This window comes from Oenanthe melanoleuca, chromosome Z, assembly GCF_029582105.1.
Source record: "Oenanthe melanoleuca isolate GR-GAL-2019-014 chromosome Z, OMel1.0, whole genome shotgun sequence".
Lineage (NCBI taxonomy): Eukaryota > Metazoa > Chordata > Aves > Passeriformes > Muscicapidae > Oenanthe > Oenanthe melanoleuca.
Window position 1 is genome coordinate 65,173,003 of NC_079362.1, and position 116,562 is coordinate 65,289,564.

Consider the following 116,562-nt stretch of genomic DNA (forward strand, 5'->3'; position numbering starts at 1 on the left):
TATAAGGACACCAGATTTAAATGCCTATATTTACTGGTTTAATTTTGCATAAAACCATCTGTCCCTTAATTCGCTGATCTATTTTTTAAAGTCATTGAAAACGGGGCATGAAGACGTGTCATATGTCACAAACTGAATATATCTCAAAACAGGGTCATTTGACAGATATTTTTGTCTTCTTGCTGTGTATCAGATGTGTATGTTCAAATTGGGAATTGTAGTGAGGGAGGGGTTAGTGTCTAATGAACATTTTGTAAGTATGTCCATTTATAAAGTAAGATGCGAACTGTAAGAACATTCCACAAACTCTATTTTATATGTTATAGAAAGTTTAGTTTCCACAGACAATGGGGTATCAGACAATCTGTGCACTCTGATAAAGAGCTAGTCTGTCAGAGACTTCCTTCCGGGAACTTTGGATTAATCACTTCATACCCCATGCTTCAGCATTGTTTCCAGAACTTTAAGGTATCATCTGCTGATTTGAATTTACATTTTTAAATATATATTTCATATTTTATGCTTATAAGCCTGCTGTGGGAGTTAATTCAAAAGACCATAACATGATAATTACTTGACTTCAGAATAAATTACTCCATATTCAAACTTAGTGGTTGAAGCTGATTTGATTTTCAAAGACCAAAACTATTCAATATAAATAGACATTACACAAAGCACAAAATCTTAGAGAAGCAGCTAAATGGTCAAATAAGTTATAAAATAGATACCATTCAGAACAGAGTAATAAACTTTTGAAATCTCTTATATCTTTTGGATGTTGTATTACCTACTGCTTTGTACAACCAAAAGGTTAATGGTTATATAGAATGAGGCATTTTTCTGGTTAGCAAGGGAATTAGTTATATTTAATTGGTCTCTTGGTAATCTGTTTTGTGAAATTTTCTTCAAGGCTAAGCTTATCAGTAGACATCCTACAAACCAGCAAAGACTGGAGAGAGCCTTTGTCTTGTGGGAAGAGCTTAATGGCGGCAGCTATGGTAATTTCCTAAGACTCTTGGCAAAGCACTGTGAAAAAGTGCTGCACTGACAGGCAGGAGCTGCCGCTTCAATCCCTTCCCCCAGGGAAGACCAGGAACAAGGTGAGTAATGAGAAATGCGTGTCTCAGTGAAGCCTTCACAGCAGAAGGACCGTCTGTGACAGTTAATCATGCAAACCCCCACAGAATTTCTGGACAGCTTGCTTACAATATTAAAAAAGTAAGCTTACAATATTAAAAAAGTGAGTCAGGATCGAGTATCTATTTTTTTTTTTTTTTTTTTTTTTTTTAACCTGGACTCGCCAGACGCTGTCTCGCAGCGCTGCGCCAGGTCCTTTCAGCCCTTCCTGACACTGACAGATGTCACAAAGGTCAGAACAGGCATGGATGACAAAAAGAGCTTTTAACCTACGTGCATCGCCAGCTCTCCGCACCAGATGCACTATTTAGAACTTTTAAAACACAGCGCGCGCTGTGTTTTCCCACCTTTCTGAATTATTTTCCGAAAGTTTTTCCCCTCCGCCGCCAGTCTCGCAGGGAAGCAGGGCAGGCCCCAGCGCAGCGATCCCACCGAGCGCCGCAGCCTGCGCGGGGCGGCCCCACACGCCCTGCGCCCGCGGGGCTTGTGCCACAAGCGACGGGCGACTCTCGCTGTCCCGCGGCCTGCGGGGGCACACAGGTTAGAAGCACTGTTTACTCTCAGAATACTGCTTAGTCTCAGAATTCCTGCATATTCCCGAAAGGTATCTTAAGTTTTGCTAGTACACTGTTATCAGTTCGTATTTGCCTTTCTGCGGTGCTGTAAAGATATCACAAAGGCCGAGAATAGGGGCAACAACATACGAGATTTCCACACACACGATCTAAGACCAAGCAATTTCTCTCTGTTTAACATTATCGCTGCCTCCCGGGACACAAAGTACTTGTGGGGCACTGGTGGCATTGTCGCTGTCCCCTGGGACACAGGGGAGCACTGAGGGGACCAGGGAACACAGTTGGGCACGGGAAGCACTGGGGGCACGCCTGCTGTGCGCCGGGACACCGGGGAGCACTGGGGGACGCTGTCACTGTCCCCTCACGGCGGGGGTCGGTCCCGCGCCCCTCACGGCGGCCCGGGGCGCACGGCGCGAGGACATCCCCCGCCCGCCGCCTACGTGCCTCGCGCCCCGTCCCGCGCGGCACCCGGAGCCGGGGCGGGGCCAAGCAGGGGCGGGAGGGGAGCGGGCCCTCTCCTCTGCGCATGCGTGGGCGGCGCTTCCCGGGGCGCGGGGTGGGGCACGCGCTCGCCGCGCGCTGTGCCCCTGTTGGCTGGAGAGGACGCACGCGCCGGGGAGGGCTCTCCGGCCCCGCCCTCAAGGGGGGCGGGTGCCCGGCGGCGCCGCTCGCTATTGGCGGGGCCGGCGGCTGCGCGCGGGGAGGGCGGGGCGGCGGGCGCGGCCGGGCCATGTGTGCCGGGCGCCGCCGCAGAGCGGCCGCAGCCGCCGCCGGCAGCGCCGCGCCCGTCCCGGGGAGCGGCGCAGAGCCCGGGAGATGTTCTCCACCTGCGGCTTCCCCTGCGGCCACCTCAGCCTCGCCGGCCGGGCTGCAGCCCGCCGCTCGTCGCTGCTCTGCCAGGGGGCGGCGGCTTTCCCCGCCCCGCCGTGGCTGCCGCTGCTCGGCGGCGCCCACCGGCGCCTACTCTCGCTCGGCGGGCTGAGCCCCTCCGCGGCCGCAGCAGCGGCGGCGGCCGGGCGGGGGGCGGCGGGTGCCGCGCCGCGCTGGACGGGGGCGGCGGGGGGCGGGTTCCGGCCGTCGCGGGTGGCGGTGGTGGTGAAGACGACGCGGTACGAGTTCGAACAGCAGCGGTACCGCTACGCCGGGCTCTCCGAGGAGGACCTGAAGCAGCTGGTGAGCGGCGGGAGAGGCCGGCGGTCCCGGCCACCGAGGGAGCTGCCGCCAGGGCTGTAGCAGGGGTGGGTGGGTTGCCCAGCGTGATGCCCGGCTCCGGCGAGGGATGACCAGGTTGATGCCCGGCCCGCTGTGTCCGAGTGTCCCTGAGGCTTCCCCGGGCCTTGGCGGGGCGGAGCCGGCGGCTGTGGAGGTGAGCGGGGTCGCGGCCGCTGTCCCCGCGCTGTGCCTCTGCTGCCCACGGCTCTGCCCTCCCTCCCCGGGCCCGCGATCCCGATGGAGCCGCCGAGCGGCACCGCCTGCAGCGGGGCACAGCCGCGCCGCTGGGCATTCATCGCTTGCCGGCTGCCGAGAGATTTGTGTAGTAAGCATGTTTGGGTCTTACTCTCGGAGAGATTCCAGCAGCCCTCAGCAAACTGCAGCCTTTTTCTTGCTGTGTTTAGGATAAAAAATAGAGAAGTGCATGCTGAGGAAGGCACAATGAAAAATCCCCTCTGTGTCTTAGAGTGGGCTGATTCGCATTTCCTCCGTTTTCTTGCCTCACATCCTCACTCCATCCATACGTATTTTCCTCCATCCAAGCAGCCCAATCTCTCTCAGATCCACCCTTGTTGCAGTTTTTAGAAAAGCTTTTTTCTTTAGTCGCTAAGAAACCTTTATGCTAAAGGTCCATTAGTGAACTAAGGAAGACATCTCTGAGAGTTGATACCCAGTGCCTTGTTGTCTTCATCTCCATCATGCTCAGTGAACTCACCCAGTTCTCCCTTTGCCCTGTAGCTGTCTCCAGTGTTCATCTCCCACCGGTGGGCTGAAAGATGGTACCTGCAGGAGTTGCTTTGACTGCCAGTGGTCTCTGAAGTCCATGTCATGAGTTCATATTATTACACTTTTATTTCAAATAAATCCATTACATTAATTTATCCACACATTAGTTTGTGTCTGACAAGTCTGTCAAGGCTTTTGTCTCTTACAACTGGAAATATTTTAGATCTCTGTTAGCCTGCAAGGTTTGGATTAAGCTTGTACATGTGCTTAACTTAGGTAGCAAGGACAAATGGCTGTATAGTCTTGCTTTGTGAAGAATTGGGATAAAATGTATGGTATCTACAGCAATGTCTATGTGCTCCAGTTGGTCATCTACCTCCTATCAAATTCCTGCCAAAACATTTTTTACATGTTTTGTATAGCTCTGTAGCCACAGTTCAACAAGTTTAATGTCGGTCTGTGTTGATTCTCATGTAGGTTCCTGTTGCTGAGGTGTCCCAGTACTTCTTTTCATAGGGTGGTTAGAGAAAAAAAGGTCTCTCACAGCTCAACTGTAAGGCTTTTTGTTTTAATTTAGCTTTTTGTGAGAAGTTGTTATAACTCATTGTTAAGGAAAGAGGTTGTCCTCAGTGGACAGCTAAACCCTGGAAAAGCAGACTGGGTTTGTTTGGTTACTTTCCGTAACTGCTTCTGTACAGGCAGGACTGGGACACTGAATGAGTGGGTAGCATTGCACATCCCTTAAGGTGCTCATGACTGAATGCAGTGGTAGCTGCAGTTTTTCTCACGAGAATGCACATTTTGCATGATTAGTAACCTATATCACTCTGAATGTGCATTTTTTAAAAAGTAACTGTGAACTCAGTGATTGTAATAGTTGCAGAAACAACTTAGAGTTTGTCCTTTTGGAGAAATTCAGAGGTACACAATAATTCTTGGTATTTGTGACAGTTCTGAAGTTTCTGCTCTAGGTCTGGTGCTTTTGAAAAATCTACCTTTCCCCTTACCTACTGCCTTGTGAGAAATTGCAGCAATAAAACTTGGTGTCGCCAGGTAGACAAAGCCCAACTTGCCTAACTATGTGTGTAGCAATATTGAGTTAAGCTCTTGCTGTATGGGCGGGAATACAAAGATTTGTGCAAGAACACATTGAAAAGGTCTTGCAGAATTTAGTTTTTGAAATAGAATATAAGTGAGCAAAGGAATTATCCTTGCTGCCCATTTCTTAAGTTTTTTAGCTGAGCTGTAAAAATTTCTGTGTTTGCATTCTGTCGTGACTCTGGTCTCAGATATTTCTTTCTCAGACTGAGTTAATGGCAGCCTCACTGAATATGTTATGTGAAGATTCTTACGGTCTCTGCTGGGGACAGATATCACTTTGTAGCAGAGTGATTGCTATGGAGTGTCCTTCTGCACAGAGCCATTGTGGGCAGCTTGGGAACATGATGCCTTTTGCTCCCTGATGTTAGCTGCAGTCCATGTTCCCTGGGTCTCTGTTTCTCCTGGGGAGACTTAGGAAGCTGCTCCAAGGCAGCTGATCTCAGAAATGAGCCCAGACACAGTGTCTTTGGCTTTGCAGCTCAGCTGTGTTGAAGGCCTGCACAGAAGGCAGGATGGGAGTTGAGTTCATGAGAAAGCCTCACGCTGGGATACAGGCACAGTGAAAGCTAAAGAGCATAGGAGAAGTTTGTCTTGCTCAGAGCTGCTGGCTGACCCAGATGTGTTGGTGGTGGGGGTGGCATTGCAGGGGCTCAGTCTTGGGTGATCCTGGAGCAGGCTTGTGGTGTGAGGGAGCCAGCAAAAAAGGAGGAGCATGGTGCTGTCATCCTCTGTCACGGACCTTTAGATGTCCACACACTGGCTGTCTGAAATAGAGGTTCAGATTTGAGCAACCGTACCTGGGCTTGTTGCCTGTTTCTAGAAGATAACTGATGTCTGTACTTGGAAGCTTCAGGTATAGCATAATTAATGAAAATTGTGAGCTTAATCAGTTCTGCATGATCACCAAGACGAGGAGTCCCGAATGTAGCTGTTTCAGTCAGTGTGTTTATGTATTAAGGGTAAGTATGCAGCAAGTAGCTCAGTGCAGAAATGGTGGCGCCTTTGTGCGCACATCCTAGTGAGATGAGATTTGTTGCATGTTTAAGGAGGCTGAAGATGAATTGTTGGCATACACCAATATGCACTAAAATGTGATACGAATCGTAGTATATATCATTATCTATGATACACAGTACCAATCACAGTATTCTCCAAGAAGCAGAATACCAGTAGTGAAGGTGACTGGCTGACATTTCTAATAAGCCATAAAGGCCCTGGGCACCTGGAGCTTAAACCCTTCCATGGCCTTTTTTTTTCAGACACCAAGTGAGTCATATTATACAAATGCTGTAAAATGTTGCAAAGGCAAAGCAGCAAGGTCACAATTCCACAATTCCTTCTCTGTGTAAACAGAGATACGAGGTAAAGAGGCAGTCCAGACAGCAGAAGAGCAAATCTAATGGAGGAGAGATGGATAGCAAGGGCTACTTTCACAGATCTACTAAACGCTACAGAGAGTGTTTTGTAATGATGAAATCTTCCACTGCCTCTCTACATGCATGTTGTACGTGCCCGCTCCAGGCAATTGTTTTTTCCTATCTTGTGGCAGATTCTCTTACATGCTTACAAATAAGTTGTTAAAATATGTTATAATAAACACATCTGACTATCTTAATTAGTAGTCTAATTCTGACCTAGTTTGTAAAGTGTATTAAGTGCTATGTATGCTGTTGTACAGGGGAGGGTTTCAGAGTCTTTTGTTCAGGAGGGAGATTAGAGAGCTATAAAAATGGATTTCTAGTACCACAAAACAAAAATGCTCCAAAATGACTCAGCAATTTAAAAAAAGGTGTTACATCAGTAAATTTTGTGCATCATATCATGCAAGAAATATTTTCTTTGCCTTTCTGAAATTTAAAGGGGCTGTTGGAATTCTAAAACCTGCAGTTACCATCTTTAAGTTGTACAAATCTTTCTCCCAAGTCCTGATAGTTTGCTTACCATAAGTGACAGCAATTTGCATTTCTTGTGGCCTGGTTTACTAGGATTAGCATCTAAATATGACTAGTTACAAAAGTTAATGTTCCAGTCAGCTAATACTGAAGGCTATTTCATGTTCTGTTTTTTTTACTCTCAGTAAATCCATGTGGAAGAAGCACTGCTGTTGTCCTTATATAAACTAAGATAATATAATAATATAATATAATGCCCCAGTAATAGATAAAGCTCATTTCCTGACTTCTGGTTTTTGTTTTGTTTGATAGTGCATGTGATGTGATAAGTTGCTGACTTGTCACAGCTATAAGGTACTTGGGGAAGATGAACAATTTACCTGTCCAAACATTTCATACACAGTTCTAATTATCTCTAAAAATATCTTATCATATGAAAAGTTATGTTTGTCTTGGTCTTGATTGGAAGGAAGTTGTTCAGTGTGGACTAGATTTGATATTCTGTTGTGGTTGGTTTATGTGTCTTTGGAGCAGGGAAGGAGAGTAAGCTGGAGGTTTGGAACAGGTTTCAGCTCTTTTGGACCACTGCAACTAATTGCTAAGGCTGGTCATCTCAGTGATGTGAAGTTCCTACAGCTTTATAGAAAACTGGTGTCTGCTTAGGGAAGAGGTAACGTGTTGTCAGGATATTGCCTCCCCTGAATGAGGCCACTGTGAACTCGCATGGGTGGTGCACGGGGCAGCAGCAGCATCCTGAGCAGGGCTGGCCAGGAAGGAAAGGAGGAGTGTTGCCCAGCAGGTAGGTGAGCTTCAGGTGGGGCTCCTATATTGTGCACCAAAACGGCCCCTCAGAACTGTGGATGGCGTGTGGGGGATATGTGTAACAGAACTCTATCCTCCCACCCTCCAGCTCCTAATTTAGATGTGTACAGCACCAGTTTTGCTAGCCTGTGCAGTAAAGTTTTCATGTCTGTTAGAAAATTCCCTCTTGTGGGAAATGTACTGTTAACTTGATAGGTGATTGATTTTTGTTTTTAATTACAGAAAAATTATTTGCTGCTTTTTACATTAAGTGGTAGAAGATACCATTTTAGTATCACTTTTGAATTACTTTTCCTAGGTACTTTCCTAGTGTTCCAGGCTTGTAACTCTCATACCACCACCTGAAGATAAGGTTTTGGAAATGGCCAGGTATTTTGTTCTTAGATGCCTGGTTTAGAGGACTGTGCTTCAATACTGATGCCTGTGATCCTCTTGAACACTTGTTTAGGAAGTGCTGCTCAGATATTTTCAGAGCACTGGGATTTTTCAAATGCAAGGAAGGCAGCAGAATGGAAGAGCAATAGGTAAACTTCAAAGTTCAGCTGAATTCTAATTTTAAAATTAAATCTGGTAATTTAGTAGACAACTAAAAAAAGTTGCTTCTCTGAAAATCAGTAAATATTAGGGCATTTAATCCTGTGTCCTCTTGTGGATACAGAGGTGCAGGGTATATTTGAAGGTAGTATCTTTCAATAGAAACTTCCTCAATTAATGAGGTGATACTGTGGAGATTTTCACTGTTCTGTTGAATTCAGACTACTCATCTCTTCTTACCTTGTAATGTGAATTTTTTCAGTTGATGTTCCTTTACGGACCACATAGAAGTGTTTTAAAACTGTTAGGATTGTACTAGTCTCTACCTTATCTTGAAAAGAGAGAGAAGTACTAACTCAGTTTAGTGAATTGAAGCATATAGAATTAGAGATAAATGTTATATTCCACTAGGATTATATACAGCTAAAGACACTTTTTTTTTTTTTTTTTTTTTTTTTTTCCAGAAATAAAATTTTTGAACTAATCCACTGGAAATTGAGATGGGTGTAAATGCTTTTCAAGTTACACAAACGTGGTGTGTGCATTTGTTTATCTTTGCTTTTGATATATTTGCATCAGTGTCAAGTCACTTTACTTGCATCTGCTTTATTTATTTATTTATTTATTATTTTTGTTCCTCCAGTGTTGTTGTTCTAAGAGGGGTCTGGAAAACGATGGAAACAATTAAATGCAATGTAGTAATTATTTTTTCCGTAAGATTTGTTTTTCGAGTACACCGTTCAAGTATACTCAATCACATATAGCAAATAGAAAAGTATGGCATTTCAGTGTAATTCACCTAAATTAAACTTCTAGAACTATATCAACATAGCATATGATGCCTTATACAGCTGAAGAAGGCTGCTTCTTGGAAGTGACTTTAATGCTGTTTTAAGTACTTCATTAGTTGTGATTTACAGCATCATGTTTTTGTTGTGCTGAATTAATGAGTATGGTTGAATTGCCCGGATTGCACAGGTTTTCTATAAATCTGTTAGTGCATAAAGCAGTTACCAGTGTTTATAGCTAGCACAACAGTTTGCTCTGCATTACCCTTTGAATTGCAAACCACTATGTGTATTCTTCGGATGTGGTTAAAATGACAATAATGCTTTAATGTGGTGGATGAACAATTAGGAAACAGTTCATGACATTTTAACTTTTGTTCATGTATGCATCAAACGCTTGCCCTAAAGCAGCATTTCTGTAAAATTTCAGGAGCATAATCTTTCAAGTGAAATCTGCTATTACAGATTATTATGGTATACAAAAGCTATAATATCTGTATTTTACAGTCATTATTCTATAGAAGATACATTACAGCAGCATTTAAAGGCCTGCTATGACTGTGTAATGAAAGTGAGGGGTCTAAATTACTGAAGAAAAAAGTGAGGAAAATATAACGAAAAAATATTCGTAGCTAATATAGCTCACTGGACTTCTGCTGTATGAGGGGTGATGCAGCAAACTGGTGGAAACATACCAAATAGCCAGGAGCAATATTGGGAAAAATACTGAGCAATTGACAGCAAGTTGGTAAATCAGTCAGTAGTGCTCGTCAGGTAACTGCATGTTGCCTTACTTGTGTGGTAAGTACTGACCTACTGCACTGATTAACTTAGCATATTTTTTTAAAAACAGGTGGCTGGAGGTCGATATGCTGTGTAATGATCCAGACTGGGAAGGGAGGAGGAATTGGATTTGATGCTATGGCTTACAACTCAACAGTAGTTTGTATTGGAAAACTTGATTCATATTCGAGGCCTTATGAAAGACTTAAATCTGAGCCTTGATACGTCTGATCCACAGTAGGAATTTGTTTCAGGAGCCTGGTTGGTTTCTCTGATGCTTTAGTTAGGGAAAATACTCATTATTAAAGCCTTTCTGTAAACAATGCATTGCCTTTGTGGATTGGATTTTTTAGCTATTCAATTATCAGAAGCCAGTGTGTTTTAAGTTTACTCAGGACCTGCAGCTGAGACTGGTTGTAAGGTTCATGGAGGGTTAGAGAGGGTTTCAGAGCACTTGTGCAAGTCTGAATGAGTTGGACTGCCGGCCCTTGAAGGAGCTGGGTGTCCCAAAATGGGTTTATCCACTGGTACCGCAAACACAATTCTACTGAAACCAGCCCTGTTGTTAGCAAAAGGTTGAGTGTATTGGGTTTGTGTGGCCAGGTTTTGGTAGGGGAGAGGACTACAGATGTGGCTTCTGTAAAAAGCTGCCAGAACCTTCCCCCATGTCTGACAGGTGATGCTGGATTGGATCCAAGATGGAGCTTCACTGGCACAGGTCAAGCCATTTAGAAGCTGTAGTGTCATCTCGGTTGGTAAATATATTTAAGAGGAGAAACAATATTGCTGTACAAATGTAATTGCTCCCAGAGAGGAGAAGGGTGAGAATGTGTGAGCAGAACAGCTCTGCAGACCGGGTCAGTGAAGGAGGAGGGGCAGGAGCTGCTCCAGCTGCCTGAGCAGAGATTCCCCTGCAGCCCCTGGTGCAGCCCTGGGGAGGAGCTGTGCCCCACAGCCCAGGGAGCTCTGGGGGAGCAGAGATCCACCTGCAGCCCCTGAGGAGCCCACACAGAGCAGGTGGGTGCCCCAAGGAGGCTGTGACCCCACGGGAAGCCCGTGCTGGAGCAGGCTCCTGGCAGCACCTGTGGGCTGTGGAGAGAGCAGCCCAGCCTGGAGCAGGATTGTGACCCCGTTGGGAACCCACAATGGAGCAGCTGCTCCTGAGGGACTGCACCCTGTGGAGGAGCCAGACTGGAAGAGTTTGTAGAGAACTGAAGCCCGTGGAAAAGAGACTGGAAAAGTTTTGGAAAAATTGTCTCCCATAGGAGAGCCCCCAGGCTGGAGCAGAGGAAAGAGCTCCTTCTACTTGAGCAGTGTCTAAAACAGCTTGAGGTGAACTGACTGTGTTCCCCATGCTCATGTCCCTATTCTGAGGGTAGAGGTGGGAGAGCTGGGACAGATGGAGGGAACGTGTTTTTAAGATTTGTTTTACTTCCCATTCTCCTGATTTTGTTTCATAATAAATTCAGTTCATTTTGCAAAGCTGAATCTGTTTAGTCTGTGATGGTAATTTTTGAGTAATCTCTCCCTTTCTGTATATCAATTTGTGAGCCTTTCCTTATATTTTCCCTATCTTGTTGTGAAGGGGTGTGATAAGATCAGCTTTGGTGTGCATCCAGCCACTCAGGGTGAACATGCCACATTAAACCAGTGAGCTATAAAACATTGTTATTCAATAAGCCTGGAATTTTTTAAGAAATAAATTTGACTAGGTTTTTGGGTTTTTTTGGGTTGTTTTTTTTTTTTTTTTTTTTTTTTTTTGTCTAAATGTGGTTGCCTTACTGTCTTGAGTCTTTATCTATAGCCAAACCATATGAAATCTAATCATGCATTTACTAGTTCTAATGCAAGAACAACTAGACCACATTTCCCCTTTTAAGAAGTCAGGCAACTTCTGTGAATGGAGGGATAATAAAGATGTGTCTCTCAGCCTGTCTTCACAGGAGAGATTCTCCAGCCCTCTGATCATCTCTGTGTCTCTCCTCTGGACTCACTCCAGTGGGTCCATGCCCTTCCTGTGCAGGGACCCCAGAGCATGATGCAGTTTTCCAGGTGGATCTTAGCAGAGCAAAGGGGCAGAACCCCCTTCCTGCCCTGCAGCCTATGGGGTTCTGGATGCAGCCTGGGGTGGCATTCTGGATTGTGAGCTCAAATTGCTGGGCCATGTCTGGTTGTTCATTCATCCAGTCCTTCTCCATGGCTGCTCTTAATCACTTCATCCCACAGCCAGTATTGAGATTGCTCCAGCCCAGGTGCAGCCCCTTGCATTTGGCCTTGTTAGGTGGTGCAGACACACCCCTCAAGCCTGTCCAGGTCCCATGGATGACACCTCCACCCTCCAGCATATCAGCTGCACCACACATCTTGGTGTTGACAGCAGACTTGCTTGTCACTTGCTTGTCGTGTGAATACAGCAGTCGAAGCTCACAAATGATACTTGTTTTCTGCTAGAAATCAAGGGTAGGGGTGCTATCCTGTGCTTACTGTGAAAGTTATGTCATGTTCAAACCTGGATGTCTGTTGTGTACAGCCATCAAATTCTGCTCCCCCATCAGTTCCAGCTGGTGGCTGGTAGAAACACTGAACATTCAGAGTTGTGGTTCAGGCTTTCTGCGAGACACTTGAAATGTGTCTTCGAGGTACAGATTTCTGTTGGGCAAGTTCTGCTGAGGCTAGCTGCTCAGTTTGTTTATCTGTTTTGGTGCTGTTTTATTATCTATGATTCTGAAGCTGAACCATGCTTTAATCCCATGTACTTGTATGCGAATTATTTTTTACATTTTGAAATAGAAAAGCTTAGTATTTCATTTGAGCTCCTAAGAAATCCAGAAGTTTAATGTGTGTCTGACCTGTGAGGAAAACTGCATTTGTTTTTAGCATGACAAATCAAGCTTTGTCTTAATTAGTTAACACTAGAACATAGTATAATTACTTGCCTGTAGATTGACAGTCTTTGATAATTTAGGAAGTTTTGAACAAAAGTCAAGTTTAGTCAGGAATGCTAAGAGAAGTGTATGGCTTGAAACATGTCCTATATTCAAAGCTGTTTCTAGTTCCAAACTTAATGTATTAAGAAAAATATTTTTGCTTTAATTCTGTCAAAATCTTGTTTCATTTAAAGCAGAACAAAACTGAGCACTAACTTTGGCTATACTTGGGACACATGGTTGAATCTCAAGAGACAATTTTTGAAAATACAGGAATTAAAGCACCATACTCTGCTTAGAAATAGATTGTTATGTTAGTGATCATCGTATATTTGTCATTAGACAAATTTGTCTTTCAAATTAATTTTTTTTCTATTCAACTGTTGATCTCTAAATCCATTTGCATTGTTTGGTGGTTCTTTCTGTAGAAATTAGGTAGGTTGTAAAGCAGTGATCTGTTCTTGTTTACCAGTTGGGGTGCATGTGTGGGCAAGTTCATTGTGGAAATTTGAGAGAGTAATTGTTTCTAGATCTATCCTTTTTGTTGTTGTTAGGCTTTTGGTTTTTTTCCTTATTTCTAGTCAGACATTTAGTTTAACTCCTGAATGACCAATAGTCACAAAACAAGTGATTGGTACACCGAGGCATTAACTCCACCCTGGTCCAGTTTATGGCTGCACAAAGATTAGTGCTGTAAATTAAGCATAAGCCTAGTAATGAGAATATATCTGCATTCTAAGCCCAAAGTACATCTGAAAAGTTCCATTTAATCTTACTGGGCAAGTCTAGGGATGGGCCACAAAGATGATCATGGGGCTGGAGCACCTCTCCTATGAGAACAAGACAGGTTGAGCTGTTCAGCCTCAAGAAGAGAAGGCTCTGAGGAGAGCTTTTAGCGCCTTCTAGTACCTGAAGGTCCGCAGGAAAGCTGGAAAGGGGCCTTTTGTCAGTGAGTGTATTGATATGATTGATTGATTGATATTGATATGAGGTTACGACCTCCAGTGCTCTGGGCACCAATTTCATCGGGTAATTTTCTAAAAAAGCAAGCAGCTAATACTTGCTAAAAAGGTTATTTATTGCAGAAGCACATCAGTCTCCAAGGCACTGTCACAGACATTAAATTTCTTACTAAGTTTAGTTTAGAGTCCCAAGTTAAAGCAGAAGCTGCTCCTGAAGGTCCCGGTGGGCCAATGTTGGTGCAGCAGCTCCTATCTTCTTCTCGGGTGTTGATGTGTATAAAAACAGTGGCAGCAAAGCAGGAAGGCAAAAGGCACTAACTCTCCCCAATACTAACTCTTATATAGGATTTTTCCAACAAGCTAACTTGCAAGCTCAGACCTCCACTCCTTAACCTATTAGAATCCTAATTTCTTAGCACGTATAACTACGCATAGAACAAGATAGGTTGTATCTAAAAAATGTAAGCAGTATTTCTTACTAGCTCTATTATGACTAAGTCCTGTCTACAACTGTGGGCCTGGAGCCTCTTGCTGAAGATATCAGTATGTTTCAACCTTCACTAGAACTTGAGCTACTGCTGTAGAATTACTTACTAAAAGCACTAGACCTCATACTAAAACTCACTGACTTACTTCTACTTAAATGTTCATTTTATGTGTGAGTGGCTTAATGTACTTCAATCCATCCAAAGGCTTTAATTCAGTCCCTGCACCTTGATTCCTCCTTGAGGGAGTCAGAGAATCCCCTAACTCACTGACTCCAACAGATAGGATGAAGGGAATGGCTTTAAGTTGAAAGAGGGAAGATACAGTGTAGCTGTTAGGTAGAAATTCATTATTGTGGTGAGGTTCTTGCACAGGTTGCCCAGAGAGCTCAAAGTCCGGATAATAACTTGCAAGTTCATTCATCCAGGAACTCACAAAGGGGTAGCCTGATTGAGCCTAACTACAGTCAGGTATATCCAACAGGAATGCTAATCAGCAGCTGCTCTCACTCTGTACTGTGAAGAACCAGAGAAGTGCCTACAGTCCTTGTGCTCAGAGGCACACAGTCACAGAGTGGCTGAGCTATAGTGACACTCTGGAGAGCCTCTGGTCCAACCCCAAGCTCAAAGTCCAGACTGGATGGAGCTCTAAGCAACCTGGTCTAGCGGAAGGTGTCCTTGTCCAGAACAGGGTAACTGGAGCTGGATGATCTTTAACATCCCTTCCAACCCAAATCCCTCTATGATTCTACTAGGATGAAATGCAGAAGGTGCTTGGTTGACAAATTCACTCCAGACAATATCCATGTTACTCTATTGAGAGAACATACTTTTTTATCCTAATGCTTAATGAGAAGCGTCAGTAGGACTCAGCTATGGCTTTTCCCATTTCCTAAATCAAGGGTCATAATCTACATATGTAGACAACAGTTGATATTCTGATGTTATTGGTTTTGTGTTGGCTTCTATATTTGTGTCTAGAAGCCATGTCGTTGTGCAGCATTTTTCCTGCAAGACAAACATTACTAAAGGACAGCAGACCCACAGGTTAAAGTGGGGCTTGCCAGTGGTGCAGGCTAAGACTACAGAAGGAAGGCAGTCAAGCAAAAGTCCCTTGAATAATTAATTGTTAGAGGAACTTTGTAAAAAATCATCCTTTCCTTAAAGAAGGATCAGGCGAGGATATTCAAGAGGAGCTATTCTTAGGTATTGGTTTAGACTTTTTATCCTTCAGTCTAGGGAAAAACAGCTCCATTCATAGGAAATGTTCTGTTCCCCTGAGTATGTTTTCTAGCACAAACTCTTCTGGAAGTCTACTTTGCATTGCATTTCTGCTGTGAAGTTTAAGACTACTACTGAAGTTGTGCCTGAATGTATTTTTGTCCAATTTGTCTTTGTTTTCATATAGTAATGCACTTTTTGCTAGAATAGCTCTTGTATATATTTTCATGCATGTTATTTTGTGTTGTATTAAGGTAAGATTAACCGGCCTAATTGTAAATCAGAACTTCCTCCATAAGAAGAAGAGCTTGAAAGTTGTCTTTATGCAGAATGCAATACCTCTGTGCCTTTTCAAGGAGTCAGTTGATAAAACCCAAGCCTGGCATAGGTTTGGGGACCTGTCTGATGATTTGGCTCAGGAGCCAGGCTGTCCTTGTGCAGTCTGCATATCCCAAGTGTTTTCAAGGCTCTTTAGGGGAGGTGTCATCCACACAGCAGCTGGAGTGCCTGATCTTTGCCTTCAGCTCTTTTGAAGTAAAAAGCAGTTGCTAATCTCAGTTTGGTCTTACACTTTGCTCTAAGTGCAAACCTCTTTCCAGCAGCAGCATTTGTCATAGTTTTGGTGTGGCACTCTGGTGCTGGATGCGAGGCAGGAGCAGAGACAGTGAAGTACAAGTGAACATTGGGAGACACCTTTTCACTGTGTGGGTGACTAGACACAGTTTGCCTGGAGATGTGGTAGAGGCTCCACCTGTGAGTATCTTTTAAAGCCATCTGGATCTGGACAGGTGGATTTTGGTGGACCTGCTTGAGCTTGGGGTTGGACCAGAGGCTCTCCAGAGGCCACTGCAGCTCAGCCACTCTGTGACTGTGTGCTGCTGAGCACAAGGACTGTGTAGGCACTTCTCTGGTTCTTCAGAGTAGTGGAGTGAGAGCAGCTGCTGATTAGCATTCCTGTTGGGTATACTTGACTGTGGTTAGGCTAAGTCAGGCTTCCCCTTTGTGAGTTCTTGGATGAATGAACTTGCAAGTTATTAATATCTGAACACAGAGAGGTAAGGAGATGAACAGACTGTTGTAATCTCTGAAGCCTTTTGCAAATCAGGACAATTGATTAACTCCATAGAGGTAGCAGAGCCAATTAAACTCAAGGCCCTGACTTTTTTCTTGATTAGTAGTGTGTACTTACTTGTTCTAGAGCTAAATTCAAGGAGGAGATCTATATATTCAATGCCTATTCTACAGTGCTGCTGAAATGGTTCATCCAGTTGTCAGAATACTGATAGTTTATTTGCTGAGCAACTTCTTCTGTTTTCTGAAACTGTTGATGAAATAATTTAACTCAGCTATGGCAAAGGTAAGTTACAGAATAGACTGTTCCATACAATGGTATTACCCATATCTCTACTTCCTGGTGATGCCAGGGAAATGTTAGCTTTTGAGTTTCCATTGATGTTGGTGGCTCAAAAACCTGCAAATGATCATACACAGAATTATTACATTTTTACTGTTCTGAGATAAAAGCTCTCTTCCATCAGGTTGAAAGACAGCATGCTGACAAATTAGCCAAATAAATGAGGTACAAGATGGAGATTGTGGTTTCTATTTTGTGTGGAACAGCAGACTGAAAAAAGTGTGCTGCTGCAGCATTCAGCTTGTCAGATGCTTGTTTCATTTGCAGCAAATACTTCTGGAGGACCCCTGATTTTAGTAATGGTGTGTTTTGGAAATTAATTGGTTGTGCATTTCTTGTTCTTATTTTAAAGCAAGATCAATTTGTATTTCAAACATGCAATTGAAAATTCTAGCAAATTAGATCAATGGTGCTAGCAGCACCATTTGCCTCTGTGGGAGGCAAATACCTTCTTTTTTCCTTTGTACCTTTTCCTTTCCCCTCCAAGTGGATGATGGGAGGGTGACAGCAGATCCAGCAAGGGGCAGTGCTGTAACTAGCATAGCTCTGTGTAATCTTTCCCTCCCCAGAGCCTACAGGTGCATCGTTCAAGTTCCCAGTGCAACACCATGGACTCTGCAGGATCAAGAGGTGTCTGGGGTGCACAGGCATTGTAGCTCAGGAGCAGAAACAAAGGGTTTAAGTGAGTGAGGTAATTAATGACACATAACATCCTGTATCCCAGTAAACCAATGTGAGCAACCTTTGGAAAAATAACCTGCAATATTGATCTGGATGTTTTCTCATCATCCATATGCCTGTGTCTGTGTGTGATCATGCATAGCTGGCAGGCAGCTACTCTCACTGTCTTCCTTTAGTGCTGTTGATGCATCCAAGCAGCCTGTGAATCTCTGTTGAAAGTTGTTTCCTGATCCCAGCTATAAGATCACCAGAAGATTTTGTTCCTGCAAGTTAATTGCCAAATCCATACACTGAGTGGAACAGCAATACGGTTCCAGAGCAGCCAGTTACATTCTTTTCTGTAACTTCTTTGGTGCTGAGTTGTCTTCCCTGCTTAGCTCATGGCTGGATTTCTTGACATGAATGGGTGTCAGATGAATAAAGATTTCATTCCTGAGTATTAGATTGTGGTTGATGTCAGTTGTCATATCCTGACAGTCCTCTCCCCTTCCCTCTAGAAGAAAGTGGAGTGGAGAAATGTATGAAAATGGGATTAGACAAGGCTGTCTGGCGCCACTTTCTCTTGGAATCGTATAAAACTTTGAATAAAGGCACTTGAATAAATTGCTGGAAGTGCCTGTTTAGAGCTTCTGGCACAGATGAATTCCTCTACACAAACTCTAAAAGTTCTGTTTCTCTGCTGATAAATTGGTTTTAACTGTTCAGGGAAAAGGAAGTAGTGACAGTATAATTGTGGATTAATTCAGGCTAGAAGGAGCAACAGGAGCCTGCTGCTCAAAGCAGGATCACTTTCTCTGTGAATGTATTTATAGACTCCTTTTGCTTAACATCCTTTGCACCCTCTTTCTTTCACTTTCTTTATCTCCATGCACATACATATTTGGCAGTATCAGCCCCAGATGAGGGCCCCCCTCGCTAAATAAGATAAAGAACGAATGGTGACTGAATTACTCACACAAAAACTTGTTGCAGAGCTAATCTGCAACAAGTCAGTAATCTCACCTGCCTTCTTATGAGTGTAGCTATATAAACTGCACAATGTTTCCATAGTCTGAAGAGTGTGTTGAGATTAAGTATTCAAATTCTCCAGTTTCCATAAAACAATGACACTAGAATGCACCTGCACATGACTTGTTATTGATATCAACTTGTTTAAAAATATGGCATATAATCCAGGGACAGTATCAAAGGTAGTAGTTAGATTGTCCTTAAGCTTTTTTTGATGCAGAGAAAATGTCACCTTTGTCAGCACTTGGCAGTCTTCCATTTTAGCTCAAATACAATTTGAAGGGTAATGCTCTAGGTATTTCAGGCTCTGTGTTCTTAATTGTCGTTGCTTTTTCTGTTGTCTGTCTTGTCTGCAGCACAATTTTTAGCTAACTGTGTGCCTCAGCACATGGCAGAAGTATAGTTAGTGTAACTAACTAGAGTTAGTATAGTATAGTGTATGGATTCCTGTAGAGTTTAAATTGATTGGCAGATTCAGGAGGGGCAAAGTGTCTGAAGTTGCATGGAAGTCAATATAGTATGCTTGTTTGCATATTTGTATAGTCTGTGGTTCTTGACTGCTGTGGCCATTTGATTCATTAAATGAACTTAATGAACTAGTCAATATAACCTGACTGCTGTGTATATAGGAATTTAATTAGTGGAAGGCTTATAAAAATGTATCTCTGCTGAGAGAAAATAAATGGCTTCTATTTGCGCTGCTCAAGAGCATTTATTGTATGCTTCTACAAAAACCATTTGTGTCTTACAGCTTGCCTTGAAGGGATCTAACTATGCTGGTCTGCTGGAACGGCATCGCATTCATACAAAAAACGTGGAGCATGTTGTAGACAGCTTACGGTAAGGATGCATGGATGCTGAGGATTTCAGACACAGCACAAATACCCATGGATTGTGTGAAACAAAAGGAAGCCTCATGTTACAAATGATAATAAAATAGGAGTACTGAAAAGAGAGGGGTGCAGATGAACAGTCATTCCTGAAAGAACTGTCATGTAAACTGTCTCAGTTCAGCTGACTAGCATGTTCTATTATCTTCTTCCAAGTAGTACAGGATTTGTGTGTCAAAGGTTTTTAAGCCTCATATGATTGTAATTACTCTTTAGCTGCATGACAACTATTTGGAAGGCTGTGACAAGGAACAATACAGGAGAGAATTGAGACTTTTTCTGAACTTTACAGGAATGAAAGGATAGAAGTTCGTCTTGTTAAGCGTCGAGAGTATAACGAAGAGACAGTTCGGTGGGCAGATGCTGTTATATCAGCAGGAGGTATGACTTTATGGAAGAGAAGTATCTGTTTCAGTATGTTTTCAAAGATATGTTTCTCAAAAATACTTTGCAGTGTTTGAAGGAACTGGAAATAAGCACATTGTGAAAACAAATTGCTGATGTAATTGTCAGAAAATCTGACAAAAAGCAGTGGTTATGACCATCTTGTCTACCTCTAGTATCTAAAATTGTAGCCCATGGCAGTGAATCCCGTTGCGTGGCCACTAGAAAAGTTTTTCATGTGTGAAACAATATAAACTGTGGCATTTACTATAGTTTTCAGCTAAAGAGGATAAAATGCTTGATGTCATGGGATTTTATGTAGACCTGAAACCTGCTCATTGTTTTTTGGGATGTGAGGTGTAGACTAACATACCACCTCATGATCCCCTTGCTCAAACTGTCTTTCTTGCTTTCACACTTAATCCAGTGACTGTCGTATCAAGTTGGATGGTACAGGTAAAAGTCTGCAGCTTCTGAGCATCTTGTGCCACTGATCAGTGTTTTCCAGATGTACCAAAAGAACAATTAACCTGATTGTTTTTTTTTTAATACTGGATTGCAGCAGTTCATTCTGTGTTATTTTTTAGAATATGCTGTAAATACAGCATTGTGTTGCTGGGCTCTGACAGTGTTCACTCGTCTGTGGCAAAAAGGCTTGACCACAGCTTTCTCTCTTCCCACTAGTCCAGTTTGCCCTTAGGTACTGATCACCATGAAGAATGGGTAGAAAGGTTTATTCCTGGAACATCCAATTACACTCTTGTAGATTTCAAAGAATTTCCCTAAAGTGCCAGTTTGTCTGTTGGCAAAATTTTTAATGGTTGGGGCAAGCAGCTGGGAAGTGATACATCATCTGAGGTTTTCAGAGCTTACATCTTCATGCTGTTCAGAGCTTATATCTTCATGCAAAGATTGAATGAGGTTACAGTTTTCTTTCTGTTTAACAGACAGGAAAAATTACCAATATCTGAAGAAACCAGTACGTTTAAAGATTTCTAGAAATATTGCTACTTACCTAAGACTTCTTTCCAAGTGTGCCTATTTGGGCCAAATAAGACCTTTAAATTGCCTTTTAGGAGGACAACTGGGGTGAAGCTAAAGTCATTGTTTTTATGTGATTCACAGTAACATTTGGTTTTGTTTCCTGTCTCCTGTGGACTTGTTTAGCAATACTTTCTAAATTTACTTTTGTTAAAGAATTTCTCTTACCTGCTGATAAACGCACAGAAATTTCCGTAATTCTCTTTTAAAGCTTGCTTCTGCCATGTTCAATTGCCTGGGCATGTGTAGCTGTCAGATAAGTTGTACTTTTTCCGGTCATGTTTTTCATGTTTTCCATCTCAAATTTGGCTGTTACTACTCTTAAGAGTAGTTGTCACTACTCTTATTTGATAAGGTGTCAGTAGTTTTGTCCCATTGTAGTTTTTGTCCAGCTTGCCTGATTTGTTGTTGTTATAAGTGCACATAATACTAATGCTGGAGTACATTCTTTTTGGGGTACTGGAATGTGAAGTGAAACTCACTTTTGATCTTTTCTTTCTGTAGGTGATGGTACAATGTTGTTGGCAGCCAGTAAGGTCTTTGATAAATTTAAACCAGTCATCGGAATAAATACGGATCCTGAAAGGTAAAAACATATTTGGGAAAGCAATGCTTTATTTAATATTAGACACACTGTGCATCTTCATGGTACATGAGGCGTACCTGTAGCATTTGGCAGCAAAAACGTTGATACCAAGGGAATCTGTTGTTTTTTAGACAAGTTTCCTCAGAGAGTTATCCTGTCCCATCTGAGAGGACATTAAGTAGTATTGGACAAACGTGATTGTGTTACACTGCCACAAATGTTCTCACACACCAGTGTAACAGCACTTGCAGCTAGTTAACTTGTATTACTAACCAGAAGTTTGAGGCTAGTGATGGCAGTAGAGAACTTAGGAAGAAAGACTTGGTAGAAGCAGCTAAGTGTGGTGCCTGAGCACACAGAAACTTAATTTCTTTGTGAAGAAGGTAAATCCAGTAGACCCTCAGATGAAGAAGTTTGCTGTGGTTTCTTAATGCAAACCATGAGATACCTCAGAAAATCAGTCTCTTGAGCCAATTGTTGGCACTTAGCTGTCCTATTATAAACTCTGCACAAGCTGCACCCACCTGCCCACATCAATCTTACAGCTCAGTGGATGCAGTGTGCTACTACTGCTTGGTTGGTATAACCTTTGAATGGATGGCAAGTGAAACTCAGAATTTTTCAAGGCTCTGCCTGCTCAGAAGTCCAGATTTAGATTTCTGCTTTTGATATTGACAGTTGCTTTATTCCTAGTATATAAAGTGGCTGTCAAAAGATTGAATTCCTTTAATATGTTATCTTCCAAAACTTTTCAAATGCTCTGAGTAGCTATTCTGCATTATCAAGTCTGACCAGTAGGGTTCAAATAACAAGTGCCTTAAATTGTCACATGCTACTCATGGAAGGGTGTTTCTCTTCTGGTTTTTGACATGAGATTCTTCTCATGTTAGGTATGTTGTTTAGCTGTTCATGTTGCTAACTTGTGTGTAAGTGGAGGAAGTTTTTTTTACTTCACCTGCTGGGTTTATTAGGCTTTTATTGCTTGCCTAGAATGGTGACAGGAGCTATATTAGTGTTTACGTACTCCTGCAGGATTATTAGTTGGACAGTTTTTAGGGGAAATGTGGGAGAAATATCCTTTCTCAAACACACAGACTCCAGGAGCTGAGAGCAGTGTGTTCTTGCTGATGTACTGTGCAAGAATAGTAGAGATAGTAGAGCAACTTTACTAGATGTAACACAGAGAGAGATTTGATTTGTTTTATGTTTTCCAGAGGTGCCAAATCTGAACAGTAATGCTGTCGTTTTCATTGTCATTTTTTGCTACCAGATCAGAAGGTCACCTGTGCTTGCCTGTGAAATACACACATTCATTTCCTGAAGCACTACAGAAGCTTTATCGTGGTGAGTTCAGGTAGGATTCACAGATCTTTGGTTTTCAAAAACATAGAGGGGTTGGAAAACACTTAATCATGTGCAATTCCTAAGGAGCAGGTGAAACTTAGTAAAATCTTAATGGTTCAAATTATGAATTCTGTGTAGATGTTTATAATGTTGAAAAATGAGTTGGTGGTCAAGAGTGAGACTGGAATACAAATGATAAAATTGACTGCCAGTTCCAGCAGAAAGTCTTCTGGTATGACCTGCAATGATTGATATTCACTTCTGACTTCTGACTTAGCAAATGAGGAACTGCATTCTTGAAAGAATTGGTTTATGTACTTCAGGACCATCCTGGTTTAGGGCAAATTTTGGAAGAAACTTTTGATGTGCTCTCCTCTAGAAAGCAAATTCAAGCTGCTTTTCCCTCAACTGGTTTGGAAGGAAAATCTCCTTTGAGAAAAGTGGGAAAAACTGTTTCTTTAACAAGAGAAGTACTCACAAACATGAAAAAATTAGTAACGTTAAGCAATAAAACCTCTTGTTGTTCTGAAGAGATGGCAAATTCAGAAAGTCTCTTCTTGTCATGGGCTGTAGCTTGGCTTGCTCAGTCTCTCTCAGTCCCTCCTGCTGGAAAATTTCACATCCCAGCCCTGGAGGGCCACAGGTGTGAGCTCCTGGTGTTCTCTGGGTTTTCAGTCCAGAGCTGGGCTGATCAGTGCCAAGAAAAAGAAGAAGCACAGTCCAGGGAACTTCTGTGCCTCAGCTAGCTAAAAACTAACAAAAAAGCCAAGGAGACTCTCTCCTGCTGTCTATCCATGCTGCAGACAGCCCAGTGAGAAGGAATGCAGGGGAGCAAGTGCAGCTTCTGCAGACAAACTGTGCAGAACTTCTTCTCCCCTTTCACTCTCAGAACCTGTCCCAAAGGTGCAGAACTTAATATCCAGCATGAACAGAACAGACAACTGGGGATACAAGCATCATAAAGTCACCCTAGGACAAGGACTCAAAAACATGTGGTTTTAGATGGCCATAAGAATAGAAACTAATGAAATACATACAGTTAGGAAATGGTCAGTGTGTTGTATCTGTGGTTTTGGTGATTGAGATTAAGTGGCTTAAATTTTGCCATCAGATTAGTATAAAGCAAAACATTTCTTTATGCTGAATATAGCTTGATATTTTCAGTACTAGATATTAAAATAGAATAATCCCACTCGAATTAGAAAGAAACAAGATGAATTTTAGAGGACGGACTAGGGAAGAGTTTTTAATAACTAGTTAAGAAGACACATTGTTCTGTAGTAGAATAACTTTCCAGAATATTTTTGTGACGAAAAACCATCAAACAGAAATCAGTCATTCATGTAAAAGTGTCTAGCAACTGATTTTTGTTTATACTTCTAACATATTAAAATTGTGACTTGAAGTATAACTGTATTTGAGCTGTAGAAAAGTTCTGAATTAAATGAATACAGTTGCCAGGACTTTCAGTATGTATTGCTAAAGGAACAGGTACTTTCAACTCACGTATTCTAAGATTTAGAAAACAGAGGCTTTTTAGTCTCCATCATTTTAATTTGCTTAAGTAAAACTACAGTGCTTGTTCAGATAACCTCCCTTGACATTTGGCAATTTTGATGTTTTGTTGGAAACAAGTTATATTTTTGTTGTTGATATGCCTCATTATGGAGCTGAAACGTCGCCAGAGCGAAACAGAAAGGGTTTCTCTAATTATTTTTCTGGAACAACGAGAACTTTATTCTTAAGCAAGGACGTGAGCAGGTGTTTCATTTGAGAGTTCTTAGATTTGTTTGGCCCTAAGCAAACTTTGGAATAGGTGAGTAACTGAATCCTTGTCTGGAAGGGCTTCTGATATCTTGAAGTTGTAGTGGATGGTGAGTTGCCAGAAACTGGAAAAGGGTAATTTATTTTTTTTCCTTATCCCCATCAGTCAGTGCAACAGTCTGTGTTAACATGGACCTTGTAATCCATGAGACAACCAACATTATTAATTTATAAAGGACAAACTATATCAGATTTCCCATGTATTTTTTCTTGGTGGTCTTGGCATTAATAGGTAGGAGTACAGTTCTATTTTGTAATTTTGTGACATGTTCTAACATGAGCATTGTAAGGAGGCTAGTATGGGGATACTCACTGCATGGTTTCTGCATGACTACCTAAAATCATACTTGGAATTTAAGGGCAGATAGAGTATGTAGATGAGGCTCTTTAAAGATGACAAGAGGAAAAACTAGCAGTGCAGTCATATAAAGCATAACTCTTGTAATTTTAGGAAAACTGGTTACTGTCACGTGGATATCACCTGGATATTTCCCTGAATATGATCAGGGAAAAGATGTGCTGTAACACTCTTGTGATTTGCTTTCTTAGGCAAAACTATTGCTATTTTGTTTTATGGAATATCTTAGGATGTAAGAGGAAAAGGAATTGATATTTCTAGGAAAAAAAAAAAAAACAGATGTTGTAACATGGCTTTTATGTCCTTCTATTGCTTCTTATGAATTCCTCTTAAGCACCCTGAATTCATAGGCCTGGAAGGATTGTTAAAATGAGAGGATACTTGACTTGGGGCCTTATATATAAAGGGATGCATGGAACTGTTTTTCTGGGCATGTACAAATACAAGTAAAAGATGTTAAAAAGGAAGCATGTATTTCTGTATAAATTATTGAGATTTCTTTATTTTCAAATTCTTGCATTAGTCATTCATTCACATAGTAGAATCACATGACTAAAAAGCAGAGTTTGTTACGTACAATTTTTATAGGCTGCTTTTGGCCAGTGCCCTTTTATTTTACGCATGCAAAATAACATTAGATAGCAAACTGGTAAATGTAAAGAATTTACAATTAAGTATTAATAACTTTCTAAATTTAGAAGTTATAGTGGAAGCTATAAAACTTGAAATATGAACTTGAATATATTTAGCTTCTAATCTTAAGGTGTCTGCTTTGAGAGTGGAGACTCTCAGATCCTATCTAATTTTGTAATGAATATTTCATACTGACTTCTTTCTCCTCTCTTAGATGGCAGTGGCGGCAAAGAATCCGACTGTATCTTGAAGGAACTGGGATTAACACAACCCCTGTGGATTTACATGAACAACAACTAAGCCAAGAGCAACACAGCAGGGCTCACATAAATGAAAGATTCCAAGATCAAAGTAGGTTAAAATCTGACAAAAATGTAATCACTTTGCTATGATAACTTGGATTAGAAGATACGGATTTGTAAAAGTTTTAGTATTTGAAATACCTGCTGTCAAAATACCTGATCTTTTATAAATTGCTGTCTCTTAGAGTTACTGTAACTACTTGAGCATGTTTGTGTATACAAGCTGACTTTTAGGTTAGGTTAATAGAGAGTTGTAAAAGCTGGTCTTGGACTACCAGCAAGCAAATAAGACACTAGAAGTGAGAATCTGTCTGTAGATAATTCTTGAACACCTTTATGATGGGTTGAAATATGCATGGTTTTGTGCTTAACCTGTGTCCAGTACTGCTTTTGCTCACTAAGAAGTCCTTGTCAATGTGAACAATTTGTTAATCCACTTTAATTACCTTTTGTGGTATGAAGTCTGCTTCTCTGAACTTCATCAGAAGTGTCTGTTAAGTCACTGCCAGTAAATTTAACTTGGCTGAAAGAGTGAGTGACTGACAGAAGAGAAGACTTCCTTCTGCCTGGTTGCCTGTGACTTTTCAGGGAAAAATGTCTTAACTTAAGTGTCATTGCTGACCTTGGTTTAAATATTTATTGTCTCCAGTAAAGGACAGTGACTGGCCACAGAATAAATCAGTGAAAAAATAACTCTTTGAAGAAAATGGAGCATTAGGTTTAGAAAACAAATTCAGGCAACAGAATCTGTCCTCCAGTGAATTGTGAATGTTTTTTGAAAACTTGTGTTTTAAATCCATTATTATATTTGATATCTGCAGGGTCTGATATTTCTGGTCCACATCTTCTACCAGTGAGAGCACTCAATGAAGTCTTTATTGGGGAGTCTCTTTCATCCAGGTATGTTTGACTGTTTGTTGTTACAGCGAGACATAGTTGACTTAATTTCTTTATATGACTCAGTGATTTTACTGTCAAATTTCAGTTCTAGTCTATAAGTATTTAACACTGATTGTATTACTGCTGATTACAAAGTGTATTTTCAAAGATGTAAGTGCAATAATGTTAATTTTTGGTTTTCTGCCTCCTCTCTGGTTATTCTGTCATTTTTCCTGCCTTTTTTCTTTCCATTTTGCTGATGATTTCAAGATCTGTCCTTAAACTGCCTCCTCTCCTGCATATATTCTTACACATCTTTACATAATCTTTTAGCATGAGCAAATAGAAATAGCTTTTAACAGGACTCCTTTTTCTGCCTTTCTGTTAGATGCAAAGGTATTAGCCTGTTTTTGGTGGAAACATTGTTATTGGTGGAAAATAGTTATTTCCTTCAGTTAAGAAATGTGTTTGTATCAAATCATGGTGCTGCCTTATCCACGATATATTTGACTGTCCTTTCTGTCCTCAAGCCAAACAATAGGAAGGACATGGGGAGTATGACTGGGGCTGTGGTAAAAGACATGAGTCAGGATTTGACCAGACTTTAACTTTTATATCTGTTTTCACTTTATTGATTATCTTTTAAAAAACCCCAGACAAAAACAAGAACAGAAAAGCCACTTTAGAGTTCAGTAGTGTGTGTTTGTACAGTGCCTGGGATACTGAATGCTGGTGCAAACAATATAAATGTTCTATGAGTACTTTATTTTTTGTCTGAACTTCAGCCTCAAACTGGCAGAAGAAATTAATCTCAAAGAGATACAAATCCTACTTTCTACTAAATCAAACCTAATTTTATCAAGATTCTAAGACGTTTATTTAATGTGCAGTGATATAGGAACACAAAGTTGTTTTCCAATGCTATGAGTGTCACAAGTACATTCTGCTCTTGGTTCCAGTGTATTTGAGAACCACTGAGGAACACAATACCTCTAGAAACAAACCTCCAGAAAAAAGCAGGGTGTTAATAGGACCTTAGACTTGAAGACTTAAATGTCATAAAGACGAATCTTCTGTTTCAGATACACAGGTCTGCTGTTTATTTAGACAAAGTGATTTTTGATGCTTCTTTTAAGGAGTTATTCTGCATGTCAGTGATGAAAACAAGTAAATTGAAGAAAAAAACCCTAGAATACCCAGCTTGCAAAAAGTACATTAAACTGAATCAAGATGTTCACCTGTATTCTTAATCTACTTCAGTTCTCTAATCTCCCCATCTTCTCAAGACTGATTACACAGCATACTGACAATACAAACTGTTAGACCAAACAGCCAAGAGCTGTTTCTAGTGGATCCAGACTGAAATAATAGCTCAGTAAGTTCTGTTTACTAAGAAAGGTGAAACTCAGTCATGCATAAAACAGTGAATGTGGCATTTGTGTGATGATACCTATTAGTCTGAAGCCTGTATCACGCTGTTTGAATTGAGCACTATGAATATCAACAAGTTCACAAATATACTCTTGGATATTCTGAGGCTTGTAGAGAGAAATTTTGATCTTTAGGCCTAACACTAGGAATCCCCTGACACATGAACAGTAATGTGCAGGGGATGATTGTACATCAAGACCTAGTACTTTCGAATTTTAGGAATAATTTGGAGAGAAATGTAAGCCTGCTGATTGTGTAAAGCTATTCATGAAGAATCACTGCATTTTTAATTACTGAAGTGATCAAGAATTCAGGTTCAATCATACTATTACTTACTGGTATTGAAATGTTTAATGTTCTTTGACATAATTTAATGAGACCCAATCATAGCATAAACACATTTTTTGTACTGCAGTTATGCAAGGAAGGTAATTATTTATAGTTTTATATGTAGGTCCAGCAAGCCCTTCAGATGAACCACAGAGGTGGTTTTGTGTATAAATTAACATGGGAAGTGACTGCACAAGAAGTGCCTAAAAGTTCATGCTACAAATCATTTTAGTCCATTATAAAAACTGCTATAAAATAGTGAATCAGAAGTAGCTGTCAAATGGGAAACCCTGTACAAAGCCTGTGAAATTGTGATCCAGATTTGAAAGTAGCCCTCTAAATTGTTATGTGCCTGATAAGGCTGTGTGTTCTGTCTTATTCAGGGAGAACTTTAAGTCCTGCAAACCCAGTTTTAAATTCTCGCTTCATAGGGCCTCCTATTATGAAATATCAGTTGATGATGGTCCTTGGGAGAAACAGAAGAGTTCAGGGCTTAATGTGTGTACTGGAACAGGATCAAAAGCATGGTGAGTACACGTTGCTGCTTTGACAGAAAATACCATTTCAGATAAGCTAGATGAACCTATTTGTCCTGTGCATTTTGTCCTCACGAGGCTCTGTTGAGCTGTGGGTGAGTCAGTCTAACATTGTCACTGTCAGGATGGCTCAGAGTTGTTCCCAGATGTATGGGAAGAGCAGGGCACTCATTACTTGTGGGTATGGAGAGAAGCCTTGAAAGGGTGAGGAGCTGTGGCACAGGGGCAGAAGTTTGCCTTAGGTGTAATTTCAGTGAAAGTTGTGGCATGTCACACGTGAAGATGAATGGTTGGGAGTGGTGGGAGAAGGGGATTCTGCTGTGACTTGAAGAGACTGTACTGGGGTGATCTATGAACTACTATTGTTGGCTAAAATTTAAATGCTTAGATGGTATAGCCCAGTAATCTTATATGAATCTAAGTTCTAAGAAGAATTGGAATATATTTGGAAGCAGTGTTGAGTGTTCTCTGGCACATCTACTGTCCATTCCCCTTTCAAGCCTTTTGTTTCTTCCATATTTAATTGATAGGGGATAATCTCTTTGCCAAAATACTCCTTTAAATAAAGATGGCCATATCTACAGAGAACAGTGCTAGCTTAATTAGAGGGATAAATTATTTAAACTTCAGTTTAAACATGCTGCAGTACTGCATGCAAGTCTAATCAATTTAGTTTTGAGATGCCAAAGACATGTTTATGCTCATAATTTTAACTTGTACAACAGGCACTGGACTTATGTGGCAGGCTAAGATGAACTAGAACAGAAGCTTTTAATGAAATTCAAAAATGAGTATTCATGCTGTAACCATGGTTACTGGGTTTTGCTCTTCATTGTAATTCAGAATTTTGAATTCAGGCAGCATAACTTAGTCCTGGAGCCTGCCAAGGATGAAATTGGCAGACAGCTAGGGAAACTTTCCTAGTGTTCAGTACCTTGGGAAAGTACAGTCTTAATTCAGTGCTGTTCTTACGCATTCCATTTGCTTATACACTCTGTGCTGAGCATACCCAGAACCAGCAACCAAGCTCCAGGATTTCCCCTCTCCTTTGCTATAATGAGTATGTGTTGCTGGACTTCTCTAAACTGAGGCCAAGCTTCAGTGGAGTGATCTCCCTTAGCCTGTTGTCTCTCCTCGAGTTTCAGACTTGCTGGGAGTGAGAGACATTTAAATGTCCAGGTGCTTTCCAGCTGCTAAAGCTTGGGTAAAAGGATATCTTGATAGCATCTGCTCAGGCTTGCACATGGGCAGTAAGAGAGAGAGCCTTGGACAGCCATGCTCAGCAGCCCTGTGTCAGGTAGGGGTGCAGTGGATCTGTATTGCAGTCTGAGGCGTTTACTGCCATGACAGAAGTGCTGGACTGAGGATTTTAAGATTTATTGAGTCACAGGCATGTGAGATCTTCACAGCACTGCTGCACAGTGGCTGTGGTTAGCACCTATTCCCTTCGGAGTGTGGGCAGAGGAGGGAGACTTTTTTTTGGAGTTTTGCCTCAGTTCAGACTGAGGCTATGCTGACTTGTTCATCCAAATGTGTCAAATGCAGAAGTGTCTGATCTGTTTCTTTTCTATCTACACCAGTTCTTGTGAGATTTAAGACCACATCTTAGATACAAATAAAGAGGTAATGTGTTGGGTTCATAGAACACAATCTCTAGAACTGTCATGCTTCTGTTTTTTAATGCAGACTTAATTCTGCAGTTATTGGGGTTTTAAGGCTGGGGGATTATTGACAAGGAGACTATATCTCATGCTTTTCTTTCCTGAAAACCTCAGTTAATTGATTTTTAAGGTTTACAAGGCCACAGGTAGATGCCAAAGCAAGAGTTGATTTAAGACTTTTTTTAAAAATAAACTGTTACCAGCTCACGCTTAATAACATTCTGTTCCCTCCCCAAGTGTTGAATTCAGTTTTTCATCAGTGTGCACGATTTTTTGGTTTTGCTCGGTTTTTGTCCTAAGTTGTACTGCTTAGCAAACAAGATTTCTTCTCTGTCTAGGTCCTATAACATTAACAAGGTTGCACATCAAGCTATTGAAGAGATCCTTAAGATTGGTGAGTGAACAATGTGGCATTAGTAGCCAAGTTTATATAAAGATACATCTATCTAACTCTGGGGCTCTTTCTCTTGGCTTAACAGCAAAAGAGCACGGAAGTTTGAATATGCCATTGAACACGGAACTGGTACAGAAAGGTTAGTGAAAAAGGCAAGATTTATTTTTTAAGTATCTCTAGCCAGTTCATTTTGTTTGTATTCTGTACCACTCAGCTTTCAGTGTTTTAGCACTCTTGCAGTAATAGTCTGTCTTACAGACATTAATTAGGCACAGTTGGCGAACAATGTCTTACTTGAAATAAAAGCACTTATTTAGACTTCTGTATATCCTCTTCAGGAGAATTTCAACTCTCTTAAAATATCAAACAGTATTTAATCATCAGAAGAGAGCTGTTGAGTGTTCATCATGCAGTAGAACTGAAAGGAGCCTTCCCTAAAAGTAATTTTTTTTTTTTTGCATGTAAAGACTATTAAACATCTGTCAAGTCTTGATGTTCCCTCTTGATAGAGAAGCCAGTCTTTCCTGGAGGAATGTGTGTTTCTGAAAGTAACTCATTTTGTCTGTGAAAACTAATGGCTGACTCCTCTGCTTACAGTAACAAATGATTACAATGAGTCTCTGCTCTACAGTCCAGAGGAACCAAAGATGTTTTTCAGTGTTCGAGAGCCTATTGTAAACAGAGTTTTCTCGAGTAGCCGTCAGCGTGGCTTCTCTTCAAAGTAAGTGTTGGCTGCAATAGCAAAGAGTTACTTCATTCTGTGTATCTGTCGAAGTATGAGCAATCCAGGACATTGCCTTGAAGTGTTTCAACATCCAGTTTGTGCTTTGAATGACTTGAGTATTGTTCTTGTAACAGCAGGATGAAAATATTTCCTAGTAGTGTTATGGCTTTTTAATGTTTGATCCCTGCATAATCTTACAGAATAAAAGAGTCTCACTGTGCCCAGTTTTGGACATGTGCCATTTCTCAGTATGAGACACAGACATTGACAAACTGGAGTGAATTCAGGAAAGGGCCACTGGGAGTATAAGGGGGCCAGAATAAGTGATTTTTAAGGAAATACTCAAACAGTGCTTCCCTTTAGCCTTTAGGAGACAAGACTATGGGGGAATCCAGTTGCTGTCTTCAGCTACCAAAGTGTGGTTTCAGAGGAGACTTGAGTTAAACTCACTTCAGAGTAGAGTAATGCAATAGCCATAGTTTTATAGGATGTAAGAGTCTGATTAAAGAAAAAAAAAATTCACAGTAAGAATAGTCTGGCAGTCGACCAGATTTTCTCTATAGATTGTCTTATCACTGTTCTTGGAGATACTCAAAACTTGCCTGGGTGAGGTCTTAAGCAACCTAACACATCATTTAAATAAGTCCTGCTTTGAGCAGAGGATTGGACTAAACGCATTTCCAAACCTGAATTATTTGCTAATTCGTCATTTTAACTTAGGGCACTTGTGCCAGTGGAGGTTTACATTGAGCATGGGGAAACATGGAAAAGGTTGTAAAGCAATGGGACATGCTGCCCATGGAAGTAGTGGGATCATCATCCCTGAAGGTATTTAAAGACATGTAGGCATGGCACCTGCAGACATATTGGTGGGTTTGGTAGTGGTAGTTTAATGGTTGAACTCATGATCTTGCGTATCTTTTCCAATCTAAATGACTTTATGAGATGTAGAACTTGCCACAAGTAAATATAAACATGTGCAGCCATTAGTTATATGATCAGAATAACTGAACAACTGAACTGAACAATAACAGAATCTATTGAAAGCAATACAGTATTTCAATTGTAATTAAATGTAAATTCAACCTTTTGTAGCAAAGCAAAATTCTGAAGGAACTCTGAGCCAAATTTTTTATTCTGTCTTGTCCAGCTCTAAAAGAGAGACCTTAAATTTTATAAGACTAGATTTTAACTTATTAAATATGGTATAGTCAGACTCCAGTATTGATGTCAATATGCTGCAGCTCTTGAAGCTGCCTGGCAAGCACCCTGACCTTGAGCTTTGTGTTTGTAATTACTTTTCCTCTCTCTGAGTGATTAACGTAACAAAATAAATTACATTAATGTTCAAATATTTTAATCTTAAGCATTGCTATTTGAAAATACATATTTCATATAGTAAGATCACATATTAGAATCTTAAATTAATTGTAAACTTTTCTGTTAAGTAAATCACAGTTAAATGGGATCAGTAGCTTTCTTTAATTACACCTAAGTGTCAGTTTTCAACACCAAGTGTTATATTGTTCAGACTCTGGGAACAATGGGCTCCATTGGCCAACTCCTTCAGTCCTCTCTGGACTCTTTGCCAAGTCCATACAAAGTACTGATAACTTGAGGGGTTCTAGGGCTTTGTACCATGCTAAGTGGAGCTTAAGCATTTACTGGCCCAAGCAAAAGAATGTCCCAGAACCAGTTTTATTGTTAAGTGCTTGTGTGAAATACTTAAATTTTTAAGCTGTTTTGTGATATCTTCCTTGTTGGGTTTTTGCAGAGTCTGTGTCCGTTCCCGTTGTTGGGATGCTTGTATGGTTGTGGATGGAGGAACATCTTTTGAGTTCAATGATGGGGCAATAGCTTCAATATTGATTGACACAGAGGATTCACTGTGCACTGTTCTGCTGGAAGAATGAAGGACCCTGATGTCTTTTGCTGAAACATTTATGGATCCATAGAGGGAAACCATGGGGATATCACAATGCTGCATTATATTGGAAGTTGGCCTTTTCAGATGCAAGAGCATTTGAAGGAAGCTTGAAATGCTTTTCATTCCTTTGGGTTGGGGAATCATTAGCCTGATATTTAAGCTCTTTTTGCATCTAGTGTAAAATATGTCTGAAGTATTACCTCTAACTTCCATGAAAATTGACATTTTAACCTGTAAGGCAAACATGAAAGCTTTGTAAACACAGGTAAATGGGTTCAAGTATTAAGTCAGTAGCATTCAAATGTACAGTTTTTTAGTAACAGTCTGGGACTGATGAAACTAAATACTTCATACATACACTTTTGTAGAGAAGTTGACTGTCAAACTAGCAATTTGATGCAAGGATATATAGATTTTGGTAAACTATGATGTTGATGTAAAAGAAATGAAAATACAAATCTTTTGTATGCTTTTAAAAAATTGTACAACTTTGTAGTTTCATACAACTTGTGGCAATTTTTTTTTTGTTCTTCCAGTATTTTTTCTACTTTGTAGACTTACATCAAGAGTGCAAGTCTGGTTTAATGAGGTAGCTTGAATGAGGTAGCTTTTACCTTTTTTGTTTGGCTAGATAGGGACTTGAAACCCAAAGGTTTTCTTCACGCCTTCATGAGGAATATACAAATTATAGAAATCATGTTGTAGTAGGATAAATTCCTTCACTGAATGGATTAATTGGAAAGCAGATATCAGAGACACTAGTGTATGTAATTGGCTGTCATTAAGAAATAGATCTGGCCTTATTAAGTTCAGTGGTTTGGAATTTTAGGTTTTGAATTTCTTACATTTAAAGGATGAGAGATGCTGGCTAGTGCCATTTGGAGCACAAGTTAATACCTATGTCTTCCAGTTTTCCCAGCATGTTTTTACCTTCTCCAGAAAATTTAAATTTCCAGTCCTATGCTGAATTCTAGTAATATGTAAATTACAACAAATTAATTTCATATCTCTGATTATATTAGGTAATCAAGCTGATAATAGAAAGAAAAAAAAATAAACTCTGATTAAAGAAGAGCAAGTAACCTTTGAAATCTTTTAGAGAAACTGTGAACTGTGACTGCCTTTTGAAATCTGTATTTATAATGGCATAGGTGAGGCAGAATTTGACAAAACAAATATTCCTATAGCAAGAACCCTTCTGCTACGTGACTTGAAAATAGTATGTTTTGCCTACTACAGATTGATTTCCAAGAGTGACTTGTCTTCAAATGACTTTTGAATGAAGAGACCTCTGTAACAGATGTTCTCAGATCTAACAGAAGTGTGGCCAATCAATCAGTGTGTTTATTGCTACTTGCAAAATGTAAACAGCTCTTTATTGGTGGAGGAAATGGACAAAGAGTTTTTTCCTTCTACACTTGAGAGTGAATAGAACTTAAAATGTAATTTAGAGGATATTGATTTGACCAGACCATTCAGTTCTAGAAAAATGTGAAATTGATGCAGATGTCTGAATAAGCTATCATTGTGTGCATTTCACCTTCTAAGTGTGCTGCAGGGTTACTTACACTGTCAGGATGTTATGATTGTGCACCCAGAGGGGAAAATCAAAGCCAAATAAGCTTTCAAAAATTGGTAAGGTCAGGAACTATTGGAATAAAGCTCTTACTGTCAGAAGTAATGTACAAAGCTTGTCTAAAGGTAAAGACACGAAAGACTAAACTTTCCAAAAGTTGTGTCCACACAGATTAGGGTTCTAAGTTATTTTCAATCCATCTGTAACCAGTTAGGGATTGTTTATGTGCCTCTGTCAACTACACTAGTCAGTCAGTATGCTGTTAGGATTCAAAAAAATCCCCAAGCCCACCAATGCCATTAACACTAATTTATTACTTCCTAGGATTCTACCACTCTTAGATCAGATTTAGATATTGAATACATGCACAGCAAATTTGGCAGAAATTCTTTCCCTGCTTATTTAGACATTTGTGTGCTGTTTTAATGGAGACTGGTTAGTCTGATCAGTAGCCATACCTCTTAAACATGCTTGTCATTCCTTATGAATGTCAAGATTAAGAGGCAGTGTTTTCAGGCCCTACCGTCCCAGAGTATGATCTAGATTAGGATTTAATAATTTTCACAGTCAAATTCCTAATTAAAATGGAAGCCTGACCTACTCATGAGTGGCCTCTACTGGTTTTGTCTGTATTTAAATTGCAATTCTGTTGAAGCATTTACTGGTGAATGCTTAAATTTACTAGGATGATTCAGAAATCTATAATTAATAGTAAACAGCTACCTTTTTCTTACTTGGTAGACAATATTCCAGGAGAGGACTGAGTCTTGGTTTAACACTGAATTAATCTGCACAGACTGGCAGTGACTTTTGCACCCCTTCTACTTGCTGAGTCAAGTCCATGGTATTTTCATTAAGTGCTAGTCTACACTGTGTTCTGCTCAACTAGACCTGTTATTCTTTGCTTTTTTTTTTCCAAGTGGTGTTTATACATTATGTAATAAAAATTAAAAGGTTAATTGATAAATGAAGCTGTCGTGTGATTTACTTCAACCTTCAAAAGTGTTTCATGTGCTCAGTTTCTTCTCACTTACTGTTTCAGGTTGTTTTTAATGGTTTGTGAGTCTTCATGCAGTTACATGTAGTACAGAGACTTAAGCAATGTAGCAGGTTCTGTTCTAGACTGCTTAGGGCTACTTATTATTTCCCTTAGCATAGGGGCAGTTAAGCACCTTATCTAGAGGGCTTTCACTGTATCTCTGCTACAGCTGCCATCATAGCCATTAAAAAGGCAACAGTAATGCTGATCCCTCTCCAACACTGAACTTGGTACGTAAAATTATTCCTTGTACTTAAAAGGCCTACTACTGTTCCAATTCTACACAGGTTTTAAAGCATACTCTAATAGATGCTGAAAGTATTTATGCTAATACACTGTCCTTTAAACCACCATCAATGACACAGTACTGTGAGAAATTTCTTTTTGACCCATGATACAAAGTTGGTGCCAAATCAGGAAAAGCATTCTCCCATCCATCAGTCATTTTGTATAATCTAGCAATTTCTAAGATCTCTATTAAATGCAAGAGAAGATGCATGAAGTTACATTGTGCATAGGAGAAGAATTTACAGTAATGCTGTGCTACAAAGATGTACTTTTTCTTTTTGAATTTAAGATACGCTTCCAAGGCAGCAAATTCTGTATCCTCCAACCTCCTATCATTCCTCCCAACTTTCACAAGGTATTTTGCACATTGACTCCTTTGTAAGGGATACAAGCCCACTATTAACACCTGTTACTTACAGCATTAAATTGAATAAAAAACCCCAACTTAGATTTCCAAGATAATACTTTATTTACTATGTTCTACAAAGTCGAGTATCAAATTCTAGTACTCATACAATCTTTCCATAGTAATTAATCTGTTCTCCACTATCAGATATTCATTCCTGAATGCTTTCTCGAGACTGCAATGGGAAAAGCTATATCTATGCAAAGGCCTACAGTAATATGTTGGCTGCTCATAAAAACATCCATGAATAAATTCAGCTGCTTGCTTGCTTACTGCATTCATGGGGAAAACAGCAGCATGTTTATGTCCCATAGAGGGTCCAAGTTTTGCCCTAGGAATAATCAGCTTAAACACCTGCTGGAACATTCTAGCTTTATGCATGAGGACCCTGACAACAGATGCAAATAAAAGTTTCATTTAAAGTCATTACCTGTCCCTATCCTTTATTTGGCTTTTTTTTTTTCTTTATGGACAGTTACTCAGTTTCTCCCATGACTTTTTAAAAAAATTCAACACTAGACAATAGTGGTTAGTGATACAAATACAAGAAGTGAAGTGCTACTACAAACTAATATAATAGAGAAATTAATGTCTCTTGATAGCACGAAAGCATCTCTCTCCCTTACACAGCAGTCCCAGGTTCTGGTTTTTGGTCATATCTAGAACTATTTGAGCCCTCCTCCTGCAAAACTTCTACCAATCTATCAGCTGTAGTTGAAAGATCATATCTATGATCACACTCACAGAAGCTACATTAAGTTTCTGTAATGTGTAATCAGAAAACCTAGGACCACAACATGAAATAATTCTGAATGGGCTTTTCAGACTGTATTTGGCTAACAATGAAGGCTACTAAAGACAGAAGTTTCCTTTGTGGCCTCCTAAATAAAAACTTTACTATAGCTCTGTTATGCTGCTTAGCTGCTTGTATGTAGATATCCCCAATTTATTGTTTTCAAGTTTAATTCAGTCATTCTACTGTACCTTTTCTTCAGTTATGTAGTTGAATAGATTTAAAACATAAGAATTCATCTTGAATTCTGCTAATTTCTTAATCAACCTTATAAAGATATATGGCACCTCTGCAAGCTGTTCCAGAAGCTGCAGACAATTGCTAGAGGCTGAATTACAGTGGTTTGTTTCATAATATTTTTTTCAAAGATCCCCTCTAAAAAACAAAGACTGAAAGAAATATTCTGTAATTGCTCACAGATCATCAAATTTCTAAAGGCTTTATATACAAAAAATGTATATAAAATATTATGAAACAACATTAGGGTGTACGACCAAGTTAGGCAGTAACAGTACTATGATAAAAGGTGCTCCAGAACTTTTTTCTTAAGGAGCTTCAATGCACAGTGTGTCCATGGCACTCCATGTCCATGCATTGTACATGATCACAAGAAACTAGGATTTCTCAGTGTCAATCTGCATTTGATGCCCCAAATCTCATGGCTCTTTTTATTGCCAACAGTTGGCCTTGCAATGCTGGTGAAGTGTGAACCATTGATCTTCATGTCAGGCAGTGCTTCCTCAAGGAGCTGCAGGGAGCTATCAGTCACTATTCCAAATACCTGAAGAGTCTTCAGTGTTCGAATTTCACCAAGCTCTCTAGAAAGACAAAAATATGAAATAATCATGAAACTGAAGATATTTTTTCAGGTTTTTCAACCTGTACCCAAGCTAGATAACTCCATTTCTACTCATTTTTTAGAAGAGGGTAAACTACTTAAGCACATATTTAAATGAAACTAGTACTCAGCACTGGTACTTCAGGAAACTATCTGAGTAAATTACTTCTTTGCTAATGTCTCTCACAGACTGAAAACAAACTGATTCTTCTTTCATATCCTTGGACTTAAAAATCTAGAATAAGTGAAGGATATTTCCAACATGAAGATCCAGGATGTGGCTCAGAGGACACAAGCCCCCCGATACTATCAATCGGTCTCCAATTTGTAGAATACAAATTTTGCTGGGTAAGTAGCCAGATCCATCTTCTTGATTGCTCTACATTTTCCCAGTCATCATCTGACCTGTGTATCTTATCCAGCAGGCACTAGACAAAATCAAAAAGCTGAGACACATGCTGCCACAGCAAAGGTTCTTCAGATCCTCATTTTCAATAGTCCTCTTCCTCTCAACCTTTTTTCTTATTGTTGGCCATTTCCTTGTGTTGAAATCTTTCCTGAAAGTATCTATACTAATAAAAGGCAGGACAACCTCACCAACAAGTCACTCTTTGCCATGTTTCAGTCACAATCAATAACTGATAAAGAGGCACACAAAAGCAAACATACTCAGCTTACTAGTCCAGCCAGTACTGTGAGCTCTGCCAGATTTTCCAAACCTTGCTGCACACTCAGACATCAATACTGGTCACTGGCAGGACTGCAACCTCCCATGCCAGCAATGAGTACCACTGGTATAATGCCACTAACAGAAGGCACAAGGAATGCATGGAGCAGCCAATTCTGTAAGTACAGACTGACACTAATGAAAGATTATCTCAGCTTTGGTGCCAGTCTGGATTCTTAAAGGCTACAGGTTCTAGAAGACAGGTTCTTTTATCTTAGTTTTATTTCCAATTCCTCATACCATTAAGTTTTTTGAAACAGTACTTGCAATTCTAAACCTAAAATAAAGCAAATTCAAATTCACTTACCCTCTGTGTGAACAGCAAACCAGAGCTAATTAGAGGTTACTTACACTAAGGCAGCAGGTGATATCTGATAACATCGGCTAAGACACAGGTGTTGTAGGAACACAAGTTGTTTAAAATACTGGAAGCACTCAGGCTTTAACATCATGCTGTCACTGTACAGAGAACACATTAATGAAGGTTTAAGTATACAGCAGTAAATTTGCTATTTTGAAAATTCAGGCAGAGGAATTTATTGAATATCTCTATTTCCTACCACCGAAGTGTTTTTTTTTGGAAGCAATCCATGTCTCGTGTATGTGTGGGGCAAGTGAAGAAACAAGTGAAGCAGAAGCTTCTCTTCACACAGATACTCTGCAGCAGAACTTATAGCATGAATAGGCAAGTTCTTCAGAGATTTCCAAATACTGTAACTGACTAGGTCAAAACCAAAATACACCTTTTTTTATAGCTACATGACCAAGTAACACACTTGTATTAGAGATGACTTAAACCCTGTCTAGGATGCTAGGCTAATGAACTGTAGGCATCTAAATACTTCCTTCCACTATACCTATCAATTACTATATTTTGTTAGTTAACAAATCCAGTAGGTACCTGACATTTATGCTGGGGTAACAAAGACATCTTCAATTACTTACCAGCTCCAGATTACGTCATGCCAGATATTAAATATTTTGTAAGTTTAGCTTGAGTAGTATTTTCTGGATGTGCAGTGCAACACAACCTTGTCTCAGTGCTAATCCCCTGAACCACAATGATTTAAGAACTGGCCACACAGGTCTTCTTACCTGAGATCTAAATGGACAAGCAAAGGACATCTCTCCACCAGCGTTTTCACATCTGAAAAGAAGTCACACAGAGTCAGTCCCTCTTTCAGTAATAAGATGGATATGCTTTGCACAACCTACTCATGTCCACACATGTTCATTTATATCTTTTCTACTAAACAGAAAGCCTTTTTCCACAACTGAAGCACAACTTTTAAACTAAAAGATACATGCCTAAGACTTACAGCATACAGTCTGCCTATGAAGATACCTTACATGGATTTCTTTTAACCCTCAGCAAAACAGATACATTTCATTCAGCAAATTATGCCTAGAAGTCAGTTGCATGAATCATCAACTTAGGAAGACAGTAATTTCAATGGTATTTTGGTGAAATTTACTGAAACATAGTAATGGTGAGTTGTGTGAAATACTTAAATGTAGTAAAAAAGTAACAAAAATTTTCCACGCATCAAATATCCTTTCAGTGTCCTTTAGGCATCTCCTAAATTCTTTCCTTATGACAAAAAGTTATGGTTTTTTTGATTTAAACTGTAATTTTTCTTACTTTCTTTTCATTGTCTGCAAGTAGCACTGAATCATCTGTAGTTCAGGTATCACCTAAAAGTCATTGCAAGGTGCTCAACAACATGCAAGAGAATTTTGGTATTTCAGAATTCATGTGCAGAAACTAAACAAAACAATGCCTTAATTATTATGCTTAATGTACTATTCAAGTCTTATGCCTGATAAATTGCACTGAACCAAACTAAAGTTACTCAGGAAAAGTATCATCACATGGTCTCTAACGGCCCAAGGTTCAAATTCCTGATATGGAGAAGATTATGTAACATATTTGTTTATGGGTTTGGGGCTGAGATAAGATTTGCCATGAAAAGAATGCATGAAGGGATCTGTGTGATATTTAAACACAAATGAGAGGTCACACCCTGCATGTTATCCAATGCCCTACTGTCATATTCACTCATTGCAAAAATTAAATTCTCTTTACTACAAAAGGACTTTCACCCTTTAACTATGCTCTTGCTCATTTTGATGTATCCTCCTCCAAATCTTGACTTACCTGCATTTTCTATAACCTTCCAACTTAGTATAACTTTTCTTTCTAGAACTATTAACAAGTAAATTGTTAAACGTTGATTCCTGGGATTATTTGCCTTCCAAATTAACTGGTATCTGGATGTCAGTCTGAAACTCAAGCACTTACTATGACTATTCTCTTTTAGAAGATGATTTCAGCTGACACAACAGCAGAGGCCTTAAGAAAGCTTTCCAGATACTGTTCCTGGAGCTAATTCATAGCACACAAAGTCCTGCTTCCAGGACTTACTTCACAAGTAAATGCTGTTCCTTTCAGCTAAAGAAATGAGTTTTCACTTGACTTTTCCTAAATTCAGAAGAAAAATCATCTCACCCTTCATAGTAGGGGTCTCTGACAGTAATAACTTAAAACTATATAGAGCTTAAAAGTTACTGTTGGTACATAATTCTTGCATATAAAGAGTGAATGCCAACGAGAAGAAAATGCAAAGCCTGCTGCTTCCTCCCATAGTGGGATAAAGGTTTGTAACGCTGCTCTTTACCTGCTATTTGTAGATTCTCTCTGTATCCACTTAAATTTAACTGTGTGACCTTTGAAGTAACGTGACTGACTGCTGCTTTGACGTGAGAGGCTGTGAATTCACACCAGGACAAGTTCAGCTCCTCAAGCCTAAAAACAAACAGAGAGTTGTTAACAAGAATGGCTGAAACACAGTTCAAGTTTTGGTATTTTCCATTACAGCTGACACTTTTAAAGGAAATACTGGTAACATGCCTACTGCCAACTTACTGTATTCACGACCAGGGATTCTAGTAGGACAATAACTAAGCACTAATGAATGGAGCAGGTTACCCACCCAAGTCTGTCTTTGGAGATTTTCCAGATCCAATCAGAGAACATCCTCATCCACCTGGACAGTGCTAATTTTAGACCCTGGTCTGGGAAAAGGGTTAAAGTGACTTCCCAAAGACACTTTTAACTGAAATGATTTGGTAATATCTTAGAAAGTGAAGGCTCTCTCCACGAACTGCCACAAGGAGACACTGTCTTTTCATTGGGTTTGTGACCTGAATGTGTTACAACTGAACAGATGGTCACATTGAGAGGAAAAACCACCATCCATTATTAGCATTGGTCAGATAAGCAATTAATCCTAAATAGCATAAAATAATTCACAGTTTTACATAAAACACTGGTCATGCTGTGAGCTCAGCTCCTTTTGCGTGCTTGATTACCTATAGCTTGTCACCATGGGCTGGGACAAAGTATTGTTCTGTGTCCAGGTGTTGTAGCGGTGACCAAGAGACAAAGACACAGTGAATGCACAACTACAGCATTCAGCTGGAACTCTCTACATAAAATGAAAAAACAGTTATATTGCCACTAGCATTCCCAGGATCAGGTTTGCCATCTGTTATTCACTGTGCACTGCACAGACTGCCATCCCCTAAAGAGCTCACGATCTGCGTAATCAGACCCTGTAACTCGCAATTTGATTAAAAAAACATGCTTTGCAGAAGGAATGATTATGTATGTTGTTCTGCAGGTCACAGGAAGTCAGCAGAAAGACTGGGAGATAAATCCTGAATTCACCGGGGCCCAGTTCAGTGACGTTCTGCCAGCAGATGGCTTAATCACTGGAGCTGTCAATCTGAACACAGGCCCTCATAAACTAGAACATTACTGAAGGATTATTCTAGCACGGAAAGGCACAGTGTTCTCAACCACTCATGCTGTACTCTGATTGCAAAGGGTAATCTGGAACTCCACTTTCCAGTTTCAAAACACACACTTTGTAAGAATCACACACTATTTTCATAAAGAAAATCAAATTTACATGATATCAAAGGAACAGAAATGGGGTTAACCCACCGAAAAATATGATTCAGAAAACTCATGAAAAACTACCAAAGTACATCTTTGCCATTAAAGAACAAAATAGCTTGATGGAAAGAAATTACCTGACTATTCAGCTAATAATCAACTGTTAGGCATCTAGGAACAAAACCAGGCACATGAAAAGATTACATTGCAAAACATTACACATGAAAAAAATACATTAAAAAAGATACAAGAATAACTGGGATGCCCAAGGAAAAAAATAAATCTTTCTTTCAGGAATAGCAAAACCTGGTTTTGTCTTACATAGAACAGCTGTTCAACATCAGCTCCAAAGCTTCAGCAGAAAACCCTGAGCACCCGCAGAGATTTAGTCGTATCAAATTGGGATTTCTAGCAATGCTCCTGTAGAGAAAGAAAAAACAACAAAAAAAAAGCCTGATAAAATTTAAACATTGAAACACTGCTTACTTTGCTAGGATGTAACTATTTTAAAGACCTAATTTCCTGGACAAGGAATTGTTCATAAAACATGATGTACTGCATCTTTAATCAACTGAGACGCTATGGGTCTCAACTTTGTACTTGCTACATCAAGACACAACATTAAAAGGGATACCTGTCCATTTACTTGATGCTGCTGACAAGCCTGCACGTTTATAAACTACTAAGTCCACAAGGAAATGGTTTGTTTTCACGTTCTCCTGTTGTATGCCAATAAACATACACCACAACTTATCAGATATGACTACACCTCTACAAAAGACAAAGCAAAACATCCTATTTCTGATGTCACCCCTCTGCAAGGTAGAAGTTATTCCAGGACAAAATCTATGTCCAAATAGCATCCCTTGAAGGCATTTTGTTTGCAAGACCAGAACACACATGCAGTTAGCAAAACCTGGGAAAACTCTTATATTCATTATGTACATTTGTTCAGAAGGCAATCGAATTTGATTAGTAGTGCTTGATTATTCACCAATTTTCAGACAGATTTAACTGTTACTACTGATTGTATGAAAAGCTAAACTATACTGGTTTGCTCATATTCTGGTTCCCCCTCTCTGGAGTGAGGAAGTCATTAGAAAGCAGGACACCAGAGTCTTTGCCATCTGACCTATGGTCCCTGGCACCTCCACAATCCCCTGGTGTGACTGAACAGGTTGACTGCACACCCATTAGTGTCTTTGCAGTTGAACCAAAAAATATTTCTGCTTGACAGAATCTGTAATCTTCCAGGACTTCAGAAGTTCAGCAAAAAAGTGAGAAACACTGCAGAAGCACAATGGGCACCTGGTGGGAGAACTACTGAGAGCCCCTGGAATAGAAAAGAACCTGCACATCACAAATGAAGGTCTCTTGGGAGCACAAAAATGGAAAATAAAAAGTTGCTCTGCTCTACATCTTAGCTATGGGAATATGGACAGAAACCCTAGAGAGATGAGCAGCTTTTCCAACCTCCTGCTACTCGGGAGAATTGGGAGGGGAAAAAAAAAAAGGCACCTAAAATTGGCCATTTCAAAAGAATCCCATAATGAACAACCTTCCACTGCATTCTTTCATTAGCCTGCACAAAATGATGGCACCAAACAGAAGGTATTTACTGAATATTCCCAAACATGTCACTCACTTGATGATGTTGTCAGAAAGCACTAGACCCTCCAAACTGAGGTTCTGCAGCTTTTCACATAGACAAAGAATACTGTGGAGATCTGCAGCAGACACTGTGCAGTTTGACAAATCCAGGTGCTGAATTTTAAGAAGACTAAAAAAAAAAAAAAAAAAAAAAAAAAGAGATAAATTAAAAAAGAAAAAAAAAAGTTTACTAAAATTGCATTAAAATCTGCTCCATAACACAAATATACCCCATACACTAAAAGCATGCAAAACTTGCAAAAAATACTTCTACTGATTCCTTGTAACACCTGAAAGCTTATCCTGCTAGACTTAAATGATTTTTTTGCATGTACCACATAAAAATGCTGGACGTTATGATAATTCTTTGCAAGGGCATTATGGTGCTTGTTATTTAAAAATAAACCACATCAACTTTGTTTTAATTAACTGATAGCTAAGTGCAGGTTGTCCTGTTTCAACACAGGCTTAACCACTGATTAGTTCTTCCACACTGCAAGGACAGCACAAACAATGCTGCTGGCTGCTATTGTCTTAAAACCAAGAACACACAGACTGAATATCTGAGAAACAGTTTCAGGGTCCAGAACACAGAAAAAGCCTTACTTGCTTGTTTTAAACAATGGATCCCCAATGCAAGATCTCGGGCAGCGGAACACAGTAACACCTGCAGGCAGCAACTGTCCAAGCACTCCTGGCAGCAGATTCCCACCAGTCAAATCAAGAGTCTGCCAGAGAGATTCATCAAACCTGGGGCACAGAGTTTTACTTGTTAGTGAGCTCAAATGGGTAACAGGTCAATGCTGTAAGTACAGCCACAGGAAGTTTTCAGTGTCAAAAACAGATCGAGAGAAGGGAAAGCTATTTAAGAGACTATAATAATGTTGAAACATGTGAGGTATCTTTTGGTTATACATACCCACATATGGCCTAATTGAGATACATATATAAATGAGAACCAGACCATTTAACAGTCCGTGGAAACAAAGATTTGCCTTAGTACTAAATGACAAGATGTAATACTCACGAAAGTCGATGCCATCTCTTGCAAATCATAGAAACTTTCAGCAAATCCTTTAAGGGCAAATATGCAAAGATTGCCAAAAGCAGCTCATCTGGAAGTGCATCCAAAGAAATACCTTTAGGGAAAGAGCAAAACACATTCTAGTTAAAGCTGGTTCATTTTTGCCTGCAGGTCAGATGCCTTGTTTGGTTTGGTTGTTAAAAGCCCCTCTATGGATTCTCTGTAGGCTACACTTCAGACATCAGCCACACTATTCATTTTCCTTGCAGCTCACCACTGTAGGAAGACATTTTTCCATCTTTGCCTAGGCACGTCTGGTAAATGCATAGGTTCCTATAATACCAACCTCGTATGCATAGTAAAGCCATTGACACTACTCACATACTCACTTGGGGAACAAGAGCACCTTAGCTACTGCCTTTGTAATCTAACACTTGCATGATTCTCTGGGTTTTTTTTTCCCCTCTGCTGAAATGTCCACTCCTCCCACACATGCAAGGGTCCCAGAAGAGAGCTCAAGATAAGCCATGCTTCTGTGTGATACACAGAAAAAATCAGGTACTACAAATTGCTTCCTAAAACATGCATGGTATCACCACTCCAAGAATTATGTGAAACAATGTGATGCAATCACAGCTTCTCTCAGGGCTCTTAGCTCTCTGGCACGGACCCTCACACTGCTCATTTCCATCAGGAGCTGGGACACAGCCCCACTGGCACACCTCAGCCTGCACTCTTTACCTACCTTTGTCCTCCTGCCTCCAAACAGACTTTCGTTCTAAACTGATTGATTTTAGCTTGCTTTTTCTCTTTGTTTTTTAGCCATCTAATAACAAGAATGAACACTGCCAACAAACTTGGTCACACTTTTGCTTTTATATTAAATCTACTTTTGCTGCTGATTCTTTGAGCGACCTTAAAACACTGATTCACAACACAGCCCTGCTGGGCCAAAGTGCCATCTGTGTCAGACCCACAAGAGCAAACAGGCACAGGGACATGCAGCACAACCCCCCAGCACACACACACACACACACACACACACACACACACACACACACACAGGTGATCATGGGGTTAGGCAGCAGAGAACCATGCTTTTCATAGGCCACAATTCTGGAGCCAGACACACCAGCCCTGTTTAAAGGTATACATAAAAGAAGATTTATCACCCTAAGCCTGAAAGCCTCTAGATCTAAAAGTGGCATTCTGCTGGGTAAGAGCAAAAGAAGTAAACAATAAAGCAGGGCGAACTTGTGATGCCCACTCTCCATCTCTACTGAAGCAGAACCTGGACCAGGGTGACAGTACCTGACTCTGCCTCTCGGAGCAGCCAGGGCCGGCGCACGATAACAAAGTCCTTTTCGTTGTCCTTCACCTTCTGCCGTTTTGGAGGAAGGCAGGACGACGACATCAGCAGGTCCTGTGGTGTGTTTTCATTACCCAGCTTGTCTTTCTTAAGGACCGACACTCCCATCCCCGAGAGAAGCTCCGAAGTCTTGCCGGGGTCCCATTCCAAGCTGGTGGAAATATTAGTGCTAGAGGATGGGATCTCCTGGAGATGCTTTCTGCAGACACAGCAAAACCCAGAGGCTCTGAGGGTACTGCCAGACTGACACCAAACACAGGATGGGGATCCTTGAAGCATTCCGGCCACACGCAGGGCGACTAAGGGTGGGATCTGCGGGCGCGGGCAGCACAAGCAGCGGCCAGAGCGCAGGCGTGTGCTCGCTCTGGCAGACTTCGGGAAGAGCCCGCCAGGGACTGAGCGCGCCCCGCTCCCGGATGGGGCGGGCGAGGGACCGGCGAGCGGAGCCAATGGAGGCGGCGAGATGGGGCAGCCCCGCAACACCACCAAACCCGGACAGAGCCGCGGCAGCGCCGGGCGGGATCCGCGCACGGCGGGGCGGGATGCCCGGGCAGGCGGGGGAAGCTCTCCCCGCTGCGGCCCGCGGATCGCGCACGCCCGCCAGCCCCAAGGGCCGAGCCCCCCGCTCCCCCGGGACCACACACCGTGCGATCCCGCACCGCCCCCACGGCCAGGAGCCCCTTCCCGCTCCCCCGCGCCCCACACCGCTCCCGGGGTTCCCACGCACAGCCCCTCAAGCCGCCCCCGCGCAGCCGGGGGAGCCGAGGGGGCCCGGGAGGGCTCCCGCGCAGCCCTGGCGCCACGAGGCTCCGGCGCAGCCCAGCAGCCGTACTCGTACGGCCGCGTCCCGGCGCAGCCCCGCGCCCCGGTGTTCCCGTACCTGTACATGGCGCTGAGAGACCGCGCGCGCCGCCGCGCGCCGCGCGCCCCGCGCCTTTCAGCACCGCGCCATCCCAGCGCCGGCCGGAAGCCGCAGCGGCGGGAGCGCAGAGGCTGCCGGGAGTTGTAGTTTCGCAGCCCTGTGCCCGCCCCGGGGCGGGGCTGTGCCGGGCCGGCGGCGGCGGGCGGCGAATGGCGGCGGCTCCGACGCGGAAGAAGCGGGGAGCGGCCGCCGCTCCCTGCGCCACGCTTTGAGCCCGGTGCCGGCCGGGATGGCGGGCGGCGAAGCCCCGCGGGGGACGAGGCGTTGAGCGGCGGCTCGGCCGTGGTGAGGCGGCGGCGGCGGCGGGCGGGACGCGGGACCGGGCGGAGCGGGGCCGCCGTGCCGAGTCACGGCCGGCCGGTTCTCTCGAGCGGGGACGAGAGCCGGGTGGGAAGCGGCAGCCCCCGGGCACGTCCCCTGTGACAAGGACGCGGAGGGAAGGGTGGTGGCGGGGCGAGGGCGGTCGGTTCGTTTCCCGGCTCTAGTCCCGAGTACTCCCTCCCGGCAGGGCCCCGAGCGCGCAGCGCGGGTTCCGCGTCCCTGGAGCTCGGTGTGTGCCGTGCAGGCCGCGCGCGGAGCGCTGGCACGTTTCACCCTGGGAGGTTTTCTCTGGGAACACCTCGAACTGCCCGTGTGTGGCTGCTCCTGACCCTCACCATGCTCGTTCAAAAAGACCCCGCAGTCTTTTCACGCCGTGTTTCACAACCCGCGGGAATTTCAGCAATGCAGGTCTTCCTGCGGTGTTTTTTTTTTTTGTTTTTTCCCAAAGTGCTTGTTTTGAAATAGATGGGGATGGAGAACTAATTCTGAACACACCTACAACCCCGCTCTTAGTCAACCAGATGCTTGCAAATACTGTCCTTTGTTTACTGCATAACGATGGAGAGACATGCCTGTAAAATTGAAGGTGGTAATGGAACCCGTGGCAAAGAGTACACTACTTTATGTCACATACAGAGAATGATATGACTCAAATTAACATTCATATAATCTTAAAAAAATATTTTTAACCGTTTCCGATTTCCGCTCAAAGATTATTTAAACAGATAATAAATGAGAAAGAGATGGAATTTTGGTTTAAAAAAGAAAAAAGAGTTTATTTCACCTTTTCTGCAGCCCCTTTTTTCTTTGTGAATCATATCACTCTTCTCTATTAATGTGTGGGAAATTGAGAGATGATTTTCCAGAAAATCCAAGTGTTTTTTAGAATCTGGAAATTGACAGAATAGTCTGTTTGCCTGAATGCAGTGTTGGGCAGTAGTCATGTGACTGCCTTACTGACACCTGCTTTGTGTGAGTGCATTAGTCTGGTAGCCCAGATAGCGATTTCTGTTCTTTTTTTAGGTTCTGCTTGCAACTTTACAGTGGTTGAATTTGATTCTATTTCAGTTCTTATGATAAGTGAGTTATTTTCTTCTATGTGTTATTTTCAGCATACTTCCCTAAACTCTTTGAAAACTTCAGCCTCTGTGGCACTTAATCTATTAAAAATTGGACTTGGTGATCTTGGAGATCTTTTGCAGCCTTAATGATTCTGTGATCCTTTGGTGGAGTACAGGGCAGCACCATGTAAAGCAAATGAGCTTGCCATGGTTTTGTGCTGATGGTCTCTGCTTGTATTTTCTTAATGTTCCTTAGTCAAGCATTTGTCTTGTATTTAGCACTACTAAGTGGAACCTAGTCTCCTCCAAGATCAGAATGTATTGCTATTTTGAGTGGTGTCAGCACAGCATTTTTTTTTTTTAATTAGAGGATAGAAAACTTGTTTTCTAAATATCGATCTATTGCCAGGTAAACATTTAGTCAATTTAAATTTTTTCTTCATTGCAAAATAGTTGAACTGACAGGAACTAATAAAGTATCAGTCAGTATATAGACTGACTAGTATCTTAGAAGAACAAAGCCATGCAAATTGCTTTCTTCACTAATCTCAGAGGTTGTTACTCTCAAATAGTGCAATCAGATAACTTCTCTGGTTGATTTTCTTGGGCAGTTTGTGGCTATTTTCTTTCTTTACATAGCTTTCTCACTGTACAGAAATAAAGCAGCTCTTTGTTGTCTGTTTATAAATACTTGCTATTTCCCCCCAGCTGTTAGGGCCAGTGTGTAATAATAAAGTAAACAGAAAAACCCAAACCTACCAATCAAACAAAACCCAGGATGCTACCCCTCCCCTAAACCTGAAACCAACCTAAAATAAATCCCCACAACACACTATGCAGACTGGGATATTAAAATGGCTGAAGGGACTTTAGTGTTGTTGCTTTGCCTCTTGTTCTTCTCTGTTTATAAGTTCTGAAGTGTAAGTTATCCCATTTTGTTGTTTTAAGATGAAAGTGTCAGGGGCTCTTAGTGTGAGGCAGTTCTATCAGTACTCGAGGCTGTAGTCTACTACTGCGTGTCTGTAGAGTTAAGCCTTTCTTTATGATTACTAGCAGCATAATTTTGCCGAGCAGGGCAGGCCTCAGAAGCCAAACATTGGGTTTTTTGTCAAGTGAAATATGCTGTTAGAACCTCAGTAAGAGCTAGCAGATTGTTTCCTGACAGAAAGGCAGAAGGTCATCAGTGGCCACTGATATGTTGCTGGAGATGGCAGCTTCTGTACTTGCAGGTGAGTTGTGAATTCAGCTTGGAGTGGGAGATGCTGTTGCCCAGATGGTTTTTTTGGGGTTTTTGTTTTGTATGTTAAAGCTCTCAGTTCTGTCCCTGACTGTCTCTGGGAGGGATCTTCCATAGTTGGGCAACTTTTTTGGTGACAAGTTTTGATCTTTAAAAATATGAAGTAAAGCTGCTTGGTTTCTCGGGTGCTTCAACTGAAATACCCAAAATGTCTAGAAATGCAGCTTTTTTTTCTTTTTTTTCTGCTTTTTTTTTTTTTTTTAAATCTACCTGAGAGTGGTTGAAGAACAAGAAAAGAAAAGTCTTTAGTATTCTAGAAATGTTATGACAGACAGGAAAACCAGAAGCATGGTGGTTGTCTTTATTAATAGTGTTTGAGGGACAGGCAGAGCTACAGATTGGCAGACTCCTCCTCTTTTTGAATTACTGAAAAAAAAAATTCTGGTGCTAAAACTGTTTGTAAGTATATAGTATAATAGGTGAGTAAAAGACAGCATCAGTTTGTCAAGGACAAGTAGTTGAAGTAATCTAATCTGTTTCATTTATGACTGATAGACCTATTGTATACAAGAGGATCAGTTTATAATCTTATATATTGCTTAGTAGGACTTTGATTCTGTTCTTAGGATGTTTTTGCTTGGGAAAGAAAGCTGGGAAGAGCCACTGTTGTGGCTAAGGAGGCCATTCCCTTGTCAAATACTTTTAATGGTTTTCAGAGTTTCCCTAATGAAATAGTATGATGGTTAAAACTACTGAAGGCACAAAACTAAGAGAGGTTTACAATTTCTGAAAGTGGTAATGTAAATCAAAATATCTTAAAGATTTGAAAACTTGTGAGGGGGAAATGGCTACAGCTGAGCAGAGTTTTCTGACTGTGTAGCAGGAGGAATCAACCACAGAAATACAGGATAGAGAAGCAGTGTTCTGTTTCCTGGAGGGAGAGAACTTGGAGGCATTAATAAAGCTGAATTTGTGAAGTAAATATCCTATTCATATTTATACTTTTTAGTGAGGCATGCAGAGCTGTGTTTGCCCTCTGTTCAGGCCTCCTCAGGCACTTGCTGGGAGGCTGGGGGAATCCTTCACAGATATGCTTAATTCCTTCTAGCCCTTGTCTAAGAATATAATATTAGAGTGTCTTTGTTAAATTTGCTGCTGTATTAAAGCTCTAAGAAAGTGTGGGGTTTTATATTCTCTGCTGTTTCATTTAGTAACTTGAGATTTCTGTACTGGGCAGAGGAGTTAGTTCATTTGTAATGTAGATGTCATGAGAGCAGTTACTCTTAGGTTGGCAGGGTAATTTAATACTGTTAATAGTAGGAATCTATCATATAAAGGGAATTAAGGCTGAATTGAGCCCTTTATGATGTGTGTAGTGTTAGTGGCTGGGTAAAATAAAAAAATTTTAACTGATTTTTTCTGTGTCTAAAAAGAAGCAGGTAAATCATAAGCTAACACAAGAGCATGTCCTTGTATTTTATTGGTTAAGTTGTGCTTCCTGTGCCAGCGTTTCAGCTTTTAATCTTATTTGTATTAATCTGTAATTGCCTGGTTGTTCAGAAACTGAATATGCCAATAAATACTTCTCCATTCATGGTGAGGGCTCTTGTTACTTTGTCATTGCTTTAATAGGAGCATCTTCTAAGCCATTTAAGGTTGTTCAGTACAAGAGACCTCATCTGAAGTAGTTATTTCAGGACAACATGTTATTTTAGTGATTCTGGAATTTCAACCAGCTGATACCAGGTAGCTGTATGCCAATAGTGAGATGGCTGTCTAAATAAAGAGATGGAACAAGGTGATAGGTAAGGAGCTTACCTTTGTTTGAGCTAACAACCAGCTTCACTGGCAAATGCTGCTTTCTACAGGAAGACATGGCTGTATAGCCTGCAGTAATGTATTTTCAGGCCTGATTCTAGTAGCACAGGTCCCAGATATGTCTGCACTCTTGGTTTGGATTTAGTTCACCAGAAGAGCTCCTCTCATTTCTCACTTTGTGGATTTTCTTCTATTTAATATTTCTGTGTGGAGAGCTGATTTTAAATGGTTTCTATCTAAAAACTTTAAACTGTTGTTTTGAAAATGTGTATACATTAATTCAAAACAATTCTGTTTTTAGCCTCAGTGTTTTGGAAAAGCAGGCCTTTCTTTTTTTTGGGTTTTGAGATTAAAATAGGAACCAGGTAAGAATATAAAGATGTAGTTTACTGATAACTGCAAAGTAACTTTTGTCTTTGAAAGTGAGTTGTGGTAGGAATCAATTCTCTCTTCAATTTAGCTTATGCAATACATTTTTATAATACTCTGGAAGTACCCTCATGATAATAGCTGAGTGCAGCGCCTTGCACAAAAACTTTTCACCTTCTGCTTTGGTAGAAGCTTTTCAGGTGTGACTGTAATAAAACTTTGTGACTAATGAAGTGTGTGCTGTATAATTTTTTTGTTTACGTAGCAAAAGGTGTGGCTGTAATGGGCACGAAAAGCTACATGCCAGATAGCAGTGCCCTAATGGAGCTGATACATAATTGTTTTGTTATTTGTACTTCTGTGGAATTTGCTGCTATACTGTAAATAGAAAAGACTTCTCAAAGGAAACAAGAATGGTACAATAGAACAGTCAGGGGCTGCTTGGAATAAGTGGTTGAGAAATGGGTAGGATATCCTGAGTTTTTAATGTACAAATCATCTATCTAAAGTAGGATACATACAGATAGTAAGGCGATGGTTTGTCCTAATGGAAATGTTGATAGTTTGATAAACATGTTTGATGAAAGGCAGCAAAGAAAAAGCGTGTGCATCTTTGACTAGAAACAGGAAGGTAACACGAGTTATGTTCAGAATACAGAATGCTCTGTGTGTCACAGCCAATACAGAGTAAACAGACTGCTCTTACTGTTTGCAGTTCAAATATGAGAGCAGAAAATGGGGAGAAACAAATTTCGTTGGTGAAAAAAAGTCAAAGAATAATTGTTCCTCTGTGTTCTCAAGGTAGTAATGGGATCACAAACTTTAGAGGTATTTTAGTATAAATAAGAGTTTTCACTCCTTAGTGACCTCAAGCATAACAGATCCGCTTAAGCAGTTTACTGAGAAATTAGTAAAAGAAATAGCTCACTTTATCAAGTTCTAAAGAGATTTAAAAGTAAGTAGAAGGGAATTTCAATAATAGCATTTCTTTTAAATCTCCAGAAAAGTGGAAATACTGGAAATCTTACCAGCAAAGCCATAGCAAGAACCTTTTCATTTAAATCAAACCAGCTAAATGTTAATCTTGATAGAGAGACAAGTCAGACTGGCAACAGTAATAAACTTTTTTTTTTTAGTAATGCATAAAATGCCTGTGCTAAAATGATGCTTATTAAAAAGGTCTGAAGCAGTTTAAATAAAAATGTAGCAAATCAGTGAGATTTTCTGTAATGGATTTGTGCAGCTCACTGTCCCTTTGCATAATAGCTTGTCTGTATGAAGCTGTATGAACTTTCTTAGAGCAGTCCTGATGGTAATAGAGTAACTAAACACAGAAGGACGAGCAAAGCAAAAATATGTCATGGCAAACTGCACCAAATTAATTGAGACCTTGTTTCTCTAAAATAGCACAGCAGGAGTAGGAAGGTGAATTAAAATTCTTGAAATTTCAAACCTAAAAGAGGTGCATTACAAGTAGACTAACACATAGTTTGCTGTGTTTTTATGCTCTATTGACTCTTACGTACAGACTTTAAATATGTATTTGAGGTACACTCCATTAAAAAAGTTACTCATTAGCTCTCCAGAAACATTTAATTTAAACATTTAACCCTTTGTAAAAATTAGTTGATTACTTCTAAAAGGAGAAAAAAAGAGCAGAATAGATTTTCATCTTGAAATTTGTGCTGGACCTAAAGTTGGGCTAGTGGTCTATTTAAGGACAGAGATTTGCTGTTTGCCTCTTGGATCTATTGTATATCGAGATGATGAACAGGAGTTATCCTAGTACATTGCTGAAAATGACAGCATTGGAATTACATATTTTTGATTTCTTCAGAGGATTTCAGGGCACCTTGCTGAAAATCTTTGGTTTTATCTAATAAGAATCTTGGTCACGTGAATTATGGAAAGTTTGTTAATATGTTTTAAAGTGTCTATTGAACAATTCTTCTGTGTAAATATCTTCCAGAGATTTTAATTAAATGTCTTTTTGTTTTGCAGCTCTGATCTGCTTTCCCAAGTGAGCGTGGTGTGGCTGGCGCCAACATTTAATTAACAATGAGTGGAGCAGCGCTGGGCCTCGAGATAGTGTTTGTCTTTTTCCTGGCCTTATTCCTACTTCACCGGTATGGAGACTTCAAGAAACAGCACAGGCTGGTGATCATAGCAACATTATTGGCTTGGTATCTCTGCTTCCTGATTGTATTCATACTGCCTCTGGATGTCAGTACGGTAAGAAATGCTTAATTGCATCAAAGGTGTGTAGTACTTCTCTAAACGAATGTTTGCAGAAGACCATCTCTTAGAAGCACCAAAGATACCTTCTATGTAGTATCTTAATAAATTAAGCATGACAATGTTTTATGTTTATAATTAATTTTACTTTTTGTTGGTCTCATCAGATAACAAATCTATTTCAAACATTTGAAATTTCATTATTTGTTTGTAACAATTTTTAAATCTGATTAGGCAGCATAAGGACACTTTCAGTATTTTACTTGCTTGACTGCTGATTGCATGTTGATTTGAATGTTTATTAGTATAATTAATTCCAAATGTAAACCTGGAGTACAGGAAATGTCTTTAAAATAGGACTTACTACTTTTAAACCTCTTTGGTCACTGATATGAAATAAATTATCTTTTAGACTATTTATAATCGATGCAAACTTGCGGTTAACTCCAGTCCTGCAGAAAGTAATGGCTCTTACGTTACCCTTGCTCCAAGGTATGAGCTACGTGTTTTTTCTTTAGACTGAATTTTAGATTTTCATTTTTTAATTGAGAGGAGCATATTGTGTTTTTAACACTGTAAGTCCTATCTGTGAGATGTAAAATTTGAGCTTGTAAGTATAAAGGACAGTAAAGGGAAAAGGTGATGAAAAGTGGATCTTTATCTGCTGGGAGAAATTACACGGTAATTATGTAGTAGTTCTAGCTGATTACCCAAATATTCTTTTTTTCTGTCACTAGATTTCCTTTTTTTTTTTTTTGTTAGAGCAATAGGACTGTTTTTTGTGCAGTCGTGGTTATGAGGAGAGACTTTGATGAATGCTATTCCTTTACAATCTTAAAGACTTTAAACCTGAAAATCTAATTTTATACCTTTAATTTTTACAATATGAATGAAATTAACTGCTTGTCTTACATGCCGGGGTATATCTAATTGCTTCTTACAATTACATATACGAGACAATTGTAGTTATCTGAAATGTGCTGTATTCCTCCAAAGTAATGGTTGCCCACTGGTTGTGTCCTGGCAGGAAGAAGGTAATCCCTAAACATGGAGAAATAGACTAACATGAGCTCTTCTGCGGCTGTGCATGCATTAGCCTGCACTGGCTGTTTCCCTGTGCTATTGATGTGTGCGGTGTAGTTATCTGTAAGATTATCAGAGCCTTTAAGATGTCAGCTGATATGTCTGTGCAAAGCAGTTCCAGTCTTGCTGCCCCAAAGCAGGGCCTGGAAGAGTGGTGGAATGGTGAAATGACAGTCACACAATGTTGCACGCTATACTTAAGACCACTCAGTGGATGTTAATTAAACATGTTTAATTATATACACATTTTGAAAACTATTCAGCAACTTGTTAATTTATCCATAGCTCCTGACAAACTTTTTTTCATAGAATCACAGAATGGTTTGGGTTGGAAGAGACATTAAAGATCATCAAGTTCCAGTCCTCTTCCAGGGGCAGGGACAGCTACTTGTCATTCTATCTTGAGTTGATTGTTTTGAAAATATTAAGTCTGTGCACATAAAAACTTACATCTCAGGCTTAACTAGTTGGACTCCGGAAAACACCAATTATTTCTCATTGGGTAATCCTATCTAAGTTGACTTTATTGCCCCTTGACTCAGCCTTGCTTCATTACCCAGACAGGTGTGTAGCAAAAAAACAAGCTGCCTTAGTGCAGATGGACACTTTTTCCTTTGTTCTTTTTGGTTTTTTTTTTCTTTTTCTTTTTCTTTTTTTTCTCAAAGGGTTCACATGACTTTTCTGGTCTTCTGCAGTGAGCACTACTTGCCAGAAGAGTATTGGCTTACTGAGTCAAAATTTATATAAAACTGACTTGATCCAGTTGGGTGGCAGAAGAAACAACTAATACATTCTTTGTATGACTAAGTGCTCTAGATGATGATGTGCCTAGCTATTTTTTAAAAACCTGCTGCACCAACCAAAGTTTAATGCTTCTGTGTCCTAAACAAGTGTTTGTTTTGTGAATTAAATAATTACCACTGAAAAAAAAAACTGTTACCTTAAAATGCTTTATTGAATAGTCTTCTTCAGTCTTGGGGCTTTTATTTTTTTTTTTTCTCTAAGAAAGATGTGCTGTACAAATACGTTATATGTGGTTAGGAAAATGTGATTATTCAGTTTATTTATTTGGGAGATGGTTGATAATGTAATAGTATTATATTACTTTCTTTTCAAAGGCTTTTCTAGATAGGAATTTATAGAAGATGCTTTTTATACTTATGGCTCTGCTACTAACAATAGTCTTCTTTACATTGTAACAGCAAGCAAAAATGTTTCAAACCCTGGAGTTATATTCCTGATGGAATTATGCCAATTTTCTGGCGTGTTGTATATTGGACATCTCAGTTTTTAACATGGTAAGTAAAGCAAAACAATATGGCAAAGACGATGATACAGTTTTTAAGTAGACCATTTTACCAGTCATGTCATTCTTTAAAAATGTGTATCACTATGGCAAAGAGCTGTTAAATTGTATGTTACTTTCTGGTAGTGAAATTTCTGTAATAATTACTGTACTAATTTAGTCATATTCTTTTATTTCTTGCTTCTGTGGAAGCAAATTTCAGGTGACAGCCATTTACCCTTGGTTCACTTTTGTAGTTGAAACTAAGCAATTTACACATGTAGGTGTTTATGGATAGATTGTCTGAAAAAATATGTGTTTTAGGTAACCAGATACCAAAATAATTCCATGAATAATTTGGGTGATTTTTGACTAATATTGTAAATCAGTTGGTTTTATCGTCTCTATTGTGTAAAGCCTTAGATATAGCTACAGAAAAAAGATTTATCTACGGGGTTTTGGTTTGTCTATGCTTTGTGTGGTTTCTGATCAACCTGTGGTCAAATAATTATTTTTGTAAGTTAGTCAAGGATATCAGGGTTGGTAGTTCATTCTTATTTATAATAGATTTTTCATGGCAAAGCTAACTGTATTGTTTTTATCTGCAGCTTGTTTAAGGTTTGCCAACAGACAGGTACATCTAGTATAAAAACATCTAAGTAGCTAATTTCTTAGAAGCTTTGGAGTCTTAAACTTTAACACCCCTGCCTCAGTAACCTGACACTGCTAAAGTACTTTTTCGGGGGAGTTGGTGGTTTGGGTGTTTGGGAGACTTTTGGTGGGAATTGGTGGGATTTTTGTTTTCTTTTTTTTTTTTTTTTTTTTTTTTTTCCTTTTGATTGACTTACGTGGTTTTGTTTTGTTTCCTTTTCTCCTAGGATTCTGCTACCTTTCATGCAGTCATATGCTAGATCAGGAGGTTTCTCCATCACTGGAAAGATTAAAACTGCTTTGATTGAGAATGCCATCTATTATGGCACTTACTTGCTAATTTTTGGAGCATTTCTAATATATGTGGCTGTAAACCCAAACTTCAATTTACAGTGGTAAGAATAATGTTGTAAACAATTCCATGAATTCTTACAGAATTGTCATGAATAGTTTCTTCTGTGGTTGAAATGAGTCTTTCTGAAAAAACTAGTTTTAATAATAATATTTTGCTAGGCAGTTAGAAAGATATGTTAACTTTTTATATGAAAGGGGCTTTTTTTGAATATTTGGGGTTTGGTTTTCTGATTTTGGTATGTACATCAGAGGAATCCTCTTGTATTTACAATGGTTCTTTTTTCTCCATACAAACACATTTGCTAAGCTAGTAACTTCCAGTGTTTTCAGAACAACGTATTCAAAAAATCAGTATTTTCTGTGTAGTGCATCTGAATGCTGTAGACTTTAAAGATGAAATGGAAAGTTAAAATTACTTACATCTATAAATTGCTTATAGTCTTCCATACCAGATGGAATAGAAATCTGAATACAAATTTCTGAACACAATATTCTGAATACAAATCCTGGATTCTGAGGCTGTTTTTTACAAAGTGGCTGCCATTACGCTATTTTGACCTCACTGTCAAAGTAAGTTTGATACGTTCATGTTGTTTCTTAAGGGAAAGTATTGCTTTAGTTTCTTTGAGAACAACCAAATAAATCTTTATCTTCCTTTCATAGTGGGCAGAACATGAGAGATACAGGAAAATTGTGGCAGCTTTAAATATGGCCAAGCAGCAGACTGGCTCCAGGAAAAAATTTAGATGAACCAGTCTGTTCCTGTGAACTTGATAGCCATATTGGTACTGTTCATACTTCAAGGCTGGTTTCTAGCAGGCAGGATAGGAGGATGTTGTTTGTTTGAGGTTTTTATACTGTTTTGTTTCCTTAGGAACCAGCTTCAGACCATTGGAATAGCTGCTGCAAATACATGGGGTCTGTTCCTTCTTGTGTTGCTTTTGGGTTATGGTTTGGTGGAAATTCCTCGTTCTCACTGGAATGGAGCCAAGAGAGGTTATCTACTCATGAAGACTTACTTCAAAGCTGCCAAACTGATGACTGAAAAAGCAGATGCAGAGGAGAATTTAGAGGATATTATGGAGGTAAGTAACTAGTTTTCCTTGTAGAAAAAGGTGAAGGCTGCTGTTAGTTGTGTCTGAATTCATTGGTGTTGAACACTTGTAGCATGAGCTTACTATTAAAATTCTGTAAATTAAGAAAGTCATCATAATGTGCCACTTGATAACACTCAATCCTGTGCAAAAGTCAAAACAGAATTTAAAAATCATAGCAACTTGATAACATTATTTGTTGAGTCTATTCTTTTATTGACCCTTTTGGAGTAATACTAGTCACTAACAAATAATACTTCAGAGTGAGCTTGATCAGTCAGTATACAGATGTTTCACTAGTGTTCAACTTGTGTACCACTTTTATGCTCTGCTCTGTATTTCTGGAATCTTGAGAAGAATTTCTAAATTATGTTGCCATGCTTGCATGCTTTTTGAGAAGAGACTATATAGACAGTTTTTTTCCCAAGTTTCTTTTTAGACTCTGCTGTTAAATGTCAGTGAGCAGTAGGCTTGGCTTTAATGTAGTTCAAAAACAGAATGGAAGTCTAGCCCTTTGAAGAGCTATTATGGTTCTTTTGCTGGGATACCATGGCTTGGAATAATGTATGTGGACTGTTGTAGGGTAGGGAGGAAATTTGTGTTTTGTGTCAGTACTAATTAGTAATACACTTCATTCATCTGTAATAGCATTTTGGAGAAACTGCTAAAACAGTTAAAAACTAACTTATGTCTAAGTGGCACATAACTACAAGACTTGCTAGAAAATGAGCAATGACAACCTCTTTTACCAGGACAGCACTTAAAAAAGAATATTCCCAGTGAAAGGGACCAACAATGGTTATCTGGTGCAGCTGTCTGACCATTTCAGAGCTGACCAAAAGTTGAAGCAAATTACTAAGAGCATTGTTCAGATGTGTGCAGAGGGAGATGCTGATCTCTTTTCCCTGGTAGCCAGTGACAGGATGCATGGGGGTGATTCAGAGCTGTGTCCAGACTGGAAGCAGTTCCTTACCACAAGGGTGGCGGACGGTCTCACACTGGAACAGGCTTCCTAAAGACATGATCAGTGCCTTGAGTTGGTCAGTGGGACTTTCTCTTTATCTCCTTTTCCTCTCTAACTTAAACAAGAAAGTCTTTTCCATTTCAGCCTTCATGCATAGAAACCAATCCTCCATGCATTTGTGTAGTTGTTTGCACACTGCTGTTCTTTCTTTAAAGAAATGCTTGAGTGTTCTTTACAAATACTTTGCTTACTTTTTATGAGATATTTAGTAAAGCTATGGCTTTTAGGAAGCTGTATTTTTTTTAAGCTTTGATGGCTTTTTTGATGGCCTTGATCATCTTTTCCAATTGGGAGAGCAGCAACTCTATTTGACCAGTTAAAATGTATAGTTTATGAAAAATCTATTAATTGATGTTTTTAACTTAGCATAGTTAAACTACTCTGTTCTTTTTTCTGTCAACAGGAAGTCCGTAAAGTAAGTGAGAGTATAAAATATAACCACCCCTTGAGGAAATGTGTTGACACAATATTGAAAAAGGTAACCAATTGCTTATCTTCAGCCTTACTGCTTATCTGCAATATTTATCTTCAATAAGGAGGTGTTTCCTGCACATACAGAATACTTGTATACTACTTTATTTTGCTTTTAATATAAAATCTCTAGTTGACATCTTTTGAGTTTTTCTTGAGACTGAGTTGAAATTCTTTGTGAAATACCTTCTTATGATGTATGTAATTATCTGATGTGTTTTGACATAGTGTTGTAGAAGGAGAGAAAAATGTATGCGTAGAGTGAGCTTTTCAGTTGCATGAAATGCCCCAAAGTTTTACAAATAATTAACAAATGCTGCTTGTTTTTGTCACCCAGTTAATTTTCGTTTTTCCTTCCAGTGCCCTACTGAGTACCAGGAAAGAATGGGTAGGAACATGGATGATTATGAAGATTTTGATGAAAGACAGAACAGTTATCCCAGTGAAAAAAGTTTGGCCAAACTTCACAAGCAGGTATATTAATAGATGGGAGAATGCATCACTTATGCTAATGTAGTAAGTGCTGGTCAAAGATTTTGAATGCACTTCATCTGGATTGTTGAGTATAGTGGGTTTAAGCTACTTAAAAAAAAACTTCTCTAGGTGGAAGAAGGCACAGATATTTAATATCCCAAACCATCAAAGTTCTGGATGTGTAAAAAGTGTTCTTCTGTTGTATCTTGATAGTGTTATAGCTGTCTGTGAATAGACCTTGTAGTGGTTGATTGACAGTGCATTCAGAAAATGAAATTATAGTAAAAGCTTGATATTTACTGAGATGCAAAAATAAAGTGGTGGGTTGGGAAAAGTAGGATTTAACTGCTACAGATGGTTTGTGATGGAAGAGCTGCAAAACTCAGTAATCATATATGTAGTACCTCTATGCTTTATGTATTCAGAGAATTAACCACCTGCTTTTTTGAAGATACCGTCTTTGCAGTTCTGCAATGCACACATTTTCAAAGGATTTTGAAAGGATTTTCTGCCATTTTTGAAACAAGTACATTGTAAGCCCAGTTTCTTGCAATTTATTGTAGGTAATCTATTCAGTGCAGAGACATCGTCGTACACAGGTCCAGTGGCAAATTCTTCTAGAGCAAGCATTTTACCTGGAAGATGTGGCAAAAAATGAAAGCAGTGCAACTCGACAGTTTGTTCATACCTTTCATTCCCAGGAACCAGAAAATAAAATTATTCAGTATTTCTACACACCAACGGTTGGTAAGTGCTGTTGTGCTGATTTTGAGTATGTTAAGGCATAACTGATACCATTCTGTAAAAAGAGCCAAGTGTTTTATGTTCAGCTGCAGCAGAGTGAAGTACGTCTGCAATATTAATGCATTTATGTAATGGATAGCTATCAGATACTAATTTATGCTCTTGACCATAAGCCTCAGTTTTATTTACAAATTCGGTAGCAATAAAGCAACAGCAAACTTTGAAGCCTTTTGTGATGGAGTTCTGTTTCTGCTTGTGTAACTTTCATTAGCCTGTTCCAGATATGTGTGTGTGTTTGTTTTTTCCAGAGTGGTACTGGGAATGCCTTCTCCGACCATGGTTTTACAGAGTGCTTGCAGTTGTGCTGGCCACATTTTCTGTAATTGTTGTGTGGTCAGAGTGCACATTTTTCAGCACAAAACCAGTTCTGTCGCTATTTGCAGTTTTCATACAGCTGGCAGAAAAGACATATAATTATATATACATAGAGGTAAGTTGGAGATAATCACTTGAAAAAAGTTTTCAGATCAATGGTTGTTGTAACAGCAGTAGATAAATTAGATTTAAAAATAAATCTCTAAATAATCTGTCAACTTTAGAAGGTCTCTAAATATATGGTAACAAACTTTGTTCCTGTGGAGGAAGTCTGCCTTTTGCTACTTGTTAAAACTCTCCAATACCAGGTGAAGGCATGACCCAGCTTGCCATAATATCATGGGTAGGTTAATTTCTGAAATGCTACCTTGGAGCCTAGGTGTTAATTAAACTTTCTAATCAGCCATGTATGTGACCTCAGTTTCCTAAAAAGGAATTTGTGGATGACCAGGAATCCAGCCATGGGTGTGGCTAGTATATGTGTGCACAAATTTATCAGAAAAGATACAGAGCTGAAAAATTCCAGTATAGTTAGGAAAGGCTGATTTGAAAATGCTCAGGTTTATGCCTTTTTTTTTGGTGGGAAGAAATACCATATCAGTCATAGTAATTATTGAGGCAATGGCAGCAATGTTATTTACATTAACAAGAAGTAGTAGAATGTGTCTAGGGTCAACTGTGTTAGCTTATGTCTAGAATGTTATAATTGTCATTTCCAGTTTAAATTGTTCTGAAAAACTCCCAAAAACTCTTCTCATGGCTGGTACTCTCACATCTCAGATGGTATTCTCACATCTCAAAATTAAAAATTAATGCAGGAGATGGTCTCTGCATATGACAGGCTATCTGCTGAACACATTAAAATCTTTAATAAAGTTCAACATTTCAACAACTCTACAATACTTTTTTTTTTCCCTAGATGGCCTGTTTCCTTACCATCTTTTTCCTGAGCATTTGCGTTTACTCTACTGTCTTCAGGATCCGTGTATTTAACTATTATTACTTAGCTTCACATCATCAGACAGATGCATACAGTCTCCTTTTCAGTGGCATGTAAGTATTTGGTATATGTTTTGCAGATGTTCTAGCAAATACTGAATTGAAAATGTCCATAAAACTTCCATTTGCATTCTTAAATTTGTAATTTATGGATATAATTCCTAATGAGCATCATTATTCTATGATAGATCCTGTTACTATGATAGATCCAGTTATGATCTTGTTGGTAATGTAAGAAACTTTAAAAGGCTGTTGCCTCTTGCATTTGTGCAGGTTATTTTGCCGTCTTACTCCACCATTGTGCTTAAACTTTCTGGGCTTGACCCATATGGATGCAACAATCTCTCACAAAAAAACTCAGCCAACTGCTTATACATCTGTAAGTAAGAAAACGTGGGTTTGAGCTTTTGATATGGTTTGGAGAATAGGCAGGGGATTTTTAAATGCATCTTACAGTAAAATTCAGATATTCAAATCTTTTCAACAGGATAAAAAAAAGGAGTTTGTTAATAATTTTTAGAAGTCATCAATAGTTTTTTGGGGTTTTTTGCCTCTTTATCTTAAGAAAGTAAAGTTTATACTTTAGAGTTCAGGGTGTTCTCCATTTCATAGTATCAACTCCTGTTTTAGCTTGCACAGGCTTTAGGATGTAGGGCATCCCTATAGATTGGAAGCAATCCTAACTTCTACTGTAAACTTCTACTGAGTTTGGTTTTATTGAAGAGTTGGTTTCTGTGGCAGGCTACATCTCATGTCTTTCGTTGTTTGTAACTAGATTCTTTGTGTTGTTTAGAGACTCTTTTCACAGCAGATGAAAAAATTTGTCTGCCAGATTTGGCCTTGTTCTAGAGTAGGTGAGACTACAGAATCTAGCATTTTAGAAACCTCAGAGTGCAGGAGGTGGCTTTTACATCTGCTTATTCTCAAGATCTGTGATAATATGGCCTTGCTAAAGTCACTGTAAAGGATTGTGTATTTGTGTGAGAAGGCATGATCTTCATGGGTTTATGTAGAATATAGTTACTTAGAGCGTGTTCTTGTGGATTTTTTTTTCCTAGATAATGGGATCCATGAGAGTGCTGTCCTTCATTGCAGATGGATTCTATATATATTACCCAATGCTTGTTGTCATTCTCTGTATTGCTACATACTTCAGGTAAGTGATTTGTAAGATAGATCCTCCATGCTTCTTTACATTAATAAAATTAGTTTCATCTAATTCAGGAAGAGATTCAGTGCTCCTTTTCCAGCAGTGTCATTCCAATAAAAATGCGAAACCCAAATCCATAGATGGCTATTTATGTAGGTGAAATGTGTACATTTTAAAAATATAGGTTGTGTTAACTCATAACTGAGTTAATTTAAACTTCATTCCTAGATTTTAAAGGGTGATCTATTCAAACTTTGGAGCCTGGAGACATTTAGATTCTGCTTTTGGGATTAAAATTACCATGAGAAAGCTGTTTTCAGTGAAGTTTTCTCATAAATTAAACACTAGCAGTAATTTTAGATATTGAACTTTTTAACAGACTTATATCAAATACTCATATCAAGTTTCTGATGTATTACCAGACTTCTGGTAATGCATACTGCTTTAAGTAATTTGATCTTGTTTCCCTAAGTCACAGTTTGTTGGAGGCTGGAAGGGTAATTGCAGAAAACAGTTACATTCTTGCTTTATAATTTCAAAATATCTGGTTTTGTACACTGTAAGGGATGAGATACTTCTAGTCTGATCTTGCTGAGCTACATTTATGTTAATATCTTCCATTTTGCATTACCATTCAGTCAGAAGCAATCTCTGTGGTTTTAGTCAAGTACAATGTAGTAAAATGCCTTGGATGTCCGTGAATACTGTATGTGTATCTATAGATAGTAAGACAGCAAGTATCTAGTTGTGAGTTTTTTCTGCTTATCTTTGGGTTACTTGAGGAAAGTGGTGGTGGAGCTAAAAAAAACAAACAAAACAAAGCAACAAACAGTAAAGCCAATGACAAGAAAGGAGAAGGGAAAAATTTGTGTGACCTCTTGTCCATGATGATCATCCTGGAATGCCATAGTGAAAAGGAAGAACAGAAATTAGAGGAGAGAGGGTTGCTTTAATGACCTCTGCTGATTCAGATACCTGCAAAAAGGTTGAATTAAAATCTGTTGAGGAAACCTAACTCTCCTGTGTTTAATCCAGCAGTCTTAAGGTAGTATAGAGAAAAAATATATCAATACTTCAGTTTGAAGGAAGGCAAACAGTACAAAAACAGCAGTTGTGTTTTGTGATGTGAAGTTGAAAAGATGAAAGTGGCTTCATGCTATGTAGTTGCAGACTGGTGTAAAACTGGGGGAGCAAGCTTGCTGTCTGACTGCTGCCAGACTATCCAAAAGGGCAGCCAGCATCCCTACAGCTTAAAAGTATGCAGTACGCATTCTCCTGAGTGAACTCCTGAGGTGAAAGTGGATTTCCTATGTTATTACTTTTTCAAAAACACAGAAATAATAATAAGCAGAATTTTCATAGTAATTGCCTTCTGGCAAAGAAGAGTTAATGACATATTATAGGTACAAATTTTGTTATATCTGAGGACGTTTAAAGCAAGCATCTAATGTTAAAAGCATTTTTAAGCAAGTGTCATTTGCACTACTCTCAGACTACATGCATTTAATTTCTGTGTTTGAATAGGGTTATTCCATCACTTTCAATTGTATTTAGGGCTGTGTTACTGTTCTGGTTCACCTAGGTCACCCTCCTATTCTGGGTCACCAGTTATTGTTCTGGGTTCTGAATTTTCTGTTTCCTTAGCTGGTATAATAGTCTGTCTTCTGTGTTTTTACTTTTTACTTGGATTGTTCATACAGTTCTGAATAGTTTGTTTTACATTTTGTTCTGTAATGTATCTAAACCATTAATTAATTAATTAATTGTAAATTAACAAAGGAAATGGCTTCTTCTTTTACCAGTTTAGGAACTCGTTGTTTGAATCTTTTGGGATTCCAGCAGTTCATGGGTGATAGCGAAATGACCTCTGATTTGATTGATGAAGGAAAAGAGCTAATCAGAAGAGGTAAATTAGGTCCTCTGTCATAGTCTTTCTGTAAAATCATACTACCATGGAATCATCAAGGCTGGTTAAGACCTCTAAGATAGAGTCCAATCCTTAACCCAGCATTGACAAGTTCACCACTGAACCATGTCTGGAAATGCCACATATACACATCTTTTAAATATCTCCAGCTATAGTGACTCCAGACTTCCCTGGGCAGTGATCTGACATTCCTTTTGGTGAAGAATTTTTTCTTAATATCCAAACTTCCCTAGCACAACTTCAGGACATTTCTTCTTGTCTTGTTGTGTGTTACTTGGAGGGGAGACCAATGCCTACCTCACTACACCCTCCCTTCAGGGAGTTGTGGAGTGATAAGGTCTCCCCTGAGCCTCCTATTCTCCAGGCTAAGCACCCCCACCTCCTTCAGCTGTTCCTCATCAGACTCGTGCTCCACTCCGTTCCACAGCTCCGTTGTCCTTCTCTGCACTCACTCCAGCCCCTCAGTGCCTTTCCTGAATTGAAGTGCCCAGAACTGGACACCAGATTTGAGGTGTGGCCTCACCAGTGCCCAGGACAGGAGGACAATCCCCGCCCTGCTCCTGCTGGCCACACTCTTGCTGATACAAGCCAGGTGCCATTGGCTTTCTTGGCCACCTGGGCACGCCCTGGCTCATGTTCAGCTGCTGTCAACCAGTACTCCCAAGTCCTTTTCCAACAGGCTGCTTTCCAACTGCTCTGCCCCAAGCCTTTAGCATTGCACAGAGTTGTTGTGACCTAATTGATTGTTTAGAGGAAAGTGGTTTGGTGAGCATTCCCACCAGCTTCCTCTGTGCTTTTGGGTCGATCCCATGTGGCCCTGCAGACCTGTGTCTGTCCAAGCAATGTAGCAGGTCACTGATCATATCTCCTTAGATTTTGGGAACTTCATTCTGTCCCCCATCTCTGCCTTCCTGCTCAGGGAACCTGGTACCCAGACAACAACTGGTCTCAGTTTTAAAGACTGATGCAAGGAAAACATTAAATACATCAGTCTTTTCTTCATCATATAATGTATTATTGGATTACGTTTGTCTGAAATGTTGCAGAAAAAAAAAGCATAGTGTCTGTCAGTATTTTAAAGGTGTCCTGAGGAAGGCCACAGCACAAACTGCAATAAACTTACAGTGCTGTGGTCGCTATGTATGATGGACATCATTGACATCTTGAATGAAGTACCAGTGTTATTCATCCAGTATCTGAATTTTACATATTTCTAAATATTTTGCAGTGTGTTACTTATCAAATAATACCTTAGCAGGTTCTTGTGTAATATATCATAAAGTCTGATTAACATCTAAATTGTCTTTGTCATCAAAGAACTAATTTTTCTTTTGTAAGTGTGTTGATTGAGCTGCACAAATTCAGTCATTTCCTTCAGTCTTTTTTGCTATGTCAACTAGCTGTGTTTTATTAAGGAAAGCACATTTATTATGTAAAACTGGAATTATCTGCTAGTTTGGAAAGCTTTTTATTTTACATTATTTTTTATTGAAAGTGTTTCTTAAAAGTTGCTAAAAGACATTGTAATTTTTGAGTAAATGTTTAGAAATCAAAATTTCTGGATGCAATGTTATATTATGGAATACTTTTATACCCATAGTTGATGAAAAACAAAACCTGGATTTACTCAGAGTAGTAGTATTTCTTTTTTTGGAGAAATATCAAAGTTTCATTCCCTTAAATAAGAGGTTATGATGACATTGATACCGTAAGGTTATACTTCCAACTTTATAACAGATATAGACACAAAGTATTTGGGTCACAGGTTGGGCATCACAGAACTTCATGAATATCTTGGGGTTTTTTTGATTTTGTTTGTTTTTTGGTGGGTTTTTTGTTTGTTTGTTGGGGGTTTTTGGGGGTGTTTTTTGGTTTGTTTGTTTATTTGTGGTTTTTTTGCTTTGCCAGCTGGTATCCAAATGTTATGCTGTGATCCAAAATACCATCATGACAAAATATATTGATAGGAAGCTCCATAATGATTGACAAGCAGCTTTTTGTTTTGTTTTTGTTTAATTGTGTCATGTATTTCAATAAGAATATTAATTAGTTAACTTCAGATTTCCGTTGCTTATTTAAAAAAAATCACTAATTATTTCCCTTAAATGGCGCTCAGACAAAGGTTTTTTTTTTCCTCTTTAGAGAAAAGGAAACGACAGAGGCAGGAAGAAGGTGAAAACAGAAGAAGGGTATGAGATTTGTTTAGCTAATTATAGTATTATACTGCAATATCTGATAGGAATACCATTGATATTTAATTCAGTTTCACAAAATCTATTTCACAAAAAAAACTACTCCCAAATACTGGATGGAATCAGTTTAATCTTGTGGAATAGTCTTGACTGGGGGTTAATTATAGAAGTTTAGAGGACAATTTTAATGACACTACTTGGACACTATTGTTATTCACTGTGCTGTGGTGTATGCCAATAGGTATAACAAGCATTAAAAAGACTCCTGATTTCTAGGATACAGAATAATCTGAAATGGCTTATTACCAGTCTCTTATAGTGATACTGCTCTGCTTGAAATAACTGCAGTTGCAGGGTTCTCATACTGAAATATGGGCTCCTCCCAAACTTGTTGTTTTGTGTGCTCATTTGAAAGTCATTGGCACAGGTTCTGTTTTATGTTTTGCCAGAGTAGGGAATTACATTTAAGACAGAATTAATAGTTTCCAGTGAATAACAAACAGAATGTTTGATTCAAGTCATGTTTTCTGCGCATATTGTATTCAAAGATTTATGAAGCTTTAGTTTTTCACTAGTTTATAACAAATTCTAGTATAGAAAATCACAATAAAAGGTGGATGAGAGAAAGGATGCATGCAAGATAGTACTGGGACTAAAACCTCTTCATTTTCCAAGCCTAGGTATAATTTAATCCTAGATGACAGACAGTACTGTATAGACCTTTCTTTTGATCCTTTCCCTCCATCTCATAATTTTAAAACTTGAAATTGTTAGGAAGCAAAATAGCAAGTGTATGACACATTTAATATACACTGAAATGACCTGACACTAAGCTATGAATTTTTCTGTGTTATGTGAATCTCATTGTTTTTCCATTTTGCCACTAGATGGAAGTAGTGATCAGTAAAAGCAGTGGTTCTCGCCATAACTTAGGGCAGTTGGCTGAACTGTGAGAGCAGATTTGAGATGCAGTTTTGTTTTCTAAAAGTATTTTACTTAAGAATAGTTATGATAAGTGGTTTAGTGAAGGAACACATTTTGAGTTTAAAATGAAACAAAAATTCTTCCTATATTAAGATACTGAACAGTTATGTTGCGTTTTTCTGCTAACTTATGTTTTTCTTCATGGTCCTTCTTCCAGGAATGGAAGGAGCGGTATGGAAATAGAGATGATTCCACCAGAAGCAGAGCTGTCCACACAGACCAGAAAGAATCCAGCTTCTCAGAGACCAGTGCCAATAGACGTAAGCTTTGTGGGTTGGAGGGGAGGTTAGTTTTGTTTTGTTTCAGTACATTGTCTTCACAGCACTGGTTGTGAGAGTAGTTTCAAATATTTTCGTTCTTGTGTTAGATGCTGTGCTGATAATGTTCACTTCTGTGGCTCACTGCCATCTTGCCATTTTAGGCACTCAAAAGAGTACTGTATTTCTTTCCATTTCCAACTAGTTGGGATCAGAGATTCTGACTACTCTTCAGACCAGTTACTTGGTCTTATGGTATATATAATGCTTGCCATTAGAGTAGCAGTTGTCAACAAAGAAACTTCATGATATGTCTTGAAGTTGGGTGTTGTAAATCTTAAAATTTACCTCTTCTGCTTGCAAGTGAACTATTTCAGACTGGAATAATGAAGCAATCAGATGACTAACAAATGTAACATCACATAAGTGTATATACTTTCATTTAATAGTGTCTGTTAGCAAAATACATTTTAGATTGCTTTAAACTTCCAAAAAGTTTGTCAGAATGTGAATGGGTTTTCTATATTTTTTGTGCTCTTGTAAGCTAACAAGTAAAATGGAGCTGAAGAAAAAGGAGAAAAATGGGGAAGAGGAGGGAAGCTTTGAATATGCTTTTAAGAAAACACTGGTAGATTTCCCCCTCCTCTGTAGAAAGCTGCAAACCCAGATAGTGGTAGACTAACTAAAATTACATTTTAATGTTCATCATGTGATTATGTGGCATTCCAACTCTGAAACAAGCCATAGGTTCTGACCTAGTGAAGGTCACAGAGTGAACTGCAAAACAACTGTATTTCATTATTTCATGAGATTAATTTTTTTAAAAACAAACAAAAGCAAACAAAAACCCCCTCCAAACCGCTTAGTTAATGCATGAAGCTGGGAGGATAAATGGGTGACTTAAAAGTAATGCTTACCTCTAGTTTCTCATTTTCTTTGATTCTTTGCAAGGTATAGCTCAACCTATTTGAGGGGAGAAAGTTGTAGTTGCATTTCTGTGGAAATACAGAAATACAAAATCAAAATACTACAAATCTGAGCAAGTTTGGTTTAATATTAAATCTACTCTAAATTATTGCACTTTTGCTTGGATGAGATTGCTTTGTTATTCTTACGTTTCATTTTTTTTTTAATTTGATGTCTCCATACACTCCTGTTCACAAAGCAAATAAGTATCTTTCATTCCTTTTACTTATTCAGCACTATCAAAGTATACCCGTTCAAATGGTAGGACTGAAAGAGATAGAATAGAACTCCTCCAGGATGCAGAACCTTTGGATTTTAATGCAGACTCTGTTAATGATGACCCCCTTGAATCGGACTCAGGAAGGTGAGGAATATTCTCTGTAATTTCCAGTTAAAAGTTTCTGATACAGCTGTACCAAATAGTTTCATAATAAGAGTCTTGTAAATAAAGGTTATAATTTCATCTTTTTTCCTTTCTTCCTTTTCCCCTATGATAAGGAAATAATTTTGAAATCTCTTAAAACCTGAAGTTATTCCAGGTTTTTTAGAAATGTCAGAGTGAGATTTGAGCTGGATATAACATTATGTATGGCATAATTTGAAACATGCTGCATATAAAACTAATGACCTGCATGTTAAGGAAACATCCCAGTGTGACCAATCTGGGGGCAGTCTGGGGGTCACACTTGTACCACCGCAGACTTTCACTGCTGGCACTAAAGTTCTTTTACCAGAGGCAGCTCTAGTGACCCCAAGAATCCCCTTTCACTCACTACTCACCTCCTTCTCACTCAAGAGTCAGAAAAGTTTCCCTTTGCAGCTCAACTGCAGGTTTCCCAGAGCAGAGTCCCAGATATCTGGTTGCTTTAATCTTGGTGCAGTGACAGCATAACAGCTCAAATTGGTGCCTCCAGGGAGCAACCCCAAACAAAAGAATCCCTGAGCTTTTACACCCTCACAGCCCATGTGCACCACAATCCTGGCTCTTCCAGCTGAACCCTTGGCTCCTGCACGGTCTCTGAGTGGCTGGGCCAAAGGTCCCTGTGCCCTTTCTTATTTGTTCATGGCACCTTGCCTGGGGCTCCCATTTCCATTGGCATACAGGGCACACCAAGCTACCTGGTCTAGGTGAATGCCTCAACAGACAGATGTACAATATAAGGTTTTCCTTAATTTCCCTAATTTCCTACAAAACTGGAGAAAGCTCAGTTGATTTCCCAGTATAAAATCTATTTTAAAAAGGCTGGAGGAAAGAAAACTGAATGTTACAGGATCTGCTGCAGGAAAACAGCTGGGTATCAGATCTTGTAACTACTAAAGTAAATTAAAATCTGAACAGGGAGTACCAGACTGCACTGTGTATCTCTGTCTGTAGTAGAGATTTTTGTGATTCTGTGGCTGTGACTGCAACACCAAATTTCTTCAGTTATACAGTACCTTATGTAACTGCTTAGCTCTGCTCGTATTTAAGAAACAAGCAATATATTATATGGGTGCTTTTTTTGGGGGGGGAGTGGTTATGGTGTAGAACTACTAAATGACAAATAATTTAAAACTTATGTATAAAAACTTACCATTTGCTGTTTTTCAGCTAAAACTAGCTTGCCCAATCAAAAAGTCACAAAAAGTAATTGTTTCAGTGGACTTACATCTGTATTGTCAATAAACAAATGCCAACTTAGAAACATGCAAAACATTTAACATGCTGTTAAATGGCACTGCCAGCTTTCACAGGTTGATTTAGACAACTGGTTTAGTCTCATGTCACCATATTTGAAAAATTGGGGCTTTTAAGCACAAGAGTTTAAAGAGGAGGTAGAATTTCTAGCCTAGAATTTATGTCAGCAGTTGGCTTCTGTGCAGTGTGAAAGGGATTGTCTGCTAAAAACAGAAGTATGCATATGTAATTATTCTGGATCAAGTACTTCTCAAGCACAGAGTCAGAAGTCTCCAGGCATCTGTGCATGCTTTGCTAAGTGGAACATTCTAAACTTCTTCAAAAAGAAAACCAGGAGCTTCAAAGCTTAGTTGAGCTTTGCCTAGTAACCTTCATTTCATTTCATGGAGGTAGTAAATCAAGAGTCATTGCATATGGACTTCAGATTAATTTAGAAGTAGCTTATGTAGCATTGGTTTTCAAAACTAGAGCTCCTGCAGTTCATACAACATTCTTGGACAGTAAGGGCAGTTAGGACACTAGGTTATGGCTTTGTGTTCATTCAGGTTTTAGTAAACACTACAGCAAGGAACTATGTTGTGCTTACGTTGGACCTTACTTGTGCTTTTAAAGTGTCTCTAAAATATATTCAACCAACAATTTGTGAAGTTTCTCTTTTCCCACTAAGCATACAGGCTTTTGTTTTCATTAAATCTGATACTGTATTTCTTCTAAGAACACCCCATGAGATGTACTGTTAAGCACCCGCAGCTACTTTATGGGTGCTGTTGTTTGTTTGGGTTTATTGTGTTTTGGGTTTTGGTTTGTTTGCTTAGTTGTTGGTGTGGTTGGGATTTTTTTTTTTTTTTTCAAAGTCCTCTTCAAACAAAACATCCAACTTCTTTCTTTGTTTTAGGAAGGATCGTTCTTTAAGACTCCCAGTATTCATATAACTGTTTCTCTTGGTCACATGAGGTTTAATTTAATGACTGTTTTTCAAATCTCATGGAAATTAATTCAGTAAAACCTCAAAGCCTGTAATTCACTGGAGTTAAGGAGTAAGATTGCAATGAGAGTTAGATGATTTCATGAGTCTTTATGTTTTCTATTTCCTATGACACTTTTTCACTTTTAAAATTGATTCTGCAGGTACCAGCCTGGTGGAAGATACCTGTCAATGTCTCGAAGCAAAATATTTGATGATGTCTAAGCTCAATGCTAAAGAAAATTCAGTGGAAATATAGCTCCTACTCAGTGCTTGGAAAATACTGTATTTGTGATATATCACTGAACCATCAAAGACTCTTTAAAAAAAAATGAAGGAACAACTCTTTTGGAAATGCACGTGTATGATAATTTCACCACTTGTAATAGGAATATGCTTCTGCTACTGTAGATACTGTTGTGCATCAGTGTGGGCTTTTGTGTCATGACCAAAATGAGAAAACTATTTAAAGTTAATAGATGGTAAATTAGGTAAATATACCTAGGGCTCAGCTTGAACTGTAACAGTCTGAGTTTGGGGAAGAGCTTTTTTAGAATTTTTTATTTTGTATTTTAACCAATGCTGTGACAGCATTTTGATGCATCCAAAGTGCAGTTATATCAATTACAATAATAAATGCTTTCTATAATTTTTCTATTTGGACTTTATGCCTAGTCCAAAATCTGCTGAAGAAAAATAAGGCTTCTTTTGCCTTCAGTGGTATTTGAATCAGAAAGCATGAATGGCAGGCTTTCTTCATAAAATCAGATAATACAAGTTCTAGTATTTAGAGGGCTACAAAGGAGATGGTGACTCCCTTTCTTACAAGGAGTCGCATGGCCGCAAGTTACTCCTGTTGAGATTCCAATTGGACACAATTGAAAATTTTTGTACAATTAGAATAATCAGCCATTGAAATAATGTCTCCAGAGAAGAGATAATAATAATAATGTCTCCCAACATTCAACACTTAAAATTTGGCTGGACAAGGTGCTGCATCATCTTGTCTACACTATGCTTTCCGTCAGAAAGGTTTGACTGTAAAATCGTAGTCACAGAACCGTTTGGGTTGGAAGGAACCTTAAAGATCGTCTAATCTCAAGCCCCTCTGCCATGGGCAGGGACACCTTCTATACTGAGTTGCTCAGCCCTCCATCCAGCCTGGCCTTGAACACTTCCAGGGATGGGCATCTGCAGGTTCTCTGTGGCAACCTGTGCCAGTGCCTCACCACCCATACAATAAAGAATTTCTTAAGATATGTAATCCAAATCTCCCCTCTTCCAATTTTCATCCATTTTCCCTTGTCCTATTACTACACCTCCTGATGAAGAGTCTCTCCAGCTTCCCTGTAGGCATCTTCAGACCCTGGAAGTTGCTTTTGAGGTCTCCATGCAACCTTCTCCAGACTGAATAACCCTCATTCTCAGCCTGTATTCATAGGAAAGTTCCTCCAGTTCTGTGACCATCTTTGTCTCTCCTCTCTGGTCACTGCAGCAGGTCCCCGTCCCTCCTGTGCAGGGACCCCAGCTCTGGCTGCAGTGCTCCAGGTGGGTCTCACAGAGCAGAGCAGAGGGGCAGAATCCCCTCCCTGCCCTGCTGCCCACGGGGCTCTGGATGCAGCCCAGGACACGTTTGGCTCTCTGGGCTGTGAGTGCCATGGCTGGGGCATGTCCAGCCTCTCACCCACAGCACCCCCAAGTCCTTCTGGGCAGGGCTGCTCTCAGTTTGTTCTCTGCCCAACCTGTAAGCTGTGTCTGGGATTACAATGACCCAGATACAAGACCTTGCCCTTGCTTTGCACAGACCCATCTCTCAAGCTTGTCCAGGTCCTGCTGGATGGCTTCTCTTCCCTGCAGTATTGACTGCACCACACAGCTTGGTGTCAACAGATAATCCTTGAGGTTCCTTCCATCCTGGTACTCATGATTCCATGAAATTTTTTTTGGCATAAATTTTGGAGCAATGGATGTTGGTCAAGAAAGTCTGTATTTTTTCTTTTACAACATTATATGCAGATATGTGATTTTAGCATGTGTAAATAGTTGAAATTGAATATGGGTGTCACTGTCATATGAGCATATGTGCAATAGCAAGAATACATTATTGAAGATACAATGTCTGCTTAGATCTTTACAGATGTAATGATTAAAAATCTTGGCACACTAGTGTTTTTGTAACTGTAAAAGAAAACATACTATGAAAATGGAACTAGATACTTAAACATAATTTGCACGCATCTCAGGCACGGCTTCAAACTAAGTATTTCTTGAAAAGAAGGGAAATACATAGCATGACTAGGTAGTGGTAAACACTTTTAATATCCTAAATACCCTGTTGCATTATATATCAGTTTTTAAGGTGCCTGTATTTTGCAGTAAGTTGTTGCAAAAAGAGTAATACTTTGCCATTCAAAGATGCCAATTATTGAAAGTGTAAAAAAGCTTCACATTATTTCATTAGTGTAGGCATATTTGGAAACCATAGTTAGTTGGATGAATATTCAAATGTAATCATAAGGTAAAAGATGTGGTCAAATTCATGATGACTTTCGTAATTTGAATAATTTAAAATGTTGCTTTTTTCCAGTTTGTCAGAAATCCTTACCACTTGGGAGCTTTCTTCTGTGCTTATTGCAAAGTTATGTTGAAAACTGAAAGAGAACATGTTTTTATCATACATTCTTTATCATGCTTAAAAAACACATCCCTTAAAGCAGCTAGGAATGAGTTATTCTGAAAAGTAAGTTTTCATGAATGACATATTCTACTAATTTTTAAAAATAATCTGTGTTTTCTCAAGTAATTTTTAATGGGGATCTAACTCTACCTCCTGTGATTTTAGTATGTGTATTCTAACAGTAGTGGTATTTGTAATACATTGATCTGCCTGTTTTGAAACACTGAATTGTTACTATGAAGAAGAAAAAAATCTTTATTTGTATAGAAATAATTATATTAATAAATTGGCAGACATACAGTAATTGTCAGTTTTGTTCTTAGGTGAATACAGTGATGTCAGCCATGCCCACAGGCATTCAAGCTCATGCAATTTCCAGACTACTCATATTGAGGCCACTTTTTACTTTGATTATTTGTATTTATAAAAGCTTGTTCCAAATCTTAGGCTGGAATTTTATCAGGGACTGGAAATTGAGAAGATGAGTCTCTCTTTATTCAGATATTTCTTTAGCAATTCTATGGTAGCACCTATTTAATTTATTTTTTAACTACTTAGTAGTGCTATCCTGAATTCATCTTTATATGAAAGGCGTTGTATATGTTCTTGAGCACCCATCCACATGAATGTTCTTAGACTCTATATTTCTATTCTAAAAATTTGTATCTCGTTTAATTGTTCAGCAGTTTATTTATAAAAATCTAATAGGCAGAAATAAAATTTAAACTCTGTTTAACTCTTGAGATGTCACTGCAAAGGGATCTATTTCAGGGCCAGTAGAAAAGCTATTAGAAGGAGCATCTGTTTTTCTGAAAATCTGTGAAATAACCTAGTTTGTGGTGACCAGACAGTGGGATTGAGCCTTCATGGCGCCTGGTCTTTCCCCTCTCAGTGAAATGGTTGCAACCAGAATTTTCACAGGAAACGTGGTCAAGATTTTATGTGTAACTGGTGCAGATTCCATTGGAATACAGTAATTCGAAGAGTTGACTGTTACAAATTAATGGCAGTGGGATTTCAGATTCTAACGTAGACATTCTGAGCTGATTGAAGTGGGAATTCACTGACATTTTTGATGTTGCAGTGGAGTAAGGAAGAACCAATGGCTGCTTTTTGATCTCTGAAAAGCTCTACTTTCTTTACAGAGAAGAGTTCTCTGTACTGTGCTTGGCAATGCCTGATGTCACATCCTCACTGGACACTGTTCAGTTAAACAAGGAGTTTGATAAGTGAAGTCAGGTTTCATCCGTAGTGTGCATTGCTGACCAGGAGTTATACAGGCTCTAATTACATGCAATTTATTGGCTAATTAATTCAAAGTATGTTTTGAAAACTCATTATGGGTTCATATGACTGAATCTGGAATACTTTCAGTAAAGAAATATGGCATACTACTATAAAAGGGCAATATTTGCTGTTCACTAGAGCTGGTTTCAAACAAGTTTGGTTACTACTCATACAAATAATGCAGAATGTGCCTGGGAGCTATGTCCCTAAGGATTTACCCCACTCCTGACAGCTGTGGATGGACATCCCTGGAAACATTCAAAGCCATGCTGGATGGGGCTCTGAGCACCCAGATGTAGTTGAAGATGTGCTGGCTGATTGCAGGAGGGTTGGACTGGACGGCCTTTACAGATCCCTTCCAACACAAACCATTCTGGGATTCCATGGTGCTTCTCAGCCAGATTGTGGCAACTCTTGATGGGTTCTTTCCTGCTACAGCTCCAGTCCCAGTAGCACTACAGCTACATGAAGTTTTGATATGTTTAAGCAGTGAGTGTACTGTAGACTAACTGTTCCCGAATCACTTCTGATGCTCCAGATTAGATGGTTTTAAGTAAACTCCCTTGCAAAACTGTGCTTTGGGAACCGAGTATTAAGTAATTAATTAATTGAGTATTTTTCTGTCAGTGTATATATAGAGTCATATTTATTTGCTGCTAGAGAATGTCAGTGTTCTATTTCTTTATTGTTTCACTTCCTGAATTACTGAGAAGTTTTTTGCCATCATTTCTGCATTTTTCTCTCCACCAGTGAACACCAAAAAAGACCCTAAAATATCAAAAATCCCACCCAAGTTAAATACAAATGTTTGAATGTCTTCCTGTCAAAGATGTAAATGAGTGAGAAGAACATATGCAAGTCACAATGAACTTCAAAAAACAGTGTGAAAACAGTACTTAGACTGTGTTGGAGTTCTTAAAAAGCATGGATAGCAAAAAAACTGTAGTTCTCTTTTTCTTAATACATGTTTTGAAATGTGTATTGGGAAATAAGTCCCCTACTCAGCTAAAAAGGAGTGTATCAGCCATGGAGTGAGGAAGTGTTTTTATGAGGGAAGGTGAAAGATCTGTAACTTCCTATCTGGGCTCATGGTGATGCTTTGGGCAAACGACAACATAGCTTCTTATTTAACTACATTAATGTGTTAAGAAAAAAGGAAACTTTATACTTCTATAAATTACACTACTGGAAAAAATCATGATATATAATCTGCCTTTATTTTTTAATCAAGCACTTGTAAAATAATCATTAACAGTATTAATAGGAATTGTAGAAAACTGCTGACTTTTAAATATTTATTCTTGCTATTTTAAAATATAACATGAGCAATGGTTTTTACATAGGAATTATTAAAATTATTACTATGATTTTCTATAATTATGGTAATTTGTATTTTATTAAATTTGTCTTGGAATACTGTAAATATTGTGTGAAAAGTACTACATTTTATTTGAGTTTGCATTATGCTTTAATTACTTGAAATGTGAGGGGCATTCATAATACCAAATAGAGATCATTTTATGAAGGAAAATTTTTTATGAGGCTCCTTGAATTGGTTCATTGCAGACAAGTAGATGCATCTTAATTATTAACAATAGCACTACTAAGGGGATATATTGCATCCTAGCTTTTTAATTTTTGTTTTAAATTCAAAAAATTGTTAACTTTTTTCAGAGCAGCTTAGTTGTCAATCTTGTAAACTGTCTGAAACTTTTACATTCCTTTTCCCTAATGGGCTCTATAGGATATGTACTGCTTCATGGCAGTCACCTAATACTAGCTGTGCCTCTAATTAAGTAGTCTAATCTGAAGCCGGGACACTCCTACACCATTTGATTATGTTAACAGAAATTCAGCATTCCTAGCAAAAAAAAAAAATTAAAAAATATTTTTAAAAGGCATGTTTTTGAACTAGATGTCTTAAATTGCTGTTGTTGTTTTTATTGCATTGTATCTGGTATCCTCGGTTTGGGTCATATGGTAAACCCAATCAGGTTTATTCTTTGTTAGAATGCATTGGAATGTCGTCCTCAGGCGTGCTTTTGTATGCATGTGTGTGTTTTAGTATGCAGCTTCAGTTATTTCCTCAGAATTATGTTGTTATGTTTGACATATTCCTATGAACTAGTAGTTTCAGAGTGATACCTTAGCTGTCACCATAGAAATTAATTATTTTCTGTAGAAATACATTGTGTTTCTGTAGAGGTATCTGGAAGATAAGAGAATTAATTTCTAGGTATAGGTTTAGTAATAGACCTTAATTCTCCAGTGTATATCAAGATAGGCTGTAGGAGTGCTGCTTATGGATAGACTATCTTCTTTTGCCTTATGATGCAAGTATGTATGCGTAAATACCTTGTTTTGAAATTCAGTGTGCTAAACATTATTCTCTGTAGTGTTCTGAATTACTGCTGTACTGGATAATATTTTTGAAATGTGTGTTACAATATATTTAGTCAAATACTTAAATTGGCATGAAATAAATTATTTCTGCAATATATTTTCCCTGGTGTGTTTTAGATGTTCATACTTCTCTAAGGTTTTTTTGAAAGTAGTCCTTTAGAGAAACTTTGCCTATTTCTTTTTTCCAGGTGAAAGTTATACTTTTATTCATACTTTAGAAGACAATTCAATCTTGTTTTGGTTATCATTTTGAATCTTCTTGAAGGCAGATTAAAAAGGGAAATCAAGAATACTGCATACCTGGTGTTACTGTCAGGAAAACTTGTGAGGACTGACTTGGCATTGAGTATTTCTGAGAGGCATAAGGTGGGGTGAAAGGTAGGGTCCCTAAATGTCTCCCACTTTTCTGTGATAACTCATACATAATTTCTTCTGGCTCATCCCAGCCACTAGTGAGAATAAAGGCAAGAGATTGATCCACTGCAGCTGTGGGGAGACAGGCACAGCAAAGAAATTTACTCCATCTCATCTTCTAATGCTTGCATATTTATTTCTTTTATTTTCCCTAAAAAATAAAAAAGAAGGAAATTGAGAAATATGAATATATCTTTTTAATTTAAATATTTTACTGTCTCTGTGAGTTGAGGGAGCTGATTTTGCCCCTCTGCTCTGGTGAGACCTACCAGTGCTGCATGGTCCCCAGCATAAAAAGGCCATGGATCTGTTAGCAAGTCGAGATGGCAAAGGTGATCAGGGGGCTGGAGCACCTCCCCTCTAAGGAAAGGCTGTGTTGAGTTTGTTCAGCCTGGAGAGGAGGAGGCTCAGATCTCACTGCAGCCTTTCAATGCTTCAGGGAAGTTTACAACTAAGATAGGACCCACCAGGGATAGTGGTTTTAAACTGCAAGAGGGTGGATTGAAGTAAAATATAAGGAGGTATTTTATAATGAGAGTGGTGAGACACTGGCACAAGTTGCCCAGAGAGGTGGTGCAACTTTCAAGATCAGGCTGGAAGGGACTCTGAGCATCCTGATCTAACTAAAGGTGTTCATGCTCAGTGAGGTTGGAACTAGGTGACTTTTACATTCTTCCAACCCAAACTATTCTGTTATTCTGAGTGATACATGTATTTATTTTTTCAGACGTAGTTTGAAGAAGGAAGTAAATCGTTCTCCAGATAGTTAACCAGCCACACTCTTCTTCCAGACTTAATGTGATAAGTTACTATTAAATCTACCAATCTACCATCTATGCAGTTCAGTTAATGGAATTGTCCTTATTCAATGCTAGCTTTCAGTTATTTGTTGTCAGATGTTTATTTGCTCAGAGAGCAATATAAATTCTGGTGTTTAGTTGTTAGCAGTTGCTAATGAAACTACATTGAGTATTCAGTGGATTTTACATCTTCTGAAATACCATCTGCCTGACTGTGAAATTACCAGGTTTGTGAATTAACTCTCTCCTTCTCTCTGCAGCTCCACCTGAAGAGCCGTGCTGCTTTCATCCTGGTCTCTGCTCTGCATGCTGTGATAAAGATCTTTACTCTTTCTCTCCATAAACATCCTGTCTCTCGCATCTTGTTCTGCATTGGTTCATTACACATCATTGCCTTTAGGATTTTTTAAGAACTTTATCAAAAAGCTGAAGTTGGCCAGGGCCCAGCTGAGAGAGAAGACAATTTCTCTTCCCTTCACGGGCAGCATGACCTGGACTGAAAAGAGAGATTCAGTTCATGTACAGAGGTCAGGTGTTGGAGTGATTTATGAATGGGGCTCCGCACAAACAAAGGAAAGCAATTGGGTTCCTGCCGCAGAAATATCTGGTTAAAGATGTGTGTTTTGAGTTGCTCAATCAACATCAAAGCAAGATGTCCCCCTAGACATTGTCTGTGGAAACCTGCTAAGTCTTTGAAATCCATGTAAACATTTATAGTTAAATAATCCACAGTCAAAAAAAAAAAAAAAAAAAAAAAAGCAGTTTAAGAAAGGTCATCTATTCCAAGTAACCTTCATAAAGTCCAGATGCTGGTGGGAATTTTCCTTGTGTATTCTCTGTTCCTCTTCTCCCCCAGAGGCTGCTTCTTACATAAGCATTTGTGCTCTTAAAACATAATGCTTTTTATTTTGGAAGATTTTGCTTTTTTTAAGTCTGTTCTGAATGAGTCTGCTGCATGAGATCGCCCAAAAAATCACCAACAAGGATATGAGCAATAGTCAGGTTTAATATTAAATTACAAAGCACAACCAATTCATTGGTAAGATTCACTCTACTTAAGAAGGACAACTGAGGCACAACAAGGGAAAAAAAGCAACAACAAAACAAAATCCAGGCAATCAAAACAGAAATTAATTGAAAACCACCTGGGAGGGAGGGATGTGGAGTGTGTGTAAGGACAGTCTAAACAAGGATGAAAAGGACTGCTGCCTAAAATTTAACAACACTAACTTAACAGTACTTTAGCTTAATTTATACCTTTATTTATAGCTTAACTTTATCAATCAGAGAAATCAATTAACACAGCATTTAGCTTAAATTATAATTGTGACTTAACCTAACTTCCAGATTTGCTATAGCGTATGTGCAATGTTATGCATGCAGACATAGTCAGTACACGATAAAGTAGCTGTGGAAAAATCTGCCTCAGAGGTCAGTGGAAATGCTCCCTTTAGATGCTTTTGCATCTCCCAATGGGCAGAGGAGTGGGCCTCGAGGAGAGGGGTATCAGCCGAGGACATGTTGTGTTTTGGGGAACTTCCAGCCACCACTCCAGCCGCCAGCCCTCCAAACTGAGGGTTTGGCTCTGAGGTGTCCCCCTCAGAGGGACATTGCTGGTCAGGGTTGGCTGGGTCTGAGAGGTGTCCCCCTCAGAGGGACATTGCTGGTCAGGGTTGGCTGGCTCTGAGAGGTGTCCCCCTCAGAGGGACATTGCTGGTCAGGGTTTGCTGGGTCTGAGAGGTGTCCCCCTCAGAGGGACATTGCTGGTCAGGGTTGGCTGGGTCTGAGAGGTGTCCCCCTCAGAGGGACGTTGCTGGTCAGGGTTGGCTGGCTCTGAGGTGTCCCCCTCAGAGGGTGCTCACAGACCCACTGTGGTCCAGGAAAGCTCAAAGGGCCCCATCTTGGACCTTTGTTTATTGGGTTGCAGGAGAGCAGGTTTAGTCATAACAGTGTCTCATCCTGGCCACAGTTTGGGTTGGCACTTCCTTTGAAAGTGTGAGAATAGGAATGTTTTGCCATTCAGGACAGAGAAATATCTTTCAAGGCTGGTCATGAGAAAAATAAGCTCGTTAGGGGTTCCTGGGAGCAGACAGTGTTTCTGATCAGCTCAGGAAGAGGCAGAGCCCAGGCAGTGTTTTCAAGGACAAGGCCAAACAAGCATTTCTCATATCACACGGGAAAGGAACAGCAGGGGAGGTTGGGGAAGGGGGGGTGCACCACCACAAAAATCTATGGGAATCATGAAAAAACCACTAAAATGGTGTGTGACTCCCAACACATTTCAGTGAGCAAGCAGCAGCTTTCAAGCCCAGGTTTCACAAATAATTACCAGGTCTATTGCACGAGGCTGTGGCAGCCAGTGTGGCACAGCACCACTCCCTTCAGAGGCAGCCTGTGGGTGGGCAGGAATGAGGAAAAGCCACCCTAGGGCAGAGAGAGCCAGGACAAAGAAGTGTGTTGAGAGGCAAAGCAAAGCGTGGCAGGGTGTTTGAGCAGAGGTGGGGAAGGAGGTGTGAGTTCTGCTGGCTGCTGGGGTGAGTTTATCACCTTTTGCTGCTCCCAGCCTCACCATTTCTGTAGGAAATCTGATAGCAACATGCTGATGGCTGGCCCCTAAGGCCTAAGAATATGTAGCTTTGACTGCAGAGGAGCAACAAAAGCCTGTGTTGGGCTCAATACTGTGCCACCACCTTGTAGCATTTGCCTCTCATTTCTGGTGTTAAACCCAAGCACAGTTCCTGGCTTGAAGTTAGGAATATCCTAACACAGGGAAATTGAGGAAATTATTTGGGAGAGAGTGTGAGCAACCGTTGTGCAATTCAGAGCACCAAAATAAAACACTTGTGTTTTTGCCTCTCAGACAATTCAGTGGCGGGTGGGAGTCCGGCCTTCTGAACTAATGCGTAAAAAGGCTTCACAGATCACTGGAAACTTGCTTTCTCTGAGCAATAAACATAGCAGAGACTGTGATTAAAGAACACTGATGGGCTGTAAAGCAGTAACCAAGCAAGTGTTAAACAGCAGGACTGGGATTTGCAGGCTCAGGGGAGCAAGTGACTGGGCAGGCAGGGTCTGTTCCAGGCACCCACAGAGGTGAAAGCCCTCTCCTAGAGGGGATGACAGCATGAATTATGGTGAGTGTGCCCTTTTGTTGTTGATTCTGAGTGATTTGGAATTAATTTAGAGCTAGGAATAAATAAAAATCTTAAAAACACTTCCAGAAAATGGGATAAACTTGTTTCCTGTTGAAATGCTGCTGAAATATAATCAGATATTCAATCACAATTTACTGGGAACAATAACACTAATGAGCTCTCAGAATTGCCAGGAGCCATAATTACTAATGAGCTATAAGAATTAACAAGCTTGATTCTACTCTCATTGAAATGAAGGCCTTTGTCAGCAGCAGCAGCAAACCATGTCTTAGGTGGTTATTTCTCTGGGAACTGTTAATGGGCTTGACTGAGCTCATTAGTATATTTGAACAAAGAACAGATACAAAAACAGTCATTAGATTAAGTATAGATTCTATGCATTGGAGCCCATAGCTTGTTCATCCTTCAAAGGGATCCAAGCTGTAATGCTCAGTGTGGCAACTTGATCTTATCTACCACAGGGCATGTGGAGCAGGTATGCTACTACTTTGGAGTAGATATGCTGATAAATACTAAACCAGTACCACTCCAGAAAAGTATGTTCAGGAAAAAGACTGAGAACAGCTGGCCCAATGTCACAATGAAGAAATCTGAGCTTTTATTTTTTGCTCTGAAATCTTTTAGCACTTGCAAAGATCAATAAAATACTGTTCTGCAAAATTATTCTTGGTTCCAACAGTACAGTGTTAGATTCAAAAGCTGCCTCCTTAGATGCTTGTACTTGATATATTTTTCATTTCTCTGTTACTTTAAAATCAAAAACTCCAACATTCTCTGCTATCTTCCATCTTGACTTCTGCCAAAAAATCAGGAATAGCACCACAGCAATAGTTAATCTATGTAGAGGCAAGTTTATTTTGGTTTTGATTTTTCTTTATTTGGCAACATTTTCAAATTTGCTGTGCTCCTGACTTTCTGGTGACAGAAAGTGATCTTAGAAAGATGCAAAAAACTTTTCTTCACTTGGCTTCAGACGTCCAGAGCTAAGTAGGGATGAACTGCAGAGACACAAGACACAGGAGTGTCCATCCCAGCTTGTGGCTTTCTTGCAGTAGGGCACTCTGCGACAGCACATGCTTTACTTTTCTACAGCAGAGCAGGAAGAGTTTAAAAACATCACTGATGTCATGCCAAACTTCTTCAAGGAACCGAGGTCTTTGTGCATAATAGTGGTATCCCGGTTGATTCATAAAACTCAGGTGAGTGCTGAACTTCTATCTGTAACGGAAAAAAGCAAGACTCTTTAACTGGGTTCTACTGCCTTTGTACATTTTAATTGCTACTTCCTTGTCAAATCTATGAATTGTGACTTCTTTAAATTTTAATAGTTTAGAAGTTAACGAAGTTAGTCAACTCTTCAATTAATCCTTTTGAAAAGAATAATTAATATCCTTGAAGAATAGAAAACATCCTTTATTCCTGTTACCACTTCAATGCATACTTGTAAGATTAAATTTCTTTCAGAGCATGTCTGCTTAATCAGGAACACGTACCTTGTGTCAGCAGCCTCTTTGCCAGCTGCATCTGTGATTGTCCCACCCAAACACTGCCACTTGCCATCCCACACCACCACACACTCTTCTGGACTGCTTGCTGCTTTCCGTGCAACAGGAAATTCTGGGCTGCTTTCCAACAGACCCCAGTTAAGGTAAGCATCATTGTGTTTGAAATAAGCTTGGTATTCACATAAGGCAAAGTCCTGATTTCCAGAATGCCATGGACAACCTAAAAAACTCTACAAAACAGATTGTGCAGATGACGAAGATCTATTTAAATATCTGTCTATGTATACAGCTAGACAGCTTTTTTATTTTACATGAGCTAATTTATATTTATTTTTATTATTTCTATATTTTACATTTTATTATTTTTATATTTTACATTTATTTTACATGAGCTGTCCACATCAGCCACTCAATGAGAAACTTGTTGGATATTCTACAAGACAGCTCCAAACTCACTAAACCCCTGAGCACAGTGCAGTGATCTTTTCATCTTCCTCATCAATTGAAGAACCCCTTTTCAGAGCATTCTCCACAAGATTTGGGCAAGACTAGTGCACAATTTTTCAAGCGGATCTCCTGCCCCTCACTTGCAACAGTGAAGGGCTGAACTCTTGGCACAGGCAGAAGGAGTTCAGTGGGTTTGGATCCAAGCTGTGACATTTCATAATTCTCATGTCAGGAGCCCTTAGCACATTGTCCCTTTCCAGGAAACTTTTCTAGGAAAGTCCCTAGGCTAGACAGTCAATGAATTAAGTGCTTTGTAAGCTTTACAAAAGAAGCCTAGTATCATCTAAGGGTGTCTCCAGTGTGTTCACTGGCTTCTGAGTTAAGCATTGTCTTATCCATTTAACCAACAGAAAATTTCTCACACTGATGACCAGGACTGTGCCAAGCAAAAATCTCAGAACTTGAGAGAAAATGTTACACTACGCAAGGAAGAGATGTGTTGATTTTGTGCTTCCTTTCATTTCCACATGCCTCAGTTTGGGTAGCAGGTGAAAACTGCATGTTGGTGATAGATAAAAGACTACACTGACCTGGATTTCATACCTAGAAATGTTTTCAGTGTATTCAAAGTACAAGATCCACCAGAGATATACCTGGACTTGCAGCTGCGGGACTTAACTCCCTGGATGTGTTTATCTAAAATCTGTTTTATCTGGCTGCATTAGCTTTGACTGGGAATAACATGGTAAAGAATTGGATCTGCATGGGGAAGGGATCACTTAATGACTTTTGCAGCCTTACTTCATTATTTGAAGCCGGTTATTTAAAAAGCCACTGTTTGGACTGTGAGGAATGGAAATGGGCTTTGCAGATAACCCAAGCTGCTTAAGGAACTGTGCACAGAAATGACAAAGACAGTGTACCTGCCCTCTGGAAAACTCTCAGTGCTGCTGGCAAACCCTCTTTTATATACACCAGTGCAGTTCTGATCATCAGAGTACTAAGTACCTTGCCAGGGACTCAACTACTCCCATTTTAACTCCCACAATTATTCCAGTATTTTCAAGTGAGTGACATTTTAATATACTGCCTTTATCTCAGCCTTCATTTCTTTATCTTGTGGATTCTTCAGAAGCTACAATTAATCTTTTCTTCACAAGGAATAGGTAACATGCTATTTCACCACTTTGGGGTAAAAGGAGGCAAAGAGTTCACAGTTTGTTTGATTTGAATCATGTTTGCAACAATGTCTGTCAGAGAAGAGGTCAGGCACCAAACCTCTCAGAAAGACCCACTGCCTGGGCCAAGCCGCTGAGTCCTCATCCTCCCACTTGACCAACTTCAATCCCTGACTAAGAAACAAGTACAGTTTTGTGTCTTATAATGACAAATCCTCCAAGATAGGGTCGAAACTCCAAATTTTCCAAAGGTCCAGAACCATCTGTTTTGCTTTAGATGAGGTTTGGTTCCTCATAGGCAATGAGGGATGGGTGTGACAGTGCAGTTAACAGTATTTACTTGATATTTGTGCCAAAGCACTGCTGAATTCAGCCAAAGCCACCATCTTACTTGATGCTGAAAGCCTTTTTGGTAGGTCACCTTTTGGTGATGGCAGGACAGGGCAGTGCCAGGTCAGTGCAGGCAGAGAGCCACGTCAGTAGAAAAGCTGGACTCCCACTCTGGAGTTTCTGCTCAGAGGATCCTCCAGGAAGCTGCATGTCATGGACTGCAGCACACCACAACAGCCTCTGGCCTTAGCAGAGACAACCGCTGGTGGACTGAATGTGCCACTCCTAGAGCTTACATAATATTTATAGAACAATTAGAATTAATATTTGTCATGTAATATTCTATTCTAAGAAACGTTTTATTACTTTTTGTGAGCTGGGTTTTTTTGTTGTTTTTTGTTTTTTTGGTTTTTTTTTGTTTTGGGTGGGCATTTTAGTTTGCTTTTTTTTTTTCCTTGGCATCATCGAAACAGCCATCTTTGGTGGCATCCGGGGGGTATGACTGTTTGTACAGAAACTTGTGAGTTTTCATCCATCAGAAGATAGTGACTTTCCCCTGCAGATAACAAACATGCCAGATTATGCAATTTCTGGGTAGATAATGTTAGTGAATTCTTGTTAGCATTATCTGGCCTCAAATGCAGGAAAGGTATATGAGAAACATGTCAGTAGTTGTAGTCTGGTTTCTTGTTCACATATCTGAACTAAATTTTTCACTAGCATGAATCCATTTGAGACAATATGACTAATTTGGTTTTGAAAAGGGTAAGCCTTCAGACAGAGAGAGTAGTTTACAAACACTCTAAATGCAGTATCCTAGAATAATTGCATCCTGGTGGTTTGTGCTGCTAGTGGTTTGTGCTGTGGCAGGATCCCCATCAACATCAGTGTCTGTAATGGAGATGCACAACAAGACACAGAGCAAGAACATTCATTTGTATGGAGGGTTGGGGACTGGGTGACTAACTTTAGGGAGCAGTACAGATATCAGGCACTCAATTTCTGTTGACTCAGGCCTAAAGATACAGGTCAGATTATACACTTCTAAAATCAGCAGGAACTTTGCTAGTGTTATGACTTGACTAGTGGGAAAGATCTTGAACCACAGCAGGGTCTGTAACATGGACAAATGGAGTTTGAAACATTTGGGGAATCATGCTATCAATTTCGGCAGCATGGAGTGTACCTACTTCTCAGCATTTCCCTGTTTGATGCCCTCTGCAGCATGTCCCTATAGATCTGTGCCACTGTCCAATGCTCCTTGGTCCCTTCCCACAGAAGCCACGCAGGTTTCTACTGCACTGTGCAAGTGGGGTCATGGATGATGGCCTGGGAGCAATGCTCTCCTGCTCCTGGTGGCACTCCCACCCAGCCTGCTGCTAGACAAGAGCACCTGGCTTATAAAAGAAAGACTTGGGTGCATGGGTGCATTTAGGGAATTTAACATAGATTTTGTTGTTCCCAGCACTTGCTAAACTTGAGGTCAGACAGAAGCTTTCTGGCTGATGTACAAGAAAGAATAAATCACAGATAGGGCATGTTTCCTCACAAGCTGGACAGGAGGGTCTGTAGTGGATGATTGAAATAACCAAGGTCAAAATCTGCTGGGCATCACCAAGATATATTATAATCTCTATTTAAAATTGTTCTTGGTTATCTGCTAAACAGGGCCAAGTAGGGGGCCTACACAAAGACATCATTACCCTGCAACTCATAGAGGGAGAGATATCACCTGCCTAACTTCCCAGCAAAGAAGAAAATCACCATCCCATTTTAAAGGAAATGGTAACAGGGAGGGGCAAAGCAATATCATTGCTGATATAGGCCTCAACTCTGCGGGTGTGAAAATAAATGACACATAACGTAACAGTCTAACCTCCCATTAAAGCAATTCGCAGCTGGCAAAATGTGTCATGTACCTCAGAAAGAGCAGGAGAAATGTCTTCTGGCCCCTAGCTAGGTGTTGGCTTCGAAGAGGTCCTAATACCCCTCTCTCCACCAATGTGTTGTGTTCAAGGTCTTGTTGATGAGCAAAAAGAAAGAGCCTTGTATACAAGTAAACCCAAGATTTTATTGTTAATTGAGATCTGCAGAGTATGTTATCTCAAATCCAAATCTGATAGAGAAAAAAAAGGTGTAACAAGGGAGTTAAAACTCCAATATGGTTAAAAGTGTCAGTAATAATATTAATAATGCAATTACAATACACTTACTTTTTGTCCTCTTTTTTAGGATTATACTCATCCTTCCACTACACTTCTGTCTTAAAGTCATATAGTCATACAACAGAATACAATGAGTTGGAAGAGACCACCAGGATCATCAAGTCCAGCTCCTGGCACTGCCCAGCACACCCCGAGAGTCACACTGTGTACCTGAGGGTGTTGTCCAAACGCTTCTTGAACCCTGTCAGGCTGGTGCTGTGACCACTGCCCTGTTCTAGTGCCCAAACACCCTGTAGGTGAAAACACTCTTTGTTGATATCCATCCTGAACCTCCCCTCACTCAGCTTCAGGCCATTCCCTTGGATCCTGTCCCTGTCACCACAGAGCAGAGATCAGTGTCAGCCCCTCCTCTGCCCCTCATGAGGCACCTGTAACTGCAGTGAGGGGTCCCCTCAGTCTCAGCCACTCCTCACAGGGCTTCTCCTCCTGACCCTTCACCATCCTCACTGCCCTCCTTTGGACACTCTCTGATGGTTTAATGCCTTTCCTACACTGTGGCACCCAGAGCTGCCCCCAGCACTGGAGGTGAGGCTGCCCCAGTGCAGAGCAGAGCAGGACAATCCCCTCCCTTGCCCGGCTGGTGATGCTGTGCCTGATGCCCCCAGGACAGGGCTGGCCCTGCTGGCTGCCAGGGCACTGCTGGCTCGTGTTCACCTTGCCAGGGACCCAGAGCCCCAGGCCCTTTCCATGGCACTCCAGCACCTCCTTCTTCAGTCTGTCTCTTCATCCAAGGTTGTCTCATCCCAGATGTACAGTCCAGCTCTTCCCCTTGTTGAACTTCATGCAGATGGTGATTGCCCAGTCCTCTCATTTGTTGAGGTCTCTCTGCAGGGACACTCTGCTTCATGGGAGTCAACAGCTCCTCCCAGCTTTCTATCATCTGTGAACTTGCTTACTATCCATTCCAGTCCTGTTTCCTGATAATTTATAAGGATGTTGAAGAACAGAGAACATGGAGCTCTGCAGAACCCCGGGAGTAACAGGTCACCAGTCTGATGTCACCCCAGTCACTGTAACCCTCTGTGCCCCACCCATGAGCCAGCTGCTATCCCATCACAGGATGCATTTGTCCAGCTCTGAGCAGGACCTTTTGTCCAGAAGGATCCTGTGAAAGACAGTATCAAAAGCTCTGCTGAAATCCAGGAAGGTTATATCACTTGGCTTCCCTTGATCATCTTGGTGGTCTACCCTGTTGTAAAAAGAGGTTCCACATGCAGGACTTTCACCTCATGAAGCTGTGTCAGCTGTGGCTGATACATGCATTGTTCTTCCAGTACATCCCAGAATAAACTTTTCCATGATTTTACCACACACTGAAGAGACCGACTGGCCTGTAGTTTCCAGGGTCCTCCTTTGTGCCCTTTATGAAAATTAGGATAATATTTGCAGTCAGACAGGATCTCTCTGGATTCTCAAGATGCCCATAAATCAAGAGAAGTCTTGTGATGACGTTAGCCAGCTCTTTTAGGATTCTCAAATGAATCCCATCAGCCCCATAGATATGTAGGCATATCTGTGCCTGGAACAGATCTGTGGATCTGGAACAGCAGATCCCACACAAATTCAGGGTCAACAGGGTGCTGACCATTCTCACAGCCATAGTCCTCCAGCTCAGGGCATGGAGACCCCTTGGTCCATCCTGATGCTGGAGACACAGACAAAGAGTGCATTAAACAAGTCAGAATCTTCAGTCTGCAGACCATTCTAGTGATTTGTAATACACAGGGTGGTAGTAAGTGGATGGAACTAGTTTACATTAGCCCATTCATGTGAATTCTTTTTTAAAAAGGACTTTTATAGTGAGATCTGTTTTGCTGAAGTCTTTAAAGTCATTGTAATAGAAAGAGACAGAACTCTGTATAGAAAGACATCTCTAATTGGATTTCTGAAAGGGCAGTGTGGGGATTTGGCAGTTTTTCCTAGTTAGCATTGACAAAGCAACAGTTCACAAGTTCTAGCTGGAGTCTTCTGGCTCAGTGGTCTGCTTCATCTATGAAGAGTATGCCCAGACTGGATGCTGGAGCTTGATATGGAAAGAAACAACCCACAAGCGAGATTATATGGAGCCACAGAGAAGTGTCTTCATCTTTACTGCACTTGCATGCCATGTGAGTGCTGTCAGTTCAGTACCCATGCTGTGATGGCAGGTCCCCCATTCCTCTGCTGGGCATTGACTGTCTGTGGGACACATCTGCTCCCTTGGAAGCTTTGGGGGAGGTTGACCCCAAACTCCCTTGAGCTTGCCTAGAACGTGCCAAAGACACCTACATGTCCCCGCTCAGGTAGGGAATGGATGCACTTAAGAGAGACATTTTCCCAGAAACCTAAATTTTAGAGACTTATGAAACTAGATGGGGTGCTGAGCAATTTTAATTCCTCCAAAGCTGAAAATCAGCACGCTCAGAAAGCCTAATGACCTAGTCTGAGATTACAAATCTTTAAATCTGACATCTCTACCAGGGCAAATGGGAAGAAATTGAAGAAATGAAGAATTTGCCAGTGTGTGCCCAGGTGACCAAGAAGGCCAGTGGCATCCTGGCATGGATCAACAATAGTTTGGCCAGCAGGGGCAGGGTAGTGACTGCCCCTCTGTGCTGGGCACCATTGCATCCTGTTCTGGGCCCCTCACTTCAAAAATACCATGCCTTGGGCACTATACCTTGCACCCTGGCTTCAGTTCTGGGCCCCTCACTTCAAAAATCATATTGAGGTGCTGGAGAGACTTCAGAGAAGGGAAACAGAATTGGAGAAGGGTCTGGAGCACAAGTCTGATGAGGAGCAGCAAAAGGATCTGGGTGTGTTTAGCCTGCAGAAAAGGAGGCTCAGGGGAGACCTTACCACTCTCTCCAACTCCCTGAAAGGAAGATGTATCCAGGTGGAGTCAGTCTCTTTTGCCATGTCTCAAGCCAAGAAGAAATAATGTTAAATTATGCCAGGGAAGGGACACTGGATATTAGGAAAAATATTTTTCTCTGAAAGGGTGGTCAGGAATTGGAATAAATTGCCCAGAGAGGTGGTGGAGTCACCCCCTCTGGAAGTGTTCACAGGCATGTGGCATTTGGGAATACATTTAGGGATGATTATTGTGGTTGATGATTCTGTAATTCTGTCACTTTGAGGACCATCCTTAGGCTTTGTCTCCTTTTCCTCTTGTGCATATGCATCTGTGCTGTTGCAGGTACTTGACCTGGTTGGCAGCAGGGCTGTTTCCAGTGCTGGAAAATACCATACCCATACCTCTTCTCCATCTCAGGCTTTGGTAATGAGTCCCAGCAAATCTGCATTAAAGCCCCTGTTGCAAGGCTGGCAAGCCTGTTGGCAGAGACACTCTTGCAGGACTTTTACAATATCACCTCTATCCTTCCAGCCCTTATTTGAATGTATCTCAGTGAAGATGTATTCATCTGTTCTGAGACCTGACATAGTCTTCTGTCTGCTGACTCATCTCTGAGTCTCTTATTCACAGAAAGAGGAAAGAGACCTTCACTGAGGCAGCAGCAGCTCCTGTGCCAGAGCTGTGCATCTCAGGCCTGCTGTGCAGAGAAGCCTGGCAGTACCTTATGCTCTGGGCGACAGAAGTCATTTCTGAAATGCATAGGCAATGGAGAGAAGGGGCTCTGGGACATCACAAGGCCCTCTAGAGTGACTGTGTATCACCAGCCATGCTGACCAGTATCCCTAGCATGCTGAGTGCTGAATTGTGCTGCCATATCAAACATGCCCTGGTTGGGAAAAGCATCCAGCTCACATACCACCAGTACATTTCTGGAGTCAGGAACCAAAAACAGTTCCTGCTAATTTGGAGAGGAAGCTCCAGTGAATAACAAGAAAAGAATACATCCCATTTGTGGTTGCTTAAGAAATTATATCACACAGGCTGAAGTCATAGCTGCAGTCAGTTTGGCTCCATGGGCTGGCAAGCATGGAGTTCCCTGCCCTGGCAGCCAATACAGCTCCCCCCTTACTGCCCCTTCCAGATACTCCTCTCCTGGATGACTACTGACGTTGCTCCCCACCACCTTTTCACCTCCTGCCTAACGGTGTGTGCGCGATCCCAGACACCTGTAAAAATCCAGATTTCAGAGGATTGCAAAAATAAATTATCAAGACTCCCCCTCTTGGCATATGCCTGTGCCAAGAGCAGAGACTTTACAACCACTCTTCCTTCCCCAGGACATTCCAGTCCTTTGTGACTGTCTTTAGGGAGGCCTCTCTGAGGAGCAGCTTGCTGAAACCTTCTCCCCTCTGGTTTTGGCTCCCTCCTCTTTGCCCCCTTCACTGAGGACAGATTGTTCTGGTTGTTGTTGAAGCAAGCTGCAGACTGTTCTTGTTCTATTCTTTGCTACTTCCCGCACTTTGCAATGATTAAGGACAGCTTTTCAGCATCAAAATCCTACTAAATGCTGGGCCCATTTAACTGTTTTCTTCTGTGGACAAAAGAAAGAGGGTTGAGCACAGAAGTTTCTCATGCATGTCAGCCCTCCATCACTTTGATTCACTGTGGTTGACAGAAAATTGCCAATATTTTTGAGAAATGTAGTAGAATAAAAAAAAACCTAACACCCACAACACTGTTTTTTTCTATTGCCCTGAAATATTCAAGAACTTAAATTGTCATTATTTCAAGGCACAGGATAAAAACAAGCAATTTCTAGTAAACATTAGTTGCTTAACTTCTTAAAAACTGAAGTATCTAGTGTTTTCATTTTTCATTTTCCAACTGAAAACAGATTTGTGGTAGATTTTCAAGAAAAGAAAAATTTTAAAGATAACTGCTTCTTTTTCTGGAATGCTCCTGGTCTCAAATCACCTTCAAAAAAAAGTTGTCAGGGGCATTAAGCAGCTGACATAGCATTAAAAACCACCAAAATCTGTTTGTGCTTCCTGAGAGTAAGGGAAAAAGGCAAGTAAAGTTTAGGAGTGCAGTAGTTGTTTGGCCAGGCAGGGCGATGTGTCCCACTGCTGGCAGTGTGCACCTTTGGGCTGGGAACTCTCCTCAGCCCCGAGGGGCGAGATGAGGGTCATGCTGTGGGGTCAGAGCTGTGTACTGGGCTGGGGCTCTGCTACAGAGCAGGTCTGGGCCAGCACCCAGGCAGGTTGGGGGTGAGCACTCTCTCAGGAACTAGCTCAATAGCACGAGCACAGTCTGCATGTGCCAGCCGGTCTCTGCTACGGAGAGCAGACAATTAATTTCATCTGGATAACAACAAACCACACAGGGAGACAGCATTTTTGGATATAAAACCATTTTATTTAGAGTCAGAGTTCAGTTGTGTTTGGAACTAGATGATCTGTAAGGTTTTCTTCCAACACAAACCACTCAGTGATTCTGTAATTTAATTGCATTACAGCTTAGTTTAAAATTAGAATACTTTTCCCTTGACAATGTATTTACCGTGATGGTTTCTTTTTTAGTGTATACGAAACCTTCTTAACTTTAATGGCAGGAAAAAAACACAGAGGCTTAGAGGCTGATCCAGTAAAATTAATTTTTGTTGCTACACAGTGTTCTGGGAGTTCATGCTTGCTATTTTTTTTTAAGCCTGTATTCCACACAAACAACCGTGCTGATTTCCCTACCAAGGACAAGCAGATATTCTCATATCTGTTCTTGACATAGCTGAAGAGCTTCACCACAATAGTGGTCACAGGTGGCACATTAAGAAACAGTGCTGGAACTTGTAAACTAAACTGCAAAACAACCAAGGCCACTTTTTTTGAGACACTTCTTATAAAGTTTATAAGGCATTTCTATACCTTCCCTCCTACCTAAATTTAACACAAAATCTGAATTTTTAGAAACTTCAATTGACTTAAATGGACTTTGTCATGAGTTTATAGATCATGTTAGGCTTCAAAGTATGTTTTTCTAAGTTAATTCAGTCCAGTACTGAACTACAAACTGAGCAGACAGTTCAGGCTTTTCAGATGAAACCAACAATCAAATAGGTATGTATGTATTCAGTGCTAGTTAGAAAATTATGAGGAAAAATTTCAGAGTTCTGATGAAATCTTTATATGGTTTGTGTTAAATTCTGAATTCACTGAACTCTGCATACAGCTTTGTGCACAATAACAGAGAAGGTACAACCAAATAAATTTCACACCCTGATGTAATCTGAGACACTTGATAGCCTGTTAATAATTTTTCAGATTGGTAACTTATTAACCATCTCAGAAATGGCACAGTCCAGTTTCCAGAGGAATGTGGAGTAAACATCCATGTGTGTCTGTATGTGCCTGGGCTCACTGGCAGAGGAAAGGAAAGGCAACAGAATGCAGCTGAGTATCCAGATATTAAATTAACTTTTTTTTTTTTTTTTGCTTTCAAGAGCCCATCCTTGTTCTTTCAATCTGCTACAACTCCCTAAAAGCCAACGGAAATTCTGTGCTTGAAGAATTTGTTTACTGGGGTGGGAGGCTGAATTCCAAGGACCAACTTTTTCAGTGAAAACCATTTCTCTAGCCTTCAGTGCCTCTGTTTTGTCTTTGCCAAGTGCGTGGACAGGCAGCAGCCCAGATAATGTTCATAGCCCTTTAACTCTTCTGCATTCCCAGGAGGTCTCTGGAGATCAATTCACAAAACCAAAACAGTGGATGGAAGGATGTTACATTTTCACAAAGGCAGTATTTCTGAATCAGTAAATGATATTAAATAAGTATTGTTCCCTGCTTGTGCATTAATGTGCAATCAGCTGCCACATGAAAGATATAAAAGAATATTCTAAGTCTTGCACAAGCTTCAGTTTAGTACCAGGAAGTACCTGTCGATGAGAGATAAGCAGCCTGCCAGGATGCAAGTGGTATTAGTCTAGCTAGCGATTGCCTAAAATAATTTTCTGCTTTTGCCAGGAAATGATGCAGTTTTTCGTTCTTCCTCAGTGTTTCATCCATGACCAGAACAGGGCTCTCCCTTCATTTCCCATGTGCTCTCACACTGACTTGTACATGCTGCCTTTGCCATCAGCCTTGATCTCATGTGCTCATCTTGCTGCTGCCCCAGAGGGCTAGGGAACACACACAGGCTATTTCCTACCCCTAAGGAATCTATCAATATCCTGATTCCCTACCAAAGTGGTACATTATCTTACTGACCATGCTTGTGACCTTCTGCAGATCGAGCTGCTAATAGCTGTGTCTAGGTAGAAAGCAATTTTCCCTCATCATATAGGTGTTTAACTTCTCAGCTTTCTTCTTGCTGCAAATGAACACAAGCTCAGCATCTCCCCAGAGGTTCTAACCACCATCAGGTCTTCAAAGTGGCAATTAATCATCAAGGAAAAAATGGTGAGGGTTTCACCCCACTGGTGAGGGCTTTTTTTCTTCGTGAACCACAACTGACAGTCTTTTACTTACATGCTTCTATTATGTTTTGAGCAAACAGTTGAACCAGAGATTTTTTTCAACCCTATCGACTATGAAAGCAGAGAAACTAAAAACACAGCCCTGCACCAGGCCTCCAGGGCAGCGCAGCATCCCCCACAGCCACTTTCCCTCAATCTTGCTGTTCAGCAAGGGCAGCACGAGGTGTCTCCCACTCTGCCCTGCTCGCCAGCCTGTGTGGGCAGAGATGAGAAGAGAAAGTGTTATTTTTTAAAAGAGATAAAGTGAAAAAGCTCTCGAAACCGCACAGCAATTGTCCAGGGAAGCAGTGTAATTGCAGGTTGGGCCAGCCACAGCCTCCAGTGTCTCCTTGGAGACCAGCTGGCAAACTCCAGGCCTCCCAAAAAAGGGGGGGCAAGGCAGCTCGGTGTGTAAACAAGTAAAACAAGATAAGTAAGAATGCTTTAAAATGAGGCCACAGCCAATTCCCACCTGAACCTTTTGCTTAAGCTCTGAACACCTTCCAAGCCTCCTGAACATCTCCCAGTCCTGCGTGGAAACACCAGGTTCAGAAAATTTCTGGTAAGAGATTTTTTTTCCCTGTTTGCTACCTCACAGCGAGTTTCTCTGATCAGCCAAGAGTAGTTTAATTAATTTTATTTAAATCTAATTTTTAAAATCTAATTTTGAGAAATCTAATTTTTCATTTATATATATATATATTTATCTATATATTTATATATATATTTATATATATATATTTATATTTAAATTTATTTTTATATATAAATATAAATATGTATGTATATATGCAAGAGAGAGGCATTACCATGGTCCACCTGTCAGAAGGCTGGACCTGGATGATGCTGATCACGATGGAGAGAGAGAGAGAGATCGGAGGCTGCTGCAGAAGGGTCTGTGGGGCTGGGAAGCTGAATTTTTAAGGAGGTGTTTAGATGGTTGTCAAATACTCCTGAAGCTTTCATGCTTTTAATAATTAAATGAAATTATACGAAGTAAAGTAAATGTGTTTTAGACATTTGGTTTAGATAATTTAATCTATTCTCAGGTCTAGAGATCTTCTGCTCTGGGGTGGGTGTGTGCTGCTTGTACCAGGCTAGGACAGGGGCCTGGGCAATCGAGATGTAATTATAGGACTCTGCCCATAATACTGTAGTAGTTTTTAGGATTTTCATTGGAGACTCTTGGGCTCAGCTGAAGGGTAATATCTAAACAAATATTGCACAGCTTAGACTGAATCTGACTCTTTCCAGGTTTAATCCTCAGTCATAGAGGACTGTAAAGGGATCTGGTTTCTGAACAGCCAAGAGTCTTCTGGAAAAATCCAACCTAAAATTAAAGGCTTTGTATTTGCTAGGAATAAATGCAATCATTTCTGTTTGGCCTGCACAACACAACATCACCTATAGAAACAAACAGTGCTGACAGCATGGGGTATTGTAATTGTTCATAGCCTAGGCTGTTAAAACAAAACAAAACACTCTAGGATTCAAAGTTAAAATAAACACTGCTGGTTAATTTCACTGAGGGAGACATCTGATAATCTTGGATGAGATACACAAATTAAAACCTTGTGGAATTACAGTTATGACCTGTTCTTGTTTTATTGATGGTATTAAGAAGCAATACATTTGTACACTACGCAGTGAACTGTTATATTCAACAAACTCTGACTGCATCTTTAATAACTTCGCATTATCCAAAAAGGAGCAGGAACAAAATGATAGGGGAGGAAAGATCATGTGAATTACTGTGATTCCTCCTTTCTTGCACTGATTTGGACTCTCATTTCTTACAATACAGCCTAGGAAGGGTTTACCTCTAACTTAAGCCTGCAGCCAACAGAAATAGGAAAGTGGTATAAGTGTCACTATGGGCTAGGCTTGCATGTAGCAGATTTTATATTTAATGGATTTCTGTATTTTCTGCTTGCATAAAAAAGGTTCTCAAATACTTACTGCCATGTGGCACAGGAGCCAAGTCTGCTTCAGAGGCTTTAGTGTGATGTGAAAGTGCAATTACTTTACAAACAGTCTTTAATAGCTGAATTTTGTATAGAAACATATTGGTGATTTAGCTTGTGAACATTGTAGAGAATAAAGATTTGCAAAGAGCCTTTTGTGTGTTTTTAACCATAATACTTGGGGAGAAAAGAAGTGGGAATATCTTTACCCAGTGCATTGGTGAGATTACTGGAGTGCTCTGGAGTGGACCTACTTCAGAAGGAATACTCAGAAAAAATTGAAAAATTCAAGAGAAACAGCACAATTATCTGACATCCAGGAATTAATGTTGTACCAGGAGCTATGTATCTGAGCTATGTATCCTGAGCTATGCCTAATTATTAAGCCAGAGCGAGCTTAAAAGGGTTTCAAGTACTTATGCCTGGACACATTTTTAATAGGTAGGTCTTTAATCTTGTAAAAGACAGTAAAACAGCATCTAATATGGTGGAAATTCAGACTAGAAATAATATATATAAAAGAAAAATTATTCAATACTGGAACAACTTAGCCTAGAGATGGTGAGTTCTGAGGCAGAAATGCTTACAGATGTAGAAACAAACTTTATTTTTACCGCAGAAATTACAGAGGATTGGTCAGTTTCAGGGGCTTTTATTGAGGTTCAAGAGATCATAACAGATAACAAATCAGATTATCCCACCCTTGCTTCAATTCATGAGTCTTACAGCAATGATTATTTGATGCACATTGCAGTATTCTGGAAATTACTCCACTGAGCCTGAGGCAAGGAGATGCTACACTCTTTTCATGGTGTTTGTGTTTGTGTTGTTTTTGCAGTCCACAGTGGAGATGAATTATGTCTTCACTGGTCTCAGTATTTATAGAACTCCATAAAGACATAACAGCATAGAGAGAAGCACACTGCACAGCAATACTCTTGCATCACTTACTCTGCATATAGACGTATAGTTGCTGTATATTATATATAAGCAATAGTACATTATTATATAATGTAAATATAGTTTGCACTGTCTTTATGCAATCTCACTGTATTTTAAAGGCTTTCCAGCTAAATATTTTCCCTTAAGGACAGGTCGTTTTTTGCAGAGAACATTTTTGGCTGCTGATCTCACACAGCTGTGAGATCTTCCTGGTTAATGAGTTCCCAGAAGAACTTTTCTTGCTCTGTCTGAAGCAAAGGCCAAAATACTCTATATTTTACTTTTCTAGACTTCTACGGTAAGCTAGTATTGAAACCATTTGGGGAGTACAAAAACATTTTACTTTTCTGTTTTTCCAAGCCCAGTTGGAGTAATCTGAAGTGGTTATAAAATTCAGCACATTACCAGCAGCCATAGCTAATGCTCTGTAAACAGGAGCAGAGTAGTTAAGATGAAACAGGGATTGGAAGTGCCATGTGCACTGACAGTCCCTCACAGGGCTGCTCAGCCTCATCTCCTCATCGCAGCACTGCCTCAGCAGAGCACCAGTGGCCCTCTGAATCTGGAGCTCTGCTGTAACTTCTGTGACTCTTGTGTGCCCTGATCCTGTGGTGCTTGAAAGGCTGGAAAATATTTTGAGAGTCTTCATGGTCTGCTGCAGACCCATCAGCCAGGCTATGGAACAGCAGTCTTGGCCCTGAGCATGTGCCCAGGATTCATTGCTCTAAAATACCAGCATGGGCACGTGCAGTCCCACTTTTCTTAGCACTAGAAAAAAATCCCTGCAGGAGAGGGAGTGGGTTGCTGCCAGCTTGGGTGTGCTGCTCTTGGTGGTGCTGTTGCAGCACTGCAGAGTCTCAAGCTGGTTTTCCCTATTTTTATTCCACTGTCTTCCTCTGTGGGAAGCTGGAAGGCCTTTGCTGTCAGCATGTGAAATCCTGGGGTGCTAAATATTGTGAAAGTTTAATGTATTAATTTGTTCTGCAGTTGTGTTTAAAAAGCAGTAAGTGTCGTGTAGGTGACTCTGTTGCTCAGACATGCAATGGGAGAAATCTCTGCTCTGCAGAATCGGAACCTCACTGGAACAAAAGTGAATCAAAGGAAAGGTGTTCAGGCAGGGCAACATTTGCTCCTGTGGTCAAATGATAGCTTCAAACCTGGCAGATGGAAGAGGCTTGGCAAGGATGCTGGGAGCCACACACTCCTGAGTGCACCCACCAGTTGTCACAATGTTCTCACACTGTATGCAGAAAATTCTTATCACAGTCTCCTGCCTGCATCTGGATTAATCAGAGAGTGGTTGGCTGAGCCCTTCTTTCATGGTCAGTGGCCTATATTGGCAATTTCACTTTCTGATAGAAGACAGATAGGGACAAGGAAATAGAGGGTCAAAATGGGCCGTCATGAAAGAGTTGCTACCAGCAGCTTGCAAGCTAGAAATCTGGGATGCTTTGTATGCTAAGGCAGGTTTCAGCACTATGTCTGAATGTGAATCCATGCCACATCAGTGTTTTAGTCTTCCAGATGTCAGGAACATCAAGGCATGATCAAGAAATGATGAGGAAAGCAAAAGCAAGCCTGTCCAAAACCACTGACCCTTTGGAAAAACTTCGCCTCCAATGTTTAGCAAAGGGATCTGCAGGCATCAAAGGACTTGGAAGGTGAGTATGCAAGATGTCAAACCCATTATTCAGTCTCACAGTTTTAGCTGCAAGAGATTCACACCCTAAACAGGGACCAAAACTTGAGTTTCCTCATTTCAGTGCAAACACCACAACCCACAAAGCCTGGCATTGGGCCTTAAGTGCTTTAGGACACAGGACTGACCTGGTCACTCTTTGAAGGATTGAAAACTATCAATCCCTCATGAGAAAGTGCTTCTGTGAGACCCAGAACAACTCCTGCCAGAGAAAGGAAGGGAATATTAACCATATATCTCTCCTTGGTGTCTTCTTAAAATTATCTTAAGCATTTCAGCACTGGAGATTTTAAGCTTCCTTTTCTTTGGGGTATGGTGCACTTTTAGTAATGATCTCTTAGCTGTCTAGTTTTTGGGAAGCACCTAAAATCTTTTTGTAACCATCCCATCCCTAGAAAAGGGGTGTTGCATCACACCCTGAGATCCCTCCCAAGCCCCATAAACCACAGATGGATCCAGATGGTGAACAACTGGAACTTCATCTAAATGTGGAACTTTATCTAAATGTGCAATTTGCAGAGGTCAGAGGGCTGTAATGAACAGGAATACTATCAGCCTTTCCCTTGTTTAACTTCAAATTTATACAATTCATGCACCCAATCTAAACAAGTAATCTCTACTGCCAAGTGTAGGGAATTTATTTCTTGGTTGGATTTTTTTTCCATTTTCTTCTCTTTTTTTTTTTTTTTTTTTTTTTTTGTTTTTTTGTTTTTTTGTTTTTGTTTTTTGTTTTTGTTTTGTTTTGGTTTGGTTTGTTTTGGTTTTGGTTTTGGTTTTGGTTTGTTTTTTTTTTTTTACCTCAGAATACAGAAGAAGGAGAAAATGTTGTCTCATTGTAAGGTGACTCTCTGCTCCAGTACTGTGTTAAACCAGGTTTTCCTATGCATTTTCCTTATGTTTCATGTTTTCCACAGAGTATTTAGGATTATTGATAATAACAGCACAAGAACCCTTGATTTCAAAGAGTTTCTGAGAGGACTACAAATTTACTCTGTGACGATTGATGAGGAAGAAGCAAAAGAGGTTTTCCGGCTATTTGATAAAGATGGCAGTGGAAAAATTGATTTTGATGAATTTATTGTGACACTGAGAGTAAGTCTGGGAATTTATGATGCGATTGCATTAAATGGAACAAAATAGAATAGAATATTTGCAAATAAATAGCTGTGATTTTTTTTTCCCATTAATTATGGTCTTGACTTAGATACCGAAATTCCTGTGCTGCAGTCTGGGTACCTGTACTAGGTTCAGCCTATCAATCTCCCTTCTTTGTTGGGCATTTTATGATGCATCTCTTTATAACAGGGGACACTTTTTCTAAACCACCACAGTGATTGATTTTGTCTTAAGTATCTTTGCTCTGCTGAAGCCTAAACAATTTAGAAAGAAAATATTAGTACTTTGGGTAATTAGTAATTTCTTGTTGGAATTATTTAAAATGGGCATATCAGAAAAGTGCTATAGGTAGCATTTTTCTCTCTTATTGTCCATTTGTTATTGTATGGGTAGACACTGAATAGTCTTAATCATTTTGCTCTTTTGAGGATACATTGCCCTTTCTAGCTCATGGACAGTGTAGACTATCACCAGTATATTGTCCCATCTACCTTGAAAGTTTTGCTGCTAGCAACAGCAAGTACTTCAATTTGGAACTGGGCAGGAAGTTGGCAAAAATAAAATTACTCTTTTAATATTTCTTTACAGCCTCCCATGTCCAATGCAAGAAAAGAAGTTGTCCTGAAGGCATTTCAGAAGTTAGACAAGACTGGAGATGGTGTCATAACAGTCGACGACTTACGCGGAGTGTACAGTGGACGACGTCACCCCAAGTATTTAAACGGAGACTGGACAGAAGACCAAGTCTTTAGAGCCTTTCTGGACAATTTTGAGTCACCCTATGACAGAGATGGGAAGGTAAGTGAAGCATCTAATTGCAGGCCATGAAATCACCATCTGACTCAGAATTTGACTTAGGTTACTAAGCGTGGGAGTAATTGCAGAACCAAACATCCATTTGCATCACATTTGTATGGAAAATCAAAGTAGATGCACAACGTGTGCTCAGCACTCCTGATGCAGCTGGCTTGTACATTCTGAGGCAAAGGGGCTCTGCAGGAGGCACAAGGGTGGTTGTGAGATTGGATTAAGGCCTGTAGCCTTAATAATCAAATTCACAGATTACACCAAGTAAATCTTCAGACTACCCCACAAAATTGCTTACTTTCAAGATCCACATAAATTCGGGGATTTTTCAGTTCTCAGGAGAATAAATACTAGGATCCAGTTCAAAAGCAGGTTCCCTGCTTTGTTAAATACTTTACAGTTAATTCTTCTCCAGTGTAACTACTGAGACACTTGACTTGGAAATCAGTTTGTAATAGAGACAGATCTATGTACAGAAGGCTGGAGGGAGAATGGGGCTGGGGCTACTGCCACGGGCAAGTACCCTCACAAGACATGAGCTGAGACAGAGCTGGAAGCCCTTCCTGCACTCTGGGTCAACTCTCTGGTTCAGGTGCAAAGCCTGGGGACCTTTTGTAATGGATTTCTTATATATCTGCTTTGCAGCCATCTCTGAGCCAAGAACACTCTCTTTCCCCTTGTTATGTGTCTGCAAACTTCTTTGAACTGTCTAAATTTACATCTGTTGACCAGCTCAGAGCAATCCTGTATCTCCGTGGTTCATGTGGTGATATTCTCAATCTGAGCAATTAACAATAACAAACTAAGCTGTAAGTTTTTATCAGTGCTTTGTGGAATGTTTTTAACACTTCCCACACTCCAGGCTACACCTGGGTTTTCAAGGCTGCATTGCACTGGTAACTCCTACCTCTCTAATTCCCACGCAAATCCTTTACTTGCTTTGCTCCCATCACTCAGGCTCTCAGTTGTAGAGAGGTGATGGGCTTTATCTACTGTGGGCATGACTTTGCTCTTAGTAGAGCTGAATTTCATCCCTTCTGCTGCAGTGTCATCCTCAGAGATACCAGTTTAGAGCCAGCTATCTCCTTCCACTTCCACAGCAGTGGTGACATCTAGCAAATTTCAAACAAAATGTTCCTGCTTTTTGTGCTGAGGTCATACATGAACACATTAAATGAGTTCCCAAACAGATCCTTGATGAGTTCAGTGCCTGGTTACTCTGAGCATCCACTTCTTGATGAGCATCCAACCCTGATGCTAGCTCAACTGATTACTGTCTCTCTGAGAACAGACTGTGGCTTTCCTGGATCAGGAGACACTAATGATACTGAACACCTAAAATGTTTTTTAGCAGAAATGCCTTAAGGCTGAGCATTTGTTAGAAAGGCCCTCTTCACCATAGTCTTGCTGGGTGCCTCTGAAATAGGCAGTTTTAGTGAGGCTTGTGATGGCAGAACAGACTGAAATGGTCCCTTCTCCCTATTGTCATGTTTTGCTAAGTTCTCAAACACACAATGGAATCAGAGCAGATATCATGGTATCACAGAATATGCTGTGTTAGAAGGAACCCATCAGGATCATTGAGTCCAACTCTGCACAGCACACCCCAAGAGTCACACCATGTGCCTGAGAGCATTGTCCAAATGCTTCTTGAGCTTTGTCAGGCTGGTGCTGTGACCACTGCCCTGGGGAGCCTGTTCCAGTGCCCAAACACCCTCTGGGGAAGAACCTTCTCCTGATATCCAACCTAAACCTCCCCTGACACAACTCCAGGCCATTCCCTTGGATCCTGTCCCTGTCACCACAGAGCAGAGATCAGTGTCAGCCCCTCCTCTGCCCCTCATGAGGCAGCTGTAACTGCAATGAGGGGTCCCCTCAGTCTCAGCCACTCCTCACAGGGCTTCTCCTCCTGACCCTTCACCATCCTCACTGTCCTCCTTTGGACACTCTGTCATAGCTAAATATCTTTTAAACGTTGTTTTCTATTTTTCTATGTGATGTTTATTCAAAGAATGATTTACACAATTCAAGAGTTAAGGCATCACAAGAGACATGCACAGTTTTTCTCTTTGCTAATTTGATTATTTAGTTTTTAATGGTAATTTTTAAACCTCAAACCTTCATTAAGGGAGACTTGTTTACAGCAATGGGTGGGTATAAAGTACCCAGCTGTCTCTGAATTGCATCAGAAACACCATCCACTTTATTAATAATTATGCAAAGAACCAGATTATAGCACCCCTGGAAAAAAGTACATCAAAATTTTTGTCTTCTTAGGTAGCAATGATTTTAACTTCATTTCCTGGTAAGGTTAGTTAAACTTTACATTTCATCTCCATCCAAGTCTTATTGAGGACAAGAGCTCTTGTTTCTAGCAAAGTGGAATTAAGCAAATTTTAAGTTGGATTCCTTTCTGTTAGCAACAACATGAAATAGCAGATGTTCAGTTTCATTAAGAGTTCTTCTCAATATGTGGCTTTGACTTACAGCATTAAATAAAACCAAAGGTTCATTTTCCTATTTTTAATTTCTCTGTCTCAGGTCACAACAGATGAGTTCATGAACTACTATGCTGGAGTAAGCGCTTCAATTGACACAGATGTGTACTTTATCCTCATGATGAAGAATGCTTGGAACCTCTGATCATACAATTAAAGAAGTAAGACTTTTCTTTCACCTTTTATAGGTTCCTCTGATTAAGTCTATGTACAACAACACTCTCCTGTTCCATAACAACAGTTTCCAGTAACTGTGCCAATTACATTCAATCTGAAGAATTAATTAGCAGATGCTCCAGTAGGCTTAGCCCCAGGGAATCAGAGCATAATCAGAGAGTAGATCTGGCATTTGGCCACCCCACACATCTGTCCTTTTTCTCTTTGCATTCCTGGTATGTCTTTTCTTTTCTGATATGAGCTGCTCTTTTCTTTTCTTTTCTGACATGAGCTGCTCTTTTCTTTTCTGACATCTGCAGTAAGTCTCTCTGGCTCCTCTTGCAATATTAGATACAGCTCTGTTTGGCAGAGGATGCAAGAGAAGGAAACCAAAATATTCTGAAAGTGTGGTGGTCTTGGACAGGCTGTTATAAATGGAAGAAAGTCTGTCCCAAGAAGGTCATATAGACTTGTCACCTGTAGCACTGCAGTATCTCTTGGCTTTGTGGGTCTCATTAGTGTGATGGAGCAGCTGCTGATCTATGGAAGGAGCAGAAACCCTGACAGGGCCTCCCTGGAAAATCATCCTACTGGCTTTTCCTCCCTCAAGGATTCAAAAACTCTCCCACCATATACCATTGGTATGTGGCTCACGTTCTCTCTCCTGTTCGGAGCTCATTCCCAGAAGCAATCATCTACCATCCCATCCCCAAATAGTGGAGGGATTTCCACAAATTGCTGAGTGAGCAGCTGTTGTTAGAGCCTTTGAGAAATTCAAAGACAAACCCTTTAATCTGCTACAGATTCAGCTTATGTGGCTGGTATAGCCATGAGAGCAGAGCATGCCCTCCTCAAGGAGGTTTCCAATCCAAAATTACGCCAATTGATTCCTGCATTGACACACTTGATTTCCCACAGAAAACAGCCTTACCATATTATGCATGTGAGATCACACACTGACCTTCCCACTTTTGTCACAGAAGGGAACAGGAAAGCACTGGCCATGTCTGTGGAAACTGCAAACATCCCTGACATCTTTGCTCAGGCAAAGCTGTCACATGCATTTTTTCATCAAAATGTACCTGCCCTCATCAGGATATTGAAGCTCCCAAAAGATTAGGAGCCCAAAAGACATTGTTGCAACATGCCCAAACTGCCAAAATTACCAGATACCCTCTATGGGTACAGGGGTTAGTCCCAGAGGTCTCAACAGCTGCCAGCTGAGGCAGACTGACATGACCCATTTTCTGTCCTTTGGGAAGTCAAAATACGTGCATGTGTCAGTTGACACTTTTTCTGGAGCAGTGTTTGCATCAGCTATTAATAATTTTCCTCTTGCATTCACTACTCTAAGAGTCCCAAAAAAGATCAAGACCGAAAATGGGCCTGCCTACAAATCTCACAAACTAAAAAAGTTTCAAAGCGAGTGAGGAATTTGACACATTAAAGGCATTGCTGCAAACCCCACAGGACAATCCATTGTAGAGAGAACCCATCAAACCCTCAAAAGAGTTCTCAACCAGCAGCTGAGAGACACAGAAATGTTATCTCCAGTTGAAAGACTCTGCAAAGCTCTATGTCATCAATTTCCTAAATTGTACAGCATCAGAACCTAATCCCCCAATTCTCAGCCACTTCGCAAATTCAACCCAAGCCAAGCTCACTGAAAAACCACCAGTGCTGGTGAAAGACCCAGAAACACACCAAATCTCTGGGCCTTTCTAATTAATTACCTGGAGATGGGGATATGCCTGTGTATCTCTGCCACCTGGTCCAAGATGGTTCCCAGGGTAAAACATAAAACCATACCTAGGCACTGCAAATACTACTTCCACAAACACCAGCAAAAATTCTCCTGAGTCCAATACAAAACTTCCTCAAAACCAGAGCAGCTCTGCTTGGAGAGGCAGGCATAGCTGAGCACCCACAGGGCAAAGAAAAGACCGTCCTATCACATGATAGCTGATGAAACAGAAAACCAAGCAGCATTCTGCTGCTTCAGTCAAGTCATAGGCCAGACTTAGTCTAGTCACAAAGTAATCTTTAGTTCAGATGTTTTTATCCCTCCTGAAAAACCCTATTGTTCCCTCCCTTTAACCCTTGCAAAAAACCCCTATCCCTATATCTACTCCCCTACCCTTAGTGTTAGAAAAAGAAAAAAGCCCCCTCAGTACCTTATGTATTTGGACTGCTGCCTGGACTCTTTCGTGGAAGAAATAAAGTGTCTGTGGAACCTCCATGCAGCTTTCTCTATTCTCTTCTCTCTGCTGGCCAAGAAGGTACTTTGCAAGCTGAGCAGAAATCACAAGAGCTGATGGCCTAGACTCCAGGCTTTCCTGCATTCAAGTCCCGTAGAGCTGAAATCTGCCTGAGACACCAGGAGAAGCTGTTCCTTATGGGATGTCTTATCCGGGCTTGTTGTGGCAGCTCGGGGCAAACCCTAAGCCCCAGCAGTCACACTGATCTTGCTGCTGGGAACATGGGAGTTCCCAGCCCTGGGAGGCTGGAAGGGTAATTGAAGAAGGGGAGACATAGACCAGGATAAATGCAAAATGCTTTTTAAAGCCCTGTTTTTTCCTTGGTTCTCAACTAAACATACAGGCAACTTTCCTGTGTATACCATGTTTCAACCCCTTGTGCAGCTTCTTAGAGATTCTCACTCCCATCCTCCTGCTTTAATTCCTTACTTTCCATACTGTGAAATCATTTTACTTGTATTTTTCTTCAAAGGGGATACATGTGTTTCAGTAGTTTTCCCTCTCTGTTCCTGGAATGTTTGCTGACCTGGTAGCTGTTGCCTGTACATACCTACACTGAAAGTTGTTTTCTGTTTGTTTGTATTTGCAGTGGTTTATGACCAAGGAATCACTTGTGGAACTCCCTTGGAAATGAAGAACTCATAGCTTTCTTACCTTCTTAATAAAGATTGGGAACCTACCCTTCTTGTCATACAAATGAGACTGTCTCTGTTCATCTTTTGTCCTTTGTCCATACAGATGGGGAGAAATGGTACACAAAGAAAACTAAAAAAAAAATCCAGAAAAATACTATTGTGTGAGTGTGTGGTATATAATTTTTTCTGCTTTGATACCTTTTTGTTTTTTCTCCTACTTTCTGCTCCTTTCTCATAATTTTGCTTCTTTCCCAGACTGAGAAGCTGCTGCTATAGCAAAGACTAAATGGCTAGTGCATGGCAGCATTTGCTGCATTTCAGGCTGGCAGCCAGCTAAAAGCAGTGCAGCGTTATAGAATGGACTTCAAACAGCTTTTCTGATGAAGTTGCAACTCCTAGCCTGAGTTGCTAACATTTCAAACACTGAAGTCTTGAGAGCTTGCTGCACTGATCCTCTGCAAATCCTGGTTTTTTCTTGTCAACAATGATCTCAGTATGAGCAATAGCTGCTTGCAATTCCTTAGTGAAGGCTGTGCAAACTCTATTATTTTCTTGACCGGTAAGACTCTGGAAACTTGCATCCTAGCTGACACTGGAAACCAGTGGAGAAACTCTCTTTATGATTGCCAGCCATCATAAGAGGAGGCTTTACTCACTGCAATGCTACTGAAGTGCCAGTATGAATGAAAAACAAACTTACTATCACATAGAGGCTGTACATGGTCTAGCAGCTTGAAGAGAATCCATGCACTTCTCTTTCATTAATTGATTTCACAACACGGTGTCATGCCATCTTTATTCTCTTTCAAACAGAAAGTAATGTGAATGGACTGTGGGAATCACAAAATGAAAGAAAAATTTCATTTTGATTTGCTATCTCATGTCTTCACACTCTGCAGTGATCTGACAGGCTGATACTTGTTCAAGTGAAGTGGAAGTTTTAATCTGAATAACTGCAGCCAGTTTGTCTTTGGTACTAATAACCTTCCAATTTTATTTAATCCCAAACCAATATACATTTCCAGAAGGGAGGATTGGTACTGAAAGCAAATGTGCATTTTTGAAACCAGCAGGAGTTTTGTCCCTGGCTTCTGGGAGCCTTAGCTGAGCCTGTGGGAAATGGGGAAAATTCTGTGCTTCAGGCTGAGCTGGACTAATGGGGTTTGTGTGAGGACTTGAAGGATGTGATCCAGGGCTTAAACCCCCTCACCCTGGTGGTGTATACCTGGTGCTCTTAGAACAGCTCCCAGCTCAGGTCTACCTGTGCATGGACCTCATTGCTCACTGGATATGTTTCCTGAGAACATGGCTCCCAACTGAGTAATTTCAGCATTTGTACAGAGCCATGTTTCCAAGAGCTTGTTCCAGGTGCTTTTGAAGTCAGAGGTAGTTTCCTTTCACTTCTTTGGGAACAGAGTTGTTCTTGGAGCAGTCTGAATAACAACTAGGAACTTCAGAAAAGCTGCTTTCAGGAAAGTATAAATAATCTGGGAAACAAAAACCATGGTTTTTCACTAGCTATCAGACGCTGTAGAACTCAAACTGGAATTTGTATGAAATGTAATTTGATTAATATGAATGCAAATAAATGGAACGAAGACAGGCATTAGCTGCCAGATAGTAAAATATCTGCTGGAGAACATGCAAACTGGACACACACACACTGGACATACAGAGGAAGCACACATTAAAGGAAAGTTAAAGGGATTTGAACCAGACAAGAGCAGTTTTCAAAACTAACAGCAAGTACCCAGAGCCTCCCTTCAGCACTTCACTCTCCCTCTCTGTGATGTGGGAGACCTAAAAATGGGGCTGAAAGGCCCCTGTTCAGCTGCAGCTGCAGTGTGGTGGTTACACAACCAGCAGATGCAGGAGATAACTGGTGATGCTGTCCTGCCAGCCTGTGGCTCCACAGCACACACAGCAGATTTTGGGAGATAGGTGGCAATGCACACCATTGTATCTGGTGCTAGCATCAAGATTGGAGATCTTGGTTGGTGCTTCACGTTCAAAGCACCATTTCTTCATTCTGATTGTGCAACAGATGCTGAACAGGATGGCACAAACCACAGGAACATCTGAGTCTGCAGGGCTGGGGGGCAGTCCCAGAGGTGGAGGTTTTGCCTGCACCTTGAATTCCAGCCTGATGTGTGGCAGTCTTGTCAGGAATAAGGTCTGCTCTCTCCAGTGACCAGCACTGAAGTTTGCTCTAAAAATGGCGGTAAAGTCCTGCAGGAAAGAGTGAAAAGACTCCCTTATAATTCCTCCAGAACTGTGCCCCCTCTTCCTGCCTCTGCATGAGCCATCACAGCACCTCAGTGACACCACCCCACTACCCCAAAAGAAGCACAAGGTATGGGGAAAAAGAGGTGTGGGACAGCCTTTTTTTCTGGTGTGTTCCTCTGGGAAACACCTGCAGCCTCCTTAACCACATTTTCATTCTGACCTCTCTTTGTGGCTTTGTGGCTTCATGTTTCTGTTTGGGAGAGGAAATTTTTGGCTTGATGGATAAAGAAATGTTTTTTGTTTTATACTGTCTCAGGGTGAACAGAATTCTGATTCAAGCACTTGAGTTTATTGCAAGCCCCTCTGCCATATATCCTTGAAAACAGACCACAAGAGATTTTCAGTGATCTGATTCATTCTGCTGCTTTCATGACACAAAGCTATCTTGGCAGAGGCAGATGGCAGCAGCAGAAGTTCTGCAGATGAAACCACCTGTGCACATTACTGTGTAAAAGCCAACTTGCCTTTATGTAATTCTTTGCACACAGTGCTGCCTCAAACCTCTGCAGCTGTGTGGGCAGAGCACGGCTTTGCCATCCCACAGCTGTCACTGCACAGAAGGAGCAAGACCAGGGATTTTGCTGATTTTTGGCTTGCTCCTCCTATCCTCCACACTGAGACCAGCAGCAGCAGCAGCAACAACAGCAGCACACTGATATTTCCCAGTAAAACAGGTAATATCAAGAGCAACTTGGCACTGCAGCAGCTGCCTACTGTCTATGCCCCTGTGATTACAGTTCACTCTGTTTCTTCAGCTTTCCTCTCCTGTAGGGTGAGCAGAAAGGATTCCCATTAGTCTGTGCTTAACACCAAGTCCTCAGGTGTCTGTAAATTGCCTCTCTATTTGCAGCAGATACTGGTGTGCCTCAGCAGAGTCTGAAACCCCTATGGTTTCAAAGGGAGCTTGGTTTTGGCTCTAGCACCTCTTCCAATTGTGTGCCTGGAGGTGTGCAGCCACCCCAGGTACAGCAGCCCCACCTCCACAAAAACCTGGACCCAGGCTTCCCCCCAGCACAGCACTGCTCCCAACAGGAGCTGCAGCTGGAGACTGGGGACAGGATCCAGCCTTAGTCCAAGGTTTTGTGGAAGTGGAATCAGGTGTTTTTCTCTGGAAAACAGAGATTGTGGTTAAATGTGAGAAGTGTTTATTTTCCTGAGATAAATCTGTTCCTTTTTTTTCATTGAAAACATGGTATTTTTTCCAAAATCTGCAGTATTTTTTTTTTACTTTCAAAAGGTGGAGTTGGTTTTTTTGTTTTTTTTGGTTTTTTGGTTTTTTTTAATTTTTTTTTTTAATCTAATGTACATTTTCTGGAAAAACAATTAAAAACAACTGCCAGACTGTGTTAGAGAATCTCCAACTTTGTGGCATAGATTTATTCCTTTAGACATTTTCACCAATGCATTTCTGCTTTGTGTCTCATTTTCTCTGTTGTTTGACAAGCCTTTGGGGCTTTTTACATTAATTCGGTGATGGTTCTGATGTTGGATTAATCTAATTTCACTGTGACATGTAAGTTATGCTGTTATTTAACAATAACCAGATTTTTTTAGTTTGAGCCCATAGCAGCAGCTCTGTTTCCCAATGAAAGAATCTCAGTCCATTAGCCTTAGTGTCATTCAACTAGATTCTGTGCTGGAGCTTGCTGCAGCAATACATCCTACATCCTAATATCAGGTCAGGAGAGTCTGATGTAAAAATCAGACTTCCCTGGAAAATGCAAAAGAAGCATTTGCAAAATATGGAGTCTGTTGAGCCACAGTATATAGCCATTTGTAAACACTGCTTTTTATCATTCTTAGGTTACAAAAGACAACTTCTGAATTACTGCTATGGAATTAGTGCTTCTGTGGACACTGATGCCTACTTCATTTTAAGGATGAGTAAATCCTGGAAACTCTGTCTTTTGCTTTTATTTGCCCAAACTTCTTTAGGGCCATAGACTACAAATAAGTGAAATACTGCTTAGTTTGCTGTGAGCTTGATTTTACCCGCAGGTCCCATCTAAGCAACGCTTTTGGGGCTGCAGGATGCGATGGCACCAGCAAATGCCCAAGTGCTGGGATTTGACACGTGGCTTGGTGTTTCAGCAGGTGGCGCTTAGAAGCCAAGGAAAAGCCGTCCTGACTGAAACATGGAGCTGCCGCGTGAGCAAGGGATGAAACAGTCGGTATAATTTAGCAATTGCATTTTCTGGAGTTATCAGTTGTTTTCCTGTGTGCCTATACTTTAGATTTGTTTTGCCAGTGCTCTGTGACACACAGGAGTGTTAATTTGGGTGGCTTCATGATCACAGTAATAAGAGGTGTTTGACTCTACAATAATTCTTCACAGAGGTGGTAAGTCTTCTTTATATCACATTTTATCAGTTTTTAAATGATAGCTTCAGAAACCCCACAACCACAGAGATAACTAGCTTGATTTAAAAGTGTATTGACTAAAATCCAACTGCTTCTCCCCCCAGGCTGCAGCACTGCTGTATTGCTGTACAAATACAGGCCTTCAAATCAATAAACACTACTGCTAAGAAGCTGAGAAGGGGCTGTACTGCTCTGCAGAATCACCATGTCTCTTGCTGCCAGAAGAGATGGTTTCATAGTCAGCTTCTGCCTGCCAAAAATTGCCCTGGATTCAGCCACATGTCCCTGCAGCAGAGCTTGTCAGGCCACCCTTTCAACATTTATTTCATAGCTGACTTCACATCACAGGCATTTAGCTATTCCTCTACCAGAAGCAGTCCTCCTGCCTCCCCACACTTAGCTGGTCACCTGCTGCCCCACTGACACACACAGTATTTGTATGTATTATTTCAGCCTTTCTAATGTGCACAAGGGGAGGAGATGTGGTAACAAACCAACACTTTAAGTCAGGGATGACTATTGCCTTGAGATGTAATTAGCGTTTTTCAGCATCATTAGAATTAGAACGTGACTCACTGTTGTAACTGACAATACTCTTAAGTTTATTTGTGTACAGCTAAGAGACATTTGCACAGTGCAGGAGAGTGCAAAGATGGGAGGGAGGGCATCTGTGTGGCACCACAACTGCAGGAGAGGGGCCGGAGCCCAGAGGGAACAAGGCAGCTCCAGGCACTGTGTCATAAAGCAGCTACAGAGAAACCAGTGTCAGCAAGCTGGGTCTGGGTGTGCAGCTGAGTAGGAGCACTGGAGAAAGAAGGGGGAGAAGGAAAGTTATGCTGAACTAAAGGAAGTGCATGGAGTATAAGAAAGCTGAGAAATACTCCTGTGTAGTTACTGAGGCAAATGGCAATTTGTAGACAGCTCTGGAGAAACTGTCATGTAGAATAAGGAAACTACTTGACAGATTGTCCAGATATAGCCATGGCTGTATCCTCATATATGGACTAAATATAACTTGGTCATAGACAGGAAATGCTTGTGGTGTTTCTGGCTTTGGTGCATATTTGGCTTTATTTTTTTCTTTTCTAAAACAAAGCTGAAAGTGGTTACGTCTGCATACATCAAACAAATGTGTTACAGAATTACAAAAATTGAAGGAAGCATAGCACATACAGCAGAAGATTTTCCTGATGTACTTTTGCTTCTTCTTTTATCCCCTTTTTGTTTGTCACTGTGTCACTGGAAGAAAAGTATTGTGCCAGTATAGTCTGTCTGTATCTACAGTCACACTGTGCAAGTTCTCACAGTATAAGCATTATCAGCAGCTCTTTTTGAAAGGAAATACAAGCACTATAAAGCAAATGAATGCTCAGGGCTTTGATCTTTTTCTTCCGCATCAATTAATGCTTCTTTCGGCAGTAAACAGCAATGAAAACCGTTCTGTATAATGCCACTGGAATGCCTTGAGGCAATTCTGAGGCCCCTTTGCACACACCAGCTGTTAGGTTCTCCCCACTCGAAAGTTTCCCCGGCGCTGGGTGGAGGTGGAGGAGGTGGAGTGCTGTCTTGGGAAGGCTGGTTTTGGCTTGATGTGGTCCAGAATTGCTGTCTGGTTTGTACTGTCTCCTGCAGCATCCAATTCTGATTCAAACAAATGAGTTTAATGCAAGCCCCACTCTGCCATATATTCCTGAAACAAGGCCACAAGAGATTTTCAGTGATCTGATTCATTCTGCTGGTCTCCTGGCACAAACCTGTCTCAGCAGAAGCAGATAGAAGCAGCTGAGGTTTTGCAACATCTCTGTGGCCATTAGAAGTCAGAACAAATCTGAGCATCTCATCCTCTGAGGATAAGAGAGGACTCTTTTCACCCTTAGACTCTGGGAATGTGAATGTAACTAGGTAAAGGAGAATTTTTAAGAGCTAGAGGAACCAATGCTGCACAATGAGTGAACCCCAAGTCTGGAATGCAAGAAAGCAGCTTGGATGCCCCATGGCCACACCATTTTACTGTCATGCAACCGTGTGGCTGTAGCAGCTTTATCTCCAAGTGTGTGCTCCAGAATGTGCAGCAACCAAGGACTGTGAAGTGGCTCAGCCATAAAGTAAAAAAATAATGTAAAAAAAAAAAAAAGTAATACAATAAAGAAAGAAGTCACAATGCAAATAAATTTCTAAAAACTTTTTTAAAAAAAAACCCAAACAAAAAACCAAACTTAAAAAAAAATAGTAAGAAGAAGAAAAAAGAATACCAGCAA

At 40.3% G+C, this 116,562-nt stretch overlaps 4 protein-coding genes across 12 annotated transcripts; 3 read left to right on the top strand and 1 right to left on the bottom strand.

Moving 5' to 3' along the window:
- The first annotated feature begins 2,445 nt into the window (after window positions 1–2,445).
- Window positions 2,446–36,055, top strand: NADK2 (NAD kinase 2, mitochondrial). Of its 3 annotated transcripts, none has more exons than XM_056514038.1 (12): window positions 2,446–2,885; window positions 19,020–19,108; window positions 19,451–19,539; window positions 21,088–21,169; window positions 22,440–22,523; window positions 25,543–25,679; window positions 26,452–26,530; window positions 28,702–28,797; window positions 30,806–30,861; window positions 30,947–31,000; window positions 31,459–31,582; window positions 33,360–36,055. In XM_056514038.1, exons 1-12 carry the CDS (start codon window positions 2,529–2,531, stop codon window positions 33,496–33,498), a joined length of 1,386 nt encoding a protein of 461 aa, XP_056370013.1. In that variant the 5' UTR covers window positions 2,446–2,528; the 3' UTR covers window positions 33,499–36,055. The 3 variants fall into 3 exon arrangements, with proteins under 3 accessions (XP_056370013.1, XP_056370014.1, XP_056370012.1); XM_056514037.1 differs by having other exon boundaries at window positions 2,456–2,885; window positions 28,654–28,797; XM_056514039.1 differs by lacking the exon at window positions 30,947–31,000 and having other exon boundaries at window positions 28,654–28,797.
- An 805-nt stretch (window positions 36,056–36,860) lies between these two features.
- On the bottom strand, window positions 36,861–48,168 carry SKP2 (S-phase kinase associated protein 2). 3 transcript variants are annotated; one of them, XM_056513305.1, is made up of 10 exons: window positions 48,064–48,168; window positions 47,126–47,334; window positions 45,818–45,929; window positions 45,397–45,540; window positions 44,786–44,920; window positions 43,462–43,560; window positions 41,858–41,985; window positions 40,275–40,326; window positions 39,531–39,638; window positions 36,861–38,432 (listed from the first exon to the last, which is right to left on the bottom strand). In XM_056513305.1, exons 1-10 carry the CDS (start codon window positions 48,069–48,071, stop codon window positions 38,219–38,221), a joined length of 1,209 nt encoding a protein of 402 aa, XP_056369280.1. In that variant the 5' UTR covers window positions 48,072–48,168; the 3' UTR covers window positions 36,861–38,218. The 3 variants fall into 3 exon arrangements, with proteins under 3 accessions (XP_056369280.1, XP_056369279.1, XP_056369277.1); XM_056513304.1 differs by having other exon boundaries at window positions 47,126–47,382; window positions 48,064–48,147; XM_056513302.1 differs by lacking the exon at window positions 48,064–48,168 and having other exon boundaries at window positions 47,126–47,669.
- LMBRD2 (LMBR1 domain containing 2) lies at window positions 48,163–81,759 on the top strand. 2 transcript variants are annotated; one of them, XM_056513300.1, is made up of 18 exons: window positions 48,163–48,390; window positions 54,913–55,143; window positions 55,559–55,638; window positions 57,432–57,527; window positions 58,393–58,560; window positions 59,394–59,604; window positions 61,041–61,115; window positions 61,469–61,582; window positions 62,146–62,329; window positions 62,635–62,816; window positions 63,621–63,754; window positions 63,974–64,079; window positions 64,759–64,856; window positions 66,653–66,756; window positions 68,920–68,966; window positions 70,111–70,213; window positions 71,411–71,540; window positions 73,983–76,793. In XM_056513300.1, the coding sequence occupies exons 2-18, from the start codon at window positions 54,970–54,972 to the stop codon at window positions 74,041–74,043; spliced, it is 2,067 nt and encodes a 688-aa protein (XP_056369275.1). In that variant the 5' UTR covers window positions 48,163–48,390; window positions 54,913–54,969; the 3' UTR covers window positions 74,044–76,793. The 2 variants fall into 2 exon arrangements, with proteins under 2 accessions (XP_056369275.1, XP_056369276.1); XM_056513301.1 differs by lacking the exon at window positions 73,983–76,793 and adding an exon at window positions 81,660–81,759 and having other exon boundaries at window positions 48,226–48,390.
- Window positions 81,760–83,644: 1,885 nt separating this feature from the next.
- On the top strand, window positions 83,645–109,787 carry CAPSL (calcyphosine like). 4 transcript variants are annotated; one of them, XM_056513309.1, is made up of 7 exons: window positions 83,645–85,753; window positions 86,061–86,202; window positions 102,013–102,149; window positions 103,102–103,279; window positions 103,892–104,101; window positions 106,652–106,769; window positions 109,612–109,787. In XM_056513309.1, the coding sequence occupies exons 3-6, from the start codon at window positions 102,013–102,015 to the stop codon at window positions 106,751–106,753; spliced, it is 627 nt and encodes a 208-aa protein (XP_056369284.1). In that variant the 5' UTR covers window positions 83,645–85,753; window positions 86,061–86,202; the 3' UTR covers window positions 106,754–106,769; window positions 109,612–109,787. The 4 variants fall into 4 exon arrangements, with proteins under 4 accessions (XP_056369284.1, XP_056369283.1, XP_056369281.1 ...); XM_056513308.1 differs by lacking the exon at window positions 83,645–85,753 and having other exon boundaries at window positions 85,791–86,202; XM_056513306.1 differs by lacking the exons at window positions 83,645–85,753; window positions 86,061–86,202 and adding an exon at window positions 96,424–98,144 and having other exon boundaries at window positions 102,005–102,149.
- The last annotated feature ends 6,775 nt before the right edge of the window (window positions 109,788–116,562 follow it).

Excerpts from the sequence above, each read along its gene's own strand:
- CAPSL (XM_056513309.1), top strand. The coding sequence starts at position 102,013 with ATGTCAGGAACATCAAGGCATGATCAAGAAATGATGAGGAAAGCAAAA. Across the intron at positions 103,280-103,891 it reads AATTTATTGTGACACTGAGA|CCTCCCATGTCCAATGCAAG; the intron begins GTAAGTCTGGGA and ends ATTTCTTTACAG. Across the intron at positions 104,102-106,651 it reads CCTATGACAGAGATGGGAAG|GTCACAACAGATGAGTTCAT; the intron begins GTAAGTGAAGCA and ends TCTCTGTCTCAG.
- NADK2 (XM_056514037.1), top strand. The coding sequence starts at position 2,529 with ATGTTCTCCACCTGCGGCTTCCCCTGCGGCCACCTCAGCCTCGCCGGC. Across the intron at positions 25,680-26,451 it reads TGAAAGATTCCAAGATCAAA|GGTCTGATATTTCTGGTCCA; the intron begins GTAGGTTAAAAT and ends TGATATCTGCAG. Across the intron at positions 28,798-30,805 it reads GGAACAGGATCAAAAGCATG|GTCCTATAACATTAACAAGG; the intron begins GTGAGTACACGT and ends TTCTCTGTCTAG.
- SKP2 (XM_056513302.1), bottom strand. The coding sequence starts at position 47,462 with ATGCTTCAAGGATCCCCATCCTGTGTTTGGTGTCAGTCTGGCAGTACC. Across the intron at positions 44,921-45,396 it reads CCATTGTTTAAAACAAGCAA|TCTTCTTAAAATTCAGCACC; the intron begins GTAAGGCTTTTT and ends TTTTTTTTTTAG. Across the intron at positions 41,986-43,461 it reads ATGTTGAACAGCTGTTCTAT|GCTTGAGGAGCTGAACTTGT; the intron begins GTAAGACAAAAC and ends GTTTGTTTTTAG.
- LMBRD2 (XM_056513300.1), top strand. The coding sequence starts at position 54,970 with ATGAGTGGAGCAGCGCTGGGCCTCGAGATAGTGTTTGTCTTTTTCCTG. Across the intron at positions 63,755-63,973 it reads AGTCTCCTTTTCAGTGGCAT|GTTATTTTGCCGTCTTACTC; the intron begins GTAAGTATTTGG and ends GCATTTGTGCAG. Across the intron at positions 64,857-66,652 it reads TGTATTGCTACATACTTCAG|TTTAGGAACTCGTTGTTTGA; the intron begins GTAAGTGATTTG and ends TTCTTTTACCAG.